This window comes from Armigeres subalbatus, chromosome 2 (genome assembly GCF_024139115.2).
Source record: "Armigeres subalbatus isolate Guangzhou_Male chromosome 2, GZ_Asu_2, whole genome shotgun sequence".
In the NCBI taxonomy this organism is placed as follows: Eukaryota; Metazoa; Arthropoda; class Insecta; order Diptera; family Culicidae; genus Armigeres; species Armigeres subalbatus.
Genome location: NC_085140.1, coordinates 265,251,222 through 265,395,400, shown reverse-complemented (window position 1 = coordinate 265,395,400; position 144,179 = coordinate 265,251,222).

Below are 144,179 nucleotides of genomic sequence, written 5' to 3'. Positions count from 1 at the left end.
CTGTCGCCAAATTTGAACGACTGTGCGACTGTGTTTCTTCGATTTTTTCCTGTGACTTTAGGATTTCACAAGGCAGCTATCTTGGTCCTTAATTCTTATAGTTTACCTGAACGACATTAATTTACTACTCAAGTGCTTTAAACTATCATTTGCCGACGACTTCAAATTATTTTGGATCGAAAACGGTGTATACAAGATACACTATTTTTACAATCGCAGTTGGATCTCTTCACTGACTGGTGTTAGCTAAATTAGTATGGTTTTCAATCCTGAAAAACGCTCTCTCATTTAGTTTCTCGTAAACATTCAGCAATTGTCTTTGAATATGCTATTGGATCTACCATACTACGTAAACAGACTATTGTCAAGGATCTAGTTGTATTATTAAACACTAAGTTGACGTTTAATGAACATGTTGCTTTCATAGTCTCTAAGGCCTCCCGTACACATTTTTCGAATAGCAAAGATTTAATGATTTCCACTGTTTAAAGGCAACTTTAGAATATTTATCTGTAGTTTGGGCACCTTACCATCATAATAATATTTCCCATATTGGATCTGTTCTGCGTAAATTCGTACGGTTCGCTTTACGTCACCTCCCCTGGAAAAACCCTGACAATTTGCCCAGTTATGAGGACTGCTTTAGGTGGCTGTAGGTAAATTGACCTTTCCCATCAAACATTTTCATTCGCTCAATCAATTCTATGTTTTATTTGAGTTCAACTTTCCCAAAGAACCCATATTTTTTACGACTTCAAATAATTTTAAAATTTAAAACAAAAAATAAAAAAGAGCTATTTTCAAGATTGTCCTAACATTTACACGATTTTGAACGAATATCAGATACATTTTCAGGCCGGTCCACACGTACAGCTTTTTTAGGTTTTTTGATTTCGATTTTTAGAAAAGTTGGAGGCTTCAAAAAAATATGGGTTCTTTGGGAAAGTTGACCTTAAATAAGCCAAAGAATCGACTGAGACAATAAGTAAGACCGACGACATAGAACATGACCGCTTTTACTAAGATTTCAACCAGTGTGACGAGGACTCAATTCAAACTCATCTTGCATCGATTGATTGGGCATCTCTCTTGGCAGATTGCGACATCGATGATGCTGTTTTACGATTTTACGGTATAATTTATGAAACGATTCATGAGTACATACCTCTTAGACGGAAACGCTCTATAGTACACTACAGTCAACCCTGGTGGACTCCTGAACTTCGGAATCTTCGAAATAGATTACGAAAAGCTAGGAAACGGTTTTTCAAAACACGCAATGAACAAAATAGGCAGTTACTTCATGATACGGAAGTGCACTACTCTACCAAGTTAAGTTCTGTTTTCCACGATTATATATTGCACCAAGAGTCAAATATAAAACGCGATCCGTCAATGTTCTGGAGCTACGTTAAGAAGCTAAAGACGCAACGGCGGCGTTCCGAGCAATGTTTCGTATGAAGGAACTAGTGCTGATTACACAGAGCATATGCTGCTAAATTGTTTGCTGAGTTTTTCAAAAATGTTTTCTCACACTCTCGTCCTACTCACACCCGGATGAGCACCGTGACTGGATAAGCGGTATAGCTCATTACAACGTACATCTACCGCATCTAAATGTATCGTTAGAAGATGTGAAGAAAGTTCTTTCATCTGTAGACGGTTCCAAAGGTCCTGGTCCAGACAGATTGCCGCCATCTTTCATTAAACAATTTGCAACGTCCCTCGCTGCGCCGGTAACGATGATCTTCAATCGCTCGCTGGATAGTGGTATTTTCCCAACTGCATGGAAGACCGCCTCCATTACTCCTATTCACAAATCCGGTAATACTCACAATGTAGAGAACTATCGTGGGATTTCTATCCTCAGTTGCCTCCGAAAACGTTCGAAAAGATGGTTTACGAAGTCGTGTACCAAGCGGTTCGCCCTATAATCTCCGAATATCAACACGGATTTGTCCGGAAACGATCGACAACGACTAACCTGATGGTTTTTGCCAACACAGTAATCAACTCCATAGAGAGAAAACGACAAGTTGATGCCATATACGTGGACTTCAGTAAAGCTTTCGATAAGGTTCCACATTCTTTTGCTATCGATAAGATGAGGCACATGGGAATTCCTGACTGGGCAACGACTTGGTTCCAGTCCTATTTGACAGACCGCTCTGCATATGTTCACATCAACGGAGTTAATTCAGCGAATTTTGGCATTCCGTCAGGCGTCCCCAAAGGAAGTCACATAGGACAGTTAATTTTTATTCTGTTTGTTATTGCGTGACCTGTGTAATAGTCTTCGTTCCTCTAAGCTTTTATTCGCTGACGATCTAAAGATATATCGTGAAATCAGAGACTAGGTTGGATTGCTGCGTTCTCCAAAATGACATTGATACACTTCTACGATGGTCCTCTTTAAATGGTATGGAAGTCAATGTTGCTAAATGCAGTTCCATAACATTCAGCCGTTTGCGAGAGCCATTGCTGACTGATTACTTTATTGGAAACAGCCGTTTACTACGAGTTTCATCGATTAAGGACTTGGGTGTCATTATTGACTCTAAACTCAGATTTAACGACCACATCAACATGATCACAGCCAAATCGTTTGCCATGCTGGGATTTTGAAAAGAAACACGAATGCATTCCAGGACATATATGCGCTAAAAGCGTTGTATTGTGCTCTCGTCCGCAGTCTGCTAGAATATGCAGTTGTTGTATGGGCACCCTTTCATGCAACATTGATTAACAGAATGGAAGCGATTCAACGAAACTTCATCAGATACGCCCTCCGGGTACTACCTTGGAACAATACGGCTAGCTTGCCCCCCTACGAAGAACGGTGTATGCTAATAAATCTGCAATCGCTAGCTGCCAGAAGAAAACTCCTTCAAATACTCTTCGTGTTCGGAATTCTCGCTGGAGATGTAGACTGTGGCTTTCTCCTAGCTAAAGTACACATCAACGTGCCTCGAAGACAACTACGGCGTTACATACTTCTTGCCGAGTCTACTCACCGTACAAACTATGGATACAATGAGCCATGGAGCATGTGCTGCCGCACGTTTAATGAAGTAAGTCACGTGTTTGATTTTAATATTAGTAAAGAGGCCTATAAGTCAAGAATACAAAACCTAGTATAGCTAAGAAACATCTGTACAACTTTACGTTGAAGATTGAAATAAATAAATAAAAACAAGGTACAATTTTTGGCGGGAAAGGTCACGTCAAATCAGAGACTGACCCACAGGCAAGCTGACGGTTATTACCGCTCGCGAAAAACTGAATATAGTTGTCGTTGGTGTATGTATATGCGTCTACACGTGTGTAGTGACACTACCTATGAACTGCTAACATAACATTGCGCATTATATTGCATTTAACTACAAATGTTGTGGCGTCATCTGATTCAAGAAACACCTTTGTCCTCACCCTATTGCACGGTCTAGTATCGCCTAGAAGCACACATGTTCCTCATTGGTTTCTGCAACTGATATGTGACCAGATTCAGTCACACTCAAGTGTGCTGTAGCCATTTTTGTGCTGCTCGGGATCGCGTTTTTCATTGGCATCCTCGGGTTCATCCTTGGCCACTTAGGCGTCTTTGTTTCTCTCAGAAAGCGAACCGATATGTTATATTTGGTTGGCTCCAAGAACCCAATCGTTATGCTGTCCGCGGCACATTTTTTTTTCTAAAAGAGTAACGGAAATTTGCAACGATGCTGTAAAAACCACCATTACCATTCACGGTAGCCGAAACTTTGATTCTTGGTTTGGTGTCAAAGGGCATGCTGCACCCTAATGCACTACTGCCGAAGACAAAAACAACTCACACTAGGGCACCATTTCAAATGCTCCCCACTCCATAGCATTACTCTGCCTCAGCAGGGACACTCCCCGAGCAACATATGTTTACTCTCACTCTGTGGGAATCATAGGCTCCGTTAGTGACCTGGCAAATTGTTTCACTTCCCTGGCCATGCATTATTTGGATTGGACGTTTTAAGATTCAGAGTAAGGGTGTCCAATTCAATCTTACTTAATACCTGGAAACAGGCACTTACCTGTGATTGAAACGAGCCCCACACGTTTGATGAAAGGGAGTATATCAACATCCGCACAGGCTGAAAGTGTTGGAGCCGCTATTTTTCTATTATAGCCAATTTATTCAACCGATCCTCAAAATTTTCGAACCTGCAAATTTCCTGTCTTTTTTCCTGATGCTCCTGGAATGAGAGTTTTATATTTTTCAAACCAATACCATGATTACCAAGATTTTCTAGATTCTAGTCTAACGGGGCCTCACTTGAACTCAGATAGAAATATTGTCAGAAAATATATAACAGTTAAACCTCCATGAGTCGATGTTCTATGACTCGATATCCACTCATGGAAGCAAATTATTATTTTTTTTAATCTTTCGTTTATTTGGAAGGCTCATTTGCCGTGAAGCGTTACGGAGCCGTAATCAAGTTTAACAATACATTTCTTGATTCTTATACATAGTGTTAGTTTTGGGGAACAGAAAGACTCGCGGTTTGGTCGAGGTTAGGGAATACAATAATATAGTAGGAAAGGAAAGGATTTTAGGGTACTTAAGTAATTACGATGCTGATTAGGGTGGCTCAAAAAACACTTTTTCAAATTTTTTGATGGGCCGCCCTCTTATTCGGTTCTATTTGTTGCCCTGATGCTCTGGACAAAATTTCAGCCAAATTGGTCAACGTTTTGGCGGTGCTAAAATCGTAGGAAGTTTATATGGAAAAATGTATGCAGAAACATCCAAAAATAGTGATTTGCAGTTAGACGGCACAATTTACAATGAAAAAATATGATATTTATTCAGTTCTTGTAGAATTAAATACAGAATGTTATGCTGAAAACCGCGAGAAGATTAGAGTTTATTAGGCAAAGATATTAGCATTTTACTGGAGTGTTGTAGGGGTGTTGTAGGTGTTGTAGGGCCCTCCTTAGCCGTGAGGTAAGACGCGCGGCTACAAAGCAAGACCATGCTGAGGGTGGCTGGGTTCGATTCCCGGTGCCGGTCTAGACAATTTTCGGATTGGAAATTGACTCGACTTCCCTGGGCATAAAAGTATCATCGTGTTAGCCTCATGATATACGAATGCAAAAATGGTAACCTGGCTTAGAAACCTCGCAGTTAATAACTGTGGAAGTGCTTAATGAACACTAAGCTGCGAGGCGGCTCTGTCCCAGTGTGGGGATGTAATGCCAATAAGAAGAAGAAGAAGAAGGGGTGAATTTATTTCTTTTCAAAGGTAAAAGAAACGAAATTTGCTCAAACCCCACTTCAGCGAAATGCTAATAACCTAGCCGGGGAAACTCTAATCTTCTCGCGGTTTTCTGCATAACATTCTGTATTAAATTCTTCAAGATCTGTATGAGTATCATAGTTCTTCTTCTTAAGTCTTTCCGTCCAACTGCAAATCACTGTTTTTGGATGTTTCTGCATACATTTTTCCATATAAACTTCCAACGAGTTTAGCACCGCTTAAACGTTGACCGATTTGGCTGAAATTGTGTCCAGAGCATCAGGGCAACAAATAGAACCGAATAAGAGGGCGGCCCATCATAAAAATTTAAAAAAGTTTTTCCCATACTAATTTGAGCCACCCTAATGCTCACAAAGTTGACATTCTTCGCGATGTTCACATCTGTAACGGGACAAACAAACTTTTTTTTGGGAGACAACAACGAGAGGAAGACATACGGAAGGGATTAACGACAGACATTCAAATGTACAACAAGAGGAAGACATTCGTAATGGGGTATGACAGACAAGGGAATGGGCAGACAATGATTACAGTTTTACATCGGCAACTTTCAAAAATTGGTGGACCAGGGACATGTACTCGAGATCAAGGCCCGACAACACTTCCCTAATAGGCTTTGGTTGTTTTCCTCGGACCCGGAAATGTTCAGTTAGCGCAGATCTGGGGCCACGATGCTCCTCGCATGCCCACACGACATGATCGATGTCCTGATAATCCTCGCCGCGAACACAGAGATTGCCTTCCGAGAGCCCCACTCTGAAAAGATGTGCATTTAGAGTGTAGTGATTGGACATTAGACGACACATGGTTCGAATGAAGTCTCGTCCCATATTAAATTTTTTGAACCATGGACGCTTCGGCACCTGCGGGCGAAATGAATACAGCCATCTACCCAACTCCCCATTTGTCCATTTCTGTTGCCAGCTGTTCAAGGTTTCCTGACGAACTAATGTGAGGAAGCAAATTATGCCACATCAAAGAATGTTTTCTGGGCAACTGGTACCTTCATAGAGCTTTCCAAAGATTTTCTATTCCACATATCGATATTTCTATGAGTCGATGGTCCCTTCTATACCGACTCATGAAGGTGTAACTGTATCGTAATACTCCATAAAGAAATTCTTTTTTTTCTAAGCTCTAGCAAGTACTTTCGTCAATTGCCTTTCATTTGAAGATCTCAATCAATGGCTCATATATTTGAATAATTTAATATTTAACAACTATAATATCTCTCGATAATATTTTTATACCCAAACCTGTTGTATTCTGGGTCCTGTCAAATTTGGGTTGAATAGATCAATGCGAGTTTGAGTCAAATGGCCAATACAGGGTGTCTGTAAATTATCCGTACAGATTTTGATAGTTTGCTTCTACAAATCAAAAACAGACAATAATGGACTGAATCGGTAGCTATATGGGCATATTCTGAGAACACTGAGCGTCATTTCATGTATAAAAAAAACTAATTCTTTGTGAATGCTTTTTTCCGGTTTTCCGAACAAAAAAAGAATTGCCTTCCTACCCACCCGATTTGGATTGAATTTATCATTCGGTATGGTCCATCTTGAAATCAACAGCCATCAAAACACTGAACATATTATCGAGACATTTGAAATCATGTCACAATCGTCAAAAATGTGTGAAAAGTATCTGTTTAGAAACGTGCGGCCATCGTGATTTTTTTCCAACACGATCGAAGGCGTACAACTCAGGATACATGGGTCATTTTAATGTGAACAAATTCAGCTTGGTTTATGTAGTCATATTATAATAACATGCAATGCATGCTGGTTCTTTAATTTATTCCAAAAAATATTTAAAAACCTGTCTTGTTGTACGGATAATTTGCAGACACTCTGTACTCTACAATGCTAGCATTTTCAGAGCCATAAAACCGATCGACTGTTGGCGATGGGTAACAAAATTTATTTGTGTGCCACACTACTGCTTTTTCTGTAGCAAGTAATTCTGATCCACACTAATTCGCATTTCCTTCCGAATGTAATTCCGTGAACCATGGTTCAGTTTAGATGAATACTCATTAACTGAAGTAATAAACCGAACAACACGAGTCGTGGGCAGTCATTGCTTCACTTTATCCACTGATTATTTCGCTAAGAACTTCGAGGCAACATCGGAAGGAACGCACCACCCGCCCGCAGTAGGTAATTGACAGACTTCCGAGTATTTGCGCATACCCAATTTCACACCTTAATTAAAAATCATCAGAATACTTTAAATTTAATTAGCCCACCCAGCAGGAGCGTGACAGTCTCTCGGCACTAGTAGCACACCACCAGTCAGTGGTGGGGATTTAAACCGAAACCGGGACCCCGAAAGATGCTCTCAGCTCATTTAACTTTTCCAATCGCCTGGTGTGCAGTCGGTTGGTGGTGTGGAATCGTTCGCAAATTTTAAATTTTATTTTCTTTCCGTTGGAGTTTTTTCACTGATCATGGGGATTGAAAAAAAAAACCTTGGCGGTTGATGTCCTTCCGCGCTCGAATTTATTCGTTATGCTTGGACATTTATAGTGCTAGCGCCAAAAGAACTTGAAAAGGAAATAATTGACAGAAGTAAATTGAATTAAATGTCACTAAAAACTCATCTTTGAAGCACTCTGCAGCAGTGCTTTGGAAGAAATTGTCAAATAATACATAGCTTCTAATACTTTGTACTACATTAAATTAATTCAAATATTTACAAACATATTACCAATTTACTTCGTATTAAGTATACAAAGAAACCTGGAGTAACATGAATATGCTTTTGAAGTAAGAAATATTTGCTTTCATCGCATCAACGGTTGAGATTAGATTAAATCAAAACTGATATTTTTTTTCTGTCGATGACTACCCAATAAACATTCACTAGGTTAACTAACATCAGTGTGATTATTTAATCCTGCGCTGTGTTGAACTACATATTTCTGTACTATTTCTTATCGCAACTTTTGTTCAAGCTTTATTTACACAATTTTGGCGAAGTTATACAGCTACAACATCTCATTTTGAAAAATAACTTTATCATCTGATTCGTTAAACCTTTAATAAGCATGTTCTTCTTCTTCTTCTTGGCATTACATCTCAACTGGGACAGAGCCGCCTCGCAGCTTAGTGTTCATTAAGCACTTCCACAGTTTTTAACTGCGAGGTTTCTTAGTCAGGTTACCATTTTTGCATTCGTATATCATGAGGCTAGCACGATGATACTTTTATGCCCAGGGAAGTCGAGACAGTTTCCAATCCGAAAATTGCCTAGACCGGCACCGGGAATCGAACCCAGTCAACCTCAGCATGGTCTTGCTTTGTAGCCGCGCGTCGCACGGCTAAGGAGGGCCCCTAAAAAGCATGTTACTAACCCTTTATTCAGCTACATGTAAATTCTTCGTAAATAATAACGAATTCAGGGGATCATCCTTAAGATCTCAGTTGAAAGTATGTTGAAGCAAGTCTATCTATCTACGTATCCGTTGAAGTAATTGGCTAACAACTACCTCTAACCGCTCGTTTTCATCAGAAAGCTTTCCTACCACATTTTCGTTTCTACCACAATCGTCTTCTTTGTGTTGCTCACTAATAGCGAAGTCATGTTTAACGTTCTCCGTCCTAGTTCTGCTTCCACACTCATCAGTTTCTGCATCTCCTATCGCTTTTGGCTTGGAATTTCGGTCGGTTTGATCCTTTTCGAAATTCTCTCTGTTTACCCAAACCTCCTCGTAATCGTATCGTAAGCTTTCATTCGGTATAGCCACCTCTGCTTTTTTCACTTCTGCCAGTTGAGAAATGATCGAATAAAACGTGCTGAGCAATGTTGAACACACTCCAGCTATATGATTGCAATTTGCAATGCTGTTCAAGTCTTCTTCTTCCTCTTCTTTGGCGTGAGATTTCAAGCGTTCCATTCTGAAGAAAATATGAAGAAGCCTAGTTTTATACACCTGGTTCGGAGTTTTCCGTGATTTCCTCTCTTCAAGTTTTTTTTCTTAATTTCCGCGAGTTTTTCGTCACACCAACCTCTGCCAAAGCAATCGGCTTGTGAAGGCCTGGAAGTTTTCCCAGAGACCTCTGTCAAAACCAGTTAATCAAGTGCGAATTTCCAAGCCGAGCCTACAACACACTAAAGGTAAGCGAATTTTTTGTTGGCGCCAAAGTGTAAATGTCGGTCTAGCCAACCGGGAGCACTTCCGAGACTCCCCGAATCAACTGTCTCACGATCGGTAGACTCTCGTTAATTTACCGCGGGACAGGGAATCTTCGCACTCGATTTAAGGAAAACCTACGAGCAGAACTTTTATGATTTTTCACAATTGTATTAGCTTCACTCCTTCTTTTCTCCTCCCACTTTCTTATTCTATCTAACCTCACTTTGGGGCCCTTTCTTCCTTCCGCAACCACCTTAGTTTATTTCCTGTGTCCTTCTTCTGATGTCACTTTGACTGCTGCCAAATATATTATATTAACAATATGGTTCACTTCGAGCTTTTCCATACAACGAAATGGCGAACCATTTGCCGGTGATAACAACATCATCTAGCGAGCAAAGAGGAATCTAAACATGTTTTCTTCTTGTTTATTCTAGCAAATCCCATGGCGACGATGGCGACATTACTGCAGCTGAAAAGATGACATTCGAAGGAATAGGGATGCCCATGCTTTTTTGAATAAATCGATCATCAAATGGCAGCCCTTACTTTGCACCGTTCAATGTTCAAAAACGATCCATAAAAGAATGAAAAACGATCCGTAACTAACATCTGAATGTTGCATAAAACGATACCATAAATCCATAAAATAGTTCGGGAGATTCCATAAAAAATAATTTTATGATCCATAAATCTTTGAAAAATGATCCATAAAAACAAATTTGCGCAATTTTTATCCTGATGATGATCCATAATTTCAGTAATATGATCCATAATTTTGGTCATATGATCCATAATTTTGTTTATATGATCCATAATGCTTGGAAAGAAGTCATATGATCATATTACTGAAATTATGGATCATCATTACGATAAAAAAATGCGCAAATTTGTAGTTTTATGGATCATTTTTCAAAGATTTATGGATCATTTGTCATACGTTCATGGTAAAATAGCAGGAATTGTATTGTTTTTCTTGACTATGTTAATGGAACATATTTTCCCATTAATTGCTAAATTTTAGTTTAGTTATGGATCGAAAAAATATTCTTTATGGGATCTCCTGAACTATTTTATGGATTTATGGTAGCGTTTTATGGAACATTTAAAAGTTATTTATGGATCGATTTTCGTTTTTTTAAGGATGTAAAAGTATGTTTTGCCTCATCAAATGATCGACTTTCCTCGCTTTAATAAAGTTTTACGATAATATAGAGAAAAACAAATTATGCTTCGTATAGTAATAGTAGAAGCCGACGTGGAAATGCTTGCTGCGCTGGTTTTCTACCCACAGCTGCTAGCATCTGGGTGTATATGTACAGTAGCCGTTCGATAACTGCAACGCATTCTAGACGTCAAACGGTTGTCAATCGACGTCAGATGCAATAAATGTGCAGCGCATGCAGCTGTCATTGAGTTTGACATCAGTTTGAAGTTTAGCGGTCCGATAACTGCAAAACTGTTGCAACTATCGAATTGCAGTTAAATGACTTGCAGTTATCGAACGTCTACTGTATAAGCGCGGGAAGCTAGCAATTTGTATGGCGAAAGCATAACAAGCGGGTTATCAAACTGTCGGAACTTGTGGTTTAAAAAATGTGGTTTTACAGGACGGTGTTAGTTACACCCAAAATAATCTTCCCATCATATCTACGTGGAAAACAACGTGTTTTTTTTTTCACAGCACTATTCACGTACCAATTAAGTGATTCAAAGGTCGAGGCACTCAATTTCACTCAATCGGCTAGCACTAGTGTGTCACATGAATATTACGTGACTGTTTTATTGCTTTCATGACTGATCTAAATTAGATTGTTTTTCTTTTAATTTATCGAAAATTAAAAAAATAACACAAAATTCTTCACCGGTTTTTATTTCAGAATCGAAAATCTAAACATAAGTATTGCTTTTTGCTTTGAAACTTTTCGTTTCGTCGTTGAAAACAGTGACATTTGTCTTCAGCGACTGCTTCCCCGACAGACCTTTTGTACATGTTTTTCACTCATACATAAATAATACTGTCAAAACTTGCAATTGACAATAAAAAAATCAGCTTATAGCTCTATTTTTTGACATCAATGCACTCACAAAAACAATCGACATTAATTGTCGAAAATCAGGGTTACCAACTTTATAACTTTCCCCTTGTCGCCGAGTCTGGCGCTGATTGCTCGGCGCGGAAACCCAAAGGTGGGAATAAAATTTTGGGATTTATGCGCAATATGTACATTTTTGTCTTTAAACTCAAATGAGTGACATAAAATCCATTATAGCACTCATTTGGATGCTATAATGAAAAACCAACATCAGATCAGTAGTTACATGACTATATTTTGCTGAATCAGCTTGGGTAATGATGGCCATGACATCAAAATTTTCCAAAGGCAAGTTCATCTATCGCTTCATGGCTTATCGAGCGACGCATTGTGGTACGATAACATGGAATATGACGGCTCTTTGATTTATTGGTAAGAATGATCATTTGAAGTAAATCAGCTCGTACCGTTTTGTTACGGATTTATCATATTAGAGCCCATTTTTCTTCATTGCAAAAAAATAGCGTGTACAACTTGTTGCAAAACTAAATTTTTTCAGCACTCGTAGTATTTATCCAACTCGACAAGCCTGGTTGGATAAACGTATAACTCGATATCAACTCGTACAACTCGTTATAAACGTACAAAAAGTTATCAGAATAGTAGTTTGTGCAACAAGTTGCAAAAAGATGATTTTTTCAGCAGGAGTCGTACGTTTATCGAACGAAGCTTGCCGAGTTGGATAAATACTACGAGTGCTGAAAAAATCGAGTTTTGCAACGAGTTGCACACGCTTTTTTTGCAATGACGAAAAATAGACTTTAAATATGACAAATCTGTACCAATATTATACTTATACATGTCCAATTCCTTCTAGAATTTACTCAACATGATAATTTATGCCGTGCCGCATTGCATAGTTAGATAAACCGTGATGCGATATTGATATTGACATTTGCATTAGACAAGTGATGAAGGCATGGCAGAGCATGTCATTTGTAGTCAAGCGTAAAATAAACACATGGAAGAATGGCAAAAATGTGCAGTAAACTTTATGCGTCAAACAAATACATTTGGTTTTTAGCTGTTTTTAGATGCGTGACCGAAAAATAACTACATATTTTATGTTTTGCAGTCTAAAATTATTTACAATATTTACACATTTCAATTAAAGCTAACTCAAATCAATATTCACCATAATTACCATTAGAATTTTTAGATTACGCCATTTATTATATGATAATTGGTATTTCGTATTGAAGAGGCCGTTTGCAACATGATATTCAGTTCATTTTGGGCTGTCAAACAATATAATGAAGATTTCAGTATACTAATTATTGTAAGATAAGTTTTTCTGATAGGAAACCGAGCTAGAAACGCATGTGCAATGCAGAGAGAAATCCAGTTAGACTCGACTGTCAAGCACTTTGCTATCTCGTTCTCTGTAACCTGCCAAATTGCTTACATTAGAAATTTACTTAAATTTACTGTACATAAATAATTATTCATAAAACATAAACTACTAGTTATTAATGCTCCAAAATTATATTACTAGGAATGAACTTAAAAGTAACGGAATTGAATTAAAATAAAACTGAACGCTAAAACATCGAATATTGAAATACGAAAATCGTCCTGCACATCCCTACACCCATCCTGAAACACACCCGTAACGCACCGTTGACATCGACTGTCAACGCGACAGTTCACTACCACTGCGTCACTGATCGTCGACCACCACCACCATCACGGACGAACGGTAAAAACTACCGGACAACGAGTCTACGCGCTCTCTTGGAGGGACCAGTTAAAGTATCCATTTTGTTTCGGGAGTGTGAACGCGTGGCTTCGGACCGCCAAATTACACCCGCCGATCGAAGAAGTGGAAGTGTGTCCCGGCCTCGAAGACGATCCGACGAAAGGAATCTCAGCATTTTTGTGCGGTTCCGTGAGTCAAGTGTGGTGACAATAAGAGCCCTCGGTTCCGCTCCCCTCCTGTTGGCTTGCGACTCAGCCAGATCCCTTGAAGGCGAACGCTAACAGTGATTCCGGGTTGGTGGAGACGCCGGATATTTCCAGTTCCGTGGGCTACCGGATTCCCGTTTGCACGAGACGCGTCGACGCTGCTGTGCAATTTCGTGACTTCCCTGTGACGCTCGCAAGACCTGTTCAATACCGGAAGGGTTTCGATCTACAGATCGATTGATCGACGGCGAGGCTGACAGACATACGGTCCACGAAGTCCGGACGAACGCTACTCGACCCAAGCCTGAAGAAAGTTGCAGAATGAAACGTCAGAAACCGACTCCAGCCGACGCTAGTTCCGAACGTCAGGGTGTCCGTTATTCAGCCAAGGGTGCCTCGCACGGCGATGGAAATGTTTAAAGGTGTGTACTCATGTATCCTATACCTCTCCTTTGTGCGTGCACAATGTTTATTTGAAAATTAAAATGAATCATTGAACTACATTTTAAATTGTCCATTTAGAAGTTATGCCTTGTTTTTTAATCAAATGTTCTATCGCTTATCTTCATTGATTGCACCTGTTTTTATATCAAATCTATTTCCATATTGTTTGGTTCACCTTGTCGGTTAAATTTAAGGGAAGTATTTCCGCCCTACCTAAGACCACCCTCCAATTTCTCCTAAGAGCTAACCAGAAAACGACCCTGAGGTCGCTAAAGGGCAGACAAAAGTCCCCAGTAAAAAAGATTCTCTAACATCTCCCAGGGATTATATTCTCTCTGTTATTTTTTTGTAGCAAACGGTCATGCTCTCTCTGTGCATACAGGGGTTAGACAAAAAGGTTGAGATAGGTAAAATTATGTCGAAATTCAAATCAGCATAACTTTGCGTAAAATCATCCGATTTTGATAAAACCAGGACCATCAGAAGCGGACACTCTTCTAGTATACTGCCCCCTGCAAAACCTGAGATTGGTCCTTGTCCACCGGAGATGTTCCGGGTTTTCCAAGGGTATGTTCAAGATGCATTTTTTCCACTGCTTGTCATTTTATGTGACATTTACTTTCATCATGTTTTATACTTTGTCCAAAAACTAGAACTAATATGCCGACGAATGGTGGCTGTAGATCGAGAATCCATCAAAACTACGCAGATATATGGCCATTTCCGTAAAAACGGTCCCGGGAACATGATGAAATGATAACAGATCGGAATAATGCAGATATGAGTATCTGACTTCATGGCTTTGCGAGACGATGATTACAGAAACATTTCCAGAATGGTAGTGTCCACTGCCACCCTTACAGCAGGTTCCATGGGCCTTCCAAGAGGGGCCGGTTTTGACATCATCTGGAACCAATGCGAAGACGATGAATGTAGGATCTTTATTAAATATACATTTTGAGGACTGTAAGACTCTCTGGCCAATTTGTAACCGGTTCCGGGTGATCTGCGAAAGTGACATTTGTTCAGGGTGTATGGCCAATCCCGTACCGTTTTCACGAAAATGGCCATATCTTTGCGTATTCCTAACGGATTTTCGATCTGCAGCCAGCATTGGTCAGCATATTAGTTCTAGTTTCTGGAGGAAGCATAAAACATGATGGCAGTAAACGTCATATAAAATGACAAGCAGAAGAAAAAATGCTTTTGTAACATGCCCTCGGAAAACCCGGAACATCTCCAGTGGCCAAGGGCCAATCAGAGGTTTTGCACAAGGGCAGTATACTAGAAGAGTGTCCGCGTCCGATGGTCCTAGTTTCATCAAAATCGGATTATTCTACGCAAAGTCATGCTGATTTGAACTGAATTGATAATATTTGAATTAAATTACTATATAAAGTCAATGTGGCGGACCACAACAAAATATTTTTCGAACAATTACATTAACGTAGTAAATAAATAAAACGAATAACAGTTAAGTTGAGTTTTAGTTTTTTAAACTATTATCAGTTATTACCATATTAATTAAAGAACATACTGTTGTGGAATTTTCAAGCGAACCAGAATAAATACACATAATCAAATGGTATAAATATTAGCAAAAGCATAGTCCAAACCAGTGCTTTTACGTTATTTGGCTAATAATGAAAGTGTGGTATCTCACAATGGTGTATGTTAGAATCTATTATCTTCATTGACAAATTATCCCAGAAGTACTTTAAGTATTTTCGATCTACGTTGAGTTCTTTTTGAGCTTTTTGGAAAAAGCGGGTAAACAGAAAATGTGACCTTCCAATTTTCATCTTGTATTTTTAATCCACCCTCGTTAGTTCTACAAACCCGTTTTACGCAAAATTCTCAATAAGGTTTTCTACCCAACTGTCATATCTTAGTTGGAATAATTCCTCATTCTATATAAATTTAAATGCATTCCAAATGTTATATTTAGGCTATTCTTCAACGTATCTTGTTAAATTTACTTTCAACCAGATTCAACAAAAAAAAAAACAATTAAATGCGGATTAAATAGTGACAAAGGATATCTTAACCAATTTTAGATACGTATAATAAGCCATGCAGACAACTTGCTGTTTGTCTCAAACAATTCATTGACTTCTTTAATGTTCAATTTCCCAAAGAATCATGACGCCTCTGTGTTGCAGTCAAATGAGCAAATATCAACATGGTGTGCGAAACAGAGAGCGAGTAGGTATAATGCGAGAAGAATGTAAATTTCCACAGCCACCTCGTATAGCTCTCCAACTGCTTCAGCGTGCGTCAATTTCGATATGGTGCACCGGCATGGTCCCGCCGAATTCAGTTCAACGAGCTATATCAAATTTATCATACCTAGTCGACCCGGCAGACGTTGTCCTGCATAGTAGGCGAAAATTTGCGTTCTGAACTGCCCAGGCGAAATTCATATACAAATCTGAATTTCAGTTTTACTCAACTTAAGTCGTGATTTTCGTAAGAAGAAATATCATATAAACCCGTCGGAAACTATAACGAATGTTTCTGCTGAAGAAATGAAAAAAATCCATCCAGCCGTTTTCGAGTTATGCGGATACGAACACAGACCATTTCATTTTTATATATAAGATTTCCACAAAAATATGCCTACCACACTTCTGCTACAACATTTGATTTTCCATTTGCATTCGATTAAACATAATCGATTAAGTTTGCAAAAAAACATCAAGCATCCCTATTTTTTTTCATGATGACATTTTGAAGTGTGTGTAAAACGATCGTCATATTTTGGGTAGTTCGATTTACGTGTGTATCGATCCTTTCGGACGCGAGTTGGCGCCACATGTGGTGTCGCCAAAATTTCGTGAGAGTGAATCATATTGTTAATATAGTATATTTGCTGCTGCTTCACGCTTCAGCCACGTTCCGCGCCTTGGGTGGCAAGTTGGCCTAGTGGGGAAAAACCTTTACCTCTCATACGAAAACATCCTATCATACATATTCACGATTATAAAAATACAAAATCTCATCAATACACACAGTTAACAAAACCACACACTTACAATAGGAAGCGGATCAAGAGAAGACAACGTAAACCACTCACCACGAGTTTGTATCGTTGGTGATGAAATAGAGGTGGTTGAAGAATCCGTGTTCTTAGGAGTTATCGAAAAGAAAGTGCTGCGTACCATCTAAAGGTAGGGAATTGAGTTTTACTATAGCTTTTTTTTTCAATATTATGTTGAATTCTAGATTTTCGCAAAAAATCTACACCTATTGATTTTACAAGCGAAATGCGGTAAAATCTGTATGACGGTTTTTTTTCGCAATAATAGGTTCCAGCTTCATTATTTCAGCAGCCGCTAAGCAAGAACCGACTCCATGATAGCTAGAAGTTACTTTCTTTCTTATTCGTGCTCGATGTTTTACACCCAGGATACGCAACCTGAACTCAATCTTGGAACACGTGGGGATTTGTCGTTGTTTCACTAGTGGAGGATTGGGATAAAAATACTTCCATGTTGTCAGCAAGCCTCATTCAAGAAAAAAAGTGCATTTTGTCAAATAACAGTAAAAAAAAACAAAATGTGGATTACAGACTCAGTTATCAGATTCTCTGGAAATATTTAGTCAAGTTAGCATAACATTTAGGTGGGCAGGATTATCGCATGGAGCTGTACAATTATTTCAATAATGACCTTAAAAGCTTAACTGTCTCATACAGATGAAAATGTAAGCAAATATTGAACAGTTATTTTTTTATGGGCAGTATCATCAATCACTGGTACATAGTCATAGAATATTTGACCATAACAAGATTAATCATTTTTCGTATGTTCTAGTTATTAATATCCTCGATGATGTATTTCGAGTCTGGAAGAGATATCTTAGAAAATATAAAAATCAATTTCATTTACCGGCTTGTGGATAAATGCAATATTGTCTACACTGTGCCCGAGCTTTCCGCACAAAGCCAACCGCTTATGCTCAACAACAACCTACCACTGATCTACCAAGTCTGCCTTTGAGTGGTCAGCAATCGATGTGGATATCGGTTAATTTTCCGCAATGATTAATGATGGATCACTGGGCATCTGCACTGATGGTGATTCCGTGCTATAGACGCGGCGGAGTTCTGTTTCCTTTCCACGGGTGGATGCGAATATTTCTTTGCCTGACTGATACACCCGCTCCCAAGGAATCAAGGAAAGCAAAAAAAAGGCAAAGCTGAAACTGTGCCTGTTGATGAAATTCTATACCATCGTTTTCTACTTTGTCTTGCGATGCTTATGTTGTGCCGGTCGTACGCGGATCAAATTGAGCTGTCGTGGGATTATGAAGCTTTTTATAAATCATAAGCCATCATCAGTCAAGCCCAAAGTGGTAGAATGGTGTAAGATGGTAAAAGTCATTTGCTATTGGCATTCTTTGTCTTCCTTGGATCCATTTACGTCGTTCTTCTTCTTCATCGACATAACATCCCTAACTGGGATATTGCCGCCTCGCAGCTTAGTGTCTATTAAGTTCTATCACAATTATTTATTGCGAGGTGTCTAAGCCAAGTTACTATTTTTGCATTTGTATACCATGAGGTTATAACACGATGATAATTTTATACCCAGGGGAGTCGAAAAAAATTCCAACCCGAAACCTGGACCGGGAAATGGAACCAATCCACCTTCAACATGGCCTTGCTTTGTAGCCGCGTATCTTACAACAAGACTAAGGAGGGCTCTGATTTGCGTCATTCTACAAATAATATTTTGAAAAGCATTTTTATAACAAGTTTGTTCACTTGATTATATAATTGTTGTTAATTTTTAATTGAATTTATTTGGAATTGATGAATGGAAGTTTAATTTGATTTTCCAAATACAGGTACTTATTAACATGATGATGAATGTAGAGAAACTACGAACGAGAGGTGATTTGCAATGAATCCATTTGTAATCCTTTTGGATTGGTCCATTTATTATCGCTAAAGAAATATAAAATGAAAACTTTCTTGAAGAAAATTTATCAAATTGGCGGGATAGGATCCATTTCGTTATCGATGGGTTGGCATAGGAAACCCTGCACGAACAACTTCGAAAACAAATTGGTTCTACCCTTACAAATCCCAGTCATCTGTTTTTATGGTTGATATTTTTTTTTCTGTAGCACAATATTGAAGCTGATACACATCACACACAACCGAATATCAAATCAAATCAATAGCTAAAGTGATGAAGAATAGTAGTTAGTGCAACTAGTTGCAAAAAGATGATTTTTTTCAGCGCGAGTTGTACGTTTATTCAACGAGGCTTGCTGAGTACGAGTGCTCAAAAATCGAGTTTTACAACAAGTTGCACACGCAATTGTTTACAGTGATGAAAAAGGGGCCTTGACATGATAAATCTGTTCCGAAATTGTAAAGTCAAATTTACTCCACTTGATCATTGTGTTGCTGCAGAGAACAATCAGACTCCATGTCATCGTACCCTATTGCATAGCCCAAGAAACAATTTCAAGACTTCATAGATTTATTTAAGTTTTTTAACGGCTTTATCGCTGCTTTGATCAATACCGCGAGATTAGCCTTATTGGAAGACTTGTAGCTATCTTCAAAATCATAACAAAACGTTCAATAAAACCACAAATGTCAAATGCTTTATGAGCTCATTAGGGGCCTAATGGTTATCTTGAGGACTCTAATAAAACCAATTTTGAAAACTGTCATAAAGCCGAATATATTGGTCTAAGACTTGTCATAACCTAAATAAAACTTAGTAGTTTTAATTAGGTTTATAATGGTATTGTACAAGAACATAATGTTTATGTTGAACTTGGTGAACTATGGTCAATCGAATGGCTAAAAACAGATGTTTCTGTTCCATGTTCCCCAAATATTTTAAACAAAGAACATAAAAATTACATAAATTTTCCTAACTGAGCATTCGCATATTTAAGATTTTGTTGTTTATTGGTCAAATTCCACTTCTGAAAATGAAACAGATATTATGATTCCAGTTGAAAATCGAATTTCGAAGTCGCGAAAACCGATTTTATTCGCGTTCAACTTATAGCGCATCATTGCGCAACTGGTACACATTATTCGCAACCAGATGCGCTATACAGCGCACCAGATGCGCAGTGATGAAACTTGCGACTAATAGGAGAAAGATTGATTGTCGTAAGTTCAAAAATTCGGTTTTGAGCTGCACATATAATAATAAAAATCAAGCGAATATAGAACGATAATGAAAAAAACTAATCGTAAGGAATCGATTGCAGCAACTTTCAGCAAAATACTTATTGTACTTGAAAGTTATGCAAAATGTTATTTTGGCCGTCAAAATTGCCCATGGTGTAGTAGCAGCCATGCTAATTTTATATCGGCGTAAATCTTTTGCAAAATCTCTTGAAATGCAGCGATTATTATTAATGACAATTAGTAATAATCGCTGCATTTCAAGATGATTTTCACAATTTGAAGCACGAGAAATGTTTCCTTGCAAATCGGAATGCCACCAGAGGAAAAGGCAGCATATCAATTTATTATCTACACTAATTAATTGGTCGTAAATCACAGTATTACGACGGCGCACTTGAAAAAACTGATTTTCTTACCTGTTTTCACCAGAAATTCGAACGCGCAGAAAAATTTGCAAGCACGCGAACGAATTCTGGGCATCCAATTTCCAATAATTGAATATTATTTTCATCCATGCCCGTGTTGTTGTTTTTAATTTCATTCTTCCAATTCTATGATTATCCTTTTTCTTCAAAACAATAACAAAAAGCTCCACGGAAAAGAAATTCCCTTTTTTGACAGCGGTTTTATGGAACTCTTATGAATAACTTTAAATTTGTTTTGAAGACGATCTCAAGAGTGGTCCACTTAGTCATAACATAATCTTGTAGCGGTCATCAAGAGGTTGTCATGTAGATTTGAGTTTTATTGCTAGTCTTGAAAATTTACTCTCCAAAACTGCTAATAGAGTATGATAAAACTCAAAATGTTATTTGGAAATATCACGGTTTCTACCCGGGTTCCCCTAAAAGTCGTTGTTCTACAACATTATTGAGTGTATTACAAATCATTGCTAATTTTTGATATTATTATTCCTCTGTTTTCACTGGGCATCTGAGTAATATAATTATTAATCTGCGATATACCATTGAAATCTTGAAAATCAGGAGCTGAACATTTGTCATAAATTTAAACGTTAGGATTTCGTTAAACAAGTTGTTCGAACAAAAAGCTTTGATTTCACTTGTTACTACGACGCACTCGACGGTAAAAGCATAATGACATATGGTGCCATGAACTAAATTTGGAAGTCGTTTGTTATAAGCAACAAATATAATCGGAAACCAATGCGTCTTTATTCGAATAACTTGTTGGAAGAAATCCTAGCGTGTAAATTTATGACAAATGTTTAACTTCTGATTTTTAAGAATTCAACGGTAAATCGCACTATGGCAATTATATTACTTGAATGTCCAGGTTTAGAAGAACAATAATTATATTATAAATTAGCAAAAATTTGTAATGCACTCAAAAATGTTGTAAAACAACGTCTTTTAGGGGAAACAGTGTTTCTATGCACTTAAAAGCTTGAAAATCACTTTTACAAGGTCAAAACGTAAACGGAACGAATCGCAATGTTCACAAGACTTGTAGAGCACTCCAAAAGCTCCCGTTTAGAGGTTGTTACGATGATTTTTAGCATTTATATCTCTGGTTAGATTTATTTCAAAAATGAAACTAGCCAAAAAAAAACACTAAATCGGCTTGAGCCACCTCGAAATTTTATCCGAATTAGCTGGAAATTTGACAGTAGGCATATTTTAGTAAGATTTGTGATTCTGTGCTGACCGGTTGAATTTTTGAAACTTTTTGAAAACATGAAGAGGTCTAATGTTTACGATTCAGTTAGCGAATGGCGTTCAATAACTGCAACGCATTCTAGGCATCAAGTCTACGTCAGATGCTATAGAAGTGCACCTGATTGTGAAATGCAAGCATCATCGACTTTGAGATCGTTTTGAAACTCAGCGGTCCGATAACTGCAAAACTTTTACAACTATAGAATTGTAGTGAAAAAGCATTGCAGTTGAATTACTTACAGTAATCGAACGTCCACGAAGAATTTCTTTAAAAGATATTCTTTAAACATAACAAGCAAGTTTCCGTTGAAATCCAAAGTTTTTATATCGAAATCTGCATTTTGAACAACCTTCAGCGGAAAATCTAATAAATTTTTCGTTAATATTTTGAAGAACTTCTCATAAAAATGGCAGAGAATTTCTTGCGGATATTCCGAAGAATTATCTGTTTTGACGTTGGTCGTGCTAATCTAGCCGTCTTAATTATTCTAGATTGACCAAGACAATGTTAAAACACCACTTCTACATGCAGCACTCCTACACTCCTACAATTTTGAAGAATTTTCTGTGTAAATTTCGAAAAATATTCAACAGAAACTCAACAGGAACTTTCCGTGGATATTCCGAACATTTTCCTGTAGAAATTTGGAATAGTTTCTCATGTAAGCTCCTGCTGAAATTCCAAACATTTTTCTTGGTGATTTCCAAGAAGCTTCTGTTACTACTCCGGAAAAAATAACGGAACTCCAAAGAAGTTCCCATTGAAAATCCGAAAATAATTTTCAAATGAATATTTTGGAAAAATTTAAAAAATCTTGTGACGCCGAAAACTCCGCCGCCGCCTATCAAAATGGCAGCCCTTACTTTGCACCGTGCAATGTGCAAAAACGATCCATAAAAAAAAGAAAAACGATCCATAAATAACATCTAAATGTTTCATAAATCCACTACCGCTACCATAAATCCATAAAATAGTTTGGGAGATTCCATAAAGAATATTTTTATGATCCATAACAATTTGAAAAATGATCCATAAAAACTATATTTTGACCCATAAAATTTCAAATTTGCGCATTTTTTATCGTGTTGATGATCCATAGTAATATGATCCATAATTTTGGCCATATGATCCATAATTTTGATAATGTGATCCATAATGCTTGGAAAGAAGGCCAATGAAACTACTTTAGTTGATCCACACATTTTATAAAATCTATGGATCATTTATCAAAGTTTATGGATCATTCATTTCATTTATCTAATTAACATCTAAACAGATAACACTGAATCAACAATTTGGATCATATGACCAAAATTATGGATCATTTGAACAAAGTTATGGATCAAATGGCCAGATCATATTACTGAAATTATGGATCATCACGATAAAAAATGCCCAAATTTGAAGTTTTATGGATCAAAATATAGTTTTTTGTGGATCAAATATAGTTTTCTATGGATCATTTGTCATGGGTTTTTGGGAAGTTTATGGGAAAATAGCAAGAATTGTATTGTTTTTCTTGACCATGTTAATGGAACATATTTCCCTATTAATTGCTAAATTTTAGCTTAGTTATGGATCAAAAAAATATTCTTTATGGAATTGCCTATCAAAATTCTGACCAACCTGACGCCGTCAACATTTTCCAAAGACAAGTTCAACTATCGCTTCATTGCTTATCGATCTCCCAAGTAACATTATGAGTTTTATCATACTCTATTAGCAGTTTTGGAGAGTAAATTTTCAAGACTAGCAATAAAACTCAAATCTACATGACAACCTCTTGATGACCGCTACAAGATTATGTTATGACTAAGTGGACCACTCTTGAGATCGTCTTCAAAACAAATTTAAAGTTATTCATAAGAGTTCCATAAAACCGCTGTCAAAAAAGGGAATTTCTTTTCCGTGGAGCTTTTTGTTATTGTTTTGAAGAAAAAGGATAATCATAGAATTGGAAGAATGAAATTAAAAACAACACCACGGGCAAAATAATATTCAATTATTGGAAATTGGATGCCCAGAATTCGTTCGCGATGCTTGCAAATTTTTCTGCGCGTTCAATTTCTGGTGAAAAACAGGTAAGAAAATCAGTTTTTTCAAGTGCGCCGTCGTAATACTGTGATTTACGACCAATTAATTAGTGTAGATAATAAATTGATATGCTGCCTTTTCCTCTGGTGGCATTCCGATTTGCAAGGAAACATTTCTCGTGCTTCAAATTTTGAAAATCATCTTGAAATGCAGCGATTATTACTAATTGTCATTAATAATAATCGCTGCATTTCAAAAGATTTTGCAAAAGATTTACGCCGATATAAAATTAGCATGGCTGCTACTACACCATGGGCAATTTTGACGGCCAAAATAACATTTTGCATAACTTTCAAGTACAATAAGTATTTTGCTGAAAGTTGCTGCAATCGATTCCTTACGATTAGTTTTTTTCATTATCGTTCTATATTCGCTTGATTTTTATTATTATATGTGCAGCTCAGAACCGAATTTTTGAACTTACGACAATCAATCTTTCTCCTATTAGTCGCAAGTTTCATCACTGCGCATCTGGTGCGCTGTATAGCGCATCTGGTTGCGAATAATGTGTACCAGTTGCGCAATGATGCGCTATAAGTTGAACGCGAATAAAATCGGTTTTCGCGAATTCGAAATTCGATTTTCAACTGGAATCATAATATCTGTTTCATTTTCAGAAGTGGAATTTGACCAATAAACAACACAATCTTAAATATGCGAGGAAAATTTATGTAATTTTTATGTTCTTTGTTTAAAATATTTGGGGAACATGGAACAGAAACATCTGTTTTTAGCCATTCGATTGACCATAGTTCACCAAGTTCAACATAAACATTATGTTCTTGTACAATACCATTATAAACCTAATTAAAACTACTAAGTTTTATTTAGGTTATGCGTAAGCCAAGTCTTAGACCAATATATTCGGCTTTATGACAGTTTTCAAAATTGGTTTTATTAGAGTCCTCAAGATAACCATTAGGCCCCTAATGAGCTCATAAAGCATTTGACATTTGTGGTTTTATTGAACGTTTTGTTATGATTTTGAAGATAACTACAAGTCTTCCAATAAGGCTAATCTCGCGGTATTGATCAAAGCAGCGATAAAGCCGTTAAAAAACTTAAATAAATCTATGAAGTCTTGAAATTGTTTCTTGGGATTGATAACAAAACATGATATAAACTTGTTCGAAATAAGAGTAAAAATAACTAGTGAAAATAACAAAAAAATGCACCGAAATATTATAAAAATATCATGTTTTGCTATTAACAAGAACAAACTAATAGCTCAAGATATTGATAAGTTCTTGTTAATGGCATAACCTGATATTTTTATGTTATTTCGGTGCAAATATTTGTTATTTTCGCTTGTTATTTTTACTCTTATTTCAAACAAGTTAATATCATGTTTTGTTATCAATATCACGTTTTACTGTTAATGAGTCATTTTCGTCTACCCGGGAAACCACGGGACTGACACTTGTATAACTCCACCACGATTTGTTTCGTAGTCAACATTGAAAATTCCGCACTGACAGCCATAAGGATAATCACGGGAAGAAAAGAGATACGTGCGATCCACACTGTCAGTTCCATGAACGAAAAGCAGAAGAAAAGAGACTGCATCGATACTACGAAAACACAACCAAAACATCAGACCCCCGGGGGAAACATGCAATTAAAAGCTCGAAAATCACTTTTACATGGTCAAAACGTAAACGGAACGAATCGAAATGTTTACTAGACTTGTAGAGCACACCAAAAGCTTCCGTTTAAAGGTTTTTGCGACGATTTCTAGCATTTATATCCCCAGTTAGATTTTTTTCAAAATTGAAAACAGCTAAAAAACACTAAATCGATTTGAGCCACCTTGAAATTTTATCTGAATTAGCTGAAAATTTGACAGAAGGGTTATTTTAGCATAAGAATTGTGACTCTGGGCTGACCGGTTGAATTTTCGATACTTTTTGAAAACATGAAGAGGTCTAGTAAACATGTTGCAGTTATCTAGTGTATTGACCATAATAAATTCTGGGGGAATTCCATTGGCTGAAAGCAAAATACGGCCGAACTGGTAATCCCAAACAGGTTGTTTGACCGAAAAGGCCATTTTGCCGAATAGGTGATCATCCCGGTGAAATGGCCTTATTGTCAGAAGATTATTGAACGAAATTTAGTAACCTCTCTACTTGTAAGTCGATTTGAGCCAAAAGTCATCTAACCAAATCCCATTAATCCATTGATCGTCTATCCGCAACTGTTATCAGGTCGGAAATGGTGTATCCGCAAATGTAGTTTGGCCGAAAGCGACATAAAGCCGAAAGGGACATTCGACCGAACTGGTAATTTGGCTGAAAAAATCGTTAGACTGAAAGTACATTTGACTGAAAAATGCCGTTTGGTAGGAATGGTAATTTGGCGGCGAGCTATTTGGCTCGAAAATATCTTTTCTACAAAACAATCCTTCCGGTAAAACCGCGGAAATCCCGGAAAATTTCTCGTGAAAATTCCAGGAAGACTCTCACGGATATTCCGAAGAATTTTATGTTTTAACGTTGATAGTTAAACTTAGTTTAAACGATTTTCTGTGTATATTTTGAAGAGTACTCCGAATATTTTCCTGTAGAAATTTGCAACAACTTCCCCTTAAATATTCCGATGAGATTCTCATGTAAAATCCAAGAAATTTTCCGTTGAAATTCCAAACAATTTCCATTGGGAGATCCCAATTTCCATTGGGAGATCCACTTTGTAATTCCAAAGAATTCTCAAAACTTCAAAGTAGCTTCTTTGGAAAATCTGAGAATAGTTTCCAAGTGAACATTCTGGAAAAACTCAAAGCATTTTCGGGGGAAGTTGAGAATCACATAAAGCAGTGGTTGGTTTCCCACCGCCGTTGCAAGCATCCAGGCGCTATCGTATAGGGGAACGGTTCGTCACTTCATCTCATAGCTCCTTTTTCCATCCCATCAAAAACAAAGAAATGGAAAGGAATTTGGTTTGTTTATTATTTTTGTGATTTTTTTCAGCAGTGAGCACGCATATTAACAAAAAGAAGCGACGAATTTGGTGCCGTATTTCTTTGTTTAGCGATGAGATGGATATATGTACAGTGAGATTGAGATCGGAACAGTTCCCCTATGTACAAATAGCCAGCATGAGTTAACCACCTGAAGTTTGTATGGCGAACATCTAACGCGGGTTTTCTCAACAGTAGGAACTTTTAATGAAAAACTATTTGGTACCAGTTACGTAGGAAGGTGTCCGATACTACGCCTACCAAATATTTTTTCGATTAAGGTACTTATTTCCGAGATACAAACATAAACTTTCGCCATACTGATTTCCGAAAGATTACTCCTAGTGTGCCGTTGTAAGCACGCTCAAAGCAGGCGATTTTCCCCAGGTTGAGAGCCGATGGTATAGGTGTTAAGTGTTTAGTCTGTACGACCTCTGGTCGAAGACGATGTTCCTGTCTTTTTTTTTATAAAACTCAACGAGTTTGTCTTTTTCTAGCTTCGATAAATGTCCCTAGATCTATCTATCATCTCCTTATCAGGTGTTTCATTTGAATCTATTGGAATTTGAGTTAACGTTTCGAAATTATTGACTTTGAATAGATTGAATACATATTTTTCCTTGTTTTGACACTTGTTCTTCTTTTCATCCCAGTTGATCATTGATTCTCAACTGTTTACTTGAGTGCTTCACCTAAATCCTGGGTAGAATCTTTTAAGCACAATAAAAGTGTTTGAAATTTATGGATTTGTAAACTTATTTTTATAAAGATTTTCCTATCTGGAATAAAACACGTAATCATAACTGTTCAATATTGAGATGTCCGGCTATTAAAGAATACGTTTGAAAAAGTGCTCGTAAAAGAAAATCATTCGGAATACTTTTTGGGGGATACCAATACTTTCACACGAAAACCCAGATTAATCCACCTAGCGATGATGGTGCCTTTCTCGTTTTTTTCGAGTGAGTAATTTATACGCACTTTTGGTATGAAAAAAACGAACAGTGGGTAATGTCTGTGACATAACCGCTAAGTGGACGTAGGACTTGACTTGACTATGCCTTTAAGATACATAATATGTCCAAATTTCTCACATCAACTATTTTGGATAAATAATCGGCGTTGCATACCATTCCTTGGCAAAATCTTCTCATCAAACCGACACAGAAATCAAATCTACCTCGAACAAGAATCATCAAAAAAATTCAGGAAGTATCTGTCCGATCACGAAATATTAGCCTCGACAGTGGCAACCTTCCCACTGAAGGACTGCCTGAAATAAACCCCAAGTTGGCTCAACAGGGGATGTAGACTGTATCTCAGCCCATCCACACTGAAGAGCCTTCTAATCCGTGCGATAGCGACTGAAGGAGAACATTATTTTTAACTCTTAGAGCCTTGAAAAAGGCTGTTTGCTTCGGCTAAGTGCACAAAGTAAGAAAACTATCTTTTCAAATAACCGCGAATTTCTAGTGATGGTATAAAAAAGACTGAATTCTCTGCGAGCGAATGCACTTTTCTTTTATACCTTATTTTGAATCTTCTCTGCTTCCCAATTGGTGGGCCAATCAGCTAGTGTATTGTATTCCGCTTCTTTGTCAGCCAAAGCGTCATCATCATGAATAGTGCTGTCCAATGAGCAGCTCGAAGTAGCTCGAAGTTGTTCCTGTCACGCTCATGCCCGTTTGTTGACAAAAAAGAACGAGCAGGACGGGAACAACTTCGAGCTACTTCGAGCTGCTCATTGGACAGCATTAATGCGTTCGAGAAGGGCTTCTTCTTTTTTAAGCTTGTTGCTCGCTGCTGGCGTCTATTTCCTAACGGGACTTTTCGCTAGATACAGGCCAATAAGCCGGGCAAGCGAGCTTAGAATTGCAGTTCAGGTGGGAAGTACGTGTTCTTTTCTGAGACAACATTGTTAGTAGTAGAAGGAAGGAAACTTCCGGACATGGGATTTCGGGTGATAAGATTTAGAATTGGTAACATGGGACGATCATTGAGTCACGTTCGCTTTGTGTGCGGTCAGTATCAAACAATGTTTATCTACATATTTTTTATCAATGCCAAAAAATCCAACATTTGATGAAAAATCGATTGATAGTTTATTAATGTTTGAGCTGTTATCTGTGTTTTTTTATCCAAATAAGGTTATGTGAGAGATTTGGACATCTTATGAATCTTTAAGTCCTTTAAATCCTTAGTCCTTCGTCCATTTCGCGGTTAATTCAGAAAAATTATCCACTGTTAGTTTTGACACTATTTATGAAAATCACGCATAAAATTTTATCTCTAGAATATTGGATTTGCTTTTAAGTACAATTTCTATCGAAGGGTATTGAAAGCATTGATATTGATCTCTATTATTGGCTCTCTGAAGAACCGTTTGTTTTTTGACATACGTGCTGCATCATGTGGCTTTTCTTCAGCCTGTCTCGGCTCAGCACCGATGCCGGCCGGTCTCGGCTCGACTCTGCTGCTGCTGCCGGTATCTGCTCAGCATTGCTGCTTTGTCGGGTCTGTAGGGTGGACTGCTGATGTACTGGCTAGGTTTCGGCTGATGATGGTGGCTTCGATGACTTCATTCCCTGCTAAAAGGTGTGAGTGCTGTTCAATCGATGATGCGGTTGCTTCGCTTGTCCCGGTCAGAATGAAAGGAAAAAATCGCGTTGCGCAATTTTATGGCTTCTCGGCAGACCCAGCGGCTGCTCATTCGCTGGTGTCTGCACCAATCAGAACGTGGTAATGGAATGATGCAAGAATTATGCGGTACCCATATTTATAGGTTCCCTTGATCTCAATGTTTTTCATTGAAAACAGCATGGACATGGAAGGCATACTTGAAATCTGTCGATTGAGGGGCTTACCGCAGAAATTCGTCCACTGAGACGAACGCTATTAACGTTTAAAATCTTTCAACACAGCGTAACGCGGTCGATTTGAATATTTTGAAATGACACCCGGTATAGTAAAGAGAGACGTAAGTCCTACGTCAAAAAGTATTTTGGCCATAACTCAGCACATAGCACATAGTCCGATCCGGCCAATTTTCAAAAGGAATCAATAGGACTGATTCTGCGTCGAATGCAACCGAGGTAAGTGCCTAAAAATGAGTGAGACTTTTGTTTGTATAAAAAAATATTTTGGCCATAGTCCCATAGTCCGATTCCGACAATTTTCAATACGAAACAATGGGACAAGATTCCACGTCGAATACAACTTGTTGCAAGAAAATCAGTTAAAGATAAGTGCCTGAAAAAAGAGTTAAATTATACAGGATTCTGGGTCGAATGCAACTTGTTGAGAGCAAATCGGTTAAGGATAAGTGCCAAAAAATGAGTGAGTATTTTTAATGTAAAAAAATGTATTTTGGCCATAACTCCGAATCCCATAGTCCGATCTGCCCAATTTTCAATACAAAACAATGGGACAGGATTTTGCGTCGAATGCAACTTGTTGCGAGGATAAGTATCTTAAAAATGAGTGAGATTTATTTGTCCACAGACATCTTCTTCTTCTTCTTCTTCTTCTTCTTCTTCTTCTTCTTCTTCTTCTTCTTCTTCTTCTTCTTCTTCTTATTGGCATTACATCCCCACACTGGGACAGAGCCGCCTCGCAGCTTAGTGTTCAATAAGCACTTCCACAGTTATTAACTGCGAGATTTCTAAGCCAGGTTACCATTTTTGCATTCGTATATCATGAGGTTAGCACGATGATACTTTTATGCCCAGGGAAGTCGAGGCAATTTCCAATCCGAAAATTGCCAAGACCGGCACCGGGAATCGAACCCAGCCACCCTCAGCATGGTCTTGCTTTGTAGCCGGGCGTCTTACCGCACGGTTAAAGAGGGCCCACAGACATACACACACATACACACACTTAGACATCACCTCAATTCGTCGAGCTGAGTCGATCGATGGGGGGCCTATGGGTCTCCGGGCCTCCTATAAAAAGTTCATTTTTGGAGTGGACATATAGCCTTTACGTATACTTTGTATACGAGAAAGGCAAAAAATGTATTTTGGCCATAACTCCGAATCCCATAGTCCGCCCACATCCCACGCCCACCGCATCCGTTTGGCTACGGAAAGGTCCGGTAGGGACACAGGTAGCATTGGTTCGGCTATCTGCAGCGGACACCTCCAAGGTAGTCAAGTTAGGGAGCGTCAAGGTGGGATGGTCGGTGTGCTCTGTGGGCATATACGAGCAACCCGAAGATTGCTTCAAGTGCCTGGAACCGGGGCACAAGCAATGGGATTGCAAAGGCCCTGACAGAAGCAATCTCTGCCGACGCTGCGGATTGGAGGGACATTGGGCACAATGCTGCACGAACCCTCCCAATTGTTTGATTTGTTCCAGCAAAGCTGCGAGCAGCAAGCACCCCATGGGGGGTTCGAAGTGCCGAAGTGCCGGCCTTTAAAAACTAACCCCCTGTGATGCAGCCCAGAAACTGCTGTGTCAGACAGTTGCTGAATGGGGGACGGATATCGCCATCATAGCAGATTCTTACCGAGTATCCGCCAGGAACGGTAATTGGGTCACCGATGGATCTAAAATGGTGGCGATTTGGACAACGGGAAAATACCCAGTCCAAGAGTTGGTGTCTTCGACCACGAGGGCTTCGTCATTGCCAAAGCTAACGGGGTCTTCTTCTGCAGCTGCTATGCGCCTCCTCGATGGTCGATCGAGCAGTTCGGTCGTATGCTAGATTGTTTGACGGCTAACTTGAGGGGGCATAGGCCAGTGGTGATAGCGGGGGACTCCAGTTACCATTTTTGCATTCGTATATCATGAGGCTAGTACGATGATACTTTTATGCCCAGGGAAGTCGAGACAATTTCCAAGCCGAAAATTGCCTAGACCGGCACCGGGAATCGAAACCAGCCACCCTCAGCATGGTCTTGCTTTGTAGCCGCGCGTCTTACCGCACGGCTAAGGAGGGCCCTCAGCTGGAACGCGACCGAGTCGATTATCGACGTTACGTTCTGGAGCCCTGGCCAAACGAGTAGTTCGAACTGGAGGGTAGATGATGGCTACACTCACAGCGACCACCTGGCGGTTCGCTACAGTATCGATTATACGACCAGCATTCAGCGGACGGAAGAAGGGGCGAGGCCTAGCTCTCGTATGTGGAAGACATCATACTTCGACGACGAGGTGTTTAAGGAAGCGCTCCGCCGCGAGCACAATACTCTCGGTCTGAGCGGCGGGCAGCCAGTAACAGTACTCTCGCGTGCATGCGATGCCACCATGCCCCCAATGTAAAAAATGTACTTTGACCATAAATCCTAAGCCCATAGTCCGATCCCCCCCCAATTTTCAATAGGAAACAATGGGACAGGATTCTGCGTCGAATGCAATTCGTTGCGAGCAAATCGGTTAAAGATAAGTACCTTAAAAATGAGTGAGATTTATTTGTCCACAGACATACACACACACACACACACACACACACACACACACACACAGACATCCCCTCAATTCGTCGAGCTGAGTCGATCGGTATATAACACTATGGGTCCCCGGGCCTCCTATAAAAAGTTCATTTTTGGAGCGAACATATAGCCTTTACGTAAACTTTACGTTGTATACGAGAGAGGCAAAAGGTGCTGGTTGCATCTGACAATTCGTGACAGCGCTTGCTGATTGCAGATGAAGTTACATTTTTCCTCTTTGCAAGTCCCGTCCCAGGTTGTGATATGCCCGGTGTTGTACAAACTTAAGCTCGTTGCTCGCTGTTTTTTAAGTATAGGGAATTTAGATTTAATGTTTTTTATTTAATTTACTTACCGGTGTCTTCTTGATTCAGTTGAGTTTGTTTGTGCCGCGGGATCCTCAAATTTTTACAGTGGATACAATCCTTCAGCTGCAGACGCGTTTCCGGGAACCACTTAAATAGCGTTTGTCCGTGCACTACTATTCCACTGTTATAAACACAAGTCTTATCAACTTTGCCGAACTGCTACAGCGCCATTAATGAGATTGTACTCAAAGTTTCATTAAAAAATATTTTATCGTTTTACACTAATTAACATTTCAACACTTCTTACTTCTGATTACCTCGAGTACCTGAACTAAGAGAGATTGATTGAGTGTTCGAACTGGTAATTTGTATACTAAATCTGCTGACGGGACCTATATCGCATTGGGGTTGCTGGTCATTGGACTTTGCTCATGTGGTCTGACTTCTTTATTGCTGATCTATCGGTTTGGTCAGTGCTGGGTGGGCTATCATCTAATTTATATTGCTAGACTAGTCGTTCTGGCAAACAGATGCAACGGGTGTGATGCTTCTTGGAAATAAATCTAAAAATTAGATGTAACATTAATTACCCTTTGTGCTTCAATTAATTTCTTAATATGCTTATAATAGGTAAATGATCTTTAGCCCTGCAAAAGTGAACCAATTTCTCCAAAACTAATTTATTTCACATTTCTAATTAACTTCTATCAAATTTCCAGGTATATTTTGAATCAAGAAAGACATTATCACTGTCCATGTATCGTTTGCTGAGAACAGTGTCACAGAAACAGTTTCACCTCTTTTTGACTTTGGTTGCTACAACGATAGGAATAACATAATTCAAACATGTGATACTCAATGTAAGCAGACCGAAATGATTCAATTCAGGATCGTATTGAAATTCGCATAGGGGCCGTACACTAATTACGTAAGCAATTTTTCTGGGTTTTTCAACCCCCCCTCCCCCCATGTAAGATTTTTCCCATACAAATCAAATTTTATTTATATGGAGCGTAAGAATATGGCCGACCCCCCCTCCCCCCATAAGTGCTTACGTAATTAGTGTACGGCCCCATACTTTTTTTTTCGTCATATGTTTCAATTAGTCAGCCATAGTGCTTCTTCTCAAAATATTTTTGATTGATTAAACATGGTCTGAAACTAATATTTGTTTTTCTAAAAAATCAACATTCAACACTCACCCATCTACAGGTGTTCCGTTTCCAGTCGGTTTGCCCTTCTGATTTGTTCCATGTGATTCGTCAGTATTTAATTGAATTCAATCAACGATTCAAGCTTTCGGATGATTGATTTTCCACCCGGGCCCGCCCCATTTCTCTGGGAAGGCCCACACCGCTGGGCCATCACCGCAAATGGTATTAGGGGATCAAACCAACAACAGCGAAACATGACACTCGTGAAACGATGCGTTATTGATACTTCATCTAAGTGAAGACATCCCATCCGAACGGAATTGTAGAGCGAATCCGACGCAGCGTTGGCAGATGAGTGATTGATGGCTCGCCGAATTGTGGATATTGGCTACCTGGTCGAGGTGGTGAACGAGCGGCTGGGCTTGCTCCATCATTTTGCTTCACTCAATTGTATTGAACATCTGTTATTTGTGGATGATATCAATTACGACGCCATCGCTGGTAATTAATTGTGATTCGCTTCGCTTATGCGATTTATTGATTCATATGCCCTAAAAGATGGCCAATCATTTTCCATATCGGTGAGCAGAACTCCGATGAGTTTTGATGGATTGCATGACACTAATCAGATTGCAAATGAGCGTTAAATATTAGTTTACACACTTTTGTATTTCTGAAGTGTAGTATTTACATCAGCAAAAAAATGTGTCCATAATGTTCAAGCTAATGGTACTGAGCCAGGAAACACGAATGCAAAAGATGAGATTTTTCGATCTGGATCAGAGCTTAGAGTTACTCTTTCCTACTTTGTATTTCTATCCTCTTAGTTCTTTCTGTGTTTCACGTTCTACCAAAACGATTCCTACTGTTCTAACCTTCCACACAATCCCAAAACCTCCAGAGCTTAGAGTTACTGATTAATCACAGAATTTATCCTGATTAATACATAATGAATTTTTGGTTCATTGGTTATTAATCATAATCACCAATCCTATTCACCAATCGTTAATCATACATTTTAATATTCATTAATTTCTCATAGTTTTCAAAGTCCCACAGTTAGAAATTTATCACAAAAATCCTGAATTCTCTATTTAGTGGCGATGGTGTCTTTTTCGTTCATTATAAAATGTATGTGTCGTGTCCCTACAGTATGTATTGAGAAAATTACATTAAAAAATCGGAATAGCACTTTTGGGATAAATTTAGCAGTTGCTTTTCTAGCAAGTTAATTGATATATTTTGAACAAAATAAATACGTTGTGTCATATTTTACCATGAGTCAATATATGAGTTATAAAATATCGACTCTGTAAGGGTCCACTATGCTCCAACGACAAAAACGATCAACAAAATATCCGATTTGTTTATGTTTGAATCGAACTAATATTGTGCTTATGTATCTAATGATCGATTTTCTGTTTGGGTTGAAACAAGATCAAGCTCAGTGGTGCTTCTCTCAGTGTGACAAACGCAGGTCTTCTCTATTGCTTCACCGTTAAAGCACTCGATTAAAGCATCATCGCTACTGAGGCAAATAGAGCAGCATTGAATGTAACACTAACCAGGTCGACCGAAGGACAGAATAATCAACATAAGAGCTTGTATATGGCAGCAAATCGCAAATACAAAATACGTTACTTCCCTCCCCATCATGAACCCCAACCAGCAGCATCCTACATGTGCTTTTAGTGTTCAGCATGGCCTGTAAGTGGCATCCTGGGAGGAATAATTGTTCAAACCCCGGTTTCTAACCGAGTAATTTTTGTATCACAATGGTAGCAAGCAAAGTTTATGTGATGATGTCAGCACAAAAAAGGATGATGGCCATAGAAAAATGGTCAAGGGGGTGATTTTCAGCAACGGGCCTTCCGAAGCTCAACTCATCCTGAAGCCGATCCGCGATGCTGGAGGTTAGGTTCAAATGTTGATTTATCTAAGAAATGTTAGGGTTGGAAATAGTCTCCTTGGACACAGAGCCTGCCATTCTTTGAGATCTCATTCTTATTCGCTGTTTTTGTTACGCAAAGATGTGAAGCGGCATGTTCCCAGTTGGGCAATGTCTTAATACCAAAAGGAAGGCAAAAAGAGGTTTTAAGATGCACTCGTGGGGTGAAGAGAACCACCGCATAAATGGCTTGCGATAAGCTTTGGGCTAAGCTGCCGAAATCCTGACGGATCAAGTGAAAACAATCCATGGAAAAGGCCCTGTTTCTAGCAAAAACTTCTCTAACTGACGACAAAATCAGGTGATGAGCCTTGCAGGTGTTTTCGGGGGCAGGCTATTTGGAAGCACTTTTCTTTCTCCCACGATAATGTTCACAGCTCCCTCCATGCTTTATGTTTAGTATTCAATGGATATTGGTTGAGGTTTAGCAACCTTACTGTTTCGTTTGTTTAGAATCTATTCTGTGTTGGTTGTTTCAAATGGCTCGGAATATGGTAAAATATTCATTAATCAAAGAAAAGTTTTTTCTAATAATATTTGTGAATTATAACAATTTCATGTTGTCTGTGAGTCACGTGATTAATTTTGGAAAAGCTGTAGGTCGTATGAGCACGGTTCATACTAGTTTTGATAAATTTTCATACAAAATAGATGCCATGAAAGTACGTGGAGGAGAAGGGGTGTAATTTCTAAAAAAATAACATCGTGCTTGACATCGTGACATAAGGGTGTTTCCTATGATAAGTTTTGAGTTCATGAAAACTCAAACGTAGGTCCGTGTACTGCCAGTTGGATATTTCTTTCCGTCGAAGACCTATCCATTGTCCCACTTGTTAGATCACTCGTCCATTGGTATGAATCCTTTGCGCAGTTTGCGCAGGCTCAATAAGCCGCCTGGAAAACCAATAATTACGAACAATATAAGAGATAATGCGACTCGATATAATCGGCAAAGTCCTAGGCGACGAATAAAGGATCACGATTGGAAGCTTGGAGCATGGAACGTCGGAAAAGTCGCTAGGTTTCGCAGGTTGCAACAGGATGATCTACGATGAATTACATCCCCGCAACTTCGACGTCGTGGCGCTGCAGGGGATTTGCTGGACAGGACGGAAAGGTGGAAAAGCGGGCATCGAGCGGCTACCTTCTACCAAGCTATGGCATCACCAACGAGCTGAGAACCGGCTTCATAGTGCTGGGTAAGATGTGCCATTGCAGGTGGCAGATGGCACGGCAAATGCTGGGTAAAGCGTACCATTGGTACTTCGCGTACCTGAAGGAATAAAATAGACCCCATCTCGCGGTCCTTAGCCTCTTACCCAGCAACTCCTATCCCTATCTCCCCGCGGTGCTGGCCGGGATACGAGCAACCTTAGGGAAGATCGGGTAACCAACCCCGGTGGGAACTATGGTCGTATGCTGACAGGGAAGGGGGGGTTTGCTCCTCTCCGGAGGTGCAAATCTTATTGAGCGTCTGTTCTCCATGTCAGGATCGGCTCACAACAGCGTCTGTTCTCCATGTTAGGGGCGGCTGATCATCGTCCGAGTGCCAGCGAGGGACTCTAAGTGAAACTGTGCACCATGGTCCACCGGAAATAAGGAGGAATGGTCCTCCGGAAATTTAGGGGTTTGGTGTCAGGCCCTGCAAGCCAGCCTTTAAAAATCTTAAGCAACGAACAATCAACAAGAGAGTACGGACCGGAACCATCGGCGAAGACCACTGCGACGAAAAGGGACTAGCGATTGGAAACTCGGTTCGTGGAACTGCAAATCTCTCAACTTCATCGGGAGCACACGCATACTCGCCGATGTGCTCAAGGACCGTGGATTCGGCATCGTAGCGCTGCAGGTTTGTTGGAAGGGATCAATGGTGCGAACGTTTAGAGGTAATCATACCATCTATCAGAGCTGCGGCAACACACACACGAGCTGGGAACAGCTTTCATAGTGATGGGCGATATGCAAAGGCGCGTGATCGGGTAGTGGCCGATCAATGAAAGAATGTGCAAGTTGAGGATCAAAGGCCGGTTCTTCAACTTCAGCATAATCAACGTCCATAGCCCACACTCCGGAAGCACTGATGATGATAAGGACGCATTCTACGCGCAGCTGGAACGTGAGTACGACAGCTGCCCAAGCCACGACGTCAAAATCATCATAGGAGATTTGAATGCTCAGGTTGGCCAAGAGGAGGAGTTTAGACCGACTATTGGAAAGTTCAGCGCTCACCGGCTGACAAACGAAAACGGCATACGACTAATTGATTTCGCCGCCTCCAAGAATATAGCCATTCGCAGCACCTACTTCCAACACAGCGGTACACCTGGAGATCACCACTGCAGACTGAATCACAAATCGACCACGTTCTGATTGATGGACGGCACTTCTCCGACATTATCGACGTCAGGACATATCGTGGCGCTAACATCGACTCTGACCACTATCTGGTGATGGTTAAACTGCGCCCAAAACTATCCGTCATCAACAATGTTCGGTACCGACGACCGCCGCGGTACGACCTAGAGCGACTGAAGCAACCTGATGTCGCCACTGCATACGCGCAGCATCTCGAGGCAGCGTTGCCGGAAGAGGGTGAGCTCGATGGGGCCCCTCTTGAGGACTGCTGGAATACAGTCAAAGCAGCCATTAACGACGCAGCGGAGAACAACGTCGGGTATATGGGTCGAAGTCGACGGAACGATTGGTTCGACGAAGAGTGCAGACAGATTCTGGAGGAGAAGGACGCAGCGCGGGCGGTCGCGCTGCAGCAAGGTACCCGGCAGAACGTGGAACGTTATAGACGGAAGCGGAGACAGCAGACCCGCCTTTTTCAGGAGAAGAAACGCCGCCTGGAAGAAGCGGAGTGCGAGGAGATGGAACAGCCGTGCTGTTCTCAAGATACACGCAAGTTCTATCAGAAGCTCAACGCATCCCGCAAAGGCTTCGTGCCGCGAGCCGAAATGTGCCGGGATAAGGATGGGAGCATCTTGACGGACGAACGATGTGGTGATCGAAAGGTGGAAGCAGCACTACGAGGAACATCTGAATGGCGCTGAGAGTACAAGCCGTGAAAGTCAAGGCAGAGGCGGAGCAGACAACGTCAGTTCAGCGGACGAGGGAAGCCAACCAACTCCACCTTGAGTGAAGTTAAGGATGCCATTCAACAGCTAAAGACCAATAAAGCAGCTGGTAAGGATGGTATCGGAGCTGAGCTCATCAAGATGGGCCCGGAAAAGCTGGCCACTTGCCTGCACAAACTGATAGTCAGAATCTGGGAAACCGAACAGCTACCGGAACAGCTACCGGAGGAGTGGGTTATATGCCCCATCTACAAGAAAGGCGACAAACTGGAGTGTGAGAACTTTCGAGCGATCACCATCCTTAATGCCGCCTACAAAGTGATATCCCAGATCATCTTCCGTCGTCTGCCACCATTAGTGAACGAGTTCGTGGGAAGTTATCAAGCCGGCTTCGTTGACGGCCGCTCGACAACGGACCAGATCTTTACTGTACGGCAAATCCTTCAAAAATGCCGTGAATACCAGGTCCCAACGCACCATCTGTTTGTTGATTTCAAGGCGGCATACGACAATAGACCGCGTAGAGCTATGGAAAATTATGGACGAGAACAGCTTCCCTGGGAAGCTTACCAGACTGATCAAAGCAACGGTGGATGGTGTGCAAAACTGTGTGAAGATTTCGGGCGAACACTCCAGTTCGTTCGAATCGCACCGGGGACTAAGACAAGGTGACGGACTTTCGTGCCTGTTGTTCAACATTGCGCTAGAAGGTGTCATGCGGAGAGCCGGGTGTAACAGCCGGGGTACGATTTTCAACAGATCCAGTCAATTTATTTGCTTCGCGGATGACATGGACATTGTCGGCCGAACATTTGCAAAGGTGGCAGAACTGTACAACCACCTGAAACGTGAAGCAACAAAAGTTGGACTGGTGGTGAATGCGTCAAAGACAAAGTACATGCTTGTGGGCGGAACCGAACGCGACAGGGCCCGCCTGGGAAGCAGTGTTACGATAGACGGGGATACCTTCTAGGTGGTCGAGGAATTCGACTACCTCGGATCCTTGCTAACGGCTGACAACAACGTTAGTCGTGAAATACGAAGGCGCATCATCTGTGGAAGTCGGGCCTACTACGGGCTCCAGAAGAAACTGCGGTCGAAAAAGATTCGCCACCGCACCAAATGTGTCATGTACAAGATGTTAATAAGACCGGTAGTCCTCTACGGACATGAAACATGAACAATGCTCGAGGAGGACTGGCAAGCACTCGGAGTATTCGAGAGACGGGTGCTTAGAACCGCCTTTGACGGTGTGCAAGCAAGATGACGGTGTTTGGTGGTGAAGAATGAACCACCAGATCGCCTAACTCTACGGCGAACCCAGTATCCAGAATGTACCTAAAGCCGCAAGTGTACGATGGGCAGGACATGTTGCAAGAATGCTGGACAGAAACCTTGCAAAGATTGTGTTCGCTTCCGATCCGGCAGGTACGAGACGGCGTGGAGCGCAGCGAGCGAGATGGGCAGACCAGGTGCAGAACGACTTGGCGATGGAGAAATGCGGCCTCGAACCGTGTATTGTGGCGTCAAATTGTTGATTCAGTGTTATCTGTTTAGATGTTAACTAAATAAAATAAAAATAATAAGATGTGCCATCGTGTGATTGGGTGGCAGCCAATCAACGCAAGGATATGCAAGCTGAGGATTTAAGACCGTTTCTTCAACTATAGCATCATCAACGTAAACTGCCCACACGAAGGGAGATCCGACGACGAGAAAGAAGCGTGCTACGCACAGCTGGAGCAGACATACGATGGATGCCCACTGCGAGATGTCAAAATCGTCATCGGTGACATGAACGCACAGGTAGGAAGGGAGGAAATGTACAAACCGGTCATCGGACCAGATAGTCTGCACACCGTATCGAATGACAACGGCCAACGATGCATAAACTTCGCAGCCTGTCGCGGAATGGTACTCCGAAGCACCTTCTTTCTCCGCAAAAATATCCACAAGGCCACAAGGAGATCCCTAACCAAGAAACAGAAAACCAAATCGACCACGTTAAAATCGATGGCAAATTCTTCTTCGACATCAGGAACGTCCACACTTACCGCAGTGCGAATATTGAATCCGACCACTACCTCGTTGCAGTATGCCTGCGCTCAAAACTCTTGACGGTGTACAAAGCGCTTCACACATTGGGCGGCTACAAGACGGTAGACTAGCCCAAGACTACGCACAGCAGCTGGAAGTGGCACGGAAGAGCAGCTAGGCGCAGCGTCTTTTGAAGATGGCTGGAGAGATATTCGATCCGCCATTGGAAGCACCGTAACCGCTGCACTTGGCACGGTGCCCCCGGATAAGAGAAACGACTGGTATGACGGCGAATGTGAGCAGTTAGTTGAGGAGAAGAATGCAGCATGGACGAGATTGCTGCAACACCGCACGAGGACGAACGATGAATGATACAAACGGGCGCGGAACAGACAAAACTCGATTTTTCGGAGGAAAAAGCGCCAGCAGGAAGATCGAGACCATGAAGAGACGGAGCAACTGTACCGCGCTAATAACGCACGAAAGTTCTATGAGAAGTTAAACCGTTCACGTAAGGGCCACGTGCCACAGCCTGATATGTGTAAGGAGAATGACGGTATCGTGATGAACCTGTGAGAACGCGTCCAGGACATAATTTTACCGGCTCCGTATCCCAGACAATCAAGGACGAGGTTGGCTGGATGAAGAACAACAAAGCTTCTTGGGTTGACCAACTACGAGGAGAGCTGTTTAATCACGGTGGTGAGGCACTGGCTAGACAGCTGCACTGGGTCAGTACCAAGATTTGGAAAGAGGAAGTTTTGCCGCAGGAGTGGATGGAAAGTGTCGTGTATCCGATATGCTGAATTGTAGCAACTACCGCGCAATCATATTGCTGAACGCCGCCTAAAAGGTACTCTCCCAAATTTTATGCCGTTGACTAGCACCAATTGCAAGAGAGTTCGTGGGGCAGTTCCAGGCGGGTTTTATGGGCGAACGCTCCACCACGGACCAGTTGTTCGTCATTCGCCAAGTCCTTCGAAAAGCGCAAAGTAATGATCTTTCGTGTCTGCTATTCAACATCGCTTTGGAAGGGGTAATACGAAGAGCAGGGATTAACATGAGCTATGTGGCTTCGCCGACAACATTGATATTATGGCCCGTAGCTTTGAGAACTTAACTTACAAGGCAAGACCATGCTAAGGGTGACTGAGGGTGGTTCGATTCCCGGTGCCGGTCTATCGTTCTATCGTTCACACGCCGGTGTACTCGGACGTGCAAGTTCAACGGAGATGTTCAACTTGCACTCAAACGACTTAACTTAAACGGAACTTGTCGGATACACGCACTTAAAATCGATAACTATCTACTGAGCAAATGAATTTATTGCACTGTCTTTCACATAACATATAATATGCAGAATGCGACGCGTGGTGGAAAGACGATCTAATCGTACGAACGTTTTATTTGCAACTATTTGATATGTACAATTTCTGCTAGCTTGGACCTGACTGACTGCGATGTTTTCTCGCGCGCGCGTGTCTGTCACTTGCCTTGACCAGTATACCGTAATCAGGATCTCACTGGTATTAATCCTGATGTGCCGGTTGGCACTCGTGTTGGGCTTGTGCGCTTTGAGCGGCACACGGTCGTTTCCCAATCTACATAAAATCGCACATGGTGCAATACAAGATGCTAAATTGGAGATGATAAACATACATGTTGTGTGGAAAAGTACCTCTATCGCCTGCACTTCAGCATCCTACACGACACCATATACGTTCATGTGTTGACTGGGTTTGATAGGGCCTGCTTATGGACACATGCAGCTTTTTGTAGAGGTTTAACAGAGCCCACTGTCAAACCCCACCACATCCTAGGCAGGCCCCCTAACTCGCAGTGGCCATGGGAAGGGGTCGTCAAGCCCTTGGACATAGTCCCTGCTGCCCCTTATTGGATAGAATACGATTGAAGGCAAAAATGATAATTTCTAACTTAGTTATGCGACAGCAGTGGTTCTTAAGCGCGAACGGGAGAGGTATATTTAATTTTCGCCACCCAGTCTGTAAGCGATCAAATTACGCATCGCACACAATCAGTCAATCGCGAACATAAAGTGCAGTGACCGACCATTAGAGTGGGGCGTCATGGTCATTTTTTCAAAACAATGGTTTTTCGAAGCCATTCTGAGTCCTGAACAACTGTGCAGAATTTGGGACCGATTAGTTGCTTTCTCGCTTTCCGCATCGCGTTTGAAGTTTGTATGGAAATTAGTAAGGGAGATCGTATATTTTTGCATTTCTACTACTAGAGGTTTCAGTTCATCGTAAACCAAGTGGCACATTGCGTTAAAGTATAATCCAAAGGATGCCGAAAAACTTTGCTGAAGAAGGAACGTTTCTGGAATGTCCACGAAAAAAGTTATAACGCTTCGAACATGGAGTGTTCAAACCATATGCAAAAAATCGTTTATTCTGCCAGCACTGCCATACTACGTAGACCAATAATTTAACTGAGTTTTATTTAAAAAAAAAGATCCTATAGGGTTTAGAGCTAATGGGAGCCATCCGGAATTATTTCATAAACAAAAAAATCCGACAAAAAGGAAGATGGGTTTTGCCCTTCCATAACCATAGGTTGTCCGGTAGTGCTGGCAGAAACATTGATTTCTTGCATATGGTTTAAACAATAAATGTTCGAAACGTAATAAATTTTTTTGTAGACCTTTCAACTACGTACCTTCTTCGGCAAAGTATTTCGGCATCTTCCAGACTATATGTTAACGTATTGAGTCACGTGACTGATGATAAATTGAAGGTGCTAAGAGCAAAAATGTAAAAAAGTACGTTTTCCCATACTAATCTCCATGTAAAATTAAAACGCGATGCGGCATGCGAGGTTGCAACCAATCGAGTCCATATTTTGCACAGTTGATTGGGGTCCCAAAACGATTCAGAAAAACCTTGATCTCGCTTGATCGGACGAAGTTTGCGTTTTTCCATACAACTGCGCCCCACTCTACCGATCATATTAAAAACCGCAATAAGCTAGTGCATTGAGCAATAAATCACGAACGCATTACTTATAGGAGAACTGTTACCACAATGCCGCCCCCCAGCGGCGGGAATGAGGCCTTCCCTTCCCTGGGTGAGAAGCCCAGTAGAGCGAATGGAGTATATATGGTGATTCAGTGCAAAACGGAGGAGATGAATCTTTTGAAGGCATCTCCAATCCTTGTGGACAAAACTGTGAAAGCAATGTGTGGAGAAGTACAATCTATTAAGAAAACAAATGACGGAAAGATCTTAGTTCTAACTAAGAATGAAAAGCAAGTGAAACTTCTTAGCAAAGTGAACAAAATTGGAAATTATGAAGTGTGCGTAACGGAACACAAAACGCTAAACGTATGCCGCGTAGAGATTTCTGATAGGGACTTGCTGCATGAAGAAGACGAAGAAATTGAAAAAGAGCTGAAGTCTCAAGGAGTGGAAAGGACTTGAAAGAATCATGAGGAGAAGAGGATCTGAGATTCAAAAATCCTCATCATTCATTGTGCACGTGAAATCGACGAACCCTCCTTCTCGCCTCAAAATCGGATATATCTCAGTGCTGACTAGGCCCTACTACCCAAGGCCCCTACGATGGTTTAATTGCTTGCAGTTCGGACACGTCGGAAGAGAATGCAAAGCAAAAAAATCTTGCAGAAAATGTGGAGAATAGTACCACGGTGATGTATGCGAAAATGAAAAAAAATTGTGTAAATTGCAAAGGCAAACATAATGCGCAGAGCAATGAGTGCGAAAAATTTAAAATACAAGTGAAAATTACAAAAATGAAAGTGGACAAGAATATCAGTTTCTGGGAAGCAAAAAAAATTAATTGAATCCGAACAAACGAAAAGTTACGCTGATCAAGTAAAAAATGCGACTGCCGAGTTCTACGAAAAAGCTGCCCTGCAAAGAGAAACCGAATTCAAGGAAACAATTAAAGAATATGAAAAACATATTAAAAACTTGGAAGCTAAGTTAGAGAAAACTAACGAAGACTTCCAGAAGGCCATAAAAATTATGACAGAAGAAAGAATGGCTCGGAAACGCGTCGAAAAAGAATACGACGAACTCTCGAACTGGATTAAAGAAAGGAGAAAAGCGCATGCCACAAAACAAACCCTAAGTACATCAGCAACAAAGCATCCAAGATTAGGAATCGATCACCTAACATCTCCAATAAGAAAAAAATCATGCACCAAGGTAAACAAAGATATAATGGAGATAGAGTCTGAAGATTCGACAAACGGAGAATGATAGCCTCTCACATCAATCACACATGACTTCAAACAAACCCAATCAACCCGACCAAGCTAATATAACAGAAATACTACAATGGAACTGCAACGGAATAGGAAGTCAATTTGAAGAACTTTTGTTACTAATAAACAAATATAATCTAAACATTATTACACTTCAGGAAACTAGAACAAACCCATCACGGAACATAAACATCGCTGGGAAGAAATATGAAATATTACTCCGACACCTACCGTCTGGTCAAGGCGGAGTGGCTATTGCAGTTAAGTCAGGAATCAATTACAAAACAGTGCAACTGAACACGACACTTGAAGCTATAGCGGTGGAGGTCAATATACGCGAAAAATGACTGTCTGCGGCATATATCTCTCACCTAGCCAGCAAATTAATAACACCGAATTGGAAATCCTTTTAGACACACTACCTGAACCATCCATTATATCTGGCGTTTTTAATGCACACCACAACCGATGGGGATCAGAAAAAGATGATGTCAGAGGAAAAATGGTCGAATCTATAGTGAACGATCGAATCCTAACAATCCTAAATGACGGAACCCCTACTATATCAATATTACGAGCCCCGCTTCGTGCATCGATCTTACCATTTGCTCTACTGATATAGCCGGCAAACTAAATTGGACAACGGTAGATGACCAACACGGAAGTGACCACTTCCCAATCATCATAGGCGCCGCAAATCAGAGCAGAAACCGCACAGCTAGATGGAAAATTGAAGACGCTGACTGGAGCTCCTATGAAACCGAACTTGAGAATTTTATTCTCCCAAACGTAGTTTACTCAATAGAACAAATAACAGAAGTGATACAAATAGCAGCTTCCAAATCTATACCTAAAACATCCACAAGGGTCCACCCAAAGGCTGTAACCTGGTGGAACAAAACCGTTGCAAATGCAGTTAAGAGAAGAAGAAAAGCTTTAAGATAAAAACAAAAATCTAAGCCTGATGATCCAGCATATCAATCAATTCACGATGAATTCTTACTTGCCAGAAACGAATGCAGAAAAATCATTAAAGAAGAAAAACGGAAAACCTGGGAAAATTTTGCCTCGTCAATCAACGAAAACACACCAACTAAACACACCAAAAAAATTTGGAACCACATCAGATCCATATCCAAGAAAGGGTCATCAACAAGAACATGGGCTATTTCCACGAACGACGAAGCTATTACGAAACCTCTGGATATTGCAAACCATATAGCTGATCACTTCTACAGAGAATCGTCCGATGAAATCTATTCTCCCAAATTCATAACTGAAAAACGGAAAGAAGAAACTCTCCCAATTCACTTTAAAAGCAACCGAAATTCAGAGCTCTGCATACCGTACTCGATGCATGAGCTTCTCGTCCAGCTTGATAAACTTACAGGAACTTCGCCAGGTCCTGATGAAATACACAACGCTATGCTAAAGCATCTACCATTCTACATTAAAAGGATTTTACTAGTAGCATTCAACAATGTCTGGACATGTGGAAATTTTCCAGAATCTTGGAGAAAATCGTTAATCATACCAATACCAAAGCCGGGAAAATGTCCAAATACAGCAGAAAACCTCATGCCAATATGTCTATCATGTTGCATTCTTGAGGTCACTTCTGACGGAATCCAAGATTAAAAGTGCTCGCGTTTTCGGGGGCACACCACTCGATACGGAAGCAACGCACAACTGTCATTTTTATTATTTCACGCACGCTGCGACGCAGCAAAGCTAAATCAACAAAAATGACAGTTGTGCGCCGCCTCTGAATCGAGTGATGTGCCCCCGAAAACGCGAGCACTTTGGAACTTGGATTCCGTCAGGAGTGACCTTAAACTATTCGAGCGAATGGTAAACAAACGCCTAATGGAGCATATAGAATCAAACAACATATTTGGAAATTCGCAATATGGATTTCGAAAAGGACATCAAACAACAGACGTCATTACTTACATCGACAACTTTGGAAAAGAATCCATAAACAACAAGAAACACGCTGAAATTATATTTTTGGACCTATCCAATGCATATGACCGAACATGGCGACGTCTTATTTTGCAAAAACTTGCCAAAATAGGGATATTCGGAAACATGGCTAGATTCTGCAAACTTTTTCTAGATCGCAGAGAATTCCAAGTGAGATACGAAGACCAATTATCAGACATCAAAACTCAAATGAACGGAGTCCCACAAGGATCAGTGCTTGCAGTCACGTTCTTTCTACTTGCCGTTGACAGCATCAGATATTTTCGTCCGAAAGATACATTTATTAAAATGTATGCAGATGACATAACCATAGCAGTTATCTCCAAATCAACAAAATGGACTCGTGCAAAAGCCTAGAAAATCCTAGACTCTATTCAAAAATGGAGCGACGCAACTGGTTTTCAAATTTCAGCCTCAAAATCAGCTGTAATGCATACTGGAAGAAGAAGAAAAGTGCATAATCAACCAAGCCCAACATTGAACAACGAAGTAATTCCACCATGAGACAACTATCAAGAGGAATTTTAACTCACATCATAGAAGAAACAAGAAATTTAATGACGAAATACTCAGACCGCATCGTGCTTTCGTGCTGTGCGGTTCTTTCTCTCTTTGCGGAAGGAAGTTTTTAATACTACCCGAAGCTTTTTTAATTTCAACGGTGCTTCTTAGCGCTATTTGTACCCACTGATCCCGTTACGATCTTTGCAAGGACCCGTGCCTTCGTTTTACGTTGGACCCGTTTGCGGAAGTAAAATTCCGACAAGCGGTGGTAATCCTGCAGGGACACCGTTCTGGGAAAAAACCTCTTAGAAGGTCACGTCTCCACGCTCAGCAAATGAGTATTAACAAAAACAAGAGGAAGGGGAGTCTCTGAATTCTCCACTTCCTTCAAAGAAACAAGGTTTCAAGACCGTCCTGCCCAAGCGCGGAAAAAATAGAAGGAAGCTGGAGAATTCAGATATTCCTTCTAACTCTAATATCGGAAAAATTCTTCTCCAATCGAACTGGAGCAATCAGTTCGATTTGATTAATGATGAAATTGAGCAAATCGAATCTACCGCTAGCCCAGGTGATTCGATTCATGCGACAAAGCAAAGGATTCCGCCAATTGTGGTATCTGTTGCCGAGTTTTCTGGCTTCCGGAATGAGATTTTGAGTAACCTTCAGGGGATCAAGGTTTCATTTCAGATTGCTAGGAAGGGTGACTGCCGCGTTTTGCCGGGATCCTTTGACGATCGCAAACGTCTTCTTCACTATTTAACTGAGAAACGCCATAAATTCTTCACATACGACGACAAAACTGAGCGATTGTTCAAAGTCGTCTTGAAAGGTCTCCCCAGTGATGACAAATCACTGGATGAGATTAAATTGAAACTTCTCAATTACTTGGATTTTCACCAGTCCAAGTAATTAAGATGAAAAGAAATCCCACTCTGGTACTTCCCAGAGGGCATTTCTCAAGAATTTTATTTAGTTCATTTTAACAAAAAGTGAACTAAATAATATGAAAAGTTTGAAAAGGCCTGTATTATGTCCCATGTCCGTGTTACATGGGGAACATTTCCGCAGGCCTGGGGAAATTCAAAACCCTACCCAGTGCCGTAAGTGCCAAAAGTGGGGTCATGGAACCAAACATTGTCACATGGATGCTAAATGCATGATTTGTGGTGGAACCTCTCACGCCAAGGACGCATGTCCTGTGAGAGAAGATTCCAATAAATTTAAGTGCGCAAACTGTGGGGGCAATCATAAATCCAATTTCTGCCCTTCACGCAAAAAAGTTTTGAATTCCCGTGCAAAATTGATGACGGGAAATTCCAATCGGATCCCAGATTCGACGGGTAGAAATTTTTCAAACGCTCAAATTTCGAAACCGGTTACCGGTCGAGCAATTCATACCCACCACAATTCACAAACAAATTTTGTCGCTCGTCAACGGGTAGCAAGCACTTCAGTAAATTCCAATTTTTCCAATGTACCTACGTTAGGGTGGCTCAAAAAACACTTTTTTCAATTTTTTGATGGGCCGCCCTCTTATTCGGTTCTATTTGATGCCCTGATGCTCTGGACAAAATTTTAGCCAAATCGGTCAACGTTTGGGCGGTGCTAAACTCGTTGGAAGTTTATATGGAAAAATGTATGCAGAAACATCCAAAAACAGTGATTTGCAGTTGGACGGTACAATTTACGATCAAGAACCATGATACTCATTCAGTTCTTGTAGAAATAAATACAGAATGCTATGCTGAAAACCGCGAGAAGATTTGAGTTTATTACTCAAAGATATTAGCATTTTACTGGAGTGTTGTAGGGGTGAATTTATTTCTTTTCAAAGGTAAAAGAAACGAAATTTGCTCAAACCCCACTTCAGAGAAATGCTAATAACTTAGCCGGCCAAACTCTAATCTACTCGCGTATTAAATTCTCCAAGATCTGAATGAGTATCATAGTTCTTCGTCGTAAGTTGTGTAGTCCAGCAGCAATTTACTGTTTTGGGATGTTTCTGCATATATTTTTGCATATAAACTTCCAACGAGTTTAGCACCGCCCAAACGTTGACCGATTTGGCTGAAATTTTGTCCAGAGCATCAGGGCATCAAATAGAATCGAGTAAAAGGGCGGCCCATCAGAAAAATTCAAAAAAGTTTTTCCCATACTAATTTGAGCCACCCTGTCCTACGTATGCAAACATCGCTGCTGGTAGACCAAATTTCTCTTCTCAAAATGAGGTTTATACCCATGTCCCAACGGAAAATAACGGTCATGTTGCCGATTCAGGTAGCATGACTGCTTCCGATTTTGATTTTTTAACTGAACAATTGCATCACATGATTGATGCAATGTTCAAAGCAAATAACATTCCTGAAGCTGTTCAGGTTGGTATAAAGTAATACACAAAAAATTGTTATCGGACTCCGTTGCTCAATGGATCCAAATAATTGTGTGAAAGTTCTAAATTGGAATGCCCGCTCTAAAGGGTAAGGAAGATGAATTATTCAACTTCCTTTCAGTTCATAATGTGCATATTGCCATTATAACTGAAAACGTATTTAAAACCAGGACTCTCCATTAAAAGAGATCCAAACTATTTTATCTACAGAAATGATCGTCTTGACAGCGCCTGTGGTGGGGTCGCCATTGTCATTAATAGACGTATCAAACATAAATTATTTTCTTCGTTTGAAACCAAAGTTTTGAAACCTTGGGAGTTTCTGTTGAAACAAATTTTGGACAATTTTCCTTCATTGCAGCCTATTTGCCTTTTCAATGCAATGGGCAGCAAAAAGAATTTGTTGAAAGCTGATCTTCAAATTCTGACTCGCAACAAATCAAAATTCTTCGTAATTGGTGACTTCAATGCCAAACACCGTTCATGGAATAATGCTCAAAGCAATTCCAATGGTAAAATTTTATTTGAAGATTGTTCTGCGGATATTATACTATTCTATATCCCAATGGACCAACTTGTTTTCTTCCAGTCGAAATCCTTCTACAATTGATTTAGTTTAACGGATTCAAGTCAGCTGTGTGGCCAATTGGTAACTCATGCTGACTTTGACTCTGATCCCCTTCCTGTGACATTTGAAATCACACAAGAAGCCATTTATAATCCAATCAGCTCTACTTTTAATTATCATAGAGCTGATTGGGATTTATATAAAAACGTATTTCGATAGGAATTTTGATGGTGATATTCCTCCTCGATACCAAAAGTGATATTGATAATGCTCTCGTATCTTTGACAAATTTAATTTTTGAAGCCAGAGGCATTGCAATTCCTGAAATGTGAAGTTAAATTCAACTCCATTATTATTGACGACGATCTTCAGCTACTGATCCGTCTTAAAAATGTGAGAAGAAGGCAATACCAAAGAACTCGCGATCCCGCGTTGAAAGTTATTTGGCGAGATTTGCAAAATGAAATTAAAAACGTTTCGCTATTCTGAGAAATACCAACTTTGAGAATAATGTCTCGAAGTTGGATCCCAGTTCGAAACCCTTTTGAAATTAACAAAATTCTTAAAAACCTCAAAAGCCAATTCCAGCGCTTAAAGAGGAAATAAAATGTTATTAACAAATGGCGAAAAGGCAAAAAACTTGCTCAGCAGTTCGAGAGTGCCCATAATTTTAGTCTAGGTCTCACTAGTCCAATTGAGGATCAGGTTACACGGAGCTTCGAAGACATTCTCAATCAAGAGAATGTTTTGACCCTTCGTTGGGAATCAATTTGGATGAAGTGAGATCTATTACTAGAAAATTTAAAATATGAAAGCCCCGGGTGATGATGGTATTTTCTACATATTTATCAAAAAACTTCCTGAGAGCTCTTTATCCTTTTGGTTAATTTATTCAACAAATGTTTTCAATTGGCATACTTTCCAGATAAATGGAAAAACGCCAAAGTTGTTCCTATTTTGAAGCCGGACAAAAATCCAGCTGAGGCTTCTAGTTATCGCTCAATCAGTTTGCTTTCTTCAATAAGCAAACTGTTTGAAAAGATTATTTTAAATAGAATGATGGTTCATATTAATGACAATTCTATTTTTGCTGATGAGCAATTTGGTTTTCGCCATGGGCATTCAACCACTCATCAGTTATTAAGAGTTACGAACTTAATTCGGCTCAACAAATCTGAAGGATATTCGACTGGAGTTGCTCTTCTTGATATAGAGAAAGCATTTGACAGTGTTTGGCATGAAGGTTTGATTGTAAAATTGATGAATTTTAATTTTCCTCTGTACATCATTAAACTGATCCAAAATTATTTATCAGATCGCTCGCTGCAGGTAAACTATCAGAATACTAAATCTGATAGATTACCTGTAAGGGCTGGTGTCCCCAAGGCAGCATACTGGGGCCCATATTGTATAACATTTTTACTTCTGACTTACCTGATTTACCACCAGGGTGTCAAAATCTTTTGTTTGCAGATGACACGGGCCTTTCAGCCAAAGGGCGAAGCCTTCGTGTCATTTGTAGTAGATTGCAAAAAGTTTGGATATTTTCCACTTACTTGCAAAAATGGAAAATTTCCCGAATGCTTCCAAAACTCAGCTTATAATTTTCCCACATAAGCCGAGAGCTTCTTATTTGAAACCTTCTAGCAGACATATTGTCACTATGAATGGGGTTCCAATTAATTGGTCTAGCGAAGCTAAATATTTAGGACTTCTGCTAGATCAAAAATTAACTTTAAAAATCACATTGAAGGCCTTCAAGCCAAATGTAACAAATATATTAAGTGCCTATATCCACTTATAAACAGAAAATCAAAACGTTGTCTGAAGAACAAACTTTTGATTTACAAACAAATTTTTAGACCTGCCATGTTGTACGCTGCCAGCCAATATGGGCTAGTTGTTGCAATACCAGAAATACGGCACTCCAGAGGATTCAAAATAAAATTTTGAAAATGATTCTGAAGTTGCCTCCGTGGTATAGTACCCATGAGCTTCATAGAATTTCTAATATTGAGACATTGCTACAAATGTCCAACAAAATAATTTCAATTTTAGATAAAAATCGTTGCAATCTTTTATTGCAACGATTAACTCCTTGTACCCTTAGTATAAAATAGGTTAAGTTTAGTTTGTTGAAAACATTGTAATTCCTACATGGTTCAATTCAACCAGAGGAAAAATTCTAACTGCCAGAGGCAATTGAAATGTATTAATAATAACTAAAAGCGTAACATAGCAAATAAGGATGATAGTGTTAAGAAAACACGGAACACCTAGTCTAAGAGATGAATGCATGTATTAAATAATTAGCAAATAAAATTAGTTAAAAAAAAAAAAAAAAAAATGACGAAATACTCAATACCTCACATTGAAATTGAAAACGAACATCCTTCAAACCTATTATCTTGGAAAAAAAAAAAACAATCAAGCCTAGTGAACACGGGCATTCCTGACAAACTCCCACCAAAAGCAAAACAAACTCAATTCAAGGAACTTTGCAACACCAAGTATCAACACCACAACCACATATACACAGATGGATCAAAAACCTTACAGGGCGTTGGATGTGGAATTTATTCTGAAAATATCAACACAGCCATCTGCCTACCACCACACCTGTCAATCTTCAGCGCGGAAGCCTTCGCCATTATAACAGCCTTAGGCCACTGTAATTCAGGCCTGAATGTCATATTCAGCGACTCAAGAAGTGTGCTGGAAGCCGTATCCAATAAAAATGCGCATCATCCATGGATAGCTAGGATCACAACAATCTTAGAAGAAAAACAAGGAAACACCACGCTGTGCTGGATTCCAGCTCATGTTAACATAACTGGAAACGAGAAAGCAGATCTTCTGGCTTAACAAGGAGCATCTATCAAAACTCCTATTGACATAAAAACCACATACGAAGACTTCAAACGACTAACAAATGCACGTATAACATCTGCCTGGTGCAACAAATGGAACGATAACACTAGTAAACTAAGGCATATTAAAAACACACCTTTCGAATGGGCTTCTTCCTTCAATAGTGATAGGTTCATTGGCCGAGTCATCACTAGACTAAGGATTGGACACACCAAACTCACGCACGGACACTTCGCAAAGAAAGAAGATCCTGCCATCTGCCCTTCTTGTGGCACTAGAATCACAGTAGAACACATCCTAATAGATTGCCGAATTTACGAAAAAGAAAGACAAAAACACAAACTCGGATCCTCATTACATTTGTTACTAGGAGATGATGCCAAAGCTCTCAAAACAACTATTGATTTCATAAAGGATGTAAAACTGCAAAAAAATGCTCTAACCAAACCAGAACCAGCAGCTCTAGAAAAAACCCTACACCCCAATCATCAGTAGAACCAACAGCATTAAGTTGAATCCAATGGAATGCTCACATCAAAGAACTCGAAAGGAAAAACTCGAAACGCAGACCAGAACGTCCCAATCGCAAGAAGTACACACCAGCTTTAACGAATCATGCTTAATAATATCATCGTTGAGCTACAACCCTACACCACCATGATGAACAAAACCAAGAAGCAGATGAAGAAATCAGTAACAGTGATAAAATGAATTAATAACTCTGTAATCCTATTCTTTTTCTTTTGTTTTTAACGGACCCGAATAACCAATACGGTTCAAAGGTCTATAATAAAGAACCAAACCAACCAACCATTACATATGACGTAATCCCTTACTGTTGATCGTTGTAAAAACAGTATGTAAACAGGTCACAGTACGATGTCAAATTGTTTGGTTTAAATCAGTGATCCCCAAAGTGCGGCCCGCGGGCCGCATGCGGCCCTCCAAGCCTTTTCTAGCGGCCCGCGAAGAATTTCAGAGAATGCACTACATGTGGTCCATTGCACTATGGTCCAGGATACAGATTTACGCGGAAAGATGCATTTTACGCCAAAACTATATTTTTTTAGAAAAAACTGTTGTTCTACAAAGTTGTTCGAAATAGTAAGGCCATCATTATGGTTCTACCAAAAAAAAAGGGTGGCGCATCATATACAAAAAAATAGAAATTTTTATTTTTTATTTTTCGGAATATTGACATGATATGTTCTACAAAGTTGTAGCGTAGCTTATTCTAATCAATTTTGCTAAAAAAACTTTTTCTGTAGCTCTTAAGTTGGCTGATTTAGAGCAATTTTACCTAATTGGATTAGGGTGTACCTCAAAAATCAGTATTTTTGATCAATTTTTTTTGTTTTAGATTTCTCGAAAAAGTCGACTTCAGGTGACTTTTAAGCGCTCAAAAAAATTCAACTTTTTCGATGGGTAAATATGCTCAATATCTTTTTCCGATCAAAAGTTATAATCGTTTTTCTGTCAAAATTACATTTTTTTTCATAAGTTGATATATCCGGTTAGGGCAAACCAAAAAAATATATTTACACTGCATCTGAAAGAGAAATTAATATTCTTTATTATGTCAAAAAAATGGGGATTTGTAATTTTTTGCCTTTCTCGTATTTTTATCACAAGTTTCACCAATTTTACTAAAAACATGTTTTTTTTAAAATAAATTGATATAACTCGACAACGGAAGAAGATACAGACGATATTCTTATAGCAAAACACGCGTTTTGAAAAGCCCCAAAAGTCTTCAGAAGATGATATTCGTGAAAAATAAAAAATGAAATGAGCAGATCATAAATAAAAAAATAGCTCAGCATACTTTCTGCCAACTGATTCGAAAAGAAGGTGATGCAAACGAATCATCTCCTGTCAAGTCTTAAAGAGCAGAAGCAGTAGTTTCGACTCATAGTTAGCTATGGCGATAAAACATTATTACTAAGCTTAAATTTTTTAATGGAAATGAAAAACAAATATATTGCAAATATACAGCGGCCCGCTTCAACAGTTCAAAATTGCGATGTGGCCCTTGACAGTGCGCATGCTGGGGACCACTGGTTTAAATCATTGACCATCACTGCATCCGATAACTAGCATAAGAACAATACCGATTGATGATGATGATGGTCCCGCCAGTTGGTTCAAAAGTATAAGAAAGCTAATGTCGTTACTGTTCGCGTGACTAACATATATGTTACATTGACCTGGCAGCCAAAGTACCAGCACTACAAGTATCAAACCGATATTGGTAATGAAACCAAACATGCACTACAACATGATGCATAAATTATGGCCATTTGAAGCTTGTTGAAGCATAATTTGGCAAAATAATTTAAATGACTACAGTGCCACTAGCCACTCTGATATGCAGAGTAAGTTCAATGACCTTGCCGAGCGCTCCTCTTCGGCAGGGCCGGTAGGGCCGGAAACGATGAGCTACTTAGTTTATACTTGATACTTGATGGACTACAGCTCCTCCTCAATGAGCCTATGCCGAATGTAGTATCCTCCTCTTCTGGACTCGATCCTGGGTCAATCCAGTTTCACTGAACGTTAAGCGTCTTCAGGCACATAAGCCACCGAACACCAGATAGACAATTTATTATATTCGCATCGATTGAAACACGCACTTACTTGTTCGATTGCTACTGCAAACTCATGAGCCACCGAACACCGTATACCTAGATAATTTACCATTTTCGCGACACTAAAACACGCCATGTACTCACTTGCCCGATGGCTACTCGAGTATTGTCCGCGGCACCTAATGCTCAAATATTCCGAAAGCTTTGCTGAAAGCTCTCCGAACAGTCTCCATTAACGTCCATGTTTCATGGCCGAGTAAAGAATCCAGGACTTAAGCTGGTTACGAATTCTGTAATAAGCCTTATTCGCAGCTGCAATACCTTTCCTGCTGACCAATGGAATGATGCATAAAGTGAATTAAATGATTGCCAACATTCCAGGAAAAGAAAATGTATGCTGGTTCAAAGAAAACTACATAATCTATTCTTTATATTTTTTACATCATTCGAATGTTTGCGCTTTTAAAAACGAAAATTGCTTGTTTAGCTCGGTATTTAAAATATAAACCGCTAAACCATTTTAATCAATGACGATTCTGGTTACATAAACCGAATCAGTGGTATCTTGCCCTGACGGTGATGATACTTAGTTACCCACTGCGGAGTCAATATCAAATATTAATCCAATCAAACGAAATTACTGAATGGAAGAAGTAGCCGCAAAAATAGGGCTGTTACATATTTCTAGAGTGCTTTGAGAATAGGTCGTATGTGCAAAAGAGAGTTTCTCTTTGCTTCCTTTCTCTTTCGATTATTACAGATCTATACTACACTTTACTCCATGTTTCTTGGTAGATGACTAAAGATAATAGCTTCGTCTAGCGTTCTGAAGTGAAAATGTACCAAAATATGCAAAACTAGTTTATATATTAGCGAAAGAGAGCGTGACCAAAGAGAGCCTCTCTTCTGCACATACGACCTATTCTCAAAGCAATCTAGATTTGATGTTTAAACCACGTTGCGTTATGTAACTATTATTTTCCATAAAACAATACATTTTTAAATATACATGTGTAATGTAGGTAGATGTTATATGTAGGACAACAGGATGTGAGTGGTTACATTAGCGTTTGGATTTGTCTTCCGGGGATTAAACCCATCTCTGGTTTCCTAGAATAAAAGTTACCGATTGTTAATTATTGCATTCAAATAAAATTCAATTTTCGTAAACTTGTTTACATAAAAATTAAAATAAATCCAGGCTGACTTGATGAGTTCCAACATTTTCTACCTCTTGAATGTCAAATAGAGGGGAACTCACGCCGCCATTCTTCTTCTTATTGGCATTACATCCCCAGACTGGGACAGAGCCGCCTCGCAGCTTAGTGTTCATGAAGCACTTCCACAGTTATTAACTGCGAGGTTTCTAAGCCAGGTTACCATTTTGCATTCGTATATCATGAGGCTAGCACGATGATACTTTTATGCCCAGGGAAGTCGAGATAATTTCCAATCCGAAAATTGCCTAGACCGGTACCGGCAATCGAACCCGGCCACCCTCAGCATGGTCTTGCTTTGTAGCCGCGCGTCTTACCGCACGGCTAAGGATGCCCCCCCTCTCTCACGCCGCTATTACCGTGCGCAAAATACAAGATAGTATCAAGGTACATTCTTTGAGACCGCATCGTGCTTTCGTGCTGTGCGGTTCTTTCTCTCTTTGCGGAATGAAGTTTTTAATACTACCCGAAGCTATTTTAATTTCAACGGTGCTTCTTAGCGCTATTTGTACCCACTGATCCCGTTACGATCTTTGCAAGGACCCGTGCCTTCGTTTACGTTGACCCATTTGCGGAAGTAAAATTCTGACAAGCGGTGGTAATCCTTCAAGAACACCGTTCTGGGAAAAAAAAACGTGACCTTCTAACACTCAGCAATCAGCATCAACAAAAACAAGAGGAAGGGGAGTCTCTGAATTCTCCACTTCCTTCAAAGAAACAAGGTTTCAAGACCGTCCTGCCCAAGCGCGGAAAAAATAGAAGGAAGCTGGAGAATTCAGATATTCCTTCTAACTCTAATATCGGAAATAATTCTTCTCCAATCGAACTGAGCAATCAGTTCGATTTGATTAATGATGAAATTGAGCAAATCGAATCTACCTCCAGCCCAGGTGATTCGATTCATGCGAAAAAGCAAAGGATTCCAAATTTCGAAACCGGTTACCGGTCGAGCAATTCATACCCACCACAATTCACAAACAAATTTTGCCGCTCGTCAACGAGTAGCAAGCACTTCAGTAAATTCCAATTTTTCCAATGTACCTACGTATGCAAACATCGCTGCTGGTAGACCAAATTTCTCTTCTCAAAATGAGGTTTATACCCATGTCCCAACGGAAAATAACGGTCATGTTGCCGATTCAGGTAGCATGACTGCTTCCGATTTTGATTTTTTAATTGAACAATTGCATCACATGATTGATGCAATGTTCAAAGCAAATACCATTCCTGAAGCTGTTCAGGTTGGTATAAAGTACACACAAAAAATTGTTATCGGACTCCGTTTCAATGGATCCAAATAATTATGTGAAAGTTCTAAATTGGAATGCCCGCTCTCTAAAGGGTAAGGAAGATGAATTATTCAACTTCTTTTCAGTTCATAATGTGCATATAGCCATTATAACTGAAACTTATTTAAAACCAGGACTCTCCATTAAAAGAGATCCAAACTATTTTATCTACAGAAATGATCGTCTTGACAGCGCCTGTGGTGGGGTCGCCATTGTCATTAATAGACGTATCAAACATAAATTATTTTCTTCGTTTGAAACCAAAGTTTTTGAAACCTTGGGAGTTTCTGTTGAAACAAATTTTGGACAATTTTCCTTCATTGCAGCCTACTTGCCTTTTCAATGCAATGGGCAGCAAAAGAATTGGTTGAAAGCTGATCTTCAAATTCTAACTCGCAACAAATCAAAATTCTTCGTAATTGGTGACTTCAATGCCAAACACCGTTCATGGAATAATGCTCAAAGCAATTCCAATGGTAAAATTTTATTTGAAGATTGTTCTGCGGGATATTATACTATTCAATATCCCAATGGACCAACTTGTTTTTCTTCCAGTCGAAATCCTTCTACAATTGATTTAGTTTTAACGGATTCAAGTCAGCTGTGTGGCCAATTGGTAACTCATGCTGACTTTGACTTGATCACCTTCCTGTGACATTTGAAATCTCACAAGAAGATTTATAATCCAATCAGCTCTACTTTTTAATTATCATAGAGCTGATTGGGTTTTATATAAAACGTATATCGATAGGGATTTTGATGTTGATATTCCTCTCGATACCAAAAGTGATATTGATAATGCTCTTGTATCTTTGACAAATTTAATTGTCGAAGCCAGAGGCATTGCAATTCCGAAATGTGAAGTTAAATTCAACTCCATTATTATTGACGACGATCTTCAGCTACTGATCCGTCTTAAAATGTGAGAAGAAGGCAATACCAAAGAACTCGCGATCCCGCGTTGAAAGTTATTTATGAGATTTGCAAAATGAAATTAAAAACGTTTCGCTATTCTGAGAAATACCAACTTTGAGGATAATGTCTCGAAGTTGGATCCCAGTTCGAAACCCTTTTGGAAATTAACAAAATTTTAAAAACCTCAAAAGCCAATTCCAGCGCTTAAAGAGGGAAATAAAATTTTATTAACAAATGGCGAAAAGGCTCAAAAACTTGCTCAGCAGTTCGAGAGTGCCCATAATTTTAGTCTAGGTCTCACTAGTCCAATTGAGGATCAGGTTACACGGAGCTTCGAAGACATTCTCAATCAAGAGAATGTTTTGACCTTCGTTGGGAAACCAATTTGGATGAAGTGAGATCTATTACTAGAAAATTTAAAAATATGAAAGCCCTGGGGATGATGGTATTTTCTACATACTTATCAAAAACTTCCTGAGAGCTCTTTATCCTTTTGGTTAATTTATTTAACAAATGTTTTCAATTGGCATACTTCCCAGATAAAATGGAAAAACGCCAAAGTTGTTCCTATTTTGAAGCCGGACAAAATCCAGCTGAGGCTTCTAGTTATCGTTCAATTAGTTTGCTTTCTTCAATAATCAAACTGTTTGAAAAGATTATTTTAAATAGAATGATGGTTCATATTAATGACAATTCTATTTTTGCTGATGAGCAATTTGGTTTTCGCCATGGGCATTCAACCACTCATCAGTTATTAAGAGTTACGAACTTAATTCGGCTCAACAAATCTGAAGGATATTCGACTGGAGTTGCTCTTCTTGATATAGAGAAAGCATTTGACAGTGTTTGGCATGAAGGTTTGATTGTAAAATTGATGAATTTTAATTTTCCTCTGTACATCATTAAACTGATCCAAAATTATTTATCAGATCGTTTCGCTGCAGGTAAACTATCAGAATACTAAATCTGATAGATTACCTGTAAGGGCTGGTGTCCCCAAGGCAGCATACTGGGGCCCATATTGTATAACATTTTTACTTCTGACTTACCTGACTTACCACCAGGGTGTCAAAAATCTTTGTTTGCAGATGACACGGGCCTTTCAGCCAAAGGGCGAAGCCTTCTGTGTCATTTGTAGTAGATTGCAAAAAAGTTTGGATACTTTCTTCACTTACTTGCAAAAATGGAAAATTTCCTTGAATGCTTCCAAAACTCAGCTTATAATTTTCCCACAAAAGCCGAGAGCTTCTTATTTGAAACCTTCTAGAAGACATATTGTCACTCTGAATGGGGTTCCAATTAATTGGTCGAGCGAAGCTAAATATTTAGGACTTCTGCTAGATCAAAAATTGACTTTTAAAAATCACATTGAAGGCCTTCAAGCCAAATGTAACAAATATATTAAGTGCCTATATCCACTTATAAACAGAAAATCAAAACTTTGTCTTAAGAACAAACTTTTGATTTACAAACAAATTTTTAGACCTGCCATGTTGTATGCGGTGCCAATATGGACTAGTTGCTGCAATACCAGAAAGAAGGCACTCCAGAGGATTCAAAATAAAATTTTGAAAATGATTCTGAAGTTGCCTCCGTGGTATAGTACCAATGAACTTCATAGAATTTCTAATATTGAGACATTGCAACAAATGTCCAACAAAATAATTTCCAATTTTAGACAAAAATCGTTGCAATCTTCTATTGCAAAGATTAACTCCTTGTACCCTTAGTATAAAATAGGTTAAGTTTAGTTTAAGTTGAAAACATTGTAATTCCTACATGGTTCAATTCAACCAGAGGAAAAAATTCTAACTGCCAGAGGCAATTGAAATGTATTAATAAACCCAGATTAATCCACCTAGCGGTGATGGTGCCTTTCTCGACCTTCGTAAAATGTGTGTGCTTGAAAATAGTTGAGCTAGTAGCTAGGAGTAAAAACAGACAAATTTCTTTGTCCGTTCTATGAAAATCAGATTATTTATGGCAAAGATATTGTAGATCCAGTTGAAAACCGAAAATCATATTTTGTCCCATTCCGGATGTCGCGACTGCATCGCGAGTGGTGCCTGACTATGGCACAGTTGCGCACTACTCGCGATGCAGTTGCAACATCCGGAAATGCGAGAAAATGCGATTGTCGCGAAACCTCTGTTCAGTTTTCAGCTTGATCTACAATATGCTAATAAGAATTTCGACATTTTTGTTTCCTTTTTCAATCTTTTTGACGTACATACCCCTGTTTTATTTTACCCAGTCATATATTTTAAGGATATCACTTTTGGATGTAAATTGAACTGAAGCTCTGACTACACAAAAAGAAAACGAAAATGTCATTCCCATCAAGCGAGCGGAGGGCAATATTTGTTATGATATAAATCTCATGACCGTCTTTTTACCAAACTCCCGTATGAAGAGGAAGGGAAGTGTATCAGTGTGGAAGCATCCGACAGTTCGTTTTCGGAAAGAAATTATAGCCTTTCGGTACAACTTTGTTGCACAAGAAAGGCAAAAAGTATTTTGGCCATAATTTCAAAGGTTATAGTCCAATCTGGCCAACTTTCTTAATAGAACAGGATTCCGCATCTAATGCAATTTGTTGTGAGTAAATCGGTTGAGGGTAAGTCCATTAAAAGTCAGCTAGACTTTTTTACTCGCTTTTTTATAACACATACCGTGGACCCCCGGTAATATGACCGCTTTTAATCTGAACACTTTTTAATTTGAACCCCGTTCGTTTGAACATCGTTCAAATTAAAAATGGTTCAAACGTCATTTAGCACGTGGAAGCGAGAAAAGAAAAATGGAACATCGTGGAACGGAACGCAGAATCAAAACAAACCAGCAAAGAGAGCAGCCAGAAACGAGTTTTTCTAATGCGAATAGAGTAACCAAAAGTTCAAATTAAAAATGAACCCCGTTAATTTGAATGAGGTACCGTTCAAATTATCGGGGGTCCACGGTAGTATATTTTGGCCATAATTTCTGTGCCCATGGTCCAAATTTTCAATAGAAAACAATACGACAGGATTCCACGTCGAATGAAACTTGTTGGAATTATAGATAGTGGAATATATAGATGAGTGAAGATAAATCCTCTGTCTCCAAACGAACTGTCAAACGTGTCTCCAAACGAGCATGACGTCACGATTTCAATGGAAACGTTAAGGGCTGTGACGCCATATGTGCGTGTGCACGGGCAGAAAAATCGACTCAGCCATGCTGTCACTCATCTATATATTCTACTATCTATAGTTGGAATTAAATCGGTTGAGGATAAGCTCCAAAAAAGTGAGCTAAACTTTTCGCACTTTTGGTGCGGGCACACACACACACAGAGACATCATCGCAGTTCATCGAGCTTATACGTATATAACACTATGAGTCTCCAGGCCTTCTGTGAAAGTTTGGTTTTGGAGCGAACATACAGCCTTTTCGTAGAAAAGGCAAAATGGTGTTTCAGCCATAATTTCCGATCCCATAGTCCGATCTAGCCAATTTTCAATAGAAAACAATGGGACAAGATTCTGCGTCGAATGCAATCTGTTGCGAGCGTCAATAGATGAAGTCTAAGTGCTAAAAGAGTGAGCTATACTTTTTCGAACTCTTTTTCACAATAAATAGTAATTTGACCAACATCTAAGCACATAGTCCGATCTGGCAAATTTTTAATAAGAAAATATGAGACATTCTGCGTCGAATGCAACTTGTTGTGAGCAAATCGGTTAAGGATATGTGCCCGAAAAATGAGTGACATTTTTTACGCGATTTTTTCGTATGAATTTGTATTTTGGTCATAACTTTCGATCCCATAGTTCGATCTGGCCAATTTCAAATAGGAAACAATGGGACAGGATTCTGCGTCGAATGCAACTTGTTGCGAGCAAATCGGTTGAGGGTAAGTGCCCGAAAAATGAGTGACATTTTTTACGCGATTTTTTCGTATGAATTTGTATTTTGGCCATAACTTCTGATCCCATAGTCCGATCTGGCCAATTTCAAATAGGAAATAATGGGACAGGATTCTGCGTCGAATGCAACTTGTTGCAAGCAAATCGGTTGAGGATATGTGCCCGAAAAATGAGTGACATTTTTTACGCGATTTTTTGTATTAATTTGTATTTTGGCCATAACTTTTGATCCCATAGTCTGATCTGGCCAATTTTAAAAAGGGAAACAATGAGACAGGATTCTGCGTCGAATGCAACTTGTTGCGAGTAAATTGGTTGAGGGCAAGTGCCCGAAAAATGAGTGACATTTTTCACGCGATTTTTTCGTATGAATTTGTATTTTGACCATAATTTTCGATCCCATAGTCCGATCTGGCCAATTTCAAATAGGAAACAATGGGATAGGGTTCTACGTCGAATGCAACTTGTTGCAAGTAAATTGGTTGAGGATAAGTGCCCGAAAAATGAGTGACATTTTTTACGCGATTTTTTCGTATGAATTTGTATTTAGGCCATAACTTTCGATCCCATAGTCCGATCTGGCCAATTTCAAATAGGAAACAATGGGACAGGATTCTGCGTCGAATGCAACTTGTTGCGAGCAAATCGGTTGAGGGTAAGTGCCCGAAAAATGAGTGACATTTTTTTAAGAAGTTTTGCGCACACAAACACACACACATCCAAACACACATACACACACACACACACACACACACACACAGACATCACCTCAATTCGTCGAACTGAGTCGATTGGTATATAACACTATGGGTCTCCGGGCCTTCTATAAAAAGTTTGTTTTTGGAGCGATCATATAGCCTTTACCGTATACTTAGTATACGAGAAAGGCAATAACTAAAAAGTAACATAGCAAATAAGGATGATAGTGTTAAGAAAACACGGAACACCTAGTCTAAGAGATGAATGCATGTATTAGATAATTAGCAAATAAAATTAGTTAAAAAAAAAAAAAAAAAAAAGGTACATTCTTTTTTATACGGGGGATGCGTTCCATGTAGAAAAAGTTTTCAGTTCAAAATTCGAAAATCCGTGTAAAACAAGAATTATGATTTCTCGACGAATCATGCAAAATGGAGCAACTTTACAAAAACTTTGTATGGGATTTTTTTTACACGGCCGTGTATTCACATTATTAAACAGCTCTTAAAAACTATAAAAGCCTCTTCCACGGCACGGCGCTCAAACCCGATAATATCGATACCGCTTCTTTGCACACCAGCTCTCTTAATTGAGCGCTTTATTGAACAGTAGATTCGATAGTGCATTACCCTGCTTCAATCCATCTAAGGTTACAAATCTAGACCACCATTTGAAAAGGGCGTAACAGCCAAAATGTATTCCTTCTGATTCGTCTTCTACATATATAGCTATATTTGTAGACGAGGAATCAGAAGGAATTAAAATAACAGATGCTGTGTCTGCAAACTGTATTACCGGAATTCATCAAGGATTTGTCTTAGAGTAAATATTTGATCCGTCGTTGGTCGACCCTCACGAAAACCTGCCTGGCATTGGCCAACGAAAGAATCTTCAAACGGTCTCAATCTGTTGAACAGAATATGGAACATAATTTCGTAAGTACGGCTATTCCTCGTTAATTGGCGCACCACATACTACAGACAGGCTTTCTTCAAGAGAAGGTAAATGAGGCCGTCAAACCAGCTAGCAGACAATTCCTCGTCTTCCCATGTTTTCTACATTCTATGATACATAACCCATCATATAACATGCCGCCTGCTTTTGTCAATTGTGATTGGTTGGCATCTAATATAAGAAGCAGTCCAAAACATTTCAGGTTGATTTTAATCGCCGAACTGGAAGGCAATGTCTTACTGGTTCAAAGGAGACAGAACAGAATTCGAAGACTCTCCAACAAGATTCTTTGGGTCGGCTTCAGCATCCGTCGAGGTTGGTTATCGGTTGTTTTCGGGCACTATCCGAGTACTCCGCTATCAAATCTGAATGGTTCAATGATTAAGCTTTGAGCCGAGGGGAAACCTCCTAAAAACGTGCGCTGGGCTGGTGCGTAAAGACAATCCATCTTGCAACTTTTAAAACGCAAATGAAAACTACACGAAATCCATGCCCTATGATGCTTAGTATGATTAAAAGGCTTATCAAGAATAATTACTGGATCAAATAGAGTTGGTTACACAGATAGCCCTCCAGACCTTTGTTTGCATTCGGGGATATGCCCTTTGAAAGCGGTTTATAGGATGGTATGTTGATGTTCGAAACAAACAGAAGATAGGGTTTCTTACCCCATTCCCGGCCTAACATGCGTACGACTGCATTATTCAATTGATATTTATGACAGGGAGCAACTTTTCATGAATTTTGTGGGCTGTATAATACTGCATTGGGGTTCACTTCTGCTTAAAAAATAGCTATTTGTGCTAAATATCGCTCAAAAAAGTTTTTATTTGATTTAAATTAACGAGGTGTAGCACTCATTTCAGTTATAGCGATTTCCATTCCGGCATATCATAAAACCAGTTCCCGGCCTAAGCAAAATTTTACTCAGTCTCTCAACATTTTACTCTCATTCTCTCTCGGGACGGTAGAAAATGCGACGTAAACAAAAATATGCACGTTCCACGACAACAAGATGCCAGATGGTATTATTCATAATCATATTTATTTGGTTGAGAAGATATATTTACTCATCAAAATTTCTTCCAAATACTTAAAAAAATATTTTTTCACCTTTTGAAATCGAGAGAATTATAAATAACATGATAGCGTCAACGTATTAGACAGTTTACCTATTAACGATGAAGGATCATTTTCATTCTCCTGGCCTTTTGGTAGCACGGTGCGGCTAGAAGTTCTTGGGCCGAGGTGAATTTTCGTTCGGTTTGAGAATACATTTTCAAATGTATTCTAGTATGTTTGTATAAGTTCTAGTGATATGTTCTAGTGGTAAGATTGAAGCGCGTGTGTTTAGAATTATTGTGTGGTGATTAACAGCTTCAAGCAATGGTTATATCGAGCACTGTGACGATTTTCAGGTAGGTGTTTATTCGATGCTACCGTTTTGTAAAAGTGGAAAGAATCACTCCGGCTCAGTGGTGTGGCATCGGAGAGTGAAATTTTGAAATCTACATTTTTATTTTCTACAATTGGATCAATTAGGAGTAAAACAAGTGATTGAAAAATATTGAGTATTGTGAAAAATAAATGGGAGACTTTTTAAAAATTATCAATCATAAACCTACGGCTTCCAAACAGTATAAATCATTAGTTTTTTGTGCAGTGAGCCGGGAACCGGGTCCATAGGCCCAAGTAGTGATTTACCCTATAAAAGCAGGCAAATAACTACAGGAGACGAAATGCGTTATACAATGGTGTGTGAGACTAAGACTTCTTACGTCTGTGAGTATCGTTGGCTTCGCAGAGGTTGTAGCGCTGTCGACAATTAAGAAATTGCATGAAAAAGAAAAGGTACTACCACAGAGAACAGACGTTGAAGTTGTACTCGGTATGTTGTGATTAGTTTTTACTGTTTACTTTGAAATAACTTTGGAATGTCGCCGTTATCCCGTCCAAAATCAGCGCTAGCACCATCATACAATGCCTCAGTGCGGTAGTGTTGTTTTGCATGCAGGAGTATATTAGCACCACCGTGTTGTCAAAATGATATTGTAAGTCGCAATGTCGACGTCGACGGCGTTGAGGTTCAGTTGATTGTTTTCACATGTTTTGTAAGAAATTTTGTTCGAGCCTCCTTGTCTGTTCTCTGTGGTACTACTTTCATATATGTACATTAAAATGCTGAAAGCATTGATTCAATGATGAAGTAGCAACCGCGAGTGGTTAATAATCTTCTTCTTCTTATTATTGGCATTATATCCCCACACTGGGACAGAGTCGCCTCGCAGCTTAGAGGTTTCTAAGCCAGTTTACCATTTTTGCATTCGTATATCATAAGGCTAGCACGATGATACTTTTATGCCCAGGGATGTCGAGACAATTTCCAATCCGAAGATTGCCTAGACCGGCACCGGGAATCGAACCCAGCCACCCTCAGCATGGTTTTGTTTTGTAGCCGCGCGTCTAACCGTGGTTACCTATGCTCATGATCATTCGAATTCTGAAAGCAGCGAGAAGATTATAGAGTTAACCGGTGAAGCTGTTGGCATTTAACTGAACCGTTTTTAGTCAGATGCGGATCGCAAAAAGCATAGTGACATTACCTTTCACTTGACATATTTCTTGCCAGGCCATAGATGTTCTTGTCTACCCTGACCTGAGTATTCAGAATATATACCGGTGCACGTGATTTTCGACTTCCGAAAATATTGTTGGCAGCGGCCTATAATATATCATTTTCAGTGGAACCTTAGACTCTGTAGTCGGCTTTACTACTTAATACTAACTTACTACTCCGATATTCGAATTATAATGCATAATTCCACCCTTCCCGCACTGTAGTTTAAGTTATACAGTCATACTTTTATCCTGCGAATTGTTGGACAAATAATGGAGATAATCCGCCTCCTAAGAGTGTTTTTGTTTCTTGTTAATTCTGATTGCTTCCAGTACCTTACTGCCGTTGAGGTGTTCCATGTTGCTCCAAAAGAATTCCGCTTCGGTGAGCAAGAGCCGAATCCACAATTCCCATTGATCAACCTGTCAAATGTTTTACAAATAGAATACCATTCAGTGTCGTCTATGTAAATTGGTATCACGCTTTTTTTGCTGCCCCGGAGCATCGGAAAGCTCTCGGTAAGCATCCTTTTTTTCCAGCTCAACTCTTCTCTATTTCAATTTTTCCTTAAGGCGAAGGTGGACCCATGGGAAAGTTTTATTTCGAAATAATTAAAATCGATATCTCGTTTCGCAATACCCATCCAGGCAAGCATCCGGAATGGTACGGTACGAGGTTAAATTGTGTTGCGGGTTTCCTTTCGTTGGGCCATAGAGGAAGAAACAAATTCACAAGAAAATAACAGCACAAGCACTTACTGATTTGCTTCTTTTACAGCCGCCCCGGTTGAGCCTGCTGTCAAAAAAGGTATACAGAAAGTAGCTTCTTTGGTGCGCTGGTGCCGTTGGAGCTGAGGTACTGGGTAGTGGCGTAACAAGCAGTTAGTAGTGAAAAAGGTAATTTTACGATATCAACGGGGACAGGTGTTTCTCCAATCTCGATATCGATATGGATTCAAGACAGAGTTTGTTCGTTTGTATTATGGGAGAAGTGCAAACACGGTTGGAAGACAACCCTTTGCTTTCGATCGTTATGAATAAAATCAACCACTTAACTGACTGATGCAAAGTTTTTCGTGGTCGATTACAAGTTCAGTTGAATGCTTTACCCTTTTTTATCTCTCTTATAGACTAGTAGAGTATTGAAATATTTTGAGAATACCGATAAGGGAAGATTTTATCAATCATTAATTACGTAACGCACAAATTGACCATTTTCAACCCTCTCCTCTATGTTACACTTTTTGTATGAAGCATCTGAACATTCTGCATGGATCGTACACTCCAGGCTACCCCTCCCCCTCTATGCGTTACGTAATTTAAGCATGCTTCCTGGTGTGCTTCAATACTGATTGTACCCCGTTTGGCATAAAGTCGTTTGGCATAATGGTCGTTTGGCATAACGGCCGTTTGGCATAATGGTCATTTGGCATAAGGTCATTTGGCATAATTTTTATTTCAATTGTGTAATGGATAAGTAAGATTTGTTGAGCCATTCAGTTAAGTACCTATAGGTACTTAAAAACTATAGTTTCCTTAATATGAGCAATACATGATAATTGGAAACGGGATTGTACGGCGTGACAAATTAAGAATAAAGAAGCTCCCTGTCAAAACGGGACCATTTCAAATGTTGACTCAACTACCAGCAAGATAGATCAGCATTAAAATAAATTGACATTGGAGGCTTGTTTTGTTTTTCATATTAAGGCAAGCCAGAAAACTTGCCCATATCTCCCTTTAGCAAAACGTTTCTAAGAAAGGATCATATCTTCCCTTGCATTGAACCGAGCGAACCAAATGCTTGAATTGAAAAAAAGAAGTCATATTCCTTCTGGCTTCTGCTGGGCAAATGCATCCTTTGAAAGAAGAGATCGTTACTTCCTTTTAATTAAGCCGAGCTAATGCCTGAATTTGAAGGAAGAAATCATATCGTCTCTTGCCGTCTGCTGTGTAAATGTATCCGCAATACCATTACCCTAAAGGCCATCATCCCCGACGCCAGTACCCCGAATGAGTCCCTACTCCGAATGCCATCACCCCGAGTGGACACTACCGCAAATAAGCCAGAACCCCGAATCAGTCTTATTTTCAAGTTTATAGTTTATTTTAATGACAAAAAAAATATCAACAGAAATTTATGACAAAATATACTTTTGCATACAAACAAAAAAGAAGGATCCATAAAAAAATGGAAAATGATCGGTAAATAACATCTGAATGTTCCATAAAACATTACCATAAATCCATAAAATAGTTCAGGAAATTCCATAGAGAATAATTTTTCGATCCATAATCCACATCACCACGCTATCTGCATGAAAGCATTAAGTTATTTGTTCTACATAAGCTACTACCATTTGCATTGAAGATGCCACGAAAAGACTCGAATATGAAAGAAAAAGAGCAAACCAACGTTTGGCGGCAATCGAAGTGAGCGGAAAATGGCTATCACTCTCCAGGCTGTTTTTCTTTCCCGAAAAGTGATTTCTCCCCGAAAATTTTCATGAGGGAGCAACCTGTGCTCCTGAGATTGAGTGAGCGATACGAACCCTGCAGGCAAGCCATCAATCTCGACGAGCAAGCGAACCGCAGCGTGGATCACCGATTACCAGTAGCTGGCTTCTATCTATTCTATCGGCCGGCAAGCGAGCCACGAGGTGTTTGCCCTTGCCGAATAGCAGCCCGTTCGACCGTCTTAGTGCCAGGGTCAACCGACCTGAAGTTTTTTCGTCGCTTCATTCCATGCTGGCTCGATCTGGTGTTGCTTGACCGAAAATTGCAATTATCATTGCAGTTCCGCTTCCACGTACGAAAGAGTTACAAAGGGAGTTAATTAACTACCTAGCTCAAATCTGTGCGCTCTAGTTCCAGTCCAACAGACAAAATAGGTAGAAGTGCGAAATAGTATCCGTATTCTAAGTATCACCGCGTGTGCATAGATTGAAGTAAAACCGATCTCCCATGTGAGGTCGGTTTTTTGGTGGCGCGCAAAGTTGGCGAGCAACATCCGGGGCAACGGCGCAGCCTGTTGGCTGAAGCAGTGACCAATAGCTAGCTAGCAACGCGAGTGCGAGAGAGCCAGTCTCCGGCACCATGAGAAAAAATGTAGAAGTGCACACGAACAGAACATGAACAGTGATCGATCGATATTTTGAACAGTACTGGCCAGTACACTTGAGAAGTGTTAATTTAGTTTTTCAATTTTGCTGGTGGTGCTGAATTTTTAAAATTTGATCGTCTTTCTATCCTTCCATTTTTGAACCTGCTGCGACTTACCGGCGGGTGTTACCGGGCAAAAGTGTTTGTAGGTAGGTCGGCATTCAGGAAAACCTGATTGGCGCTTAAGCTGATTTCTAATAACGAGGACGGTTTTTTTTATTAAACTGGATCCACACATTGGTGGAATTTTCAGTGGGCCACCTGGAGATCGTTACAAACTATTGGCCTTCTTTCCAAGCATTATGGATCACATTATCAAAATTATGGATCATATAAACAAAATTATGGATCATATGACCAAAATTATAGATCATATTACTGAAATTATGGATCATCATCAGGATAATAATTGCGCAAATTTGAAATTTTATGGATCAAAATATAGTTTGTATGGATCATTTAAAAAAAAAACCAGATTAATCCACCTAGCGGTGATGGTGCCTTTCTCGCTCGTTCAAAAGGTTTGGAAAAATCTGAAATAACACCAATATGTGGATTGGTCTTATTTTTCATATTTGTTTATATGCATAAAAAAATTCTCGCCAAACGCAATTTGTTGCAATCAAATCGGATGAGCATAAGAGCAAAAAATGGCATTTTATTTTGATGTTTTAAAATTAGTATTTTCGCCATAACTTTTGACCCAATTGTACGATCCGGCCAAGTTTCTATAGGAAACAATGGGACAAAATTCTGCGTCGAATGCAATCTGTTGCGAGCGACCTGAGAAGCACACATGTTGCACATCAATCACAGTAACTTATATATGACCGGATTCAGTCACAATATGGTTACTGCAACCAGATTTGTTGAACTTGTGTTGCTTGAGGAATAGATGAAGTCTAAGTGCTAAAAAAGTGAGCTAGACTTTTTTGAACTCTTTTTCACAATAAATAGTAATTTGACCATAACATCTAAGCCCATAGTCAGATCTGGCCAATTTTCAATAAGAAAATATGACACATTCTGCGTCGAATGCAATTTAATGCGCGCAAATCGGTTGAGGACAAGTGCCTGAAAAATGAGTGAGTTTTTTTTAGCGATTTTTCCATAAAAAAATGGTATAATTTTCGATCCCATAGTCCGATAAGGCCAATTTTCAATTGAAAACAACGGGACAGGATTCTACGTCAAATGCAACTTTTTGTGAGCAAATCGGTTAAGGATATGTGCCCGAAAAATGAGTGACATTTTTTACGCGATGTTTTTGTACGAATTTGTATTTTGGCCATAACTTTCGATCCCATAGTTCGATCTGGCCAATTTCAAATAGGAAACAATGGGACAGGATTCTGCGTGGAATGCAACTTGTTGCGAGCAAATCGGTTGAGGATAAGTGCCCGAAAAATGAGTGACATTTTTTACGCGATTTTTTTGTATGAATTTGTATTTTGGCCATAACTTTTGATCCCATAGTCCGATCTGCCCAATTTCAAATAGGAAGTAATGGGACAGGATTCTGCGTCGAATGCAACTTGTTGCGAGCAAATCGGTTGAGGATAAGTGCCCGAAAAATGAGTGACATTTTTTACGCGATTTTTTCGTATGAATTTGTATTTTGGCCATAACTCTCGATCCCATAGTTCGATCTGCCCAATTTCAAATAGGAAACAATGGGACAGGATTCTGCGTCGAATGCAACTTGTTGCGAGTAAATCGGTTGAGGATAAGTGCCCAAAAAATGAATGACTTTTATACGCGATTTTTTCGTATGAATTTGTATTTTGACCATAACTTTCGATCTCATAGTTCGATCTGCCCAATTTCAAATAGGAAACAATGGGACAGGATTTTGCGTCGAATGCAACTTGTTGCGAGCAAATCGGTTGAGGATAAGTGCCCGAAAAATGAGTGACATTTTTTACGCGATTTTTTCGTATGAATTTGAATTTTGGCCATAACTCTTGATCCCATAGTCCGATCGGGCCAATTTCAAATAGGAAACAATGGAACAGGATTCTACGTTGAATGCAACTTGTTGCGAGCAAATCGGTTGAAGATAAGTGCCCGAAAAATGAGTGACATTTTTTGAGTAGTTTTGCGCACACACACACACAGTCATCACCTCAATTCGTCGAACTGATTCGATTGGTATATAACATCATGGGTTTCCGGGCCTTCTATAAAAAGTTTGTTTTTGGAGCGATCATATAGCCTTTACCGTATACTTAGTATACGAGAAAGGCAAAAATGGTATAATTTTCGATCCCATAGTCCGATATGGCCAATTTTGAATTGAAAATAACGAGACAGGATTCTACGTCAAATACAACTTGTTGTGAGCAAATCGGTTAAGGATATGTGCCCGAAAAATGAGTGACATTTTTTACGCGATATTTTTGTATGAATTTGTATTTTGGCCATAACTTTCGATCCCATAGTTCGATCTGGCCAATTTCAAATTGGAAACAATGGGACAGGATTCTGCGTAGAATGCAACTTGTTGCGAGCAAATCGGTTAAGGATAAGTGCCCGAAAAATGAGTGACATTTTTTACGCGATTTTTTCGTATGAATTTGTATTTTGGCCATAACTTTCGATCCGATAGTTCGATCTTGCCAATTTCAAATAGGAAACAATGGGACAGGATTCTGCGTCGAATGCAACTTGTTGCGAGCAAATCGGTTGAGGATAAGTGCCCGAAAAATGAGTGACTTTTATACGCGATTTTTTCGTATGAATTTGTATTTTGACCATAACTTTCGATCCCATAGTTCGATCTGGCTAATTTCAAATAGGAAACAATGGGACAGGATTCTTCGTTGAATGCAACTTGTTGCGAGCAAATCGGTTGAGGATAAGTGCCCGAAAAATGAGTGACATTTTTTACGCGATTTTTTCGTATGAATTTGTATTTTGGCCATAACTCTCGATCCCATAGTCCGATCTGGCCAATTTCAAATAGGAAACAATGGGACAGGATTCTGCGTCGAATGCAACTTGTTGCGAGCAAATCGGTTGAGGATAAGTGCCCAAAAAATGAATGACTTTTATACGCGATTTTTTCGTATGAATTTGTATTTTGACCATAACTTTCGATCCCATAGTTCGATCTGCCCAATTTCAAATAGGAAACAATGGGACAGGATTTTGCGTCGAATGCAACTTGTTGCGAGCAAATCGGTTGAGGATAAGTGCCCGAAAAATGAGTGACATTTTTTACGCGATTTTTTCGTATGAATTTGAATTTTGGCCATAACTCTTGATTCCATAGTCCGATCTGGCCAATTTCAAATAGGAAACAATGGGACAGGATTCTGCGTCGAATGCAACTTGTTGCGAGCAAATCGGTTGAAGATAAGTGCCCGAAAAATGAGTGACATTTTTTGAGTAGTTTTGCGCACACACACACACAGACATCACCTCAATTCGTCGAACTGATTCGATTGGTATATAACATCATGGGTTTCCGGGCCTTCTATAAAAAGTTTGTTTTTGGAGCGATCATATAGCCTTTACCGTATACTTAGTATACGAGAAAGGCAAAAATGGTATAATTTTCGATCCCATAGTCCGATATGGCCAATTTTGAATTGAAAATAACGAGACAGGATTCTACGTCAAATACAACTTGTTGTGAGCAAATCGGTTAAGCATATGTGCCCGAAAAATGAGTGACATTTTTTACGCGATGTTTTTGTATGAATTTGTATTTTGGCCATAACTTTCGATCCCATAGTTCGATCTGGTCAATTTCAAATTGGAAACAATGGGACAGGATTCTGCGTAGAATGCAACTTGTTGCGAGCAAATCGGTTAAGGATAAGTGCCCGAAAAATGAGTGACATTTTTTACGCGATTTTTTCGTATGAATTTGTATTTCGGCCATAACTTTCGATCCCATAGTTCGATCTTGCCAATTTCAAATAGGAAGCAATGGGACAGGATTCTGCGTCGAATGCAACTTGTTGCGAGCAAATCGGTTGAGGATAAGTGCCCAAAAAATGAGTTACATTTTTTACGCGATTTTTTCGTATGAATTTGTATTTTGACCATAACTCTCGATCCCATAGTCCGATCTGGCCAATTTCAAATAGGAAACAATGGGACAGGATTCTGCGTCGAATGCAACTTGTTGTGAGCAAATCGGTTGAGAATAAGTGCCCGAAAAATGAGTGACATTTTTTACGCGATTTTTTTGTATGAATTTGTATTTTGGCCATAACTTTTGATCCCATATTCCGATCTGCCCAATTTCAAATAGAAAACATTGGGACAGGATTCTGCGTCGAATGCAACTTGTTGCGAGCAAATCGGTTGAGAATAAGTGCCCGAAAAATGAGTGACATTTGTTACGCGATTTTTTCGTATGAATTTGTATTTTGGTCATAACTTTCGATCCCATAGTCCGATCTGGCCAATTTCAAATAGGAAACAATGGGACAGGATTCTGCGTCGAATGCAACTTGTTGCAAACAAATCGGTTGAGGATAAGTGCCCGAAAAATGAGTGATATTTTGAGTAGTTTTGCGCACACACACACATACACACACACACACACACACTCACACACACACACACACCCACACACACACACACACACACACAGACATCATCTCAATTCGTCGAACTGAGTCGATTGGTATATAACACTATGGGTCTCCGGGCCTTCTATAAAAAACCCAGATTAATCCACCTAGCGGTGATGGTGCCTTTCTCGACCTTCGTAAAATGTGTGTGCTTGAAAATAGATGAGCTAGTAGCTAGGAGTAAAAAAGACAAATTTCTTTGTCCGTTCTATGAAAATCAGATTATTTATGGCAAAGATATTGTAGATCCAGTTGAAAACCGAAAATCATATTTTGTCCCATTCCCGGATGTCGCGAGTGCATCGCGAGTGGTGCCCGACTATGGCACAGTTGCGCACTACTCGCGATGCAGTTGCAACATCCGGAAATGCGAGAAAATGCGATTGTCGCGAAACCTCGGTTCGGTTTTCAGCTTGATCTACAATATGCTAATAAGAATTTCGACATTTTTGTTTCCTTTTCCAATTTTTTTGACGTACATACCCCTGTTTTATTTTACCCAGTCATATATTTTAAGGATATCACTTTTGGATGTAAATTGAACTGAAGCTCCGACTACACAAAAAGAAAACGAAAATGTCATTCCCATCAAGCGAGCGGAGGGCAATATTTGTTATGATATAAATCTCATGACCGTCTTTTTACCAAACTCCCGTATGAAGAGGAAGGGAAGTGTATCAGTGTGGAAGCATCCGATAGTTCGTTTTCGGAAAGAAATTATAGCCTTTCGGTACAACTTTGTTGCACAAGAAAGGCAAAAAGTATTTTGGCCATAATTTCAAAGGTTATAGTCCAATCTGGCCAACTTTCTAAATAGAACAGGATTCCGCATCTAATGCAATTTGTTGTGAGTAAATCGGTTGAGGGTAAGTCCATTAAAAGTCAGCTAGACTTTTTTACTCGCTTTTTTATAACACATAGTATATTTTGGCCATAATTTCTGTGCCCATGGTCCAAATTTTCAATAGAAAACAATACGACAGGATTCCGCGTCGAATGAAACTTGTTGGAATTATAGATAGTGGAATATATATTGCCTGATTTTCTCAAAATTGCACGCGGCGTACCCTTCAGGAAAGGTACGGACGCGCTTTTTGCACCCCGTTTACTTGATTCTTATGGGTGAATAGCATTGCGGTGTATCGTTTGGCGCGGCCGTACCTTTCGACAGTCATTCGCCGCGTGAAGTTTTGTGCAAGTACCCACTTGGGAACACTACAAACGCCGCGCAGTGTATCATATCCAAAAAATCTGACAATAGATGAGTGAAGATAAATCCTCTGTCTCCAAACGAACTGTCAAACGTATCTCCAAACGAGCATGACGTCACGATTTCAATGGAAACGTTAAGGGCTGTGACGTCATATGTGCGTGTGCACGGGCAGAAAAATCGACTCAGCCATGCTTTCGCTCATCTATATATTCTACTATCTATAGTTGGAATTAAATCGGTTGAGGATAAGTTCCAAAAAAGTGAGCTAAACTTTTCGCACTTTTGGTGCGCGCACACACACACAGAGACATCATCGCAGTTCATCGCGCTTATACGTATATAACACTATGAGTCTCCAGGCCTTCTGTAAAAGTTTGGTTTTGGAGCGAACATACAGCCTTTTCGTAGAAAAAGGCAAAAATGGTGTTTCAGCCATAAAATCCGATCCCATAGTCCGATCTAGCCAATTTTCAATAGAAAACAATGGGACAAGATTCTGCGTCGAATGCAATCTGTTGCGAGCGTCAATAGATGAAGTCTAAGTGCTAAAAAAGTGAGCTAGACTTTTTCGAACTCTTTTTCACAATAAATAGTAATTTGACCATAACATCTAAGCCCATAGTCCGATCTGGCCAATTTTCAATAAGAAAATATGAGACATTCTGCGTCGAATGCAACTTGTTGTGAAACCAAATCGGTTAAGGATATGTGCCCGAATGAGTGACATTTTTTACGCGATTTTTTCGTATGAATTTGTATTTTGGCCATAACTTTCGATCCCATAGTCCGATCTGGCCAAATTCAAATAGGAAACAATGGGACAGGATTCTGCGTCGAATGCAACTTGTTGCGAGCAAATCGGTTGAGGATAAGTGCCCGAAAAATGAGTGACATTTTTTACGCGATTTTTTCGTATGAATTTGTATTTTGGTCATAACTTTCGATCCCATAGTTCGATCTGGCCAACTTCAAATAGGAAACAATGGGACAGGATTCTGCGTCGAATGCAACTTGTTGCGAGCAAATCGGTTGAGGGTAAGTGCCCGAAAAATGAGTGACATTTTTTACGCGATTTTCTCGTATGAATTTGTATTTTGGTCATAACTTTCGATCCCATAGTTCGATCTGGCCAATTTCAAATAGGAAACAATGGGACAGGATTCTGCGTCGAATGCAACTTGTTGCGAGCAAATCGGTTGAGGATAAGTGCCCGAAAAATGAGTGACATTTTTTACGCGATTTTTCGTATGAATTTGTATTTTGGTCATAACTTTCGATCCCATAGTTCGATCTGGCCAATTTCAAATAGGAAACAATGGGACAGGATTCTGCGTCGAATGCAACTTGTTGCGAGCAAATCGGTTGGGAATAAGTGGCTGAAAATGAGTGACATTTTTTACGCGATTTTTTCGTATGAATTTGTATTTTGGCCATAACTTCTGATCCCATAGTCCGATCTGGCCAAATTCAAATAGGAAACAATGAGACAGGATTCTGCGTCGAATGCAACTTGTTGCGAGCAAATCGGTTGAGGATAAGTGCCCGAAAAATGAGTGACATTTTTTACGCGATTTTTCCGTATGAATTTGTATTTTGGCCATAACTTCTGATCCCATAGTCCGATCTGGCCAATTTCAAATAGGAAACAATGGGACAGGATTCTGCGTCGAATGCAACTTGTTGCAAGCAAATCGGTTGAGGATAAGTGCCCGAAAAATGAGTGACATTTTTTGAGTAGTTTTGCGCACACACACACACACACACACATACACACACACACACACACACACACACACACACACACACACACACACACACACACACACACACACACACACACACACACACACACACACACACACAGACATCACCTCAATTCGTCGAACTGAGTCGATTGGTATATAACACTATGGGTCTCCGGGCCTTCTATAAAAAGTTTGTTTTTGGAGCGATCATATAGCCTTTACCGTATACTTAGTATACGAGAAAGGCAAAAATGGTATTATTTTCGATCCCATAGTCCGATATGGCCAAATTGCAATAGAAAACAACGGGACATGATTCTACGTCAAATGCAACTTGCTCTGAGCAAATCGGTTGAGGATAAGTGCCCGAAAAATGAGTGACATTTTTTACGCGATTTTTTCGTATGAATTTGTATTTTGGCCATAACTTTCGATCCCATAGTCCAATCTGGCCAATTTCAAATAGGAAACAATGGGACAGGATTCTGCGTCGAATGCAACTTGTTGCGAGCAAATCGGTTGAGGATAAGTGCCCGAAAAATGAGTGAAATTTTTTACGCGATTTTTTCATATGAATTTGTATTTTGGCCATAACTTTCGATCCCATAGTTCGATCTGACCAATTGCAAATAGGAAACAATGGGACAGTATTCTGCGTCGAATGCAACTTGTTGCGAGCAAATCGGTTGAGGATAAGTGCCTGAAAAATGAGTGACATTTTTTACGCGATTTTTTCGTATGAATTTGTATTTTGGCCATAACTCTCGATCCCATAGTCCGATCTGGCCAATTTCAAATAGGAAACAATGGAACAGAATTCTGCGTCGAATGCAACTTGTTGCGAGCAAATCGGTTGAAGATAAGTGCCTGAAAAATGAGTGACATTTTTTACGCGATTTTTTCGTATGAATTTGTATTTTGGCCATAACTTCCGATCCCATAGTCCGATCTGGCCAATTCCAAATAGGAAACAATGGGACAGGATTCTGCGTCGAATGCAACTTGTTGCGAGCAAATCGGTTGAGGATAAGTGCCCGAAAAATGAGTGACATTTTTACGCGATTTTTTCGTATGAATTTGTATTTTGGCCATAACTCTCGATCCCATAGTTCGATCTGGCCAATTTCAAATAGGAAACAATGGGACAGGATTCTGCGTCGAATGCAACTTGTTGCGAGCAAATCGGTTGAGGATAAGGGCCCGAAAAATGAGTGACATTTTTTGAGTAGTTTTGCGCACACACACACACACACACATACACACACACACACACACACACACACACACACACACACACACACAGACATCACCTCAATTCGTCGAACTGAGTCGATTGGTATATAACACTATGGGTCTCCGGGCCTTCTATAAAAAGTTTGTTTTTGGAGCGATCATATAGCCTTTACCGTATACTTAGTATACGAGAAAGGCAAAAAGTTTGTTTTTGGAGCGATCATATAGCCTTTACCGTATAGGGGAACTGTTCCGTTTTCAATCTCACTGTACATATATTAATATAATCGCGAAACAAAGAAATACGGCACCAATTTCGTCGCTTCTTTTTGCTAACATGCATGCTCACTGCTGAAAAAATCACAAAAATAATAAACAAATCAAATACCTTTTCATTGCTTTGTTTTTCGTAGGACCAATATCGGAGCTATGAGATGAAGTCCAGGAGCAGTAACCCTACTTAGTATACGAGAAAGGCAAAAATGGTATAATTTTCGATCCCATAGTCCGATATGGCCAATTTTCAATTGAAAACAACGGGACAGGATTCTACGTCAAATGCAACTTGTTGTGAGCAAATCGGTTAAGGATAAGTGCCCGAAAAATGAGTGACATTTTTTACGCGATTTTTTTGTATGAATTTGTATTTTGGCCATAACTTTCGATCTAATTGTCCGATCTGCCCAATTTCAAATGAGAAGTAATGGGACAGGATTCTGCGTCGAATGCAACTTGTTGCGAGCAAATCGGATGAGGATAAGTGCCCGAAAAATGAGTGACATTTTTTACGCGATTTTTTTGTATGAATTTGTATTTTGGCCATAACTTTCGATCCCATTGTCCGATCTGCCCAATTTCAAATGAGAAGTAATGGGACAGGATTCTGCGTCGAATGCAACTTGTTGCGAGCAAATCGGATGAGGATAAGGGCCCGTAAAATGAGTGACTTTTATACGCGATTTTTTCGTATGAATTTGTATTTTGACCATAACTTTCGATCCCATAGTTCGATCTGGCTAATTTCAAATAGGAAACAATGGGACAGGATTCTGCGTTGAATGCAGCTTGTTGCGAGCAAATCGATTAAGGATAAGTTCTCGAAAAATGAGTGACATTTTTTACGCGATTTTTTCGTATGAATTTGTATTTTGGCCATAACTTTCGATCCCATAGTTCGATCTGGCTAATTTCAAATAGGAAACAATGGGACAGGATTCTGCGTCGAATGCAACTTGTTGCGAGCAAATCGGTTGAGGATAAGTGCCCGAAAAATGAGTGACATTTTTTGAGTAGTTTTGCGCACACACACACACACACACACACACACACACACACACACACACACACACACGCGATTGGGGTACGTAGGGCACCCGAGGACGATGTCGAGAAAATGCGTGAAAGCGTCCCCTGCGATAGCCGCCGGTAGTCGGGGCACCACCAGTGCGGAAGTTTCCTTCACCGGAACTGGTGGACCACCCTCGACGCCGGGGGGAGTCAGAAGGATTCGAGTCAGGAAGTTCGGTGCATGACCGTCGAGGGATCGAGACTACGTTGCAGTGGAGCAGTGGATTAGCCAGCCAGTCGGCGAACTAGCTTAAGCTAGGGGCCGGAATTTTAGAAGAAGTGCATGAGCACAGCCCCCTCGAAGTAGTCGCAGCATCCCGTGGTCCCGGGGGGATCGAGGCAAGGAGGATAAGGGACCCGGTTTATCCGGGAGGCACATTTTTAGCAGGTCGGGAGGAGCCCACCCCTGTTCGCCTTCGAGCATAGTGTGGATGCTCGAGGTGTCTGTCGCGCAGATTTTTGATGGCCTTTAACCCTTATAAAAAAAAAAAAAAAAAACACACACACACACACACACACACACACACACACACACACACACACACACAGACATCACCTCAATTCGTCGAACTGAGTCGATTGGTATATAACACCATGGGTCTCCGGGCCTTCTATAAAAAGTTTGTTTTTGGAGCGATCATATAGCCTTTACCGTATACTTAGTATACGAGAAAGGCAAAAATGTGGATCATAAAATTATTTTTTATGGAATCTCCCGAACTGTTTTATGGATTTACGGTAACGTTTTATGAAACATTCAGATGTAATTTACGAATCGTTGTTCATTTTTTATGGATCGTTTTTGCACATTGAACGGGGCAAAGTCAGGGCTGCTGAAATTTATTTATAATTCATGAAATGCCCTAAATTTGGCTAATGCGGTCATTAAAAGAAGGCATTATCAACTATATTCGAATCATATCGGGCAAATGAATTCATCTAAACAAGGTTTTATCATTTATGTTCGCATTAAACCGAGCAAAAGCGTTCATGTAAAGAAGGCATTATCTCCTATGTTCGTCTATACCGGGCAAATGCGTTCCTTTAAAGAAGGTATTACCAACTCTGTTCGGCTTAAATCTGGCAAATGTTTTCATCTGAAGAAGGTATTATCAACTCTGTTTGCCTTAAACCTATAAAACGCGTTCATTTGAAGAAAGCGTTATCAACTCTGTTCGCTTTATATCGGGCGCATTTGCATTTATTAAAAAAAGACATTATCAACTCTGTTCGCTTTAAAAAGATGAATATATCTGATGCAGAAATAACTTCATTTGATGATTACACAACCATTATGCCAAATGACCATTATGCCAAACAACCTTTATGCCAAACGGCATTATGCCAAACGACGTTATGTCAAACGGCTTTATGCCAAATGACCTACCACCTTCAGTACTGATGGTTAGCAGTGAAAATTGCGTAGTACCTGGCCTGTATTTGTGTAGCATTTATAATATATTTATAACATTCTATAAGTATTCGATCTAAACAGATTTAAATACCTTCTGAGGTTTAATAACAGAACACTGCCCGAGTTAATATTATTTGAAACAACTATGTAAACTTCAAGATTATACCTGTCGATTAGGCTGATACGTGATCAGCCTAATCAGTTTCGCCAGAAAACCACATTCAGATATTGACTGGCTCATTTTTTTTTCGGGATGAACCACTGCGTCCATTACATTGAACTTTTGTAGTATACCCGTGTCATTTGTTCAGTGCATGCCTTTCTGCTCCATTTCTGTTGAGAAGAAATGAAGTAGTCGTTTTTCATTCAGATATTTCTCAAACTTAATGTGAGGCCCCTTTAGATTGAGGTACCGCTATTTATACCCTTCGAGAGGTCGCAACTATCAAAGGCGCGCCCCTCAATCAGTTTCTGGGCTCATTCTTTTGTACTGAATCGTACGCTGTTTTGAAATCAATAAATAGATGGTAACCCAACTAGGACAGCATAACAAAAACTGAACACAATTTTAACATATTGTGATATTTACAACTTATTTTAAAACAATCTGTGGGCAGCAGGGACTATGTCCAAGGACTTGACGATCCCTCCCCAGGCCATCTGCGAGTTGTGGGGCTTGCCTAGGATGTGGTGGGGTTTGACAGTGGGCCCTGTTAAAAAGCTGCATGTATCCGCAAGTAGGCCCCACCAAAGCGACCGTGTGCCGCTCAAAGCGCACAAGCCCAAGTCCTGGTGTTAGGTGGGACGCTAAACAGCCCTGACACGACGGCCCTCCGAAGAGACAGGAGGTTTGCGCAAGCCCAATAAGCTGCCTAGAAAACCAATCATTACGAACAATATAAGAGATAATGCGACTCGATATAATCGGCAAAGACCTAGGCGACGAATACAGGATCACGATTGGAAGCTTGGAACATGGAATTGCAAGTCGCTAGATTTCGCAGGTTGCGACAGGATGATCTACGATGAATTACATCCCCGCAACTTTGACGTCGTGGCGCTGCAGGAGAATTGCTGGACAGGACAGAAAGTGTGGAAAAGCGGGCATCGAGCGGCTACCTTCTACCAAAGCTGTGGCACCACCAACGAGCTGGGAACCGGCTTCATAGTGCTGGGTAAGATGCGCCAACGCGTGATTGAGTGGCAGCCAATCAACGCAAGGATGTGCAAGCTGATGATTAAAGGCCGTTTCTTCAACTATAGCATCATCAACGTGCACTGCCCACTCGAAGGGAGACCCGACGACGAGAAAGAAGCGTTCTACGCACAGCTGGAGCAGACATACGATGGATGCCTACTGCGGGACGTCAAAATCAAAAATCGTCATCGGTGACATGAACGCACAGGTAGGAAGGGAGGAAATGTATAGACAGGTCATCGGACCAGATAGTCTGCACACCGTATCGAATGACAACGGCCAACGATGCATAAACTTCGCAGCCTCCCGCGGAATGTTAGTCCGAAGCACCTTCTTTCCCCGCAAGAATATCCACAAGGCCACATGGAAATCACCTAACCAAGAAGCGGAAAACCAAATCGACCACGTTCTAATCGACGGTAAATTATTCTCCGACATCACGAACGTCCGCACTTACCGCAGTGCGAATATTGAATTCGACCACTACCTCGTTGCAGTATGCCTGCGCTCAAAACGCTCGACGGTGTACAACATGCGTCGAAGTCGGACACCGCGGCTTAACATTGGGCGGCTACAAGACGCTAGACTAGCCCAGGAATGCGCGCAGCAGCTGGAAGTGTCACTCCCAACGGAAGAGCAGCTAGGCGCAGCGTCTCTTGAAGATGGCTGGAGAGATATTCGATCCGCCATTGGTAGCACCGCAACCGCTGCACTTGTCACGGTGTCCCCGGATCAGAGAAACGACTGGTATAACGGCGAATGTGAGCAGTTAGTGGAAGAGAAGAATGCAGCATGGGCGAGATTGCTGCAACACCGCACGAGGGCGAACGAGGAACGATACAAACGGGCGCGGAACAGACAAAACTCGATTTTCCGGAGGAAAAAGCGCCAGCAGGAGGATGGAGACCGTGAAGAGACGGAGGAACTGTACCGCGCTAATAACGCACGAAAGTGCTATGAGAAGTTAAACCGTTCACGTAAGGGCCACGCGCCACAGCCTGATATGTGTAAGGACATAAAAGGGAACCTTCTTACGAACGAGCGTGAGGTGATCCAAAGGTGGCGGCAGCACTACGAAGAACACCTGAATGGCGATGTGGCAGACGATGATGGCGGTATGGTGATGGACCTGGGAGAACGCGCGCAGGACATAATCTTACCGGCTCCGAATCTCCAGGAAATCCAGGAGGAGATTGGCCGGCTGAAGAACTACAAAGCCCCTGGGGTTGATCAACTACCAGGAGAGCTATTTAAACACGGTGGTGAGGCACTGGCTAGAGCGCTGCAGTGGGTCATTACCAAGATTTGGGAGGAGGAAGTTTTGCCGCAGGAGTGGATGGAAGGTGTCGTGTGTCCCATCTACAAAAAGGGCGATAAGCTGGATTGTAGCAACTACCGCGCAATCACTTTGCTGAACACCGCCTACAAGGTACTCTCCCAAATTTTATGCCGTCGACTAGCACCAACTGCAAGGGAGTTTGAGGACACGAGACCTGGACGATGCTCGTGGAGGACCAACGCGCACTTGGAGTTTTCGAAAGGAAAGTGCTGCGTACCATCTATGGTGGGGTGCAGATGGCGGACGGTACGTGGAGGAGGCGAATGAACCACGAATTGCATCAGCTGTTGGGAGAACCATCCATCGTTCACACCGCGAAAATCGGACGAATGCGGTGGGCCAGGCACGTAGCCAGAAATGTCGGACAGTAACCCGGTGAAAAGGGTTCTCGACAACGATCCGACGGGCACAAGAAGGCGAGGTGCGCAGCGGACAAGGTGGATCGATCAGGTGGAAGATGACTTGCGGACCCTCCGTATACTGCGTGGAGCCCTGGACGTGGAGCCGTCGACGTGTAGCCCTGGACCGAGCCGAATGGAGAAGACTCTTATATACCGCACAGCCCACTTCGGCCTTAGTCTGAATAAATAATAATAATTTAAAACAATCTAGTTCTTAGTAGCCATTATATTTCAAATGTTGTAGCAGGAGTTTATCATACTATGATTTAAAAAATACTCAACACTAAATTGCCCAACAGTTGAAGACGACCACACAGTTGATATAATCGAGTTAGAATGAATTATTATCACATTTTTTCTCAAAAAAATATTGACAGAATTAGTTATGTTTCATTCTTTTGTTAGAAAATTTAGTTATTTTAACAACATCCTGAACCGTATTTAAAACAGAGAGCACTAAACACAACGCTGATATTATATGAAAAGGTTGCCTAATTTGTAATGTTGTTAATTTCATATTCTTGAAAAATATTCTTGTTCAGACAAAAACAAAAATTTCTGGAGACTTATTACGACCTGCAAAGTAAACAATATATTTTGCATATGATTCTTTTATAAATTTCTAACAAAATATGTTATTTTTATGATAAAATTGCAACAAAATTTGATAGTTTTTTGTTTCTAGCAGTGTAATTGTTGATAGAAATTTAGATATTTTAACAACATCAAACAAATTTTGATATAAAAATTTAGTATAACATAATAAAAAATGTTGATATAATTTTGATATGACCTGCTAGTCGGGGTCTGCATATTGTTCTCCCGGAATCCTTGAAGGATCATCCACAGGCCTTAATATGTTTTAAAAGCTGCTGCAATGGATTCAAATTAATGCAAATAAATTGGTGGAAATAACTAAATTTTAAGTGCAATTTTGACCTCTCTTATGTGCTTTTCTCGTTACATTTTATAATAAACGAGAAAGGCGCCATCGCTGCTAGGTGGATTATTCTGGGTGTTATTTTATTATTAATGTAATATGATTTTAAAATTCCTTTTCTATTTTTATTGCTACTTTTTCATGCTTCAACTTATAGGCAGCCTCTGGAACCAGGAAACGACATTCTGAAGCTGGGATCGCCTCTTAAAACGGCCGTCTGTGATGCTATGGGGCGTCGGCAGAAATATTTGTCCCTAGTCTATTTCCCGTCATAGTAAATAGCATGTTTCACCATCAAACGGCTTCACCGTTTGACCGCCAATTAGGACAATTTATCCCTGAACATAAATGTTTACCGAAATTATTACTTTAGAAAAACTGGTTTTTCAGTTTATTCAATATTAACGTCTCCCGTTTGTGACGCAAAGTGGGCCTCTCCATTTATTCTATTTGTTATAGTTTCCAATCGACGAGCATTCAGGATATGCTTGTTCTCACTACCTATACACTAAAATGGAGTGCTTTGTGGTTTGCTGACTTCTAGTACAAGGCTGAAAGCGTACCACACCAAGGACGTTGGGAAAATATTCATTCTATTAATATTGAAAGGATTTTGAGATCCAGGTTTTCAAATCTATCAGCATATGAAGATTATCGGAAGCTTTTCCATTTGTTGATTGAATGAGATTGGTTGAGCATTGGATTAAACCAATGTTTTTGAATGCGTTTCATTTCTTGGCTCCACGTTCTTCTTGATAATATGTCCGGTTCGCCAATAAAGTATTCTAATTCGCATTTCCATTATTATTAATTTGGAGCTTACTTGCATACATTTGTGTCTTGTGTGTGTAATACTGATGAATGCTTTCAATAATAATGGAAACCAGTTTGACTTTCGCAATTGCTTCATTCGATTTAGCTCATTTACTTGAAATACGCATTTATATACGTATGTACGTATGCTCGATCTTGATTCGATCTCCAGTTAATTATATACAGTTGACATTCGTTTATATGTCTGCAGATACCTATTAATATTATTGGTTTTAACTCATAAACAATTTCATATCATGGAATATTTATTGCACTTGGAATCAACGCTCTACCGGCAAGTTTGTGAGCCGTATAGCCTGTGGCCATAAGCATTAGGTTGAATTACGTTTTAACTGTACAGATGCGTATGAACTAGTTTCAAAAAATTGTTTACTTGTTTAGCTCCGGGGATCAATATAATAAAAACTCCTAAGTGCTCAGACTGAAAGAAGAATGCACAGCTAATTACATCTTTAGGACACCGGTTCCATCTCAACTTGGCGTATACTCTACACCAGCTAGACAAGGGTAAAGGCATCGTTATAAGAGTTTACTGACAGAGAATCAGACTCTCTGAGTCGGATACCCACTCGTGTTCGAGTACTAACGGGGTAAGTGATTCTCAGCTGTATTTTTCGCAACGTCAGAGGACAAAGCAAATTGAAGATTGTAATTAGTATTGAAACATGATGCCCTTGCTGCGGATTCTGGTGGGTACCTCAATTGAGTTGATGTGAATATTATGGCATCAAAATAAAACTTCCATGAAGAATTAGAAATTTTCCATAAAAAATAGGAAATTGCCAATAAAGAATGAGCAACAAATAAATATAAAATTTCCACAAATAAGGTACACTGGGGGAAGTGGAAAAGGGAAAAATCGATAGTCCATGTTTGAATTAGTGTAAAACCAGTTTAAATGTTCTAAATACATTCAATCGAAATTGGCTATCAAAAACAGTCAATTTTGCACCGTGTTTGTATGTATGTGGGTGCGCAAAACACGTACAAAAGTATCACCTATTTTTAAGCACTTGTCCTTAACTCATCAGTTTAAAAAAAAAATTCTATTCAACGGAAAAACTTGATATGAATATAAATTATTGTGGAAAAAGGAATATATTTACCTATCAATGCTATTTTTATCTTTCTCATATTTTTTTTAATGTGTGAAACATGTGAAAGGCATCGATATCGATAGGTGGATTAATCAGGCGTTTTCTTATGTATATTAGTCCAATCACCTCTGAAATCACAATAATAACAAAGAAGGAACATATTAAGATTCACAGCTATCGAAATAAACCCTGGATTGAAGGAAAATTCGTGTAATCACATTGTGCACTGCCCCGCAGTGTTTGATACCAGGGCACAATTGAAAAAAAGGAGGTAATTTTGGCCAAAATAATGAATCCTACAATAAATGGTGGTAGTCTTCATAAAACATGGATAGAAAGAACAATATTTTTTCTGAGGCTTCAATGGGGTATAGGACCAATTTTCGGCATAGTATCGATTTTTGTCATATTTTACAAAACCAACGGAATTTGGTCACTTTTTGGCTTGCAATAAGCCTGTTTGATGCTGGATAAAATACTAATAATCATATAAAGGTTTAACGTTATATTCGTGTCACAGACAAATGAACGCAACACAGATTTCCTAAAATAATCAAAAAAGCACTTTGTATTAGCTTCTTGTGTTGAAAATTCACTGAGTAGAAAGGAAGGTAGAACAGATTCCACTAGCGTCATATTGTGACATCAACGAAATAGAATCGAATCATCTATTTGATATTTCATTAAGATTTCTTTCATAATTATAGAAAGGTATTGTGGCAAGTATTCATCCAACTCGTTATGGTTAAATCTATGATTCGCTTCTATTATGTAGTAATGTCAAAATTGTAAATTTTGAACCCCTTCCTTTCTCACTGCGTAACGCTTTTTATATTATAGATGATTTTTTTCCTGAATTAGGCGCAACGTTAAGACATATAATAAGCCTCCCCTCAAAATGTTATGTAAATTGTGTTCGTCGCCAAATTCAATTCAAGTGGCATTATTGAGTAACTAAGATGAAAATTGAAAGAAAAAGTTTACCAAAAACCAGATTAATCCTCCTAACGGTAATGTTGTATTTTTCGTGCATTATAAGAAAATGTATTTTGGTCATAACTTTTTCTTTATTTCTTCGTCTTCTATGCTGTACAGACTGCTGCTTCTAAAATTAACTTACATCTAGTTGCCTAATGCTATTTTTAAAGGAAGTCCTGTTAACGTTAAAATCAAAATCAGACAAGTCATTGAGAAGGTTGAAACATCTTTCTAGCGGAGGTATATCTTCTAGCCCAAAATAGTTGCCGCTGACGGGAACGGCGAGCTGGAACATAAAAGGTAACACGCTGTAGCAGCTCATCGCAGTCCAGCCGGTGGATTAGCAGGTCAAAGGCGAACATCCTCTGCAAATATGCACGTCTTTGGCGGAGCGGTACTAGTGTACTAGCTGACAACGATCCTAGTGCTGTGGTAATCGCAAAGGATTGCACAATGGGGAAAATGTTGCATGTTTCGGGCAAAATTCGATAACTCAAAAGGCCGCTGAACGAAAATTGTGACCAAGAACTTTTCTTAAACAAAATTTTCCCAGGAATCGAATGGGGGTGATTTCGGGTCCGACACGCAATTCCTAATAGGACTTTTTGGACGTTTTCCCCCAAATTCCCCCAGAACTTTGGTATTATGAACGGAATGCAGCCGTTATAAGCAGTTTACGACATATTTCTGATTGAATCTGAATGATTAGAATATTGTTGGGTAAGCGCAGTGTTATTTTATCTGGAGAGTATGTTAGTTTTAGGGGAATATGGGGTAAATAGTATCCATTTGTATGTATATAAATACATTATATACATACAAATGGATTTCTGTCTGTCTGTCTGTCTAATCATTATAGACTCGGAAACTACTGAACCATTCGGCATGAAATCTACGATAAAAAAATTAAAAAAAATCAGCATAACTTGAGGACTAATCAAGCAAATGCAACCAAAGTTAGCATGTTAAGGTTTTTGAAGTCAAGAAATGTTTCTGTGGTGATTCGTGACCCCTCCCCCTTCTAGAAGGGGAGGATCTCATATAAATGAAACATGAATGTTTCCATAATTCAGAAATTGATCAAGCAAATGGAACCAAATTTGGCATATGGTTTTTATAATAGGCAAGAAATGTTTCTGTGGTAGTTCGTGAGCATTCCCCTCTCTGCAAGAAGAGGGGGGGCTCCAATACTATTGGAATCGAAATTTCCACATAACTTAAAATCTAATCAAGAAAATGGAACCATATTTGGTATGTGAAGGTTTTTGAAGTCAGGAAATGTTTCTGTGGTGGTTCGTGACCCCTTCTTGTTCGGGAAAAGGGTCTCTCATACAAATGAAACACAAGTTTCTGCATAATCATTCTTTGCCGATCGCTTGAAGTAGCCGGATGTGAATGTCCGTGTCTCCATCGCAGGCAGTTATTTTTTCATATCAGTGGAGTTTTTTCTCACCAAAAAGTGAGTTTTTTATATCATCCCGCGTCATCCCACTGTGGATTAAGTGACTGTCTAAGGCGATTCGTGATCGTCGAAGAAGGTGCTCGCGTAGCTAAAGGGTTACGCGTGCATTTGATACAGTGATTTTATTCGGTCCGCATCCAAACATCAGTGGCCGAAAAGCATCAGCATCTACCTACCTGAACGGGAACGGATAAGTATACATATAACAAAGTGTATTGTTCTAACCGTCCGTTCTGATTGCAATCGATTTGCACTCACCACACAACAGTGGTCGAACTGTTGTCTGTCTGTCGTTCACCATATAGTTACCGTCGGCTTGCTTAGAGTACGACAAAAACAGGGTGACGCGAAAAAATAAAATTGGAATTTTGTAATTAAAGTTATTATTTTTCTTTTAAGTTTTTTTTTCTTCAAACATTAACTAGTTAATTTTTTTTTCTTGTTTTTTTTAATCAATTTTGAATTCATTCCACAACTGATGGATGAAGAGAACGGAGGCGATACGCCTCCCAAAGATAATGTTGTCCGCACGCGATTTTACCAGGCTTCCTCACCTGGTCCCTGGGTTGTTTACTTTCGGCAGAAAGTAAAAAGTATTGATTTTTTAGGAATCAAACGTGACTTGACGCGTCGTTTTCCGAAAACTGATTTTCATCAGATCAATCGGAATAAACTACGTGTAACCGCACCTACATATCAGGATGCAAATGCTATTGCAAAAGACCAACTGTATAATGTAGAATATTTGGTTTATGTGCCCTCGCGGGAGGTCGAGATTGAAGGCGTGATAAACGCAGCGAGCCTGACTTGCAAGGATGTACTTGCGGGAAAAGGCCGCTTGAAGAATGCAATAAAGTCTACCGTGGATATTCTGGATTGCAAGGAGTTGCATTCAGCTGCCACGGTAGATGGCAAAAAAGTGTATTCAAAGTCAGGCTCACTTCGAGTGACGTTCGCCGGTTCGATACTCCCAAAATATGTAGATATCGAAAATATGTTGTTTCCGGTGCGTCTTTTTGTACCCAGGGTTTTTAATTGTACCAACTGCAAACAGTTGGGGCATACTGCCGAGTTTTGCGACAATAAGCCCCGTTGTGGCAAATGTTTTGAAAGACATCGGGAGGAGACCTGCCAACAACAAGTAACAAAGTGTGCTTATTGTGGCTTGGATCCTCCCCATGGTTTGCAAGAATGCCCGGTGTACAAAAAGCGCACCCAAAAAGTGAAGCGCTCGTTGGTACAGCGCTCCAAGCAGTCGTATGCGGAAATGGTGAAGTCGCAAGACACATCCGCAACTGCCAACGCAACGGCTGCTATTTCAGCTGCCGTTCAAGTTAGTGACTTTTATGATGTTATTTCCATTGACGAATCGGACTCTGACGTAGCCGATATGGATGTTTCTGCGGAGGTACACGTGCCCGAAAAGAGGAAGAAACCGTCTTCCCCGGGATTGCGCCGTAAGAAAACAAAAATCGTCCCTAGAAGCTTGCCTAAATCTGATGGCAATGGGGGATTATTTAAAATTCCGAAGCAGCCTGTCTATACTGCTCCTTTTGACCCATGTTGCAGTAAGACATTCCCGCCATTGCCTAAAACTGATGTTACAAAGAAACATCAGTCAAGGAATATCTCTGAGCAGAAAACTGCTACTCGCACTTCCAAGAAAAGAATCTCGTCCAAGCGAGGATTGATATCCTTTAAGGACCTTGTGGATCGTATTTTGAACTTATTCAATATTCCGAATTCATTGAGGCCAATCATTGACCTCTTTATTCCAACAGTTGAAAGTTATCTGAAGCAATTGATTGTTTCATGGCCCTTCTTGCAGGACTTGTATCTTTCGATGGATAATACGGCCATACAAGATACAATCACTGTGCTGCAGTGGAACTGTCATAGTCTGAAACATAAATTGGACGTGTTTATGTTTTTAATTCGCAACTCCGATTGTGATATATTTGCACTCTGTGAAACATGGCTTTCTTCTGAAGATGAAATCAATTTCCACGATTTTAACATTATTCGCCAAGATCGGGATGATAACTATGGTGGCGTTCTTCTGGGGATCAAAAAATGTCACCTTTTTTTACAGAATTCCCATCCCAATTGTAAATGGCTTGGAAATCGTCGCTTGCCAAGTAAATGTAAAGAATAAAGACCTTTGCATAGCTTCAGTTTATATTCCTCCAAATGCCTCGCTTAGTCGTCGACATCTTTGGAGCGCAGTCTCTCTTCTATCATCCCCAGTGTTATTATTGGGCGATATGAATGCGCATGGTATTGCATGGGGCGAAACCAGAGACGATAACAGAGCGCCTATTTTCTATGATTTGTGCGACGATTTCAACTTGAATATCTTGAACACAGGTGAAGTAACTCGAATAGGACCTCAAGGTCAAGAAAGTCGAATAGATCTGTCTTTATGCTCAAATACACTATCATTAGATTGTACGTGGAATGTAATCCAAGATCCCCATGGCAGTGACCACATGCCGATAGTCACCACAATCAAAAATGGCTATCAAGGATCAGAACCAGTTCAGGTTCCATTCGACCTCACGAGGAACATTGACTGGCAAACATTTGCATCGGCGGTAGAAATTGGTATTGAATCAACTGATATTATGCCACCACTGGATGAATATCGATTCCTTACCGAGTTGATTAAAAAAAGCGCACTAGAAGCTCAGAAACGACGCGTTCCAAGTACATCTGTCATAAGAAGACCATCCACTCCTGGATGGGATGATGAATGTACTAAGTTGTATTCTGAGAAATCTGATGCCTTCAAGGCTTTCCGTAAACACGGAAGGTCTGAGCTTTTCGAAGAGTATCTGAAGCTTGAAAGAAAGCTCAAAAATCTTCTCAAGGCTAAAAAACGTAGCTACTGGCGACGTTTTGTCGAGAGACTATCGCGAGAAACCTCAATGACAATACTTTGGAAAACGGCCCGCAACATGCGGAACCGCACTTCCACCAACGAGAGTGAAGAATACTCCAATCGATGGATATTCAACTTCGCAAAAAAGGTCTGTCCAGATTCCGTACCAGCAGAACCGCTATTTCGAGAATCAGTCACTGATCCCGGTTCTTTGGGTGGACCATTCTCAATGCTGGAACTATCTATGTCTCTTCTTTCATCGAATAACTCTGCTCCGGGATGCGATAACATCAAATTCAATCTTCTTAAAAACCTCCCAGATATCGCAAAAAGACGATTACTTGACCTGTACAACTGTTTCATGGAGTACAACATTGTGCCACCTGAATGGCGACAGGTGAAAGTAATAGCTATTCGAAAGCCTGGGAAACCAGCGTCTAATCACAATTCATACCGACCGATTGCCATGCTATCATGCATGAGAAAGTTATTGGAGAAAATGATCCTCTCAAGAATCGACCATTGGGTCGAGCAAAATGCATTACTGTCAAATACTCAGTTTGGATTTCGTAAAGGTAAAGGAACAAACGATTGTCTAGCGTTGCTCTTTTCAGATATACAGCTGGCCTTTGCGCACAAGGAGCAATTGGCTTCAGTATTCTTGGACATTAAGGGCGCTTTTGATTCTGTTTCCATAGAAGTACTGTCGGAAAATCTGCACAGTAGTGGATTACCCGTAATTTTGAATAATTTTTTGTACAATTTGTTGTCAGTAAAACATATGAACTTTACTCTCGGCACTCTGACAACTTCCAGAAATAGCTACATGGGCCTTCCCCAAGGTTCGTGTTTAAGTCCCTTGCTTTATAATTTCTATGTTAAAGATATTGACAATTGTTTGGAAGGACAATGCACGCTCAGACAACTTGCAGATGATGCCGTGGTCTCCCTAAGAGGTCCATGTGCAGCTGTCTTGCAAGGACCATTGCAAAGTACCCTTGATAATCTGACTGTTTGGGCCAGGCATTTAGGGATCGAGTTTTCACCGCAAAAAACTCAATTGGTTGTGTTTACTAAGAAGCGGTAACCTGCTCAACTGAAACTAAAGCTGTTGAATGATGACATCAATCAATCTTTATCTTCTAAATACCTTGGAGTCTGGTTTGATTCCAAATGTACCTGGAAATTCCATATTGATTATTTGATAGAGAAATGCCGGAAGAGGATCCATTTTCTACGCTCTATCTCCGGAACATGGTGGGGTGCTCACCCGGAAGACCTCATCAAACTGTATAGAACGACTATTCTCTCTGTTTTGGAGTACGGCTCTTTCTGCTTCCTCTCAGCAGCTGATTGCCACCTGATCAAATTGGAACGAATTCAATATCGTTGTTTGCGTATTGCCCTTGGCTGTATGCATTCAACGCATAATATGAGCCTGGAGGTACTGGCTGGAGTCACTCCTTTAAAGCACCGTTTCTGGGAACTCTCACTTAGAATACTGATCAAATGTGGAACAAGTAACACACGTGTCTTAGAAAATTTCGATAATATGCTTGAACTGATTCGTCAGTCAAGATTCCTGAGGGTCTACCTCACCTACATATCGTCAGATCTTTGTCTTCCATGTTATAATCCACCTCGAGCCTCGAGCGTATTCCTCAATTGAATACGATCTGTCCATGAAACATGCTATTCAAGGAATACCAGATCACCTTCGACACATATCTATTCCCCCTATTTTTTCCGAAAAATATGGACATGTCAATTGCAACAACAGATATTTCACTGATGGTTCTCGCATTAACGGATCCACTGGCTTCGGTGTTTTCTATGAAAATTCAACCACCTTCCGAAAACTTCAGGAACCGTGTTCGGTTTATGTTGCTGAGCTGGCAGCAATTAACTTCGCTTTGGGGATAATTTCCGATCAGCCCGTAGACCATTATTTCATCTTCTCGGATAGTCTTAGTTCTATCGAGGCACTCCGGTCGATGAAACCTGTTAAGCACGCATCTTACTTTCTTATAAACATAAGAGAGCAGATGCGTGATTTGGTCGAAAGATCATTCAAGATTACCTTTGTATGGGTCCCGTCCCATTGCCTAATCTATGGCAATGAGAAGGCGGATTCGCTAGCAAAGGTGGGCGCACAGGAAGGTGAAGTTTATGATAGACAAATCTCGAACAACGAGTTTTTCCCATTAGTCCGTCAGAGTACTCTTCAAAATTGGCAAATGAATTGGTCACACAATGAACTTCGACGGTGGCTATTTTCCATAGTTCCTAAAGTTTCTGCGCGAGCGTGGTTCAGAGGTGAGGACTTAAGCCGAGGCTTCATTCGCACGATGTCGAGGCTTATGTCCAATCACTATTCACTAAACGCACATCTCTATAGAATTAACCTGGTCGATAGCAATCTTTGTAGGTGTGGAGCCGGTTACGATGACATCGATCACGTAGTTTGGTATTGCACGGAAAATGACGCCTCAAGAGAGCAACTATTGGATACCCTTGTGGCCCGAGGTAAACAACCCTTCCGGGAACTAAGAGGTGTTCTGGGAGATCGCGATGTGGTGTATTTGCAGGCCATCTATGCCTTTCTTTGCTCGTCTGACATCAAAGTTTAATACTTCAATTTTTTCTTTCTCAGTTTTTTTTCTTGTCTCTGTCTCATTGTTCCGTGTACCATGAAGCTCTGGCCATCCGGAAGATGCTCCCTGAAGAACCAAAACCCGAGCACGACGCTACGCCAAACCAGACATGACGTCAAATACCCGGATGAGCAGCTGAAATACCTCAAACCTAAATTCCAACCCCGTCCATCACCAAATTACGCAATCTAACCTTGAGTCACCACGAGTATCTTGGTCTTTGTCCTTTTCCCTTACTAACTGTTGATAATAAGATGATATCGATTGTAAATATCATTAAGAGTCTCGGCTCCGTTAAGTGTTATACACGCCTGAGCCTGTCAAATAAATACTATAGATAAAAAAAAAAAAAAAATAAAGTTTCTGCATAATCCGAAAACTAATCAAGCAAATGGAATCAAATTTGGCATGTAAGGGTTTTTGGAGGCAATAAATGTTTCTCTGGTGGTGCACAAATATTCAATTTCTCGTATGCGGTGTCTCGTTCTCACTTTTCACCGAGACATTATCAATTGAACGATTTTGCGAAATAATCATATACTTTCAATTTTAACTGGTTGTACTTCCACCATCTACTTAAAGAATGCAACTCTGCATTCAAGTGTTCAATCGCATCTTCTAAGTCTTTAGCTGCAATGAATAACATTTGTATGAGAGCCTCCCTTTCCAGCATGGGGAGGGGTCACAAACCACCACAGAAATATTTCCAGACTTCAAAAACCTTAACATACCAAATTTGGTTCCATTTACTTGATTAGTTTTTGAGTTATGTGGAAATTTCGATTTCATTTGTATGGGAGCCTCCCCCCTTCCTTCCATGGAGGGGAGGGGTCACGAACTACCATGGAAGCATTTCTTGCCTATTATATTCACCACATGCCAAATATGTTCCATTTGCTTGATTAGTTTCCGATGTTTGCAGAAATTTATGTTTAGTTTATATAAGAGCTTCCCCTTCCAGAAGGGGGAGGGGTCACGAACCACCACATAAATATTTGAAAACTTCTAAAACCTTAACATACCAAATTTGGTTCCATTTGCTTGATTAGTTTATGAGTTATGTGTAAATTTCGATTCCATAAACATGGGAGACCTCCCCCCTCCTAGCAGTGAGGAGAGGGCTCACGAACTAACACGGAAACATTTCTTGCCTATGTTATCCAACATGCTAAATTTGGTTCCATTTGCTTGATTAGTTTCCGAATTATGCAGAAATTTATGTTTCATTCCAGAAGGGGGAGGGGTCACGAACCACCACAGAAACATTTCCTGTCTTCAAAAACCTTAACATGCCAACTTTGGTTGCATTTGCTTGATTAGTCCTCGAGTTATGCTGAAATTTTTTTTATTTATGTGGAAGCCCCCCATTCAAAAGAGCGAGGGGTCTCCGAGCATCATAAGAACCTTCTCGACTCCAAAAACATCTGCATACTAGGTTTCACGCCGAATGGTTCAGTAGTTTCCGAGTCTATAATGATCAGACAGACAGAAATTCATTTGTATGTATATATTGTATGAGACTATTTTACCCCATATTCCCCTAAAACTAACATACTCTCCAGATAAAATAACACTGCGCTTACCCAACAATATTCTCATCATTCAGATTCAATCAGAAATATGCCGTAAACTGCTTATAACGGCTGCATTCCGTTCATAATACCAAAGTTCAGGGGGAAGTTGGGGGAAAACGTCCAAAAAGTCCTATTAGGAATTGCGTGCCGGGCCCTAAATCACCCCCATTCGATTCCTGGGAAAATTTTGTTTCAGAAAAGTTCTTGGTCACAATTTTCGTTCAGCGGCCTTTTGAGTTATTGAATTTTGCCCGAAACATGCAACATTTTCCCCATTGTGGATTGGTCCAGGGAAACATCCTGAGGGCGAACCGGACAAAACTCCGTTGAACTCGTTCGATACGGGCTGACTGCACTTCATGGAACGGTGCCCAAACTGGTACGGCACATTCAAGTATGCTGCGGACAAGACAGCTGTACAAACTTTTTAAAGCATACACGTCGTTGAATTCCGCGCCGTTGCGACGAATGAAACCGAGCACTGCAAAAGCTTTGGCGGTGGTCACAGATATATGCTCGCTGAAATTGAGTTTTTTGTCCATTGTTACGCCAAGATCATTGATAGAAGAGACGCGATCCAGTGAAATTCCATCTGACGAGTATACTGTAGTTGAAATCGATTTGCGTCCTTGATCTGTTGAAACTGATGATTTTGCACTTTTTGGAATTCAAATCCATGCCATTCAGCGCACACCATTGGGCTATGGTATCGAGATCATGCTGTAGAGCAGAGCAGTCGACAAGCGAAGATACTATTCGATTTTTTTTTAGATCGTCAGCGTACATCAGGCGGTGGGAACGAAGTCGTTCGCACAAATCGTTGACAAAAATTATGAAAAGCAGCGGACCAAGGTGGCTACCTGGCGGACCAAGGTGGCTAGGTGGCGTCATGAATGTGTCTGACTTTTCAGCACCTAGCTTGACAAAGGCGGATGTTTCAGTCAAGTTCCAGTCAAGAGCCAGTCGATAATCCAATCAGGAAATCCAAGGCGGTCAAGCTTCCTAAGCAACAAAGTGTGCGGTACTCTATCGAATGCTTTCGAAAAATCTATGTAGGGGTAACGGCTCAAACCTTGGCCCATTATGCTACGGTTGAGCACATTTATCGTTATAAATCTTCATATATTGCATTTCCAACCAGAATTATTTCACCAGCCGTCTTGCTTACATTTGGTTTTGACGCCAAATAGCAAAAAACGACGATGAATGTCTGCAATATCTCATTAAAACCAGCGAAGTCTCGAGAGAAATGGACAAAATGTCGGCATCCTTGTCCCTATCAGGTGGATAATTTTTCAGCCCACTTGGGACGAGTGATTGTTGATTTCGAACATACGAGAGATAAAGATGGGTTGCTGTTTATAGTACCAGTCATTTTGCTTGCGTTGAATAAAGGCAGCATGCAAAATAATAGAGAAAATCAAATCATCTTATTGAGCGTGAATTCTAATTGGTTGCATGTAAAATACTACCACACTGATTGTGAGAGTGCGTTTCAAATTCCCCTAATAGCACGCTTACCAAGGACATGCTAACGAAAGCACTATTATATGAATCATTTATTTCCCAAATGTTTACCATATTTGCAAGAGAAGAAGTTTAGAAAAAATAAAACTGTATTTAAAACTGCAATTGCAAAAAGGCTACATGTTCTAGCCCTCATATTGTGCCTTCAAACAAATTGCATACGTTAATTATTGGCTGCCGCATAATTTTGAGATTTACTGCTAGTTGAAACCATGGCAGTTGTGTTGCTCTCGCTCTCGCGATTTCGAAAACGCTCTCAAAGAAACTTTTTTTTTCCAAAACCTAAACAATGCTTTAGGTGGGGATGATGCATAACGCACTACTGAAGAAAGCCAATTGTAAAACTTATTCTAGGCAATTCCTTGCTTTGTACTGTGCATAAACAGTTATAATTTTGCCAACTACCTGATATTATTACACAATTATTCATAAATACAATTATTGGATGCTTGTTTTTAACTCTGCCTGCATTGAAGTTTCATGATTGGTGCGTGCGTTTGTTTCCACTGCTCTCTATATCAATCAGCTGTTATGAATCCTCTCAAAACTCTCACGTGTTTCAGCTTCCCGAGTTGAAAGAATACTTTTTCGGTATCATTTTACAGATCAAAATACTTTTTGCAAGCAATAATAAATCTAAATTATGATGTATTTGTCAAGTAATTTAATTTGAAATTATTCACATGAAATGACGTTGAAAGTTTATCTAATGAAACATATGATCCATTGTATCTTTCCATTATTAAATGAGAAAATGTTTGTAGGATTCGTGCGAAAGATGATAAAAATAAATATTTTTACACTAATTGAATCATTTATTTGCGAAATTATGAAGAAAATTGTGTATCGAACCAAGAAAGGTTGATGCTTGAATCGTGTTTGGAAGCCGTAAGGTAGGCAATTATTTTTGGTATGTTCCGCGAATGAAAGCGATTATATCGTGATTCGAGAAAAGCATCATGAGGGCCCATTTACAAACTACATGACGTTTTAGGTTGTGGAAAGGTACTTGTCTGAGCGTTAAGGACTTTATAAATTTCAGAACCCTACCATACATGAAGCATTACAAGAGGCTTGGTGTGGGTAGAGTTAAGCGTTTTGTAATTTACGAATGAAACTTAACCGCTGAGTGGATTAATCTGTTTTTACAAAAAATCTTAGCAAGCTAATCGCAAGCATCGGATATTCTATCTGCAGCTTCCGGTTATTTTCTTTAGTACGGGTTATTGGTGAGAATGTTTTGATTTTAGATTTTCACCTATACTAACGTAGTGCTACAAATCGAAAGCGCATGCCACCGTTTGGCTACGGGTGCCCCCCAGGGGGGTAATATGCGGTGCATCGCGCCTGCTCTGCATGTAGTATGAAGCAAATGTAAATAAACAATCCCACAATTTTTTCGTTAGTCAGCAGTAGTGTAGGTTAACCAATATCCTACAAGATTCCAGTTCGAAAAATGTTACACTTGCCAAGCGGGGTGGCCCAGGGTGGCCCGCCTTTCCCAAGCGGCGAGGCCCGGATAATACATCTTAGGTAGGCTTGATTTGTTCGTGGATGACAGGCTTACTCCCCCCCTGGTGCCCCCAGTATTGTCCAAAAAAGTTTTGGTTAATTATGTCGCTATACTAATGGAAATTGTGAAATAAAAATGATAGCTGACATAGTGTGGTTGTTATCCATTCATCTGATGTGCGAAAGCAGGTATGTTCATTCAGAAAACTCTTTTATTGGACAAAAGAAAAACTCTAGCACAGCCAGCCTGCATAAGTCAACGAAACATGGCTGCTAAAAAACCGAGTCAAAGTGATTTTTCACGTAAGATAATTGCTTTTAATAGTTTAAGAAGTGTATAAATCTAGAGTTATGAAGCAGATATATGTTTGATACACTTTTCTAAAGAAGCAGTGATTAATATCTCCCTACAAATCGACGTATTATCGCTGAAATATTGATTACCTTGCGTGATGAGCCAATGTTACATCCAGGGCCAACATTACCGCCGGTTACCCTATATACTGTCCACTTGACATCGTTTTTCTAGGCTTGAGCTCAACTTGCTGGTGTATGTCATGAGATTCGTCACTGTTGTACGTTTTTTTACGAATCCATGCTGATATTCAGAAATGATAGGGACGGTAGCCGAATACAGCCTTTCATGGATGAGAAGCTCCAGCGTCATCGCCAGACAGCATACTATTGATATGGGACGGTAATTTTCAACATTATGAATGCTACCCGTTTTGTGTATTGGAGTAACTGCGGATAGCTTCCACGCATCTGGGAAGATGCCCTGCGTTAGAGACAAGTTGAACAGAAGACAAACTGGAAGTCCCAGCACTTCGGAGCACTTATGAATAAAGCTTGGCGGCAGTTTATCCGGACCAGGGCCCTTTGATGGATCAATAGAGCTCAATGCGCTCCCTATTTCTGCGGTGGAGAATATCGGGCGTGGAAAATTGATGTAGTACGATTGAAGTGAGTCTATAGCGCCAACTGAGTTTGGAGGAGACGCGGCGTTATACACAGATTTGAAGAAACTGGCAAAAAGTTTAGCTGCTTCAGAGGTGCCGCTGGAAGTAACGTCGCCAAATGACATTTCCGAAGGAACCTGCTGTGAGTTCTTCCTGCTGTTAATGAACCGCCAAAACGATGATGGGTTCGACTTAACTTCCTCTTGGACATGAAGAATGTAGTTACGGAAAGTAGTGTTAACAAATTCGCCATACTCATCTTCGATGCGTTAAAGAAACGTTCTATTCTCAAAATTCCAGTTTTTGAAATACCGTCGTCGTGCCTTGCGGAGAACGTTACGCATGTGTTGTAAGTCTGCATTCCACCAAGGTTGCTTGAATGTCCGACGCGTTGATCATCTACGGATAGTAGTATGCCTTCTGACCGTATCATACACAGTGCTGTAGAACGTTGAGATAGCCATATTTACATCGGGTCCACCAACGATTTGATGCCAATCGAGTGAGCCAAACTCCGACTTTACAGCGTCAATGTCACAACGTGTGAAATCTAATTCTTGATTAGAGGTGATACTTTCAGAACGATCCGAAGTACGTTGAATGTCTAAACGTCTAACAAACGGTTTATGATGGCGGTCTGGTCTTAACATCGTGGATGGCGCTTCAATCAGTTCAATTTCATTGACGTTACTTACAAATGCCAGATCTAATAGTCTACCATTGGCGTTGAGCACATCACATATTTGCAGCAGACCGGAGGAGATGAGATTCTCGGTGAGAGTAAGCTCTTGTTCGGAGGACGCGTTCGTAGGTAAATAGCCCCCCACGTCGTCATCGTAAGCCCACAGAAGTTGAGGGAGATTGTAATCACCGAGTATGATAACTGTGTCGCAATCTGCAGCTCTATCTACTAACTGATGCACGCAGACGGAATGTGCCGCAAAGCTTTCTGAGTTACTATTTGGCCTCAGGTAAATACCACAAATGTAGACGGATTTATCGACGAGAGTTATTTTGACGATGACCTGTTCCAGAGAATCACTTTCTGGGAGGCAAAACGATGCGCTGACCAAAGAGCACTTCACCGCAATGAGTACTCCGCCACCTCGTTGAAATTGACTATTTGAACTACTACGGTCACACCGGTAAATGTTGTAGGGGAAAAGACGGCTTTGGCAGGTTTTGTTCTATTATTGGCAGGGGGGTTTTTGTTGACCAAATTTTATGAAATTTGGCCACAACATTCTTTGATATGCAAAGAATGTTTAGGCCAAATTTCAGCATAATTGGTTATAGAAAACCCCCCTGCCAATAATAGAACAAAACCTGCCAAAGCCGTCATTCCCCCTAGTTAGAAGAAGCCAGTTCCGAGTTTAGCACGTCGCTTCGAAGCCAAGTTTCAGTTAGCACAATGACATCGTAGTCACTAGACGCAGCAGCCAGGAAAAAATCATTAGTTTTTGTGCGCATACCACCGACGTTCTGGTAATAGACGGTAAGCGGAACAGATGGCAGTGTTTGTGATGATGAGGAATGTTGAGAATGATCAACTTCGGTGGCGACAGGATCGGGATGACGGGTGAGTGAAATCTAATGACGACGAACAAATACAGTTCTCGGAGTCTCGCTCGCTACTGCCGGATCGATTGACATCGTTTCCGGTCCCCAAAAAACTGCTGTTTGCTACCAATGTTCTCAAATTCCCGAAACCTAATCCCACGAGGCCAAGTTTCAGTTGCCAGCGCAACCGGTTTGAAATCGAGCGGCATTCCAACTTTGTAGGACACAAAACTGAGTGTGCTAGTGTCTTTACCACGCGCGACCAGTTTCACAATATGCAGGTCTGAAGTGCCCAATCTAGACTGAGCTAGTTCGGTTACCTTTTCATCGGGAACATTTGGCAAGATACCAGACAGATAAAGCCAGAATTTATTTGGATCATGCTCCGAAGAAAGCGATGCGACTAGATCAGAATCTGTGGAGCCGGTTCCGACACCACACATGGAGCACATTTTGAGCCCATCGTCCAATGCAGCCTATTTTTAATAGGCAATAATGGAATAACATTCTCTGGCGAATGAAACTTGTTGAGAGTAAATCGGTTTAGGGTAAGTGCCTAAAAAAGATTTAATATCATTTTTGTTCACACACATATAGACGTTTGCACAGACGTACATACAGACATCACGTCGATTCGTCAAAGTGAGTCGATCGGTATACAACACTATGGGTGTTCGGGCTTTCTTTTCATATAGCTTCTATGTATATTTAGTACACAAGAAAATCAAAATTGAGCAATTTTTCAAATTCATGTATCTTACAAAATGGCGAATTCGGGTAGAATTTTATTCATGGTCCTTAAAGCTTAAGAGTTCAACAACAGTGTAGTGCATGTTGTTTTACTGCGGGGTATGTTTTCTTCATTAAATATTGCGTAAAATATGCTTTACAGAACTACTGAAAACTAAATTCCTTCCTAAAAAATCAAACTTTTTGCATAGATCTGTTAAGAGCTATGTTACTTTTGAGACGAAAATATGGCAAAGCAGCTCGTTTTCCCAAAAAACATAAAAAAGGCATTTCTAGGGAGGCCAAGTTGGAATAACCTCCACCCCTTCCCAAAAAATCTAAAAAAAATAAAAACTGCCCTTATTATAAAAATATAGGCTATAAGCTTTTCATCACATTTTACACGCCCAAATCTAGAATTAGCCTTTTGGTAGTTTTGGCCACTCCTTTATATGGGACAATCTTATTGTGCATTGAGCAAAGTGACCGCATAACACTGGAGAATGTTGTCGGCTGTATGCCTTGTGTATCAAACAAAAATTTACGCAATTAATTTGTACTCAAATACCAAGTATGTAAATGTTGCTTCCAAAGAAATCAACTGGAAAAAGTTTTTATGTAATTTTTAACCATTTTTAGAAAATCATTCAGATTTCCATACTCATGCATATCTCAAACATTATCCTTCCATTTCTCCCATGCCTACTTTTGTCGATTGTTACAAATATGCGATCGTAGTATTGAATCAGCAATAAATATTATTAAGGACGAGCATCACAGAATCCAAAACTAAATTCATTCAAGTTTTCAAGGGCACACCCCTCAATACGAAGGCAGCGGACAACTTTTTTTTGTCTTTATTAACGAGACTTTCAGCCCAAAGCAAAAGCGGGCAACTTTTGTTTTTATTATTTCAACTTTGCTGCGTCGGAGCATGCGTGGAATAATAAAAATGACAGTTGTGCAATGTTTTCATATTGAGTGATGTGCCCTTGAAAGCGTGAGTGAATTTGAATGCGCCAACCGATGCTGCCGATCTGCAAGACAAAAAAACTTCTACAGCCAACTCAATGCCGTCGTAGATAGGGTTCCCAAAGGTGATATGTGACATCAAGATCTGTATGGGCGACTTCAATGCGAAGATCAGATCCGACAACTCGAACCATGAGCGCATTATGGGACGCCATGGTCTCGGAGAAATGAGCGAAAAATGAAAACTGTTCGCCAAATTCTGTGGTAATAATTGTAGGAAATAATAGGATAATATTGTATCAATGGTGATGATGATGTGGTGATCGGATCGCTCTTCCATCATCGACAGGTTTAGAAGATCACGTGGGTTTCCCGTGACGACTTAACAGAAAAGTCGAAAATAGAAACGGAGCCTTCTTGATGTACGGAATAAACGTCATATAATATAAATCACGAAATACGCCTGCGCATTGCCACGGTAAAACGGACATTCGTTGAAGAACTGGAGACGCGTCCTGCAGATATTCCGGAAGATGGCAACGTGGAAGACAAGTGGACCAGCATCAAGTATGCCTTCATCGCCACCAGCGATTCATGCTCCCATGAACCAGACGACATTCCAGCCGTAATATTTCTTCGCTGCGTAAGATCTCTTACATAACCTTTGTGCCACATTCGCTGAAGGAAAATTTACTCACGTTCTTCTTCTTCATCATCTTCAATGGCTCTACATTCCAACTGGAACAAGTACGTATGCCCAGGGTGTCGAGAAAGTTTCCAACCCGAAAACATCCTATACCAAATCGGGAATCGAACTCGCCATCTCCGGATCCCTAATAACATCGATGGATTTGTTGTGGTTTTATAGCACACTTGAAGAGTAATTCGATGTCTCCAAGAGCGTTATAAAACCATAATTTTTACTTGGTATTGGCAATCCTTCGCCTTTGCTCGCTAGGCCATTGGAGACCCCTTCCTTACGTATAGAAACAATCAGTAGTGATGCCGGTATACAAAACGACCGTCGTAACGTTAAAAACTATCGAAACATAACTAACCTCTCTGCTTCCAAATTATTCGAAATCTAGTGAGTGGTGTGATTCTTGAGGGCACTGCACTTTGATGTTTATTTGACCTCAAAATCCTTTAAATTTTTAGATTTCATCTGCAAGATACATTTAGTGACCTCCTGTGGATCCACAGCGAAGAGATAAACACAATTTTAGTACAATGCCTTAAAAATAAAAGGATAAAAAAAATATGAAAACTCATTACATATGGGACATTGGGGCAAAACGAGCTCAGTAACTACTGTCCTGCCAAGGCTGAGACACTCTAGATGGTTGTCATGTGAACAGGTGAGCCTTTGGTAATCACATACTAAGTTTAGATTACGCAAGTGGATTGAGCAAATCGCTTGACTTGAACGTCTAAACTCTTTTGTTCAATTCACTTGAACTAGCAGAAAGTTAAACATGTTCAACTTTTTAAAAGTCAAATGAATTTGAATGAAATGATCAAACTACTTGCCTTGTCAAAACGTAGCATGATAGTTCTGGATCAACTGGCAACCCATTCTACGATCCATTGATGTCCCAGCAAAAACTTGCTTTGTGCTTAACACACGCCATGGCGTGCACTGTGTTCCAAAAAATCTCAACTTTTCTTAGCTGTTCTCCAAGCACGCAAATCATTCGGCCAAACATCAACTGTTTATTAAGCAAATATCGTGGAAATCAATTTTATCGTGATATTATGATTAACTATAGCCATAACTGGGTGCACTCACCCTATACGTTATTATACGTTCAATTTGCAGTTGTATCTTATGTCGAATTCGTTTTTAAACCTGGGTCAGTGCCAACCCGAACCCTGAATAAAAAAACATTTTCAGTTCCATCTGTCATTGGATATGTTGGTGTGCGTAGCATCGTGTTTGTTTTGATTCGAAACATATGATCCAGGACATCCAGTGCACTGCCAGTGCGTTGGCCTTGACTAATCAGATCAAGATGAATACACAGCTAGGTGTTTCAATGTGCTCAATTTATGGACGAGAAGAAGGCGGAGGTGAAAAATTCTTTTTCGGTGAAAAACATAAACAAACCGGCTGGCTCTCCCATACTAAAATCCAAGATGGCTGAATCGTGAATTTGGCAGATTGGAACACCTAGTGGTGTATTCATCTTGAATCAGATCATGATAAATAAAAATGGCATTAAGTGCGTGAACTGATTTTTACGGATTATGGAATTTACTTTTGGGCGGCGGATATATGTATTTAATTATATTCTATAATCCTGTGCACATTTTTATACCAAGAATTCCGTATAGAACTCATGTAAAGGAGATTTCCTATTCTACAAGAATTCATCTAATAAATCATATTGAAATTCCAATAACTATTTCTGCAAAAGTTTTTTTTTTTAAGACACTCGGAAACATGTAATAAAAATTCTCCAGGATACGCTAATTTTTTTCCTCGCCACCCCTCCTGATAAAGGTAGCCTTACACCTCGGGAATATTTTCCGCCGGATTTTGGGCCGGGGCCGGGATTTTTATTTTCCGTGCCCAATTCCGCGGACCAAATTCCCGAGGTGCGAGGCTACCTTAATGCTAGGAGTTCCTTCTGAAATTCCTTATCTATCAATAGTCCAACATGGAAAACATAACAACGTTTTGCTCCGGAAGTTCCTTGAGGATTTTTTCCGGAAGGATTCATCCGAAGGTTTCTTCAGGATTTCCTCCGAAAGTTCCTGAAGGATTTCCTCCAGAAGTTCCTTCGGGATTTCCTCCGGAAGCTCCTTCAGGAATTCCTCCGAAAGTTCATTAAGGAATACCTCCATTAATTCATCCAGGAATTTCTTCGAAAAACTTCCTGCTTCCTGAAGGAGCTTCCGTAAGAATTTCAGTTTTAGCTTCCGGTGAAACTCGTGAAGGACTTCCGGGGGAATTCCTGGAAGATTTCTTGGAAGAACCTCCGATAGAACTCCTCCAAGAACTTCCGGAAGAGCACCTCCACTTCCAGAGGAATTCCTCAAGGAGCTTTCGGAAGAATTCCTCAACCGATGAAGAATTCCTTAACCGATAAAGAATTCCTCAATCGATGAACTTCCGGAGGAATTCCTTAAAGACCTTTCAGAGGAATTCCTCAATAAACTTCCAGAGGAGTTCATAAAGGAACTTCCGGAAGAATTCCTCAAAGAACTTTCAGAGGAATTCCTCCAAATTAATTCCTGGAAAAACTTTCAGAGAAAATTCTGGAACAGTATTTAAAGATATTCCTAGAAGATTTCCAAAGGAATTCATCTCGAAGAGATCTCTCAGAAAAAAAAATATGGAGGAATACCTGAAAGATATCGCCAATGAATGCATACAAGAATTCAAGAAAGAATTACTGGAATTAAATTCTGAAACGCACGAAAGAGTTTTTGGCAGTATTTCAAAAGAAGTCTGCATATAGAATTCTTTATTCTATTCGGTATTCCTCAAATATATTTTTCTGACAATTAGCGGATTTTGTGAACGGGTTTCAAGGGGAATTCCCAAACTAATTCCATTCACTGACCTAATTTAGGACACAATCTGAGCATGAGCATGAGCATGAGCATGATTGACCGCCCACGGTTGCTCCTCCGTTATTGCCAGGTCAGCTGTAATTACACAGAGAACCAACAGATGAAGTTTGGGACTAACATCATCTTCAATGTGTAAGAACTGGTGACCCAAAAATAAGCAATACCAGCGCCGGCCGTGTCCGAATGCAGGTCAATTAAGGAATGGGTAGGAAAATGATGACGTGATACTCGCTTTGATGGAAGCCGACGAGTCATCTGCACTTCCACGAGAAATCACTAGGATGTTGGATATATGGGGTAGGGAGTGTGGCAGGGTTCGTTTTGGTAAACGGTATGCCGTGTATAGCGTGTAGTTTGATCGATGAAAACAAAACTATTTTTTATTAAAGGCCGCACAAAGCAGAACACAATTTCGGTGATTGGCTGATCGTTCTGCTCACCGCACAAAGCAGAACAAAACTTTGATGACCAGCCGATCGTTCTGCTTACTGAAGAAAACATGTTTGGACGCGATTCAACTTTAATTTTGTAATTAATTCACTCACACGCACGAAGCAGAACAAAATTTCGGTTACCGGCCGATCGTTCTGCTTACCGCACAAAGCACAACAAAATTTTGATGACCGGCCGATTGTTCTGCTTACTGAAGAAAACACGTTTGGACGCGATCTCCGATCATTTTACGTTCAATACAAAACACGATCAAATCTGCACTGAACTGATTGTTTCACTTTCCAATTTACTCGCACACACAGCAGAATCAGACATTTTGATAATCGCGCGACCGCGTACTGCGTCCAACACAAAACACGAACAAACTTGCACTCTTTACCTTCGTGATTCTGCGACGAAGAGAAAACAAAAACTAATACAATGCAGGCTCGGTCGCTTCTGCATACTGAGAATCGTGTTACTCCGACCGAATCGACGCGCACTAATCTGTTAACTCGAAATATAAACTTGAATTATTGATATAAAAAGTATAGACAGCGAAATGTATCTCATGTCACCCGCTGGTAATATTCAGATTTGTCTTTTATAAAAAATAAAAACACATTAATATGTTTGAGAATATACAGAAATCAGTGAAAACATTTTCAAAACTGTAAAAACCTGGAAGTTTGTAAATATATGAAAACATTGAAGTAAAAGTAAATATCTGCATTTATGGAAACATTAACCCTTTGCTTCCCATGTTTGCTGGGATTTCCTATGTGCATGGGACAGTTATGCCTACAACAGTAGTGTAGAGCTCCATCAAATTTTGCACATTCCAACATTTATCGAAATGTTTCAACAACATAAAGCATTATTTGACAAAACTTTATGGTAGCATTAGACTGCTTATACACCCAAAACAATTCTGTGTGACATTCTTTGTATTAAGCATTTTGAATCAAATCTCGCATTCAAACCGATCAGAGAATGCCATACTTGTTAATACAGCTCATTGCATTAAGTCGGTTTATTCGGTTTCGATCAATACATCCAAACGAATCTCTTTGGCTCCTCCTAGAACAAGTATATGAATCGTGTACAGCAATATAACTTTAACCCACACAATCTTCCCGATTCCATTTAGCTTGATGACGGAAAAGGAAACAAATATGCATGGTGCTTATTCCACTCGTATCACTCATTGCTCTCCCTGTTACCCTTCCACTTGTCACATCCGCATAGCATGAAACGTGGATTATGATTGCCTTTGGTTGCGTCGTTCCTCATCTGGTAAATAGACCAGATGGTTAGTGCGTCAGTTCAGATGTGCTAAGTGTGGAGGGTCCGGGTTCAATTCTCGTATTTGACCGATTTTTTTTGTATGGTTGCTGAGGTTGTCGAATTATACAGCATTTCACTCCTCGATGGGGGAGTGTAAAATTAGATTCAATGTAGACACTAACACATAACCAGTTCTTATTTTCTCTTGACCGGAGACCTAATGCAAGGGCCTGCCGTTTACTTAATACAATCTGTGCATATGTCGCAAATTATGGCAAACTGTACGCGAAACTAATGCGAAATTGCAATAAAATGTTGCAATCTCTGGTTGGGTGTATAATTAATTTAGTGTAAAAATAGTTGAAATATAATAAATATTGAAAACAATCAAGTAACAATTGATTTACAATCAAAAACTTTTTTTGTTTTCCATTAATTTTAGCTAAGCCAAATAACTCTTGTTCTAGCATCTTTTTCATGATTCCTTCCTATTGAAATCTTTGTGGGAAAGAGAGGGTTAAAGAGAGGAAGGAGATATTTGATATACAGTATGGAGAAATCAATCAGACTAGCCTTATATGACTTGTATTTGGATTATTTAAAAATGTATGGTGATGTGTGCAAAGGTATGTAAATATAAAGTAATGTTATTAATCGTAATATTACGAAAACGTTAGGGAAATGAAATCGATTTGGGGAAAATGAAACATATCGAATCATATTAGGATGTTAAGCTTCATCTAATTCAGTATATTTTTGTTTTGACTCGATAAAACGTCTCGAAAAAAATGAACAGTAATTCTATCATTTTTTTCAGGACAGCGACACAGTTTGCTATCTTAAAATGTATAAGTATTTATGTATAAGTATCGCTATTGTTTGGTGCATGGGTATCTATCTGCTAAATAAAACACAAGAAAAAACACACACAATTCCAGCTTCCGACTCTACATACACGCACTTTGACCTCAGCAATGCCGTCTCCACTGTCTCGCACTAGAATTGAGTCAAGTGGGAGACACCGAAGACGGCCCCCCACGCATCCGCAAAACTACAATCAAGTGGCAGAACAAAATAAGACAGTACCCAACCTGTCCTATGCCAATTGCAGACATTCAAAAAAAAAAAGCTTTAAAAATTGTCTTGTTCAAATGATGTACAAGTTTCACAACTCCGTTGGAATGCTACTAATAAATTTAAGAAGTTCTAATTGGGATAAAGATATGACGAGAGAACTAACAGAGTGGAACAGAAGTATAAATCGGAAAGGGCTCACCGAATTTGTGTTATGAAAAAAATTCATCGTCAAACTGGAGGTAATGGAGCTTGAAATATCTATTGTCCTTCATCATCTGCTACAAGCAAAGAACATCCTTCATAGAACTTCTTATAGGTCTTGATTTTATTTAAGCTCCAACAGATTGAGGCAATGAAATTGATGAATTCTTGAACAATAACTCACAAAAAAAAAAAAAAAAATTGGCAGCTAAATTGAAAAACTGCCATCCACACGCGCTGTCTACTTCGATCCTCCTGACCTAATTTAGGACACAATCTGTGAGGAAAACCCTGAATGAACTTATGAATAACTTCCCTAACAATTATTTTTAAAACGGAATCTACCCAACAAGCAACGACAAGCTACAAACAAGCATCTAAGTTGAATTATTGTTTATTTGTAATCTTCATAGCTGAATAAAATGGATGCTGAATAATTCGCTAGACAGATTTCATCTCAGCATTTGATCCAACTAATATTCGACTTGGCCTATTTATTTGTTTACCACCTTTATTTGAGGTCGAACTAACGTTTTTGTTTCATCACATTTCAGCACATTGGGAAAGTGTAACAATGTGCTGAACTAATGATTTTTAAAGTTCAAGACAAAATTTTCAAAACGACTTATCTGCTTTTGCAAACAAAGATTCAAACGAAGATTTGACGAATCTGATAGCTCTCCCACGCAAACCAACACCATCAATAGGTATGTGAAGGATTCCGCTACCTATTGATGGTGTTGGTTTGCGTGGGAGAGCTATCAGATTCGTCAAATCGTCGTTTGAAGTTTTGTTTACAAAAGCAGATAAGTCGTTTTGAAATTTTTTTCTTGAGTTCTCTGTTCGACTATGATGTGATGCTCTAAAAGGGTGGTCGAATTGCGTTTGAATAGTAGATTAATAAGCAAGCATTAGACATCCTTCTTAACCGTTGTCCTTCTTAACCATTGGATTTCACCTTTACCGGATCTATCGCACAGTGGAAGAAAACATTATAAATAATAGTTTATGCTTTTTCCGTTTGAAAGAAAATCGCGAAGGCTTGAATTGATGATATTTGGATAGGAAAATAATAATTCATTTTCAAGACATTGTTGGAATCATTGTCAAGAACACTCATGCCTTTTATATTAGTGGGGTAATACATAATTGTTTCGTGATACATAATTGATTCCTGATCTATAAAGCTGTTGGAGATTACAACGAACAAAATTGCTGGAGCAATGAAGAAAATTTATGCAGTTGTTGTAAAGTTGTGCGGAAACGAACACAAACAAATTCATAAAAAATCGACCATATTGGATTTCTGTTACAGATTTCCTATGTACACCCAGGTTTTTTTTTACGCGGTTGGAATTCATTAATTTCTCGGCTAACCTGAACTTTTGCAGCTTTTCAAATACCCTCTGAATTTTCTTTGATTTTTTGTGAATTTTTTGGTGGGGTTAACTCATTGCTTCATTGACCCTGAAGGTCTTAAACGACCAAAACCAAACCGTGTAAAAAAAAACCTGGGTGTACTAGTTGTTTTTTTCTATATGTAAATAAATGTTGATATGTTGATGGCACAATCATTTCGCAACCGGTTATTCAGAGATTCCGAGCAAGGTCGAACATAAATTCATTAAATTTTCATAAACCCCATCATTGGAGACGAATTTTATTTTATCGTTTTGACATTATTTTCTTATATTTTTCCCAGTGTTGAATGGTTATGACTGGCTGAACAATGGTTGAAATAAAAATCTTGTCCAGTTATTAACAAACTGTAGTTTGACAGATTGACTTGTTGATTAAGAGTTCAATTATGATTCATATTCAGCCATACGATTATTTATGTTTTGCATTGTGTAAGCCATAACTTTCAAATGAAGGATGGCGCGGATGGCAACTTTACCGGCGGATGATCGAATGACAGCAGTTCGAGACCCGATTTAGGAAAATTTTAAAATTATATGAAAATAGCAATTGCAATACGTTCAATGGAGATCTTGATGATGTTACTCTCAATGCGTTATTATTTTCGAAGAATTTACATGTAGCTGAATTAAGGCTAAAATTGTTTTTCAAAATAAGATGTTGTAGCTGAATAACGTCTCCAAAATTGTGCGAACAAAGCCTGAACAGAAGTTGCGATAGGAAATAGTACAGACATAATTCAACACAGTGCTGAACTGAATCATCACACTGATGTTAGTTAAACTAGTGAATGTTTGTTGGGTAGACAACAGTACCGGGTTAATTTCATTTAAAACCATAATAACAAATATAACAAAATTTCCGGAAAAAAATTCAACGCGCATTTGATTTGAATAACAGACAGTTTCGTTTTCCCCTTCTGCTTGTTTATTCCGCCCAGTCCCACCCACTCACATAGTTTTGACAGTTAAAGTACAGTTGTATTGGTGAACCCGGTGCGAAACCGTGAAACAACACAGTGCGAACCCGACAGCTTTGGGGTTGGAACTAGTGCGAACCTAGTTCCAACCTGAGCGAATATAAAAACACTTTGACAGCACTTAGGTTGGAACTTTTTAAAAACGAATTCGACATTAGATACAAACCTCTACTTTATTTTTCGTTTAATAAATTGTTTATAAACCGCGAAAATTTCATAATCCGCATAAAAACTGATTTGATCCCAAAACAGGCGTACAGCGTCAATTTTTTCATAAGTTAAACGATTAATTCCAAAATCGTAAAAAGTGCCAGTGTGTCTAGTGTCATAATAAGTGAAGAAAAGTTAAACATCATGAGAAAACAAAAACCATTCGATTTTGGCAACTTAAACGTTCCGAGGGTGATGTCTGATTAAGTCTGTATTTAGATAATTTAAAGAAATTCAAATTTCTGGATGCCTTCCCATCAGTCCAATTTTACACCCATTACCCCAGCATCGCGTGTGATGGATTAATTTCTATGACAGCGTTAATAGCATCATTATCGACTGGGTGGCTTCCACTAAACTAAATTGCTTCACACCACGAATCGTTAGGTAGCGCCATTAAAAACGAAAGTCGCATCCCATCACACAGGAAATTAATCATCAGACATTGCTTCTTCAGCCATCACTACAGCGACAGCCTTGAAAGTTGAACCCCCCCATGTGGGAAAAGAAGAAATCTGCGTTGTGTCATCAATAAAATCCTTTTCCCAGCATCGCATCGGTAGGGCCAAAAGAGAAACAACAAACAGGGCACGTCCTCCCGCCTGTGTGTATTGTTATTTAAATATAGCTCTTGTATCTTCCTCCCAGCTGTTGTCGGAGCCGAAGGACCTTCGAGCACACAACCTCTTCGTCAAATTTTCCGCCCCTCCGCCGGACGCATCCGGTACCGAGAAGTAACAAACATGTCGTCATCGCCGGTCGAAATACCGTGAACCGCCACAAGGAATGCCTCTTGGGAGGATTTTACGATACGTCTTTGCTTTACGTGCCTTCTTGTTAAACATCAAAATTTAATCAAAATATTCCTGCCTTGCAAGGTATGGTCCGCTGTTTTGCGGCCAAGTTCTTATTGATAACGCCCGGACGGTTGTTGGCCCTTTCGGTTGTAAACGTAATCCTTTTGGAGTGCGTAGTTTTGCGACATTTTCTGGTAATGAACTTCCCATTTTATGACGCCGGGACGATCATGAACTAAAGCATCACCCTAGTCGGCGTAGCTAAGCAAACGCACTTTCCTCGTAAGCACTGCTCATCAGTAAGCATTTTGCATCAGAACGTTCACTTTGGGAAGCTTTCAACATTCGGGAAAGCATCAAATTTCCCTGCCAAGATGAACCTGACTCGATGATGAGGCTGCAAAAATAGAGTCCACGGGATGTGTTTCTGTGTGTCGTGCAAAATCTGGAATGTAACGAACAGCATTGACCGTCGACCCCAACCATGTGTCGACTCGAACCTCCCGGCTCGTACTGGCTGCAATGTTTTTGTTGAAACTGAACTGGTGAGTATGATGCCTGGTCGTGCCTGGAACTCATGAGAACAGAAAGAGAAAATACGAAATGATTTCTGGCTCTCGAGAGTTTCTTACAGTCGGGACTCGTTCACGCAATTTGAACTGTATGTTTTCGGGTGAAGCGGAATAATCGGGCAAGGAGTAGGTTGGTACATACCTTATTGTAGAATTTATGTTTCGTGCCGGAAAGGTATCGATTAAAGAGGATGAAATCTTAATTGCTAGTTTTCAACTTCGCTTACTATATCATAAATGATTAATCCATCTGACGCTGCTAGGTTTGACAGTGCTGAGCAGAAAGCAGTCAGGTTAGTAGGTCAGACCCTAAATAGCAAGATCAAATTCAGCAAACGTGTCTAATTTGATAATCTAGTCCGATGACGAACGCAGAACTTATTAGATTGGCCATACCTAACAACGTTCTCATGACAGCTATTAAAGAAGCTTCTGACATACTGGGGACCTTCCTGCTATGCCGTTTTCATGAGCATAATACATACACCTTATAGAGTGATGCTTTTGAAATAAATGTAACTGCCGAAGCCTGAGGACCCTTCGGGATACTCATCGCACAATGAGAAAAAAATTGTCCATAACGCGAATAAATTCAATATCTCGGTTCGGTACGAGCGGATTGCGCTGAAATTTTGACACAAATCATAGAACTTTCTGAAGAAACGTGAAAAGGTGATTAAGTTCACTGCATTAAGCTGCTAGACCTCGTTTTACCCTAATGCCCCTTTTTTGTTATGCTTTCCGGAAAACCTTGGCATTTGTGATAAAAGATAGAAAATATAAGAACGTGGAGAAAAAGGAGCAATATTTTAGCTTCTTAAGTCATGCGGTGGACTAAAATAACTCCACTCGATTCCCTGGAAAGTTCTTGATCAGACTAGGAATGTGAGGTTATTCGTAAGCAATTTTAGGATTATGAGAACGTGCGGGGTAAAATACCTACATCGTGCAGTAGACAGAGCTCACATAACACGTTTTTGGCAAAATTTGAGATCGAATGTGTTATGTTTTGTCGATTATTTGTAACGCCGAACTTGACGAATTGCATAACAAATAAGGGGCATTTGGGTAAAATGAGATCTTGCAGCTTCAGGCAGTGAACTTAACCAGCAGCTTCGTGCAGGGATTCCCCAAAAAGTTCTATGATTTATGTCAAAACTTCAGCGCAATCCGCCCGTACCGCACCGAGATATTGCATTTAATCGCATTATGGACATTTTTTACCCGTTGTGCACCGGTTTGCTTGCTTGCAACAGTTTCTACGAATAAAGCACTGATGGATTATCCATCAGACCAATTTAGATTTCGGAGAGGTAAATCCACATCGATGCTTATCAGCCAGCTCACCAGAATGATAGAAATAGAGCGCTAACGTCAACAGAGGAGGCTTCCGGTCGGTGCTACAAATTTGTTATTTGGAAATTAGAAAATGCGTTCCACAGTTTTAGATGGGATGTGGTAGACGGCTTGCTCTGTCGCCTCTATTGCAGAACAATATATCTACTTCTATACAATACGAAGGGAGGGCAATAAGCTAGTATTGTTATGGTGAGAATTTCACGGAGGTCATTCCTTGGGCCTACACTGTGGGTTACCATTGGATTACATATGACGGAGAGTTGTGGCTAAAGCTTCTTCCAGAAGCAGAACCTGCCGGGCTTGTGGGTAGAATAATGATCCATCGATCAGCATTGTGAAAGAGTGACATATGCTCTTGAGTTGCACACCAAAAAAACGGAGAAAGTGGAAAGATAATGCACAATAATTGGTATCACAATGAGCTGCATCGATTTTTGATTGGTGTAGACCTTGGCAACAGTGAAATCGCTGAAATATCTTGACGCTGCAGTAATGCCTAATGGTGTCAAGGACAAGGGCAATGGAGAAGGGTTGGGTTGCAGTAAGTTATTTGAAAGGCGCAGTGGGGAAAGATAAAAGGTTCTTCTCAGGATCAGCCTTTTTCTGAAAAGAAAGGGTTGGTTGCAAAAACGGACTGTATCAGTGGCATCGGCGGTTGCCGTGGTAGCTTGGTTGCTGTTAGTGATCCCATCCATTCAAACAAATTTATTGCATTATCTCCATCCGACGCGCGCTCGCAAGGTGTGTAATGGTTTGAAATCATGATTTTGAAGATTTCTTGATCGCAGTATTCGACATATTAACCAAGAACATGTAGGTCCCAACATGCAATTAGGTTCAAGTTTCCCATAATTCAAACTCCATGCAAATGCTTGCACACTTGTTCATTTATTTAATAAAACGGGTGAGATGAAATTTGCGTAAAAAGTTTGTTCACAAAATGAATCATCGCACAAATGTACTATGCGTCTCCATCCATATGCTTTTATGCTTAGGGTAAGACGGTATAATAAGCCTCCCTAAGGCAACACCTACGAAAACGTTTTACTTTTCAACGCAATTTATGCAAACTTTGTGTTATTTGGTAGTCCAAAAGTCGCAAATGCATTGAAAATATTACCGAGAACACGTAATAAAGCTTTTTTGAAAAGTCGTGAAAAAATGAATTTCAAAAAGTGCCTGGGCAATACGCCCCACCGTAACCAAAGACGTGTCACAGCCCTTCATCAAATGTTTTATCTATGCCATATCAAAAAGGGTTACAAATCCTTATCTGCTTGACATAAAAAAACACCTACATGAGTCCATTTAAGCAGGTGTGAATTAAATTTCAATATTTTCCATATCATATGGAAGCAACTACTTCAGGGTCGCTGCGCTTGTGTCCAGTTTGTAAGGGCATATCGTCCTGGGGGATTTGAACCTGTGAAACATATTTTCAAAAATCGTTAAATTTTTTTACATCGTTGCAATTTTATATCATACTAACAGACCTGACGAACTTCGTTTCGCCTAAAATTATTTTATTCTCTGATTAGATCTTGAGTTATGAAGAAATTTGTTTCATTTGTATGGGAGCCCCCCTTTCCAAAGCGGGGAGGGGTTTCAAACCATCTTAAGAACCTTCCCCGGCCCCAAAAACCTCTGCATACAAATTTTCACGCCGATCGATTCAGTAGTTTCCGAGTCTATAAGGTTCAGACAGACAGAAATTCATTTTTATGTACACACTTAATTTTTTTTACCGAGATCTCAGCAAAATGTTGGACTTTTACCGAGAATCGCACAGCCGTGCCCCAGCAAACATGTTTTTTGCCGAGATATCTGTCAAAATTGCTGATAATCAGCAAATAATTTGCCGAAAATCAGCTAACAAACGCTATTTTTACCGGAATATCAGTTATTTATTTTGCCGGCGCACGGCTGTGCGGATTTTTGCTGAGCTGCAGAAATAAAAACTGAGTGTGTATATAGATTAACCACTGGGAAAGGTTATTTTGTTGCTCAACTGAGTGTTCCATTGCAGGTATTGCGAACGTATGCTAACGTCGCTCTAGAATGTTGAGCAAATAAACATTAAAAGTTACATAAAAACTTTTTGTATTTTGCTATTACTTTCATTATATAATACAAAAATTCTTCCACATTCACATAGTATGTTGGTTTTACCAATATTTAAAGGTACCAACTGATTTTACCTATAGTTAGTTATAGTTTTCTAGAAATCAAAGGGCGCGTTGTGGACAAGAGGGTCGCATTATACCGTCTTACCCTATAAGAAGCTGAACAGTTTTCACATTCCCTACCTACCGTTTCTCCTAAGAGGCCCTTTTTTGCATGGGAACATTCAGATATCGTAATAACTTAGTATTTCAACTTATCTGAACATGCAATCATGCAAACATGTCAGTGACTTCAACGCCGTTAAGCGACGATCCCCTTCCTACTTTGTGACCAAATAATCTCGGAATTTTCCCAATCAAGCAACAAACGCCAGTAGCCAGTCGATTTTGGAGGTCAAGAAATACAAATGCAACACATGAGCATTGCGAATACAAATTTCCTCTTCGCTGTGGGCTTGTAATTCTGCTACCAAAGGGCAACTTCTTGTAATCGCTGTACCATTACGTTTTGCACTTTGAAGAATATTTATCTCGAATCAACCTTTCCTTTCTCGCTCCAAAACCATACTTTTCATAGAAGTGCCGGAGACCCATCTTCTATATAATAAAAATGAAATGGTCTGTGTTCGTATCCGCATAACTCGAAAACAGCTAGATGGATTTTCTTCATTCATTCAGTAGATATGTTCGCCATAGTGTCCGGTGGGTTTATATGATATTTTCTAATGCCAAAATCACGAGTAAAGTTAAGTAAATCGTGAAAAACAAAAACTAAGATTCGTATGGAAATTTTGCATGGGCAGTTTATCGCACATTTTCGCCTACTATGCAGGACAACGTCTGCCGGGTCAACTAGTAATATTATATATATTATATGTGTGCGTGTGTGCGCACCAAACGTGCAAAAAGTTTAGTTCACATTTAATGAAGCCGATTTACTCGAAACAAAATGCATTCGATGCGGAAAGTTGTTCTATTGTTTCTTATTGAATATTTGGTGGATCTGACTGAGGGCCCTGAAATAATGGCCAAAATACTTTATGTTATTAAAAAATGCGTAAAAAGTCTAGCTCACTTGTAATGCATTGATCCCCAACCGAATTACTCGCAACAAGTACATTCGACGCGGAATCATGTCCTTTTAAAAAATAAATTTTCACCGGGTTATTGTCCGACATTCTGGCTACCTGCCCGGCCCACCGCAGTCGTCCGATTTTCGCGGTGTGAAAGATGGATGGTTCTCCCATCAGCTCATGCAACTCGTGGTTCATTCACCTCCTCCACGTACCGTCCGCCATCTGCACCCCACCATAGATGGTACGCAGCACTTTTCTTTCGAAAACTCCAAGTGCGCGTTGGTCCTCCACGAGCATCGTCCAGGTCTCGTGTCCGTAGAGGACTACCGGTCTAATGAGCGTTTTGTAGATTGTAAGTTCGGTACGGCGGCGAACTCTGTTCGATCGGAGCGTCTTGCGGAGTCCAAAGTACGTACGATTTTCAGCCACTATGCTGCCGTGTCAAGCATATCTGTCCCATGTCGAAAAATATGCAACTGAGAAAAATGCGATTGAAGGTGGAAACATATTTTTCAGTTTGTAGCTAAATTGCCCCATGAAATTTTGATTAATAAACGTATATCGATGAAAATAGTGTATTTCTAATGGCTTAGTATGTTTCAAAGGATAAACACTGTTTTTTAGTGGAATTTATTCAGTGGGACATTCATGCTGCGAAATTGAAGACAAAATTGATAATTCCAAGCATATTTGTCCCAGTGCTAGAGTATCATCAGATTACTTTGCGCTTAGCAGAAGTTTAGTTGGGTCTGGATAATAACCTGTTTCAAATTAGATGCATTATAAGGTCTTTTCAAAGCATATTGCAGTAAGGGGCGTACAGTAATAACGTAAGCTTTTGGGGGGAGGGGGCTCACGCTCCACAGAAAAAAATATGTATAAAAAAGCTGACATGGGGACGAGTGTGTCTGAAAACCCCCAGAGATATTATACCTTACATAAGTATAAGGACAGTGAGAATTGGTTCAGGTCAGTGGCGTAGCCATGGGGGTGGTTTTGGACATAAACCACCCCCCCCCAAGAAGAATTTTATGAAGAAGCATCAAAATCAGGTTCCGTGGTAACTCAATACCGCAATACTGCGAAGGTGTTTGATGATTCCTATATGAAATTTATTTCAGATTAGCATCTGATGTGTCGAGTGGAAACTTCCACCAGTGTGGGGTGCGTATATGAACATTTGTAAACACATGTTAAGGACCATTTTTTCGTAATAAGTTGCACTCGACGGGAAATTCGGCCCCATTGTTTGCTTTTGAAAATCGATTAGTCACTTCCCTATTGCACTTCCCTATTAGTCACTTCCCTATCACGGTCAAAGAAATATTCAGGTGCAATTAGGTATAAAAGTATTATCGTGTTAGCCTCAAAAAAGAAAAAGAAGAAAAAGTGTAAATAAATCTCGCTTAACTTTTCAAAAGGACCTAAGTAACATTTTTTTCATGAATTAATTTGAATAGCGCAATCAACAGCACAACATGAAAGCTATTGATTGCAGTATTCTCGCTTAACTTTTCAAAAGGTCCTAAGTAACATTTTTTCATGATTTAATTTGACTACTGCAATCAAAAGCTTTCATATTGGTCTGTTTATTGCACTATTCAAATTAATTCATAAAAAAATGTTACTTAGGTCCTTTTGAAAAGTTAAGCGAGTATTCAAATTAATTCATGAAAAAAATGTTACTTAGGTCCTTTTGAAAAATTAAGCGAGAAATACATATTAGAGTGGGGCGTCATGGTCATTTTTTCAAATCAATGGTTTTTCGAAGCCATTCTGGGTCCTGAACAACTGTGCAGAATTTGGGACCGATTGGTTGAATCCTCGCTTTCCGCATCGTGTTTGAAGTTTGTATGAAAATTCGTATGGGAGAACGTATATTTTTGCATTTCTACTACTAGAGGCTTCAGTTTATCGTAAACCAAGTGGCACATTGCGTTAAAGTATAACCCAAAGGATGCCGATAAACTTTGCTGAAGAAGGTACGTTGCTGGAACGTCCACGAAAAAAGTTATAACGCTTAGAACATTGAGTGTTCAAACCATATGCAAAAAATCGTTTATTCTGCCAGCACTGCCGTACTACGTAGACCAATAATTTAACTGAGTGTTATTTCAAAATAATTTATCTTATAGGGCTTCAGAGCTAATGGGAGCTATCAGGAATCTTTTTACAAAGTAAAAAATCCGACGAGAAGGAAGATAGGTTTTGTCCTTCGATAGCCATAGGTTGTCCGGTAGTGCTGGCAGAAACATTGATTTCTTGCATATGGTTTACACAATCAATTTTCGAAACGTAATAACATTTTTTGTAGACCTTCCAGCTACGTACCTTCTTCGGCAAAGTCTTTCGGCATCTTCCAGACTAGATGCTAACGTATTGAGTCACGTGATTGATGATAAATTGAAGGTGCTAAGAGCAAAAATGTAAAACAGTACGTTTTCCCATACTAATCTCCATGTAAATTTAAAACGCGATGCGGCATGCGAGGTTGCAACCAATCGAGCCCATATTTTGCACAGTTGATTGGGGTCCCAAAACGATTCAGAAAAACCTTGATCTCACTTGATCGGACGAAGTTTGCGTTTTTCCATACAACTGCGCCCCACTCTAATACATATAATGCGAAAAAATGAGAGACTATTCTCACTCAAGTTTTAATATAAATCATGTTAATATGCTTTAATTATTACTTTTCAACTTTCATAATGCACAAGAAAAGCATTAACGATGTTAGGTGGACTAACCTTTTTACCCATTGAAACTATACTGCCGCTAACCGCAAGTCGATCACATCTGTATATGGACGCCCATATACAGATGTGCTCGACTTGCGGTTAGCGGCAGTATACCACAACAAAAGATATTTTAGTTACTAGATAAAGATTGTCGCTTCGGTTCCCTTTGTTCTGCTGTCCGAAACATGTGTGGTACATACCTGTCAAATCGTATGGATTTTCCTTCTTTGACATTTAGCTCCCCTATCCTCGCCAGCAAAAGATGTTCCGGACAGCGACGACAGCGACAATCTTTATCTAGTAACTAAAATATCTTTAACCACAACCCATATTCTTTCTCTGAATGATTTGGTAATGAAAATAGGCCTCTTCGAAGTAATTTAATACATGTTATATGAAATTTGTTTCAATGGGACAGTTATGCTTGGAAATTCTACAATAGGACAAAATGACCCGATATTTTTTCGCTAAGTTTTCGAACAAACTATATGTATTTATTTGTTCACAATAAAATATACATTAATTTAGAACGTTTGGTGCATAAAACTCAAAAATGATAAAAATCGACATGGGACAGATATGCTTGGGACGGCAGTATGCGTCTCCGAATTTCTCTGCTGGTATCATTTTCGGCAGTCACCAGTGAGCCCAAGTACACAAATTCTAATACCACCTCGATTTCGTCACCATCGATGCAAACTCGCGGTGGGTGGCTCACATTGTCTTCTCTTGAACCTCTTCCTATCATGTACTTCGTCTTCGACGTGTTGATGACTAGTCCGATCCGCTTAGCTTCCCTCTTCAGTTTGATGTAGGCTTCCTCCATCTTCTCAAAGTTACGTGCCATAATATCTATGTCGTCGGTGAAGCCAAATAGCTGGACAGACTTATTGAAAATTGTACCACTCGTGTTAATCCCTGCCCTTCGTATTACCCCTTCCAAAGCGATGTTGAATAGTGAACACGAAAGACTATCACCTTGCCGTAATCCTCTGCGCGTTCCGAAGGGACTCGAGAATGCCCCTGAAACTCGAACTACGCACATCACCCGATCCATCGTCGCTTTGATCAACCGTATTAGTTTATCCGGAAATCCGTGTTCGTGCATTAGCTGCCATAGCTGGAAGATTGTATCATATGCGGCTTTGAAGTCGATGAACAGATGATGTGAGAGCACGTTATATCCGCGACATTTCTGCAGTACTTGGCGAATGGCGAACACCTGGTCCGTGGTTGAGCGTTCGCCCATAAAAACCGCCTGTTACTGTCCCACGAACTCCCTTGCAATTGGGGCTAGTCGACGGCATAAAATTTGGGAGAGTACCTTGTAGGCGAGTACACATTTCATCCACTCCTGCGGCAAAACTTCCTCCTCCCAAATCTTGGTAATGACCCAGTGCAGTGCTCTAGCCAGTGCCTCACCACCGTGTTTTAACAGCTCTCCTGGTAGTTGGGCAACCCCAGGGGCTTTGTTGTTCTTCAGCCGGCATCTCCTCCTGAATTTCCTGGAGATCCGGAGCCGGTAAAATTATGTCCTGCGCGCGTTCTCCCAGGTCCATCACCATACCGCCATCTTCGTCTGCCACATCGCCATTCAGGTGTTCGTCGTAGTGCTGCCGCCATCTTTGGATCACCTCACGCTCGTTATAAGAAAGTTCTCGTATATGTCCTTACACGTCAGGCTGTGGCACGTGGCCCTTACGTGAACGGTTAAACTTCTCATAAAACTTTCGTGTGCTATTAGCGCGGTACAGTTGCTCCGTCTCTTCACGGACTCGATCTTCCCCTGCATTCGTCTCTTCCACTAACTGCTCACATTCGCCGTCATACCAGTCGTTTCTCTGATCCGGGGGCACCGTGCCAAGTGCAGCGGTTGCGGTGCTACCAATGGCGAATCGAATATCTTTCCAGTTATCTTGAAGAGACGCTGCGTCTAGGCTAGGTGCTCTTCCGTTGGGAGTGCCACTTACAGCTGCTGTGCGTATCCTTGGGCTAGTCTACCGTCTTGTAGCCGCCTAATGTTCGCAGCGTTCGACTTCGACGCATGTTGTACACCGTCGAGAGTTTTGAGCGCAGGCGTACTGCAACGAGGTAGTGGTCGGATTCAATATTCGCACTGCGGTAAGTGCGGACGTTCGTGATGTCGGAGAAGAATTTACCGTCGATAAGAATTTGGTCGATTTGATTTTACGTTTCTTGGTTGGGTGATCTCCATGTGGCCTTGTGGATATTTTTGCGGTGAAAGAAGGTGCTACCATTCCGCGGGAGGCTGCGAAGCTTATGCATCGTTTACCGTTATCATTAGATACGGTGTGCTGACTATCCGGTCCGATGACCTGAGCTACCTGAGCGTTCATGTCACCGATGACAATTTTGACGTCCCGCAGTAGGCATCCATCGTATGTCTGCTCCAGCTGTGCGTAGAACGCTTCTTTCACGTCGTCGGGTCTCCCTTCGTGTGGGCAGTGCACGTTGATGATGCTATAGTTGAAGAAACGGCCTTTTATCCTCAGCTTGCACATCCTTGCGTTGATTGGTTGCCACCCAAACACGCGTTGGCGTATCCTACCCAGAACTATGAAGCCGGTACCCAGTTCGTTGGTGGTGCCACAGCTTGGTAGAAGGTAGCCGCGCGATGCCCGCTTTTTCACACTTTCTGGCCTGTCTAGCAAATCTCCTGCTGCGCCACGACGTCGAAGTTGCGGGGATGTAATTCATCGTAGATCATCCTGTCGCAACCTGCGAAACCTAGCGACTTGCAGTTCCATGTTCCAAGCTTCCAATCGTGATCCTTTATTCGTCGCCTAGGTCTTTGCCGATTATATCGAGTCGTATTATCTCTTATATTGCTCGTAATTATTGGTTTTCCAGGCGGCTTATTGGGCCTGCGCAAACCTCCTGTCTCGTCGGAGGGCCGTCGTGTCAGGTTTGTTTTGTGTCCCACCTGACACCAGGACTTGGGCTTGTGCGCTTTGAGCGGCACACGGTCGCTTTGGTGGGGCCTACTTGCGGATACATGCAGCTTTTTATAGGAATTTAACAGGGCCCACTGTCAAACCCCACCACATCCTAGGCAAGCCCCACAACTCGCAGATGGCCTGGGGAGGGATCGTCAAGCCCTTGGACATAGTCCCTGCTGCCCGCAATGTTTGTTCATGTGCTTCAAGTAATTCGAAATGTGTTTTGATGGGAAAAGTAACAGAAGAAAGTGGACCCAAGACGAAGTTTCTAGTAGGTACAAAACATGATATCTATGTTAATAAAGAGACACAAACTATGATGACAAATACCATCCATTTCGAAGAACTATGTAGACCTACGTCACCTTCGCTTACAAGTTAAATCAACTGGATCTATAAGTTTTTTTTTCCAGAATTTCCGTAATTATTCAAGGTATTTCTAGAAGGATTTCATCTTGCAATTACTCAAGGAATTCCTTCGGAAGCTCTAGAAAAAATGTCTGGAAATTCCTTCGAAATTTCTCCAGAGATTTTTTTCAGAGCATCCTATTTAAATTCTTTTAGAACATTCTTTCTGAAAGTTTTTTGAAATTTGTTCGGATATCCCGCGCAAATTTGTAAAGCAACTTTTTCAGAAATGATTTTTGACCTTCGAAAAATCCTTCAACCCTTCCGTTACAGACCCCTCCTTTGAAAACAAAAATAAAAATCTTTTTGGCTGTAACTTTTTTGTGTTTAAACATTTTTTATCGCAACTTTAACCAAAAGAATTTATTCAAGTTTTAGGAGTTTTATGGATTTTCAGGATTGGCCACTTGGCTCCGGAGTTATTCCGGATTTAAAATGGGTGTTAGCTTTTGGCCATCAGAACACTTACTTCGAAAATCATTATTTTAGATATTTTGAATATTGGAAACGGTGCATCAACTATACCAAATATGATCAGGAATTGGATCGGTCTAAAATATGGCATGTATTCCAAACGTTCCACCGGAACCTATTGCGGGGTCACTTCACGGAAATAGACGAATACCATTATGCGACACGATGCTGGGTCATTAGGCCGAATGGTCATTAGGCCGAATTGAGGAAGAAGGAAGAAGAAAGAAAGAAGAAGAAATATGAAACAAAGAAGAAGGAAGAAGGAGGAACGAAGGGAGAAAGAAGGAAGAAATCGGAAGAAAGAAGAAAGAAGAAGGAGGAAGAAAGAAGGTAGAAGGAAGATGAAAGAAGGAAGATAAGAGAAGGAAGAAGGAAGAGGAAGAAGGAAAAAGGAAGAATGAAAAAGGAAGAAGGAAGAAGGATTAAGGAAGAAGGATAAAGGAAAAGGAAAAAGGAAGAAGGAAGAAGGAAGAAGAAAGAAGGAAGATGAAAGAAGGAAGAAGGAAGAAGGAAGAAAGAAGAAGAAAGAAGAAAAAAGGAAGAGGCAAAAGAAGGAAGACGAAACAAGTAAGAAAGAAGAAGGAAGAAGTAGGAAGGAAAAAGGAAGAAGGAAAAAGGAAGAAGAAAGAAGGAAGAAGGGAGAAGGAAAAATGAAGAAGAAAGAAAGAAGAAGAAAAAAGGAAGAAGGAATAAATAAGAAGAATGAAGAAAGACGGGAGACAGAAGGGAAAAATCGGAAGAAAGAAGAAGGAAGAAGGTAGAAGGAAAAATTAAGAAGGGAGAAGGAAGAAGGAAAAAGGAAGAAAACGAAAGAAGAAAAAAGAAAGAAGATAGAAGAAAGAAAGAAGAAAGAAGAAGGAAAAAGGATGAAGTAAAAAGGAAGAAGGAAAAAGGAAGGAGGAAGAAGGAAGGAAGAAGAAGAAAGAAAGAAGAAGGAAGAAGCAAGACGAAAGAAAGAAGAGAGAACAAGGAAGAAGGGAAAAGGAAGAAGGAAGAAGCAAGTAGGAAGAAGGAAGAAGAAAGAAGGAAGATAGAAGAAAGAAGACGATAGAAGTAGGAAGATGCAAGAAGGGAAAAGGAAGAAAGGATAAGGTGAAGAAAGAACTTTTCATTTTTCATTTTCTGTTTCTTTTTGTTAATTCGGCCTAATGGCCATTCGGCCTAATGACCGTTCGGCCTAATGACCATTCGGCCTAATGACCGTTCGGCCAAATGGCCTTCGGCCTAATGGCCTGATACCGAACAACTTTGTTGAATGTTCTTTTATTCGAAGTGGGAAGGAAGTAGTTATGCATTACCAGGCTGTAAAGGCAATATTCCATATATTCCATTCCAATAGCGTCGCGTGTGTTTGAGAGAACTTTAACGCTTCCATACTTTTAGCGGGTGTAGTGTGTACAGCCTTTACGTGCACTTAGTGTACGAGAAAGGCAGAACATATGAATTCAAATTATTGATTTCCCAGCACTTACATCTTTAAATGTATGTAAATGTAAACATACTTCATTTATTGTGCGACATCCAGACAACCGCCACGGCGCTCGGGACGCTCTACGCAATGTGGACAAAACCTGAAATAGAAAACCATTCGCTCATTCCCTCAATAGCACAAATTTGAATATGTGCGACACAATTGAGTAAGATATCAAATCAACGGCGGACGCTGCAGCATCGAAGCACGGCAACGTGTCGGTAAACATTGGCTCAGATTTCCTGATATAGAACATCCGTGCAAAGTGGTTCGAAAGCGTGAAGGCAATTTGACTGTAGCGTTGGGTTTAACTTGGGTTTAACAAAATTGGTAAAACTTCGCGATGAGCCCTCAGAGCCCCAAGTAGATAAATCCACGGTTTTTAGTACGAAAGTTCCAAAAGAGAATAATCGCAAAATGTATTGTTGAACCGTTTATGATGAGTTAGATTCCAGACCCGGTTGAAAGATTCTGTCGAGTTTAGATAGTTTGCTTTAGAACCTATAATGCTTAATAAGTTTGAGTACCTCGGTTTTGGAAAAGCTGAAAACAGTACCAGCATGTTGTTAGGAAGATGGGACAAAAAATAATTTCATAGTGTCCTTCATAAAAACAATTCACCCTTCAGAACCACTATGAAGCCCCAGTTCCGGTTATGAATGGAAACAACATCGACGGTTAACGACAAAATTGTGTAAATACGGAACAATACTATACCAGTGCTTGTGGTATCGAGCCTGAGGAAAATCGAATGAAACAGACCGGCGCTACTGTGGCGTGTGCCTGTTCTACAATCTTGTGCTTGGCATATTCTGCTAGAAAGGAATAAAAATGAGACACTCTAGCACTAGCATGTTAACTGAAACTGGGAAAAATAAAAATCATCGGTTCGTTGAAGGACGCGTTGTTGATTGGGAAAGACGTTGTTGCTTAGGCACGTCTAGGATATTGATTGCTGTTATTTTTTATTGAAATGCAGGAATTCGGACCTTTAGCTCACATTTCGACAGTTGTTTAGTCGTAGGAAAAAAATCCAAATTTAAATAAATCCATTTGAATTTCTAACTACCAATTTGATGTAAATGCTAATATCATCTTTCAAACTTAGACGTACATGTTCATGATAGAATTAGAGGCGAAAGTATAGAATTGATAGTTCCGTTAGGATACGGCAGGCATGAAGAATGTTTTAATAGAAGTCGATTTGAAAGCGAGCGGAGGGCAATATTTGTTATGGCACATATCGCACGACCTTCCTTCTGCCAAACTCTCATATGAAGGGGGAGGGAAGAATATCAGTGTGGAAGCTGATATATTTCCACTGGCAAAAGGAAGGTGGTTTGATTTGCTCATATGCCATCGCGTGCGGAAGGATTTTCTATCGACGAGTACTGTCTCCAAAATTTGTAATATGACATCAGCATCTAGTCGAATAGGACTGTGCTTTTTTTTTTAAATTCTTTATTAAGGTGCGGAATAGGACTGTGCAATAAACATCCTAAATCTAAGTCTTAAGCATATTTTCCACTTCGTAGGTCTTTATAGTAGGGGAGGTGGTTCGGTTGTGGGCACCGTTACGTATCTTTTGACAGAAAGCAGATACTGTTATTATTTAATCTGTCATTCATTTGCTATCGAAACACGATGTTTTGTGCAAAATACCAGACTAGATAGACACCTCTACTTTGAACTACGAACAAATACAGTTTTTTTCTACATAAAAATTAACACCAGAATTTTGTTTCACCTATTTCAAAGTCATACAATAGTGTGATTGAATTGAAAAAGTAAGTTTTAATGCGTATTCATACGGTAAATTTAGTCTATTTTTTTAGTCCTATAATATATCGAATCTGAAATCAATTTATTTACGTTCCGGGAATTACACGCCTTTCCGCATTTTTTTCATTTTTTTTTTATTTTTGCTCATCTTGACTCACTGTGCAGAGATTAATATTCATCTTCCGCTATAACATATATTTGAGATGGTTGACTCATTCTTTCATAAAAAATATGACACAACTTAGAGTGTTTCAAAAAACAAAATATCTAGTTTTACAAAGAAATTTTTTCACATATAAGGACACCAAGCAAATGACCTACTACTGCTCCAATAATTACATTTTAATTAATAAATTTCGATGATAGCTGTAAAATTTGATTCATTGTCAATATATTCGAAAAACATTCGAAAAGCCCGGAAATTAAAAAAAATCGGTGCATTCTACCTTCAAACCGTTGTATCTCAGAAACGGCTGCACTTAGAAAAAAAATTGTTGTGTGCCTTTTCCATTGGAAATTCAATGTACTTTCATAAAAAAGAATTGATAAAAACGTAAAAATAATATTTTAACCATTTTTGAAAAACTAACTTATTTTAAGAAATTATAACTTTTTTGTCCATTGTGCAAAATAATACATACATTATTTGCTACAACATATCAAAAAATAAAAAAATATCGATAAATTCATTTTTGAGAAAATCGATTTATAAGTTTCATTTTCAATGTTTGACCATTTTTTTCATGCCCCATTGATTACCTTGAACTTTGCCAAAGACACCAGATTCTGGTGACCAGAATGATCTGACAAGCCGTTTTCAAGTTATATTTTTTTTAAACGTGTTCAAGGTGTTTTTGTTTAGGCCCTTGTCAAAAGTTACACCAGAGTTAGAATGGCAAACCAATGATGCAGTTTATGTTTTTTCGGTATTAAGGATGTATATTAGGGTGGATCAAATTAGTATGGGAAAAACTTTGTTCAATTTTTTTGATGGGCCGCCCTCTTATTCGGTTCTATTTGATGCCCTGATGCTCTGGACAAAATTTCAGCCGAATCGGTCAACGTTTGGGCGGTGCTAAACTCGTTGGAAGTTTATATGGAAAAATGTATGCAGAAGCATCCAAAAACAATAAATTGCAGCTGGACTACACAACTAACGATGAAGAACTATGATACTCATTCAGATCTTGGAGAATTTAATACATAATGTTATGCAGAAAACCGCGAGAAGATTAGAGTTTGCCCGGCTAAGTTATTAGCATTTCTCTGCAATGGATTTTGAACAAATTTCGTTTCTTTTACCTTTGAAAAGAAATAAGTTCACCCCTACAACACTCCAGTAAAATGCTAATATCATTGCGTAATAAACTCTAATCTTCTCGCGGTTTTCAGCATAACATTCTGTATTTTATTTTACAAGAACTGAATGAGTATCATGGTTCTGGATCGTACATTGTGTCGTCCAACTGCAAATCACTGTTTTTGGATGTCTCTGCATACATTTTTCCATATAAACTTCCAACGAGTTTAGCACTGCCCAAACGTTGACCGATTTGGCTGAAATTTTGTCCAGAGCATCAAGGCATCAAATAGAACCGAATAAGAGGGCGGCCCATCAAAAAATTTGAAAAAGTGTTTTTTGAGCCACCCTAATGTATATTCAAAATTTCAGGGTATTAAAAAATACAAATATAAATCGACCATCGATTTCACAGAGAATTGCTCTTATGTGGTCCCTCTTTTTATTGACAAATCGTTCAATATCACTGAGTTTATCAACAAACATTTCAAAAAACTTATTTTTATGCATTTTCTTCGAATTATTCACTCATAATTTGTTGTAATAATGAGTTTTATTATTTATTTGTTTTTTTAGGCGCATCTAACCATTGTATATGCGCTTTTTGGAACTAGGCGTTGATCGATTTACACGCAACAAGTTGCATTCGACGGGGAATTCAGTCATATTGTTTGCCATTTAAAATTGTACGTTTTAGGCTTCGCCTTCCGAAGTTGTTGACAAATTATCGTTTATTTTCATAAGGACCCCCCATTGAGAAGAAAAACGCGAAATTTAAAAAAATATGTTTTTGCCTGAGGTGTATATGAATAAATGCAATATATGTAAATTGATGGAAAAAGTCAAATCCAACTTCCTAAAATGCTGTTTTTGATCTTTCTTAAGTGATTGTTACCTTGGTTACCTTCTTCAATACATGAGAAAGGCATCAAGGGTGCCCACAACCGAGCTACAAAACTGAAATGAAAATCCAAATTTGCAAAATTAACAATTAAACGTTTCAAATCGATGAAATCAAACCAATTTATTATCTAGCAGTAAGGTTGTACGTCTAGCTTTCCATTGGTATAAAAATCTAGACATAATACCAACTAGAACCAAAGTTATGGACAAAATTCAAAAGGGTGTCTACAACCGAACCTCTTCCCCTATATGAATTTAAAATATTAATTCTTTGAATTGCTTGGAATTTATTTATGAAAATGTTTGGAATTCATGAGGGGAATTATTAGGAATTTCTGCGGAAAATTCTTCAGAGTTTGCACGGAAAAATGTTCCAAAGAGATAGAATAAGGATAAAGGTAGAAAGAAGACGAAGAATTAAAGAAGAAAGAAGAATGGAAGACAAAGACGAAGAAGAAAGAATAAAATAATAAGGATGAAGAAAGAAGGGAAGAGAAAGAATAATACCGAGGATGAAGGAATGAAGAAAAAACAGATGAAAGAGTAATAAGAAGTAATACGGAAATAAGAAGATGGAGGAAGGAAAGAAGCAGGAATAAATAGAAGAAAGAAGGAATATGGAATAAGGAACAAAACTTAAGGAAAAAGAAGGATGACGAAGGAATGAAGCAGAAGGAAGAAGGAAGAAACAAGAAGAATTGAGGGAGGAAAAGGAAAGAAGAAGCAAGAAGAAAATATAAGGAAGAAGTAAGCAAGAAGAAGTATGAATGAAGAATAAAGAAGGAAGAGTGAAGAAGGAATAATGCAAAAGGAAGAAAGAAAAAGGGAGAAGGAAGAATGAAAAAGGACGAAGGAAGAAAAACTATTCATCTCTATCTTTTCCTTTCTAACTTCTCACTTCTTACTACTCCCTTCTCACTTCTCTTTCGCTTTAGTAACTTCTCACTTCAAACTCTCACTTCTCACTTTTCATTTCTTACTTCTCAGTTCTTGCTTCTGAATTCTCACTTCTCGGTATTCACTTATCTCCTCTCCCTTCTCACTAATCAATTTACTTTTTATTTCTCAATTCTTGCTTCTCACTTCCCACTCTTCACTTTTTACTTTTCATTTCTCGCTTCGAATTTCTCACTTCTAACTTCTCCCTTTTCACTTATCACCTCTCACTTTCATTTCTTATTTCTCAATTTAGTTCCTACTTGTCACGTCTTATTTCTTATGAGCAGGGTTGGTACGCTCGGAGGAGTATTCAAGAGAAGGTGTAAAAACTTCTCGTTCTCGATCGGTTATCCGAGTGTATCGTGCAAAAGTACACTTTCTCTTTGAATGAAAGAACGTGCGTCATACCCACTCTTCATCACACAAGCCCACAAGTGTAAAGAGCAGGGTTGAAATATGTCAAACACAAAGCAGTTAAATACCAGGTCGGTGGCACGACGCCATGTTTTTGTAGCCAACATCTCAATGTAAAATTCATGATAGTGTTTGTTTTGTTTACAAACATCACGTTTGATTCTCATTAGGATACAGAACTGTCAGTGGGATACGGTCGAGTAATGTTGGCTGCAAAACAAACCTATTGTGTGAGATAGGGATGCCACCCGGCTGTTAAATACTTGGATCTCAGCATATTCTATGGTCAATCTCATTGCCGCCGTCGTGAGGGCAGACAAAAAATCAATTCAGCACCACAAGTTCGTGCGTTACTGCATGAATGTGAGTGGCCCATATAAACGCGTGTTGATTTTTTGTCATTTGCTGGGTGAATGTGTACATTTTACAGTGGTGAATTTCATATTCGTGCCGCACTGGGTGATGTGATTTTTGTTGTTTACTTCTCTCCCTCTTCGGGAATGTGAGATCGATTTCAAAGAAGAAAGAAAATGAAAAAAATGAAATAAAAATACATCACCTTCATCCAGTGCTGCCGAATATTTACAAGCCTGGTAAAAAGTACAGGAAAATGTCAATTTGCTGCTTACCAAAATGCATACAGGCTGTGCTCCAAATCTTCCATGTAAATAAGTTGTTGTGAGCGCCTAAACATAGACCTTTTTGATACACAACAGCAAAACGCACGCGACCGAAAATATTCTCACTCTTTATCGATCATGTTTCTCTCGGCTTTAATCACAGGTGCGTACTGCCCATGATAATTCAGATATTCGACGGATGTCCTAAGGATATTCGCTCGGCCACGACATGGCGCGGTTGGTAGCTGGCCATGATTCGAGGTATTTTTTTGTGTAAAAGGGAGAAAGTAGGAGGAGAAGAAAAAAAAAGAGATGAGAAATGCTCTCCGGTGGAAATAGACGGAGAAGCAAAGGTACAAGATGATATGAAAAAAAAGCAAAAAAAGGAAAAATGTGATGAAAGGATTTGAAAAATGCTCTCCGGTGGAAATAGACGGAGAAGCAAGAGTACAAGATGATCTAAAAAAAAAATGAAAAAGAAAACAATTTGAACTTTGGTAGTGATGGACAGAGCACAAGAACAATAAAAAAAGAAGGTAGGAAACAGTTGGTCTTTGGCTGAGCTAGACGTAGAGCCACAAAAATAATATGAAAAGCAATGAAAAAGAACGATGGCTAAAGATTTTCTGATTTTGTAGTTTGATCGATGTTCCTGGGACTGGAAAACTAACATAATAGAGAATTGATAATTTTACAAAGTGTTGTTTTGCGATTTTTTTAACACAATAGAATCATAGAGAAGAGAGTAGAGGTGAGCGGGATTGTGGTAGTAGCGGATTGTGTTAAAAGAATAATCGAAGATACGAAATGAAAGCATGGATTATTTGAATGAGATTTGAATTTCTAAATCGAAGCAATCGGCGTTCGAATAGTAGGCGCCCATTAGCACACGAATATGAGCTCGATTGACAGAATAAATCAAAGAATGAGACGATACTAATTCAAATATTAGGGACATCGTCTATGTATCACTAGAGCTACTCGTTCTGTCAGAGCATACATGTGAGTACACTGCCCATGATAATTCAGATATTCGACGGATGTCCTAAGGATATTCGCTCGGCCACGACATGGCGCGGTTGGTAGCTGGCCATGATTCGAGGTATTTTTTTGTGTAAAAGGGAGAAAGTAGGAGGAGAAGAAAAAAAAAGAGATGAGAAATGCTCTCCGGTGGAAATAGACGGAGAAGCAAAGGTACAAGGTGATATAAAAAAAAAGCAAAAAAAGGAAAAATGTGATGAAAGGATTTGAAAATGCTCTCCGGTGGAAATAGACGGAGAAGCAAGAGTACAAGATGATCTAAAAAAAAAATGAAAAAGAAAACAATTTGAACTTTGGTAGTGATGGACAGAGCACAAGAACAATAAAAAAAGAAAGGAAACAGTTGGTCTTTGGCTGAGCTAGACGTAGAGCCACAAAAATAATATGAAAAGCAATGAAAAAGAACGATGGCTTAAGATTTTCTGATTTTGTAGTTTGATCAATGTTCCTGGGACTGGAAAACTAACATAATAGAGAATTGAAAATTTAACAAAGTGTTGTTTTGCGATTTTTTTAACACAATAGAATCATAGAAGAGAGTAGAGGTGAGCGGGATTGTGGTAGTAGCGGATTGTGTTAAAAGAATAATCGAAGATACGAAATGAAAGCATGGATTATTTGAATGAGATTTGAATTTCTAAATCGAAGCAATCGGCGTTCGAATAGTAGGCGCCCATTAGCACACGAATATGAGCTCGATTGACAGAATAAATCAAAGAATGAGACGATACTAATTCAAATATTAGGGACATCGTCTATGTATCACTAGAGCTACTCGTTCTGTCAGAGCATACATGTGAGTACACTGCCCATGATAATTCAGATATTCGACGGATGTCCTAAGGATATTCGCTCGGCCACGACATGGCGCGGTTGGTAGCTGGCCATGATTCGAGGTATTTTTTTGTGTAAAAGGGAGAAAGTAGGAGGAGAAGAAAAAAAAAGAGATGAGAAATGCTCTCCGGTGGAAATAGACGGAGAAGCAAAGGTACAAGGTGATATAAAAAAAAGCAAAAAAAGGAAAAATGTGATGAAAGGATTTGAAAAATGCTCTCCGGTGGAAATAGACGGAGAAGCAAGAGTACAAGATGATCTAAAAAAAAAATGAAAAAGAAAACAATTTGAACTTTGGTAGTGATGGACAGAGCACAAGAACAATAAAAAAAGAAGGTAGGAAACAGTTGGTCTTTGGCTGAGCTAGACGAGTAGCTCTAGTGATACATAGACGATGTCCCTAATATTCGAATTAGTATCGTCTCATTCTTTGATTTATTCTGTCAATCGAGCTCATATTCGTGTGCTAATGGGCGCCTACTATTCGAACGCCGATTGCTTCGATTTAGAAATTCAAATCTCATTCAAATAATCCATGCTTTCATTTCGTATCTTCGATTATTCTTTTAACACAATCCGCTACTACCACACAAAGGATGAATTTCAAAACATGTTTTATGGTGAACTTCTAGTGCGAAGGTTTTTTTACAATTCTGCCTAATGGTTCGTTGTTACAATTCAACTTGGGGCAGCAGGGACTATGTCCAAGGGCTTGACGATCCCTCCCCAGGCCATCTGCGAGTTGTGGCGCCTGCCTAGGATGTGGTGGGGTTTGACAGTGGGCCCTGTTAAGCCTCTATAAAAAGCTGCATGTATCCGCAAGTAGGCTCCGCCAAAGCGACCGTGTGCCGCTCAAAGCGCACAAGCCCAAGTCCTGGTGTTAGGTGGGACGTTAAACAGCCCTGACACGACGGCCCTCCGACGAGACAGGAGGTTTGCGCAGGCCCAATAAGCCGCCTTTAAAACAACTATTACGAACGACATAGAAGATAATACGACTCGATACAATCGGCAACGACCTAGGCGACGAATAAAGGATCACGATTGGAAGCTTGGAACATGGAACTGCAAGTCGCTAGGCTTCGCAGGTTGCGACAGGATAATCTACGATGAATTACATCCCCGCAACTTCGATGTCGTAGCGCTGCAGGAAATCTGCTGGACAGGACAGAAAGTGTGGAAAAGCGGGCATCGAGCGGCTACCTTCTACCAAAGCTGTGGCACCACCAACGAGCTGGCAACCGGCTTCATAGTGCTGGGAAAGATGCGCCAACGCGTGATTGGGTGGCAGCCAATCAACGCAAGGATGTGCGAGCTGAGGATAAAAGGCCGTTTCTTCAACTATAGCATCATCAACGTGCACTGCCCACACGAAGGGAGATCCGACGACGAGAAAGAAGCGTTCTATGCGCAGCTGGAGCAGACATACGATGGATGCCCACTGCGGGACGTTAAAATCGTCATCGGTGACATGAACGCTCAGGTAGGAAGGGAGGAAATGTATAGACCGGTCATCGGACCGGATAGTCTGCATACCGTATCGAACGACAACGGCCAACGATGCATAAACTTTGCAGCCTCCCGCGGAATGGTAGTCCGAAGCACTTTCTTCCCCCGCAAGAATATCCACAAGGCCACATGGAAATCACCTAATCAAGTAACGGAATACCAAATCGACCACGTTCTAATCGACGGTAAATTCTTCTCCGACATCACGAACGTACGCACTTACCGCAGTGCGAATATTGAATCCGACCACTACCTCGTCGCAGTATGTCTGCGCTCAAAACTCTCGACGGTGATCAACACGCGTCGGAGTCGTCCGCCGCGGCTTAACATTGGGCGGCTACAAGACGGTAGACTAGCCCAAGACTACGCGCAGCAGCTGGAAGTGGCACTCCCAACGGAAGAGCAGCTAGGCGCAGCATCTCTTGAAGATGACTGAAGAGATATTCGATCCGCCATTGGAAGCACTGCAACCGCTGCACGGCACCGCACGGCACGGTGGCTCCGGATCAGAGAAACGACTGGTATGACGGCGAATGTGAGCAGTTAGTTGAGGAGAAGAATGCAGCATGGGCGAGATTGCTGCAACACCGCACGAGGGCGAACGAGGCACGATACAAACGGGCGCGGAACAGACAAAACTCGATTTTCCGGAGGAAAAAGCGTCAGCAGGAAGATCGAGACCGTGAAGAGACGGAGGAACTGTACCGCGCTAATAACGCACGAAAGTTCTATGAGAAGTTGAACCGTTCACGTAAGGGCCACGTGCCACAGCCTGATATGTGTAAGGACATAAACGGGAACCTTCTTACGAACGAGCGTGAGGTGATCCAAAGGTGGCGGCAGCACTACGAAGAGCACCTGAATGGCGATATGGCAGACAACGGTGGCGGTATGGTAATGAACCTAGGAGCACGCGCGCAGGACATGTGACTTCCGGCTCCGAATCTCCAGGAAATCCAGGAGGAGATCGGCCGGCTGAAAAACAACAAAGCCCCTGGAGTTGACCAACTACCAGGAGAGCTGTTTATACACGGTGGTGAAGCACTGGCTAGAGCGCTGCACTGGGTGATTACCAAGGTTTGGGAGGATGAGGTTCGCCGCAGGAGTGGATGGAAGGTGTCGTGTGTCCCATCTACAAAAAGGGCGATAAGCTGGATTGTAGCTACTACCGCGCAATCACATTGCTGAACGCCGCCTACAAGGTACTCTCCCAAATTTTATGCCGTCGACTAACACCAATTGCAAGAGAGTTCGTGGGGCAGTACCAGGCGGGTTTTATGGGTGAACGCTCTACCACAGACCAGGTGTTCGCCATACGTCAAGTATTGCAGAAATACCGCGAATACAACGTGCCCACACATCATCTATTTATCGACTTCAAAGCCGCATATGATGCAATCGATCGGGACCAGCTATGGCAGCTAATGCACGAAAACGGATTTCCGGATAAACTGATACGGTTGATCAAGGCGACGATGGATCGGGTGATGTGCGTAGTTCGAGTTTCAGGGGCATTCTCGAGTCCCTTCGAAACCCGTAGAGGGTTACGGCAAGGTGATGGTCTTTCGTGTCTGCTATTCAACATCGCTTTGGAGAGAGTAATACGAAGGGCAGGGATTGACACGAGTGGTACGATTTTCACGAAGTCCGTCCAGTTATTTGGTTTCGCCGATGACATTGATATCATGGCACGTAACTTTGAGAGGATGGAGGAAGCCTACATCAGACTGAAAAGCGAAGCTAAACGGATTGGACTAGTCATCAACACGTCGGAGACGAAGTACATGTTAGGAAGAGGCTCAAGAGAGGTCAATGTGAGCCACCCACCACGAGTTTCTATCGGTGGTGACGAAATCGAGGTGGTTGAAGAATTCGTGTACTTGGGCTCACTGGTGACCGCCGATAACAATACCAGCAGAGAAATTCGGAGACGCATAGTGGTTGGAAATCGTACGTACTTTGGACTCCGCAAGACGTTCGATCGAATAGAGTTCGCCGCCGTACCAAACTGACTATCTACAAAACGCTTATAAGACCGGTAGTTCTCTACGGACACGAGACCTGGACGATGCTCGTGGAGGACCAACGCGCACTGGGAGTTTTCGAAAGGAAAGTGTTGTGTACCATCTATGGTGGGGTGCAGATGGCGGACAGTACGTGGAGGAGGCGAATGAACCACGAGTTGCATCAGCTGTTGGGAGAACCATCCATCGTTCACACCGCGAAAATTGGAAGACTGCGGTGGGCCGGGCACGTAGCCAGAATGTCGGACAGTAATCCGGTGAAAATGGTTCTCGACAACGATCCGACGGGAACAAGAAGGCGAGGTGCACAGCGGGCAAGGTGGATCGATCAGGTGGAGGACGACTTGCGGACCCTCCGCAGACTCCGTGGTTGGCGAAGTGCAGCCAAGGACCGACCTGAATGGAGAAGTCTTTTATGTGCAGCACAGGCCACTCCGGCCTTAGTCTGATGATAAATAAATAAATACAATTCAACTAATAACTAATAACGGCGCTAGTTGCAGTAACTTAAATTATAGGATTGTAATTTTGTTATCATTTAGTATGAGTTACTACTACTATAGCTTTAACTCCATTACTAGTGAAATTCAAACAATGAACCTTTAGGCAAAGTTGGACAAAAACCTTCGAACTAGAAGTTCACCATAAATCACATTTTGAAATTCAACTTTTGGAATGAGTATTGACAAACTACTAAATGACTAGATGATCGATAACATCCTTGGCCTAGTCTAGTCCAAAACAGAAAAAAAGTAACATTGCATTATTTGAATATGTTTGCCACAACCATTTTTTTCTGCATCGAACATCCTTCTCTAACGTTGTTTGCGTGGCCTAGAGGCAGACACTTTTACATCCGACTGGGGAAACTGTCATCAACAAACTGCAAATATTGGAAAAGCCCTCAGAGTGAAATACAATAAAATTCGAAGTACAACAACATTGTACCGAAGGCCACTCGCATGTAGTACCACGTCCGTATCCCATCAATTTCATCATCAATTTCAGCAGATAAAAATCGATACCACCAGAGATAAATGAGAGATCATTCATCAGCTAGGAGATGGAAGAAGTTATTTGGGCTTTGCAAATAGTAAACGCTCAATGAGTTCAATGTAGATTTTTCATTTTGTTGACTGCTGTCACATAGAGCAGAAATCCAAGACAAGTTTGAAAATCGTATTTAGGATAAATCACATGCTTTGAGCGTGTTTGCACTAGGAGTAAACCTTTTGGAAGCAGTATGGTGAAAGGTATCGTAGTAGTGAACACTTTCACTAATATTAAACCTATGTTTACGTTAAAAGTCTCTACTTTTGATTAAGTGTTTCCATTGTAATCAAATTCAAATACTTAACTTCAGTAAAAAATCCGTCCATGTCGGTTCTTTTTTTTTCACAGTTAAACTGCAGGTTTTCAAAAGATGTACATCCAACTGGTGGGATAAAACCATGTGGGATCTCACTTTGAATCACAAGTATGCTTCAAAGGAATTCCCAGGTGTTCTTTTAACGATGATCAAAGATCTAACGCATCTTAAAGAAAGAGCTCATCCACAGTCACGTTCCACGAACGAAACCGAACTCGAACGGATAATAATGACTCCGATGTGGCGATGAATGGTGTGGGACCATTGATAGACGAAAACGAAACCGGCACGTAGCTGGAACTAAATGAAAAAAGATTTTCTCGACTGTTACCTATCTGCTGGTCGAAATCTTTCACCTTCTGCTTACGGTCTTTGCCTTTTGAGCTCCTGCACCTACGAAAGTTTCTACTCGATGTTGTTTTGACTCGTTTCCAGGAGGAAATGATGAGGTCGTTTATGGGGTGATCCCATTTGCCGTGAGGCTGAAGCCGGTTGAAATAATCAGCAGTAACCTGTTGGAATGTGTATCCTTTCGGTGAAAATCGCCTCAAGTGATATAAATTTAAATGGTGGGTTTCCCTTCGTGAACTTTTTCTTGCTTCACTTTGAGATGTCTATTAGTAGAATCAATTACTTAGGTTAGACGGCGCTGGTGGTTAATTGATAGACGTGTTTGCCTCTCAAGCCAATAGGCCTGGGTTCAATCTCAATTGACCATTTTCAGATGAAATATGTACTGGTACGAACGGATAGGAAACGATGCCGTATTAAGTAGAACCTGCATGTGTTATGTGTTGTTGTTGGGTACGAAATGTATTTAAAGAAATATATAGAAGCTTCAAGTGTGTCTTATAACGTCAGTTAACGTTACGTTAGTACATAAATCGACCGAGGGAAAATAAACGAAAAAAATACTTATATAGGTGTCCATTTAATGCTATGTGAGGTGATGTTTGCGAGCATTGAAGGCGATTGTTTTTTCGATAAATAGTTTTTTTTCGAAAATGTTGGTTATCAACTATTTTGTTGACTACTAGGTGGCGTGGCAAATAATGGATGTACCATTAAAAGTTCGCGTGCCTGATACAATTACCCTACCTCCTCATGGTGCCGGCAGGGTTACTATGGCCGTATACTAACAGGGAAGGGAGGGTTTGCTCTTCTACGGAGGTGCAGATCTGATCGAGCGTCTGTTCCCCATGTTAGGGGCGGCCCAATGCAAACGAGGAACTCTATGCAAAGCTGTACACATTGTAGTCCATCGTGCCAGCATCGAGAAGGCAGCCGTTTTAACACGAATAGGTGGCGCAACCCTGTTAACCCAGCCTTACAGCCTATTGAAGATTCTACAGTTACGCCTGGCTCTTGAACTGCAGAGGTTGGCGTGAGTGTGGCAGCAATCCAGGAAAGCTGGCACAAAACTGGAGAACGTGAATTCCGATTGGTAGATATTGCGACATTTACTCCTATTTAGACTCACCCTGACTAAATGCTTATCACAGTCGAAACTCGCACACGGTTTCACTGGTTACTGTACATAGAGGCTATTGAATTATTAAAGATTGGAATTTTGTTATCATTTAGTCTAAGTTACTGAAACTATAACTATAACTCCGTTACCAGTGAAATTCAAGCTACGAATCATTAGACAGAGTTGTAGAAAAACCTTTGCACTAGAAGTCCACCATACAACATATTTTGAAATTCAGCTTATGGAATGAATAATTGAAAAACTGGTAAACGATCGAACGCAAATTACCAAATGAGGCTATCTAATTATCCATATAATGTTTATTTTGAAATACCAAATTTGATTGGCCTTGCATCTGACAGTCAGCATATTCGATAGCCAACAATAAAAATAGTATATGAATATGTACATTATGTGGAAGATATTGATTTGGAAAATGTATTGGAGGTAACCACTTTCCATTCGATGGGACTCGAACTCATTTAAAAAAAAAATAAGTTAAAGGCATGTAAGTGGACTTTATATATCAAGCGAAAGGTTTTACTTTCTGCTCCTTAGAACAGCTGTGAAAATCACAATAAAATTTGTTATTACTGCAAAACCTCTTTTTGCGCCCAAAACGGGGGAGCGTAAATGGAATCAGAGCGTAAAAAGAGGGAGCGATATTTCGAATTTAGGGCGTAAAAAGAGGGAGCGTTATTTGGAATTTTGAGCGTAAAAAGAGGGAGCGCTATTTGGAATTTGGAGCGTAAAAAAAGTTTGCAATCTTTTAGGTAAGCAAAATTTGATATTTAACTCACTTTTAGTCTTAAGATGTGTCTTTTACCAATTTTAGTATTAGGGTCATACAAATTGTTTCCGTTATCATGGTCGTCCAATTGTCAAAGTCATGAGTGGTGCAGATCCTTGATAACGCACAGTAAGACGTTCATCACCGTTTTCACGTATTTAAAGTTTTACAAGAACCTCCTGGAGCTTGGACCTGTGTTTTGTGTTACATTGGATAGAACGCAACCATTGCATACGTTCACGGCCATCCAAGAAAACCCTGGAATAGACCTTAAGATCTACACGCGTAATTAGAAATCTTTCGCCTTGTTTCAAAAATGGTGCAACCCCTTTGTGGTACATAGAATAGAATGCGTCCATTGCATAGGTTCACGGTCATCCAAGAAAACCCTGGAATAGGCCTTAAGATCTACACGCGTAACCAGTGCTTTTTTGCCTTGTTTCAAAAATGGTACAACCCCTTTGTGGTACATGGAATATAATGCGTCCATTGCATAGGTTCACGGTCATCCAAGAAATCCCTGGAATAGGCCTTAAGATCTACACGCGTAACCAGAAATCTTTCGCCTTGTTTCAAAAATGGTACAACCCCTTTGTGGTACACAGAATAGAATGCGTCCATTGCGTAGGTTCACGGTCATGCAATAAAACCCCTGGAATAGGCCTTAAGATCTACACCCGTAACCAGAAATCTTTCGCCTTGTTTCAAAAGTGGTACAACCGCTTTGGGGTACATAGAATAGAATGCGTCCATTGCACAGTGACTAAAACCGTGTTTTAAGCGCGTTTAATTAATATCACCTTTATTATGCAATTTAGCGTAACGGTCTCTTCGAGACATTTGATCAGTAAGTAAATGCGCTTCTTTGAAGGTATTTAGCTTACTGATCAATCCCCCTAAAAGTGAGATAAAAATTTTGGTTTTTCTGCTTTACAATGGACAAGGTTAATGTCTTCACAAAAGTTGTAGTAGAAGTTCTCCTGAAAAACTTAGTCGAAGACACCGAGTTCTTAATTTCATTACTTTTGAAGATTTGTTACGTTTTACTCCTACAACCCCCTAAAAATAGTTTTTCCATCATAGCTTTTTTATTTTCAATTCTACATTTTTTGCATGTTCTAGAAAATTATAGATAATAACAAAATACTTCGTTTGGTGGTAATTGCAATTTAAAAACTTGAAAAATAAAAAAGTTATAACAGTTTTAATG